The sequence below is a fragment of the Dermacentor andersoni genome, chromosome 4 (assembly GCF_023375885.2).
Source record: "Dermacentor andersoni chromosome 4, qqDerAnde1_hic_scaffold, whole genome shotgun sequence".
NCBI lineage: Eukaryota > Metazoa > Arthropoda > Arachnida > Ixodida > Ixodidae > Dermacentor > Dermacentor andersoni.
Genome location: NC_092817.1, coordinates 124,928,747 through 125,072,925, shown reverse-complemented (window position 1 = coordinate 125,072,925; position 144,179 = coordinate 124,928,747). Strand labels below are relative to the sequence as shown.

The following is a 144,179-nucleotide window of genomic DNA, read 5'->3' as shown; positions in this document are numbered from 1 at the left end:
GGAGAGGGAGACGGCAAAAAGACAGGAGCGCGAACTTAAAGAGCAAAAAGAGAAACAGGAGCGCGAACTTAAAGAGCAAAAAGAGAAACAGGAGCGCGAACTTAAAGAACAGAAAGAGAAAGATGAGCGTGAACGAAAAGAACAGAAAGAAAAAGAAGAGCGTGAACACGCTTTGGAAATGAAGCGCCTCGAGTTAGAGATGGAACGCGCTCGTAATGGAAGTCAGGCACACGGTGCAGGAGAACGAGTATTGTTCAAAATGACTGACCTGATGCGGCCGTTTAAGCTTGGAGAGGACATTGGTTTGTTCCTGGTTAACTTTGAGCGAACGTGCGAGAAGCAGGGGTTCTCTCGAGAAACGTGGCCACAGCGCTTGCTCACTTTGCTACCCGGCGAGGCGGCCGACGTAGTCGCTCGCTTGGAGAGAGAGGAGGCAGAGGATTTCGACAAAGTGAAATCGAGTCTGCTAAAAAAGTACCGGCTGTCAGCGGAGGCGTTCCGTCGGAAGTTTCGGGAAAATGAGAAAGGCAAAAGCGAGTCATATACAGAGTTTGCGTACAGGCTTATGTCAAACATGCAGGAGTGGCTCAAAGAAGAGAAAGCGTTTGGTGACCACGAGAAAGTTCTGCAGTGTTTCGGGCTAGAACAGTTTTATAGTCGGTTACCTGAGAACGTGCGGTACTGGGTCTTGGATAGGCCAGACGTTAGTACGGTGGCTCGAGCCGCTGAGTTAGCCGAGGAGTTTGTGACGCGTCGGGCTCGTGGAGCTAAGGACGGTCAAAAGGGTGAATTTGGCTCCAAGTTTGAGAGGCCAAAGTTCACGCCCATGAGAGCAAAGGGGGATACACGTAGTGCGGATGCGAGTGAAAGCAGTCCGACCGAACGTAAGGAGACGGCGGCAACCGAAGCCGAACGCAGAAGGCGGTTCGAGATGAGGCAAGCGCGCGTTTGTTATACGTGCCAGAAGCCGGGTCACTTTTCGGCGCAGTGTCCGACCGAACGTAAGGAGACGGCGGCAGCCGAAGCCGAACGCAGAAAGCGGTTCGAGGCGAGGCAAGCGCGCCTGTGTTATACGTGCCAGAAGCCGGGTCACTTTTCGGCGCAGTGCCCAGAAACAAAACCAAAAGTCGTGTTTTTTTCATTAGGCAGCACTGACGAGAACATCAAGCTTCTCGAGCCTTACATGCGAGACCTCCTCGTGAACGGGAAAGAGTGCCGAGTGCTTCGCGATTCCGCAGCTACAATGGATGTAGTTCACCCCTCTTACGTAGAACCCGATATGTTCACGGGCGAGTGCGCATGGATCAAGCAAGCAGTGGAAGCTCATAGCGTGTGTCTGCCGGTAGCAAAAGTGCTTATTGAAGGACCTTTCGGAGCACTTGAGACGGAGGCCGCAGTGTCATCTATGCTGCCCCCACAGTACCCGTACCTATTTTCAAACAGGTCCGATCACCTCCTGCGCGAGAAGGGGCTTTTGTTTGGTGAGGCTAGCGTTCAGGCCTTAACCAGATCGAAGGTTCGGGAGCTCGCTGCAAAGGCGGTAGTTGCGGGGCCGACGTTGTTGAACGATGAGAAAGGGTCAGAGGCACAGCAAGCTGGTATTCGGAGCACGCCCGAACGGGATAAAATTGAGCCTGTAGCGTTAAGGGCACCAGATACTGGAGAGGAAATTCCCGATGCGGGAAAGTTAGAAGAGCTTCCGGTCGAGCTTCCGGGACTAGGCTCAGTGACGAACAGGAAAGACACCGATCAAGTCATTAGTGACTTAATAAGTAAAGCATCGCTGTCGCCTGAGCAGAAAACCGAACTACACCAGCTCTTACAAGAGTTTCAAGGTCTGTTCTCTGAGAGGCCTGGTAGGACTTCTGTCCTTACTCATGACATAGAACTTACCTCCCCAGAGCCAGTACGATCCAAGGCGTACCGGGTGTCACCCCGCCAGAGCGATATTATGGAGGCTGAGGTAAAGAAAATGCTACAGCTCGGTGTTATTGAAGCGGGTGAGAGTGATTATACCTCCCCTTTGATTTTAGTTGAGGTACCGGGCAAGGAACCTCGTCCTTGCGTCGACTACCGCAGGCTTAATTCCATCACTAAGGATCAAATTTATCCGATCCCTAACATCGAGGAGCGCCTTGAGAGAGTGAGTAGCGCTCAGTTTATTTCCACCCTAGATCTTGTCAGGGGTTATTGGCAGGTTCCACTTACAGAAGAGGCTAGTAGGTATGCGGCGTTCATTTCACCAATGGGGACATTCCGTCCTAAAGTTTTGAGTTTTGGTTTGAAGAACGCGCCATACTGCTTTTCAAGCCTCATGGATAAAGTGTTGCGGGGACAGCAAGAATTCGCTTTACCGTATCTAGACGACGTAGCGATATTCTCCGCATCCTGGCCTGAACATATGGCGCACTTGCGGGCAGTGCTAACCCGCCTGCGCGATGCGGGCTTGACAGTCAAGGCTCCCAAGTGCCAGTTAGCACAGGCCGAGGTTGTCTACCTCGGACACGTGATTGGTCGGGGTCGTCGCCGCCCCTCTGAAATAAAGGTGGCCGCTGTGCGAGACTTCCCGCAACCGCGCACGAAGACCGATATTCGGTCGTTCTTAGGTGTCGCCGGCTACTATCAGAGGTACATCCCCAGGTACTCTGATATCGCGGCTCCCTTGACGGATGCTCTAAGAAAGACAGAGCCGCAAACAGTCGTCTGGGATGAGACGAAGGAAAGAGCTTTTAGCGCCCTAAAGAGCGCCCTAACAAGCCAGCCTGTGCTACGATCGCCCGACTACACAAAAGGGTTCGTTGTTCAGTGTGATGCTAGTGAGCGAGGCATGGGCGTTGTACTGTGCCAACGGGAAAATGGAGAAGTAGAACACCCCGTCCTGTATGCTAGTCGTAAGCTGACCAGTCGTGAGCAGGCGTATAGCGCCACCGAGAAAGAGTGTGCGTGTATCGTGTGGGCCGTTCAGAAATTGTCATGTTACCTAGCCGGCTCGAGGTTTATCATTGAGACGGATCACTGCCCTCTCCAATGGCTGCAGACCATCTCTCCCAAAAATGGCCGCCTCCTGCGCTGGAGCCTCGCTTTGCAACAATATTCCTTTGAGGTGCGTTACAAAAAGGGGAGTCTCAACGGTAACGCCGATGGCTTAAGTCGAAGCCCCTAACGTGAGAATCAGCCTCAAAATTGCTTGTTACTGATGTTTTTCTTCCCGAGGCAGGATTTTTAACTTATTGCTTTTGTGTAGTGTTTCAAAGTGATGATGTGCTTTCTAGTGCAATTTTCCGATTTGTGGACGCGTTCTGAGTGCTGCTAAACTACTGTAAGGAACTAGGCAGCAGTATAAAAGGGGAAAGAGCCTGGCAGGGCTTAGTGAGGGTTGTGCCGTGTTTGCTGACTGAGCGGTTGACTTTCGGCGTAGTTCTAACGCTTGCCGGAAAGGAGAACAGAAATGTCAACTCTCCCGAAGTCACTTTGCAGTGTCCTGTGTGAACGTGAACGTGAGAACGAGGCCTTCTCTGTGCGCTGCGCTCAAGAAACGCCAAAGGACGCCCGACTTCGGTTATGAGCATCATCGAGCGACATCCCTCCGGACAGCGGATGCAGTCCCCTGACCATCGGGATCTCCTTCCCCCGGCGGGGCGGTCTGTTACGTTTCGCCTACAACGCGCGGTAATGCCGGCGCGGATGCAACGGACGCCGGGGCTTTGTTCAAAGCGGCGGACATTTTGGCCCGTTCAACGCCGCCGAAACGCCTACCCGCCAAGCGTGTCCAGGCGTGTTTCAGTGCCACGTGTCTTCGTGTGTGCGTGTGTGTGTGTGTGCCCTCGCTTGTCAAAGCGCGGCAGCCGGGGAGCGGATTTCCCCGAATGAGGGGCCTGGAGGTCTCTCGGCCCAACCGTTCGCGCCGTCGTGGGCTCATGCTCCGCCGTCCCGTGACCTTCATCCCGTGACCTTCATCCCGTGACCTTCCCTTTTGGACCGCGACGCCGAGAGTATAAGAGCAGCTGCCCCCGGACGCCAGGAGACAGGCTCCGATTTGTTCTGTTGAGTTACGTGCTCTCCCGTCTCTCCACTTCGGTCGAACTGACCGGCCGCTCTTTTGCTATGTTAGAATAAACAAGTTGTTTTGTTACCAGTCTTCTCTTGCTTTGCCGGGACCTTCGGATGCTTCCAGTGCCCCAGGCCGCCAGGCCAACGCTACCCTTGGGGCTTGCGACCCATTGGCAATAACGGGCGTCAGCACCGAGACCCCAACAACTCGTGCCAGCGGTACGATTCCAACACAAGACTCGAAATGAAATAGACTTTATACTCTGCGCTAACCCTAGCATCATACAAGATGTGGACGTGCTCGGCAAGGTGCGCTGCAGTGACCATACGATGGTAAGATCTCAACTTAGCCTAGACATGAGAGAATGGAAAAAACTGGTACATAAGAAGCCGATCAATGAGTTAGCGGTAAGAGGGAAAATAGAGAAATTTCGGATCAAGCTACAGAAGAGGTATTCGGCTTTAACTCAGGAAGAGAACTTTAGTGTTGAAGCAATGAACGAAAATCTTATGGGCATCATTAAGGAGTGTGCAACAGAAGTCGGTTGTAACTTCGTTAGACAGGATACCGGTAAGCTATCGCCGGAGACGAAAGATCTAATTAAGAAACCAACCCTTATACATAGCTTTCATTGATTAGGAGAAAGCGTTTGATTCAGTGAAAACCTCAGCAGTCATGCAGGCATTATGGAATCGGAGTGTAGACGTGCCATATGTAAAAATACTGAAAGATACCTACAGTGGCTCCACAGCCACCGTAGTCCTCCATAAAGAAAGCAACAAAATCCCAATAAAGAAGGGCGTCAGGCAGGAAGATACGAACTCTCCAGCGCTATTCCCAGCGTGTTTACAGGTGGTATTCAGAGACCTGGATTGGGAAGAATTGGGGATAAGAGTTAATGGAGAATACCTTAGTAACCTGCGATTCGCTGATGATATTGCCTTGCTTAGTAACTCAGGGGACCGATTGCAATGGATGCTCACTGACCTGGAGAGGCAAAGCAGAATGGTGGGTCTGAAAATTAGTCTGCAGAAAACTAAAGTAATGTTTAACAGTCTCAGAAGAGAACAGTAGTTTACGATAGGTAGCGAGGCACTGGAAGTGGTAAGGGAATACATCTACTTTGGGCAGGTAGTGATCGCGGATCGTGACATGAGGCTGAAATAATCAGAAGAATAAGAATGCTGGGGTGCGTTTGGCAGGCATTCTCTGATCATGGACACCAGGTTGCCATTATCCCTCAAGAGAAAAGTGTATAACTGGTGTGTCTTACCATTACTCATCTACGGGGCAGAAACCTGGATGCTTACGAAAAGGGTTTTACTTAAACTGCGAACGACACAACAAGCTATGGAAAGAAGAATGATGGGTGTAACGTTAAGGGGATAAGATGAGAACAGTTTGGGTGAGGGAACAAACGCGAGTTAATATCTTAGTTGAAATCAAGATAAATGGGCATGGGCAGGGCATGTAATGAGGAGGGAAGATAACCGATGGTCATTAAGGGTTATAAACTGGATTCCAAGAGAGGGTGAGCGTAGCAGGGGGCGGCAGAAAGTTAGGTGGGCGGATGAGATTAAGAAGTTTGCAGAGACAACATGGCCACAATTAGCACATGACCGGGGTAGTTGCTGTTTATGCAAGCATTTTGCAAATGCGGCTCGCTTTTAAGCACCCCTTCTTATGTCTAAGAAAACAGAAATAAACATCCAGTATTTTTTTTAACTTTTACTAAGCTTATCATATAGCTCAGTGTTAACATACAGTATTTACAGGTGAGGTTACAGAAAACAGTAATAATTTACAGTAAACACTGCTTGGATGGTGAAAAACATGGGAATCATGTCATTTTATTTTTGACAACCTTTTTTTGGCATAGGAAGCTAAGCAAATGGTGATGTAGCAACACTGTAAAGACTGAATAAGATGGATGTGGAATGACTTGATGACTTCTCTTTCTGTTTTTGATTTTGCCTTTGAAAGTAATTTATTCTGTTCCAGATAAGGGAGGCAGCTTTTGCCTCTGCAACAAGACATCGGTGGATCTTGTGTGAAGCACTTTTTCCATGCTTTTTCACTACCTGAGCAAGGTAACTTTCTTGGTGCTTCATCACGCGATTCCTAGTCAACTTCCATTAATTCTACCCTCACGAGACTGACGGGTCGAATTAAGATGCAAAAACCTGCTGAAACAACGTTGATTCATTTGGCAATATGTGCTTGAGTAACACGCCTCTAAAACGAACATGCATCAACTTTCGGTTTGTCCAAAGTAGAAATGACTTAACTCCAAACCAAAGTAGAAACCTACGCGTACCTGATTTTTTAAAATGGCAGCCGATTTTCTAAACTCAGCTTCGCCGTATTACAGCCGTGATATGTGGTAAAGCATATGAATGCTACAACCACGGTTTTAGTTTCGCAATGGACTGCACAGCTAGGCAATTTTCGGCTCAATGTCCTTGGAAAACAACAAGTGTTCGTTAGAATCAGATACGTACCACAATCGGACATTGTCAGCTACCGTTACTGCTTGAAAATCTTTCTCGAGTGGGAAAAAAATAGGCATTTCAGAGAGGATATGGCATTTGTTTAACGCATTCAGTGTCCCCTGAGCTCTGCTGAGGCAGACGCTGCCACTAAGAGGGGTCGTTATTGGAGTCTGGTCAAGTTGGCCTTATCCGGCTAATGCCAGTTTTAGGATCGAAATAATGAATGTTTAGGCCCATAGAAATGCATGGGCGCCGACCAGGACCTTCGCCCATGATCGAATTAGCTGAAAATTTAAAATTACTGCAGTAAGATAATTAGAAGCTTACTGTACACATTTTTCTGTTCTACAAGGACTTGCCATTTTAATATGTAGTTTTCTTCTGTGTGTCAATGGTGCTAAATTTAGCATTTGTTCAAATCATCCATTGTTCCAAGGACAAGTTAAAAGTAGGGGCACACTTTCGAGACTTGAAGCATTTGCGCATGTAAAGGCAGGGCACGTTAACTGCTGTCCAATTAACGTAAGTTGGCTGTATTGTCTGCATAGCATGTGGTTGGTTTTTTGAAATGTGGTCATTCTGTAAAATAAAGTTGCATTTGTTTCAAATAAATTGCTTAACTATTGCTTGTGTGTTTTCCTGTGCTCCCTGTGCTGATTGCGCTCTTGAAAGTGCAGTGCGCGACTGCAGACTGAAATGCACAAGGCTTCACTTTATCATGCCAGGAAGCATTTTTTGGCTTTACAAAGGAGCCTTAACCTCTTCCATGCTACACACTTTTTTTGTATAAATACATCAAATGAAACAGAGTGACCTCATGTATTTTAAAGCCTGGCAGTGTTAGTGAGTGAAGTACAAATACAATTTGCTGTTAAGAGGAAGCTTTAGGTCGGGCCCAACTCCGACGCGGCCTATTCAAGTACATGTAAAACGCAAGAACGTTTTTCTGAGAACCCCTGGACCGATTTTAATGAAATATGTTGCATTTGAGACTGAAAGTTAAATTCTAGTGACATGTATTTGAATAGGCCGCGTCGGAGTTGAGCCCGAGCTAAAGCTTCCTCTTAACAGCAAATTGTATTTGTACTTCTCTCTGTCTAACACTGCCAGGCTTTAATATACATGAAGTGGAGTTTCGATTTAGGGCCTGAATTTTGTTAGAGATTTTCAAATATTCAAATTTCAATTCGATATGTCAGTTTACATCTTACGTGAATTTGTTACGTTGGTTACAACGGTTCTGCAAAAGTTATTTCCATATTACTAAAATTTCCATATTAATAAAATACATATCCATTTTGTCCGCTTTAGATGTACTATTAGATGCAATTCACAGAATTGTATTATCCTTCTTCGTTGTTGAGTTGCAGAGTTGTAAACTTGATAGTTCCGTTCTTTTAAAATTTTCTATTTTTGCCAATATTTAATAAAAAATTGACGACCTAAATCGAAAATTCTAAACCAACAGTCACAAATGCAACAAACCTCGTCAATTTCGGTGCAGTGGTTGCCGAGAAAAATCAATTCTCCTTTTACATGTATTTAGATAGAAGCACCCAAGCTAAAGCTTCCTTATAAGTATTGCTGCTAAAACGTCATGTTTGTGTATAGTATGCACATGCAGTGCTGGCAATGCTGTGGTAGAGCGCTGAAACAGCTTTCACTACGCTGCTTGCTATAGCATTGCTGTGTTCTGCAACCTGAGGACAAAACTAAATTTCTAGACGTTCAGCAGCGCAATTGACAGCTATTTCCGTATGTTTGATGCACCCCTGGCCAGGGACTTTTCGTCCTGTAGGCAAAATAGATGGCTGCCTCTGATGCTGTTTTGGGAAGAGTGCAGCGTAGCTCGAAAGCTTCCTCGCAATGCTTCACCAGCAGGTTTTGCCAGCGAGAGTGGAGGGGGGCACAATAATTTGGCTACATGGTGCGGCACAATACCTTAAAATGCTGCTGCTTCTGACTTCCATTTACTATGACATGCTGGTGCACCTCAACATGGAGCAACCCCATTTTACTAAAATTCTGAATTCTTCTACCAACATAGTGCGGTGTGGCTATCTATGATCACTGTATAAAACCAGAACGAACAGCATATCTAAAAAGTACAAAGGCTGGTATAACTGTAATGAATGACCTGCAGGCATCTGAAATGTGTAAAATCGCAAGAATTGGTCAAGCTCAAACACTGCAGAGTTTAAGTAGTCCTAACACAATTCTTTTTCTTATGCGTGTGTAGCTGTCATTCAGTTAATTACACTACGAAACTTCAAATTCATTCCATGCGCAACAAATATATCGTTAACGCAAACATTTAAACATGTGCCAAAGGCAGTGTGGCCCCGTAATCTGGTGACAACATTGCATGGTAGGTCACAAACAAATGATGCATGCTGCAGTTGTTCATCAGTAAGCCATGCCATTATTAGGTCATTGAAAACTGAGCATGTTAGGACCACTATGAAGCACAACATTGGTCTTTCCTTTCTGTCTTGGCGCACACTGTGGAGTGGATGCATGTTAAAGATTTCAGGCGATTAAAGTTAAGCCGGAGTCCGCGACTATGGCATGCCTCGTAATCGTATCGTAGTTGTGACTTATAGAACACTAGAATTAAAGTAATTTTAATTAAGATGTTTGAGAAGAGTCATAAGAAAGTTTATTTAGTGAAGCAAGTCTTGGCACACATTACGAATTGCTCAAAGCGCCCGCAGCTTTCAGTGGCATGGTGTGATCATAAAAGCTGCCATGTGGAACCAGATTAATATAAAAAAATTCAGTCCAAAAGTTTAATGTGAGTGCTCCTCTGCATGTAAGCATGAGGAACACATCTTTAAAGGCATCATCTAAATCCTGTGTAAGTATTTATTGGAGAATATTAAATGGCCCTACATCTAAGGAAGTTATAGGGTGTTATGATATCAGGAAGCCACAAGATTTTTGTTGTGCACTCTTCCTATAGAGACAATATAGGGCATCAACAAAATAGTTGGGCCTAGTGAAGAATTCATTCAAGACCCTTGCCAATTTGGCAGGTTCACTGTTACTAGAGATAACGAAGGCCAAGCACCTTGAAATGCATGCCCAAAACTCATCAGCATTGCATCACTTATTTCAAATAACTTTCATTTTGTCATTTTGCCAGATTAAATGTTCTCGCAAACCTGCTTGGCTGGTTTCAAGAACTTTTCGAGAACAGTTTGTTTCAATTCGAATGCAGCATTGTCAGTCTTTAGTGAACTAGACCCATCTTTACTGATATGCAATTAAGTAGATCAAAGATGCTGTCAAAGTGCATGTGACCGAGTGTTTGGAGTGGGCATTCCTGGGTGATGTTGCCAAGAAGGGAGTTGTGAGCTTAATGCACACAGCAGCTATAGCATATGAAAACCAGCACTTTACTAATTTTTTAGGTACCGCAGGGCTTGGACTAATGCTGGTCATAGTCTACTATAATTTCCATAATATATGGCCCTTGTCATCACAAGTTATTTTTATTGTCCTACAATATATTCCCTCTGTGTACAATCAACATCTCTGCCAAGGACAACAGAAACAGTACCATTGGAAACTGCAGAATTCTCCATCTGCGGAGGTGGCTGGCTGATTGCCGTGTAAGATGCTTTGTGAGCTGGCATTGATGTCTAAATCTCAACTCATCTGCAAGCGTGCAAAATAGGCTTTGGGATACTTTTACCACAAGCAGAGATACTAGAATGACTGTTGCCTGTGACATATGACACATACCCATGACAAGGGATCGGCTAGGATTCCCCATGAATACAACATCAAATAGCTTTATATTCCCTCTAACTTGATAGTACATAATACTGATATGTAACAAAAATAAACAACAAAGTAACTGTAAAACGAACAGGTCTACTACGATTTAGCCACAAGGGGAAAGATGGAAACATTTCTGTTAATTGTATGAAAAAAAATGTGCCTAAGATGTCATCTTCCCAGCAGCAACAATATGATCATGCACAAATTAGCATTACTTTTCAGGCACACCCCAGACTGCTCACACCATTTTCTACAATATGTGAAGCCCAACAGGCAAAAGGGGTAGCTGTCAAAATTATTTTTCGCCTGAATACCTTCAGCATAGAATAAGAAAGTTATTCTATTCCATATCCTCACATGAAACATAGCAATATTGTTACAAGCCATTTTCACACATTGAAGAAGGCATCAGCAATGTGATGAAGACAATTGAAGAAGCACATGTTCTTAGTTCCATTGCAATACAAACCTAAACTTGGTCATTTGAAGGTGCATGTGCCAAATTCAACCGTGCACTGTTATGAGGCACATGAACAGACATTCCAAGTAAGTGAAATATTTTTAATGCAGTTACTGTTGGTGTCTAAAGAATTTGGCCAGTCAGAAGGGCAATGCGCTAAATACAAAAAAAGACCCCTACAGGCCCACTATGCAATGCTTTTGCCAAACTATCCAAAACTTCAATGTGTGCAAGTCCACAATGACCAGGAAAAGAAGTAAACACATTTCTTGAAGATGGAATAAAAAAGAAATGTTGCGACAATTGAAAAATTAATTCTTTGTACTTTCTAGAGGCACACGGATACACAGTCGGTGGGCACAATTTGAACTTGAACTCATGGCAGTGCTGCAGGGGCAAATGCCACACTCATACTATTGAGAAGCGTCGGTTAGAATGCTGAGTTGGAAGGGAAACTTTGCAAATACTTCTTCAGAAGTTCAAGCACCTGACCAGTAAGCAGTTGAGCATGACTGGGGGAAATATAATCAATCTTACAAATAGCACCATTCCAAAAGAACTGGCACACTGCATTGATTTCTCAGGTGACAACTACTTTTCTAAAAGCCTCTGTACGCGTTAATACAACCTGAGGCAGCTTAAATCTAGATCACATGGAATCGAAAAATACAGCGGCGAGTGTAACACTTAAATTTGCTATCTCGCGCGAACATGAGCGAAAACTTAAATTTGAAAACGTTTGCTCGAAAGGAAAACTCACGGCCGTAACCCTGCTGCCCATGGCTAGTTGTGTGAATAAAAAATAAAAAACCTCTGCACGATGAATAGACACTTCGTCGATATTTGAAGCAGATCGTTAGTGGATATCAAGAAATGTGCACTGGATAAGAGCGAAACATGTAACCGACTGACTGACAGAAGTAAGGCTCATAGGATAAGTTTTCTCTATCTACACCGATAATGCAGCAAGTATTGTGCAATTAAATCGTCCGTAATGCGCAGCAATTGCCGCACTCGATTGAAGTAGCCATCGCAGCGACGCGCCATTTATTTCAGGACCACGAAAAACAAGGTATTCATCTAAGTACAGCGACGGTTTACCTGTCGGCAAGCCCCTAACTCGCCTATGACGAAAGCAAATGTCACGGAGTCCAAGCCCACGATTGCTCAAGTCAAACTGCGCTCGCACGAATGTCGCGCACGTAATACGGACTCTGGTTAAACGCTTTCGACACGCACAAAAGCGCGTGCAGAACGTCTTGCAACCGACATGACGGCAATGGCTAATCTACGTTCGAGAGTAGCTCTTTCAAAAAAGTAAAAACAAGCAACAATGTGACGTCACATCCTGCGAAAAAGAGTTGTTCTCCTTTCTCACCTTCTCTCACCTCACGCATGCGCAGCGACCACGGAGCCCGCGGGGGCGCAGGTCCGAAGTGCAATCGGGCCGCACCGACGGCACGTGCCGAATGTTCGTGCTGCGTGACGGCATACTTTATCGCCGCAATATCAACTATGACGGCCCTGAGTTGCTCCTTGTCCTTCCTCGTCATCTGCGATCCGTCGTTCTCGAACTTCACGATGCACCGACGGTGGGACACCTTGGAGTTTTTTGTACATTCTGGCCGGGTAGACTTTACCGCTCTGTGCGTCGTTATATCGCAACTTGCGAGTTGTGTAAAGCCGGAAGAAACCTCCCCTGGCACCTGTCAGGCGACTCCATCCAATTGAAGTTCCCTCTGAACCAATCTTTTGCGTAGGCCTTGAGCTGCTTGGCCCTTTACCGACGACGACTAGAGGGAATAAGTGGATCGCTATCGCTTCTGATTACGCGACAAGCTACGCGATAACAAAGGCGTTGCCAACTAGTTGCGCAACTGACGCCGCCGATTTTCTCCGTCACGATGTCATTCTCCAGAGTGGTCTGCACCTCGACAGTTACTTAAAGACCGCGGCTGCTCGTTCTTGTCTCGAGTTGTGGACGACCACCTCTGCTCTTGTGCCACTGAGCACAAGCTGTCCACCGCCTACCACCTACAAACGAACGGTCTTACGGAACGTCTCAACCACCCGCCGTGGTTGCTCAGTGGCTATGGTGTTGGGCTGCTGAGCACGAGGTCGCGGGATCGAATCCCGGCCACGGCGGCCGCATTTCGATGGGGGCGAAATGCGGAAACACCCGTGTACTTACATTTAGGTCACGTTAAAGAACCCCAGGTGATCTAAATTTTCGGAGTCCTCCACTACGGCGTGCCTCATAATCAGAAAGTGGTTTTGGCACGTAAAACCCGCCTGTTGACGTCATGCACGTTTCGTGGCTGAAGCCATACTTCGCTTGCAGTTCATCGCATACCATGCACCGAGACGGCGCTTCACCACCCGGGGGTCCTGTTACGGAAGATTGAAAGAAGACAGAGAGGAAGATCGCGGGACGCTGGCTGCTGCGTGTAGTTCTTGGTCAGCCATCTTTTCTAATCTGACTCATTTTGTATATGTACTATAAATACAATCTTCTATACTCCCAACATCCCCGTAACGCGCGCGCACACACACACACCTTTCTACAGTTGCCATTCCACTTGAGGGATAGGCAGAACAGATGCAGTCATTGCAAATTTCTTCAAGAAATTTGTGTTTCGGAGTGAGGTTAGCCTTCTGAATACAGTGCTATTTGCTTAAAATGGAATCAAATGCCGTCAGTATTTTGCAAGTGACCTCAAGCAGTACATTTTGCTGTTTAGGTTGCCCTGCAGAAACGGAAGAAAACTAAGAGCGACTGTTAAGTCTAGGTGGTACTCAAAGCAAGCTGCAGGATTGTGTGGGGCCGTTACACACGGACACCTTTTTGGCATGCTCAGCGGCATGCTGCACTCTCGGCACTAAGGCTGATAGGCTAGCCACTACCTCCATAAGGCCAAGCAGAGCTGGAGGGGCTGGCAGATTGGTTCAGAAGAGGATGATTGCATCAAGACAATTTTCAACTTATGCTAGCTGATCTTGACCATACCAGTCAGAAAGGCCTTGGGATTCAGAGGTCACTGCTCCGCAGTGTGAAGAAAGCCTACCTCCATGGGCTCACGTGCAGCTCTGGCAGAGTCGGGAGCCGGAGGCGAAGGTGGTTGTATTTCCAGAACAGTTTCTGTGAAATATTCCTTGTACCAAGCAGCAGGGCTCCAGGAGGTGGACAGGGTGGGGTCAGCAAGGCCATACTAACATCTCATCAACCAGAGATAACGCATACCAGCACCAGTGAACTGAATCGCCCTAGTTTACACCTGAAAACTATGCACGTCCCTATGCACTGCAAGACAATTTTTTTTAAAGTTCTACCTAGATTACCTTGTCCCTTTTTTTAATATTACACATGATCCAGAGTAGGCTGCATGCAGACTGCTGCAGTTATGGCACTTTCTGAATGCATTTGCACAATTGTACAACTTATATTTATGTTATCAGCACATTGCACATTGAGTTTCCCATCACAGGAATGTGAGCTATGCCCATATCACTGTCTTTTGATACATCTACTTGAGTTCAGAATGAATGGCCTGGCTGGACAGCTGTGGAAAGCAGCGGACTCTGTCATGCAAACACATTCAGTTAAGGTGAGGACTAGATCGTTGTGTTTATCTCCGAAACTTGCCTTTTTTATTGTTATGCACACAACTGTAGCAAACACTTGGTCAAGCAATGCATCTAGAATGACTCTCTTTCTCATTTAACAAATCTCTTTTGAGAAGGTTATAGAAAATGAAAACAAGAGTATGAGGTCCATACGAAGAATGCATGTGCCATTATCCATGTCATTTCTCCCCTTCCAAATAACCGAAGATGTCATTGTTTTGCTATATTATCTGGGGGGAAGAAGCGACACTGAAAGGATTAAGGATGGCATAAAAATTAAAGGGCCTTCAATCCATGAGAACAAGGTTTATTATGAAGCAATTTTCAAAGTTCTCAAAGGTCTGCATGGATCCTTATGAGCAAAAGAATTTCATACGAGTGCATTTAGCATCACTGAAACTATTTGAATCGAAGTAGGAATCAAGAAAGCACATAATTGCATAATTTCAATTCCTGGGAAAAGGTTGTTTTAACTGCATTACATAGCAAAAGCAAATAGTCACTCAAATTCTCTTGTACTGTTCAGCACAATAAATGCGAATGAATTGAAACATTACATGATATTAGTGCAAGTACTGAAATATCTATAATTAGCAAAACCCAATCCCAAATTTTATTTAGTGCACTGAAACAAACTCACACAACTCTTTAGTAAAGAGCAGTTAAACGCATGAATGCAGAAAGAAGTGCTTGTCTGCAATACAAAGAGCTTAAACATCATAATAATGAAAAGTGAAGACTTACAATGATTCATGCTAGTATAGAACTACAGGCATACACATACGCTGAGATTCCATGAAAAAACTAAGGAAAACATGAAAAGCAAGAAGGAACAATGAGGAGTGCACACAACTCAGCGCTGCTGCATTGCATGTGTCAGGTGCACTTGTGGTGGCAAGATGCCTATTGAGGCAGCTTTTGTGTCCGACGGTCTGACAATATAAGTGGCACTGAAACGACCTCTCGTTTATGCGGGTTGTGCATGTGTCAGTTGATTGCGAACTTTTGCAAGTAACTCTGAGGACATGAAGATCCCTGACATGGCGTCTCCCTGAGTGGATATACAGGTGGTCCTTCACCACGGACTTTGTGTGGACGAGCAGGTGTCGGTCCAGTGCAGACTTCCAAAAGTTTTCAGGACATTAAGGGCCCTGAATGAGCCCCTCACATTAGTGGAAGCGAAGTTCAGTGTGAACTTCCATAAGTACTTCCGAGTACATGAAGAGCACTGACATGGCGTCTCGCTGAGTGGATGCACACGTGATCCTTCACTAAAGATTTGAGGATTGCCGAGGGCATGCAGGGCACTGAAATGGCTGCCCACCTGTATGAATGTGAGGCTTTTGGTTTAATACAAACTTCCACAGGAAGTTCTCAGGACATGAATGGCCCTTAAACAGCCTCTCACATTAGTGGAAGTACAGGTGAACCTTCCATATCGCCTTTTCTGAGAAGCTTTGGGGGCATAAAGGGCACTGAAATGGCTTCTCCTGTGTGGGTGTGCAGGTGTCGGTTCAGAACATGCTTATACGAGAATCTCTGAGGGCATGAAGGGCACTGAAATGGCTTCTCGCCTGTGTGGGTTCGTAGGTGTTGTTTCAGACTACTCTTTCGTAAGAATCTCTGAGGGCACGAAGGGCATTGAAATGGCTTCTCGCCTGTGTGGGTGCGCAGGTGACGGTTCCGATGATTCGTCTGTGAAAATCTCTGAGCGCATAAAGGGCACTTAAATGGCTTCTCTCCTGTGTGGGTGCGTAGGTGTCGGATCAGAACATTCTTATCCGAGAATCTCTGAGGGCATGAAGGGCACTGAAACGGCTTCTCGCCTGTGTGGGTGCGTAGGTGTTGGTTTAGAGTACACTTATGTGAGAAGCTCTGAGGGCACGAAGGGCATTGAAATGGCTTCTCGCCTGTGTGCGTGCGCAGATGCGAGTTCAGAGTATCCTTTCGTGAGAAGCTTATAGGACACAAAGGGCACTGAAATGGCCTCTCGCCTGTGTGGGTGCGCAGGTGCTGGTTCAGATTAATCTTTTTTGAGAAGCTCTGAAGGCATGACGGGCATTGAAATGGCTTCTCGCCTGTGTGGGTGCGCAGGTGGTGGTTCAGAGTTCTCTTTTGTGAGAAGCTTTGAGGGCATGAAGGGCACTGAAATGGCCTCTCGCCTGTGTGGGTGCGCAGATGCGAGTTCAGAGTATCCTTTCGTGAGAAGCTTAGAGGACACAAAGCGCACTGAAACGGCCTCTCGCCTGTGTGGGTGTGCAGGTGCTGGTTCAGATCACTCTTCTGTGAGAAGCTCTGAAGGCACGAAGGGCATTGAAATGGATTCTCGCCTGTGTGGGTGCGCAAGTGGTGGTTCAGAGTACGCTTTTGTGAGAAGCTCTGAGGGCATGAAGGGCACTGCAATGGCTTCTCGCCTGTGTGGGTGCGCAGATGCGAGTTCAGAGTATCCTTTCGTGAGAAGCTTAGAGGACACAAAGCGCACTGAAACGGCCTCTCGCCTGTGTGGGTGCGCAAGTGCCGGTTCAGATGATTCTTTTGTGAGAAGCTTCGAGGACACGAAGGGCACTGAAATGGCCTCTCGCCTGCGTGGGTGCACAGGTGGTCCTTGAGAGCACTCGTTTGTGAGAAGCTCTGAGGGCAGAAATAGCAATGAAACGGCATTTCTCTTCGGTGGATGCACAGGTGCTGCTTTAGGTAAACTTTCTGTGAAAAGCTCTGAGGGCACTGAAATGGCCTTTTGGCTTTGCTAGTGTGCAGGTGTTGCTTCAGCTTGAATGTTCGTGAGAAGTTCTGAGGGCACAAATGGAATTCAAACACACGCCGGCCTGCATGGATCCTGGTGAGCACTTCAGGTCACAGTTTATCTATCTCATAGACACAGGAGTTACAGCGGGGCGGTATCGTTCATGTAACTGCACCATCTGCATTTGCTGGACAGCTGGAATGCTTCAATGCTGCACCAAGAAAACAAGACAGGTTACATATGTAAAGCTTTCCATTTAAAAATAAATATGTAATTATGTAATGCCGAAGAAATGAAATTACATAGATGGTAGTGGTAAAGACAAGCATTTTCTTCATTCAATGTTTTGCGGTGATATTAGCACAAATCAGAGCACAGCAGGTCAACCATATTGATTTAGAAAATATGTTTTTATGATTGCCAAGTTTATGAAATTGGCACAAATTTTTGCTTAAAACATTTTTTAACTAAGATATAGTGAGAAGGCTAGGAGCTTGGTATTAGTGCAAGCTGCCATTGTATAGTCAAGTGCAAGAGCCCAAACATTCAGTAATACCATCATGGGCCTGAAGATCAAATAAAGAACAGCAGCAGTTCATCTCAACCTAGGTTTCGTGGTATTGTCTGTTGCAGTAGATAGTTACCTTTCTGAAATTTTATTTATAAATGCTGCCTACTCACTTGAGTCCAAGGAGGAATGAATATACAGAAAATGTTATCAAGGGTCAAAAAACACAAACATTGGAAAACAATATTTACCCAAACAATACAAATCACAAATATGACAACATATCTAACTTCAACAACGCTTTTAGGCAATTCATTCCATTCTTTGTTTTAGAAAAAAATTACAATTTAGAAGTATGATTCACAGCACATAGGTCCTGCATCATTCTACTGTGGTACTGATGAATCCTGGCACGAGAACGACACAGGTAAAATTATTTCATAATGCTGGACTTTGTTGTACACTAAATGCAAGAGTTGTAGCCTGTCTAGCATGTCTTCCCTGTAGTTATTCAAGATGGAGCGTACTCAGCATCTGCCACATACTATCAAATTTTCTGCAGAAATTGCAGATGAACCCAACTGCTATTTGCTGTAATAACTTTAATTTAACAATAGTTTATTGGCATATGGATCCCGCAAAGCTTACGCATATTCATAGCTAGGTCTGACAGCATAGCGAACACCCCTATACATTTTCCTGTATAGGGGCTCCTTTCAAATTGCAACAAAGGTCCATAAACTTCTGAGAGCGCTCATGCAAATGTTTTCAATATGCTTGTCTCACATCATGTGGTGTTAGAATTACTTCGAGGTACTAATAGGTAGAAACGTTGTTAGGTGTTGTTGCCAATAAAATAGGGAAAGCGTAAAGGTGTCTCCTTGCTGCTTATCTTCATAAACACAGCACTAATTAATGTTTAAGCTCATTTTCTACCCTTCACACCAGTGGCAAATCTTATCAAGGTTATTGCTGAGCTTAGTTTCATCAGCTTGCGATTTAACTACTGTGTACAAGATATCCAACCATCTTTCACTTTAAATGCCTTGCTACAGATGACTATCAAGAAAGAAGAAAAAAGATACTGAGCTCTAAGAAAACCAAGAACAGAGACAGCGCCCACCATGAACTCTCTCACAGCACTATCGTTGATTTACTTGAAAGTTTGTTCTCGCAACGGCCATGGTCATATTTTGTACTCTCTCTCCTTCAAGAATGACAGAATATCTGATTGAATTAAAGAATTATTACACTTAAGAACAGCAAGTCTGCAGAACTAATTGCACAAAAGGTGTCATGGATGCTACTCAAGCTACAAAAAGCCTGCCTAAAAGTGTACCTGAAATCAGTGTAGAGAACATGCAGATGGAATGAGCCACTGCTTTCCACTAAAACAAGACTTTAGTTTCTTCGTCCAGCTTTTATAAAACATATTTTGGCTGCCCCATTATAGGCCTTACGCTAACATTGAATCAAAGGATATCAGCACCATACAGTCACAATGAGGACAAGCAGAGATCTACAATCATTGTCATTACATGCCGATGAAAAGAACTTCATTTAGTACAATTTCCACAACTGGGAAAGCTACATGCTTGTGTATGAAGGTATAGATGCCAGCTCTATCCAATAGACAGATGAGTGCGCATTGGACAGCCATGGCAGCTGCTGGCACCATCCTGCTCTCCAAGATAAGTGTTCTCCACTGATGTATGAGCAGAGTGGCTGAGAGGCAAAATCCTGGACTGCCAATTTGATTACTGTGAGTTAATATCCTTCAAGCAGAATGAGAACATTTCGTTCTTTGTAGTTTCCTTGCAAAGGATTTTGGTATAATAATTATGGGCAGGTGGAGGCATCACTAGAGATCAAAACAAGCAGGGGAGTTCTATATCTTCTTGCATGTTAACATTTTGTACAGGGCAGCCTGCTTACGATTAATTTTCACATACATCACTAGGGAAATAAACTCCACTGCAATATGCAGAACTGCTGGCACCGTAGTTGCAGCAATGAAGGCATGAAATCAGAAAATAATTTTAGCACTTCCTTCAAAACTTAAATAGCTCATTAATAAGTGTTGTAACACGTGCCATTGAATGACAATATAGTTAAACGTCGATAAAGAGATGTCGGTAAGATCGGCACTTTACTTCGTTAGATAAAAATTGTGCTAAATTGAAAGTCAACCTTTTCGCGAAGTACTGTCGCCAGCCGATTCTTTTTTACTAGGAAGGGGCGTAACAATTCAACTTGACTCCGTTTCCCCATTCCCCCTTTTCCCTAACATACACCAGCGTGTCATCAGCTTGCCTAATAAAGTAGCTTTTTTCCCATTACATTATATTTGCAGTAAAATTGCCTGATAAGTTTCGCATTATTTCTCTGGGAAATTGTCATTTCCTTCAGCGTGTCGAGGGCAGCTTCTCTGAATGGATGGATGTTATGAACGTCCCCTTTGGAACGGGGCGGTGGTTTGCGCCACCAAGCTCTTGCTATTATACTGCCCGATGTCTTACTTAGGTTAAATAATAAAAAAGAAAAGAAAAAAAGCACTGTGAACTACCACTCCCAAATTTTCTGATCCCCTATTGCGAACTGTGCTTTTGTAAGTCTCAGTTTTTTGTCGTTTCCCTACTTTTCTTCCACCAATCCTCCAATCGCCTCTTACTAATGTCTATTGCAGACATGTTTACTTTTCCACTGCTCCCGCTGAACCCAAGGGCTTCAAGGAGGCCACAGAGAGAGAGAGTAAAACTTTATTCAATCTAAATAAAATAAGGCACGATGGTTGGAGCCCCTATTCCAGGGCCCCACTGGCACGAGCGGCTCGCTGGGCTTGGTCCAGAAGAGCCAACTGGCTCTCCCGACCCTCGTCCGCAAGCCATGCCTCCCACTGCCTATTCCTCATTAGTGGATGTTGGTGTAATATGGGACTGTCTATGTGCGGCGGCCTCCTGGGGCACTCCCATGTGATGTGTTTTAGTGTGGGTGTGTCCGTGCACCACGGGCACTCGTCAGTGAACCTCGTGGGGTGTATTCTGTGTAGGTGGTGCAGGTTGGGGTATGTATTCGTCTGAATACGACGCCAGTCCCTCTCCTGTTCGCTGTTTAAATCGGAGTGAGGATGTCCAAAACGTCTCCGCTCCTGCCTTTGCTGTAGGAGGATGTCACGAGAGTTCGGTGGAAGGACGTCGCTAGGCCATGCCGTTGCTCGGACGTTCAAACCTCGAGCAATACGGTCTGCCCTAGCGTTTCCTGCCAGTCGCTCGTGTGCCGGACACCAGACGATAGTGTGGTGCCCCTCTAGTTGAGTGCCTAAAATTTTGATTATTGATTTGGGTGCCGTTCCTTGTAAAAACAGGCGGCAGGCCGCTTGTGAATCGGTTAATATGACAGCCGAATTGGTTTGGCGCTCGGCGTCCTGAATGGCCAAGGCGATGGCTGCAGCCTCTGCCACGCATGCCGAGGAGGTTTTGAAGGATGCCGTTGTTATGTTGTTGTTGCATGTAGAGACTATGCTGAAAGTGTCTGAGCTGGCTCGACTGGCATCCGTATAATACACCCCCGGTCCCATTCCGAAACGTTTGTGAAGGGTCTTTGCCCTTGCTCTGCGTCGTCCGGGATGGTACTTGGGGTGCATGTTTTTGGGAATTGGGGCCACCGCGATGTGCGATCGAACATTGCGGTCTATCTGTGCCGTTTCCTCTCCGCAATACTGGGGTCTCAGGGGAAAGCCTAACCTCGCCAATACTTCCCTGCCCTGAGTTGAAGAACAAAGTCTTTCTTTCTGGGCATATAACGTCGCGACTGCGTACTCGTCAAAAGTATTGTGCAGGCCCAGTCCCTCGAATCTCTCTGTGCTAGTGCATTCGGGAAGACCAAGGGCGGCTTTGAAGGCTTTTCTTATTATTGCGTTTGCCTGTTTAATCTCTTGGTTTGTCAAGGCCTGATACGGAAGGGCGTATGTGAGTCGGCTAATTACGAATGCGTGAACCAGGCTGATGGTCTCTCCCTCAGTTAGGCCGTCTCTGCTTCTTGCCACTCTCCTTATCATTCTGGCCACGTTTCCTGTGACCGCCTTTAGTTTTTGTAGGGTGTGAGATGTTCCAGCATTCTGCTGTATCCACATCCCCAATATTCTGAGTGTCTCCACTTCACGAATTGGCACCCCGTCGAGAGTCAAAGTGAGCGGCACCCAGTCCTTCTTTCTTGCGTACTTCGCACGCACCTGAATGAATTCCGATTTTTCGGGTGCGCATGCCATGTCCGCCGCCCTCGCGTATTCCACGACTGCGTCTATGGCCTTTTGAAGGGTTCTTTGCTTGTCCCCGTAGGACCCCTGGTGAGCCCAGATCGTGATATCATCGGCATATATCGCACAACCGAGATTCGGGTGCTTATCTAGCTCCAGGGCTAGCTTTCTCATCCCTACATTGAATAGCAGTGGAGAGAGTATAGCTCCCTGAGGGGTACCTCTGTCGGGACAGTTGAAGGTGTCGGACCTCGTGGAGCCTAATCCGATTGTGGCCGTGCGGTGGCTGAGGAACGAGCGCACGTAGTTATAAATTCGCGATCCGCAGTTCACCGCTTCCAGTCCCTCCAGAATAGCGTGGTGGGAGATGCTGTGGAAGGCCTTTTTGATGTCCAATGCCAGTACAAATTTATCTTCCGACCCTCTGTTGGGGTGCAGGACCTCGTGCTTTAGTAGTAGAAAAATGTCCTGCGCTGACACGTGGGGTCGGAAACCGAACATGTTGGAGGGGAACATGTTGTTTAGCTCTATGTGGTTCGAGAGCCGGACCTGCACAACCTTTTCAGAGTTTCCCCGCGCACGACGTTAGGGAGATGGGTCGAAGGTTGTTGATGTTACGAGGCTTACCTGGTTTTGGAATAAGAATAATTTTTGCTTCCTTCCATTCTTCTGGAAGGACGCCGTCCTCTGTCCAGACCGTGTCGTTAAAGAATTTGGTCAAGCTCTTTAGCGTGTCGTCACTTAGATTGCGAATCATTGCGTTCGTGACCTGATCTACCCCTGGGGTCGTGTCAAGGAGGCCAGTGGTTCCTAAATCGACCGCTGGGTAGACATCTTCACTTTGTAATAAAACATGCTCCATAGTTTACCCAGCTTTACCGCAGCAAGCACATGCTTCTTCTTCCTTCTATTTCGCATTATAGGTGCGTGTTCTAAGGCATCCCGATCTCGCTTCGAAAAGTAATGAGCTTCCCTTTGAGTTATCATAAATTGTTTTTCCTGATTTCGTTTTTTTCTTCAGCAGTTATTCATAGCAGGCTTCTTTTCCAGTGCCACAACCCATGAGATTATTTCAACCTCTCTGACTTTCCGCTTGACGTTCTTTGTTGCTGTGTTGCCCACCCTACAGGCCGCAACTTGCTGGTAAGCTTCCCAGTTCTTTTCCTCCACTGTGAATCAATGTTTTTCCTGTACAGATACCTGAACTCTCTCCCAGCCCATTCACTTTCTTCCATATTCCTCAGGCGTTCTTCATACTCAATTTTGCTGCGAGCTTTCCTCACTTCGAAACTAGTCCAGCCCATATCACCCTGCCCAGCTTCATTTGTAGCCTTCCTGTGAGCACCCAATGCGAGGCGACCCACTGACCTTTGGTTCCCATCGAGTCCTAATTGCACCTCTGATTTAAAGGACACAACCGCATTTCCAAAAGCTAGTCCTGGAACCATTACACCTTTCCACATACCTCGGAGGACCTCGTACTTATTGTATCCCCATGGCGGTCTGTGCTTCATTATGGCGGCCATTTCTCTTCCCCTTAACTGTTATTTTTTCCTGTGTTTCCACATATCTGTTGCCTTCGTTTATCCATATACCAAGGTATTTATACAGTATTCTGTTACCCGAGGTATTTCCTGGCCCTGTATCTCCACTGTCTGTTCACCGTTTTCACTGAATACCATTACTCCTGATTTTCTAACACTAAATTTCAAACCTAAATTGTTGCCTTCCTGTCCAGGTATTAGCCAGACGTTGCAAATCACTTTGCTTGTTAGCTAGCAACACAATGTCGTCTGCATAAAATAAACCTGGGAGCTGTTGCTCTACTACTGTACCCGCCTGTTCGTGTGAGAGATTAAACCCGATATTACTTCCTTCTAGCACTCTCTCCATCCTCACCATGAACGATGGATGCATGGATGGATGGCGGCTACACCGTTTGTAATGGGCGGCGGCTGGCACCACCTAGCCTTTTGCTCCCCCTCCTTTTTTTTCTTTATATCCCTTTCTCCTCACACTAGTTTTCACTCCCCTCCTCTCCCCAAAGTAAATATGTAAAATAGTACAGAAGACATTAGCTCCCCGATTTATGGTATTATCTCTCCCTTGATTTCCTCCACCAATCCTCTAGCCTCCCCTTCGTTACTGCCTCTTTTCTCGCCTATTTGCCCTCGTTCCCCGGGAAAACCTGATGCCGCTTTTATATGTGTCATTGTTCCCTCAGCCAGAGTCAGACGAAGGTCTGCGCATCTCAGCACTATATGCTCTGTGGTCTCAATTTCGGCTTTGCAAGCTGTGCATAAAAGGTCGACGGCTTCAAATTTAGCCCTGTATGTTTTCATTCTCAAAACCCCGATCCCAGCTTCGAATAATAGTGAGCTGCCCTGCGAGTCATCAAATAAGAGCTCTCTTTTTGTCTCCCGTTTTTGTGTCCTATACAATAGCTAGCACTGGCTTTCCGAGCATTCTTCCCACCTTTTTCTTTTGGTCTCCTTCACCTCCTTTCCGACACTAGAACCATGTTGAGCCCCCTCCCTCGGCTGTAGGTATCTAATCCTCAGCCTCCTAGTTCTGTGTGCCCACTTTGTGTCCAAACTTTTCATGTATAGATATTTGTACACTTTTCCCGCCCGCATTTTTTCCCCCAGTGCTGCGAGTCTCGGTTCATATTTTAGCTTACTTATTGCCTCTCTACCTTTGAATGACATCCATCCCGTGTCCCCCTGCACTCCCTCATTAGGGGTGTTCCTGTGCGCTCCCAAGACCAACCCGCCTACACTTCTGTCTTGTTTCCATGCATGCCTGAACTTCCGGTTCATGCACAGTACTGAATTTCCGAATGCGAGGCCAGGTACCATAACCCATTTCCATACCCCTCTAACCACCTCGTACCTATTATAGTTCCATAGTGCCTTGTGTTTCACCGCATTCCTTCATTTGGTTCCATAACCTTTCTCGGGTTACATTATCATAGGCTCTTCTAATGTCTAAAAAAGCTATCCATAGCGGTTTCTGCCTGGCTGCCGCTATCTCTATGCATTGTGTTATAACAAATAAATTATCATCTAGCCTTCTGTTCCTTCGAAATCCATTCTGCAGCTCTCCAAAGATATCTTCCCATTCTGCCCATTCCTCCATTCTGATTTTCACCATCTGCAATGCTACTCTGTATATGACTGATGCGACAGTTATTGGCCTGCAGGATTTAATGTTGTCCTTGCTTCCTTACCTTTGTAAACTAATATCACTCTGCTTGATTTCCAGTCCTGTGGAACATCTCCCTCTACAACTATTTGTTCAATAAGTTGTCATAATTTTAATTTACTTTTCTGGCCTAATATGCTTATCAATTTCATAGGTATGTCATCAGGTCCTGTCGCTGTTCCCACGGGGACCTTGTGTTCAATTCTGTCCCATTCCTTATTTGTCATCCCGCTGTTCTCCTTCTCTAATTCTGTGCCGCTGTTGTCATTGTTCTCCATTTCGCTACCCTCTGGCTCTGCAAATGCTGCCTCTATTGTTAACCTAATATATTCCTGAGCTTCCTCTCCCTCTACCTTTGTTCCTTCTGGTGTGGTCAATGAGTGCTGAACCACCTCTGTCTTCTTACTCTGTTGCCTTATGTGTTCCCAAAACTTCTTAGAGGCATTTCTGTCTTTCTTTCGTATCTCTAACAACCACTGTACCCAAACTTTTGCTATCTTGGCTTGAATTAATGCCATTGCTTCTCTTTTCATTGCAAGGTAATTCTCCCATTTTGTCTCCACCTCTTCTGGTGGGGCTCCCCTTTTCTTTGCTGCTCTGTGTTTTCTGCACGCATCCTTGCGTTGCTCTATGGCCTCCTTAACCTCTCGGTCCCACCAGCTTTTCGGTGTATGTTTTCCCTGCTTACTTCCTAGTTTCCTAATCTGTCCCTTCTCTAGCTCTCGTTTAAAAATACCTATTAACTCGTCGTATGTCCATGCCCTTCGCGGTTACTTGGATGCTATGTTTTCAATGTTTTTCGCCACTTCTTGTAGCTGCCCGTCATTCAGTTTGCTCATACCTTTCCTTTCTTTAGTTTCTATCAGTGGTACTGTCTTTCCAAAACTGATTTTGATTCGTTTGTGATCACTCCCCAGGTTTTTTTTACCTTCCTCATCAATTTCCATACCTCCCAACCGTTCATACAGTTTGTGGGACATTAGGCAGTAGCCGATAGTCGAGTGGGAGTTATTTCTTTCCCATGTTATCTTCCCGTCGCATTTAATTCAGTATTAAGCATTACAAAATCATGGGCCTCATAAAAATCTACTAACATCAGCCCTGTTGCATCTGTCGCCCCGTCAAAGTATTCCAAATGTGCATTCATTTCCCCTAGGACGATTATCTCCCGTTTCATAGTTAACTCCCCGATGTCCTTGGCCATACATTTGAAATATTTTGAAATAACTGAAATGTTCCGATTTGAAATAACTTCAATTATGGAGAGCGACCTCTGTGTGGTATACCGAAATGAGCGGCGAAGTCCTTTATACCACGCCGATCGAGATCGCTTGCACGATGCTAACTGGCCTGGCTCACAGGCAAATGGGTGTTGCATTTAGTCAAGGCGTTTAGTACTACCGCCTCTACGGGTACTCACGCTTGTCATGCTGCACACGAGGTAGGGAGCACTGGTCTTGGAAAATGCAGAAACCACCAGCAGCACACACCAAATCCGGTATCAAAAAACGTCGAGTTACTCACTATAACACCTAGAGGGAAATCTGGCGCCACCGTCTATGGGAGTTTCGTAAGAAGCGCCGTGCCGTTATGGAATTGACTGCGAGGCTTTTGTTGGCTGGTGTTGTAAGAGGCTTCGTCTAAAACGTGGATATGGCTACACAAAGCAAGTGTCTGTCGGCCGGCGTTGCGCGTACCCGCTGGTTCGAAGCGTGCGTCTATTTGTCGTACAAAAATCTCTCACGTGACCTGATCCTGGGTGCCTAGGGACAGCATCGTTTAGGGATTTTTGAGAAGGCGCGATGCTGGCGCCGAGCGACGCCGTGGTGTGTTCGTCCTCGGCGTGATCGTTCTCTGGACCGCGCGTTGTTCAACATTGCTCATGTGATCGTACGAGCGTTGCTTGTGTGTTGGTTGTAGGTTCTGTGTTACTTGGCGGAAAGCAGTGAGTAGTGGCGGTGCGGCAGTGCGGCTTTGGCCTCGGTGAGCTGTGGCAGTTCAGAATCTGCGTTGTGTGACCCGTGCTTTCTTGAGAACCCGGCGATGGTGACAATTGAAATAATGAAGTGGCCTAGCGCCTTGGCAGCGAAGGCAGCGAACCGCGATGTGGCGTCGCCGTGTCCGACTTTGCTTAGCGGACATCGAGGGATGTGCTGCTCGCTGCAAGTCGCTGCTCGCTGCAAGTCATGTAAATGCAACTGCGTCAACCGCTCACTGGTCAGAGCTGAATGTGTGTTTGGTGTGCTGTGCTTGAAACGAGTGGTGCAGCCGTGCAGAGGGGGTGGCGGAGGAGCAGAGTGGCTTAGGGGCTCCGTTTGCGCATTCACAGACATGTGCTCCCGTCTTGGTCTCATTAGCGGCTGTCGCGGGATTGTGGTGTGCTAGCTCCTTGCCTAGTATGAAGTGATATGAAAGCACAATTTTTATTAAGGGGACAAGATGTTGCCGAGATATGGTTGCAGCACAGCTTTCTTTTTCTACTAGGCACCTTTTCTACTTGAAGCTTCCATTGCAGTGTTTCGAGCCTCTTTGAACCAGCATGTATTGTATATAAAAATTGGACACTGACTGGGAACATCACCTAACTTCACGCCTATCTATATTAAAAGGATGTAGCACGACCAGACAAAATAAAAGGGGGTGGGCTGCAGCAATACTAAGCGTTAAATGGTGCTTTATCCTTTCCCTTGAGTTTTCTGTTTTTGTGCTTTTTATGGATCCTCCGCAGTAACCACGCGAGTGCCGAACTTGAGCTTATTGGTTTCAAGTCTCATGGTTGTTACTAACAGAACAGTGTGATAAACAAACAAGGGTTTGGAGGCATCCGGTCACCTTGCTTGCCTCATGGTGCTGCTTCATAAGCACCGTGAGCATCCAGGCCAACTAGGAAGGGAGGTTTGTTGCACGCTTCTGAACTGTATTGCCACCAAGCAACAGTGCTCTCAATGACAGCTTTTGGACAGTAGAATGCTTGCACCCAGCAAAATTGTAAGGAAGCATTCAGGATGTGCAAAGTGGGCTTTTGAAGCTGGCAGCATTACTGAAGGGGCTTTGCCCATCTGCCCTCTTTATGGATACACAAAGATGATTTCCTCTTTAAGAGGGATTGTTTCAGATGTCGTTACATGACAACAGTGTTGGGTGTTTAGTAGCTTGTCTTTGCCCACTGTTAATAATCTGTTCCTTCTCCAGTGCCCCTGTGAAGTGCCTACTTTTTGGACACAATGTGCTCTCCATGCATGCATGAATGTTCAGCTTGTAAGTACGTCTATTACCCCTTGCCTCAAGCTGGTCCTTCCTGATGTCACCCAAGAAGGCATCGGGGAGTATGGCAATGTACACTTGCAAAACACTGTTGATACCGGTGAAACCAAATTAATGGAGCTGCTGTTATTTTTTTGTCCACTCCATCCTTGTTAGTTACAATGAGCAATGTCCGAACAGAAGGCATATGTAGTTGGTCGTGCATAGCCTGCGCACTAAGACTTGTTGGCATGTCATGACCTTATCACAGTGTTTAGATGTAAAAACATTCTGATGTGTTGATGACTTCCTTCTCGTTATCATACTTTGCCTGATGGAGCCAGCAAGTGGGTCAACCAGATGTTCAACAGGCTTCCCACTAGTTTTCCCAGAGTGTCCTTTACCAGGGTGCTGCTCATAGATATCTGTTTTCTTGACCTTGCACTGCACTTCAACCATGGCCACACCTGCTAAACCTATAGCATGCGATCAAAAAAGTGCTATAAATCATGTTCCTCCAAACTCATGACATGTGCTACAAGGCCTTGAGGAACACCCTCATTTATTTACGCCCTCATCATACTGCACCAAGCTTCGCATGATAAGTGCGACAATTAACATCTGCTGGTTTTTCAGTGTTATTCCTGTCCAGCTTGCTGAAAGCTACCCTGAGTGTTTCAAAAGCAAACGACCGCTGCTGGACAAGAAGTGCTTAAAACAAGGGTCGCTATAACCACATATGTAACACGAAATGAAGAAGGCCACTGAGTATACAGGTGGTTTACTTCTTATCCAACAAGCTTGGTTTTCCCTTTGCTAGTGAGTAAAGTCAACTTGCCCCGAATACATGGCCTTTGACAAACTATGTGCCAGATGCTGTGTCCCCTGCAAAGGTGAAGATGTGTATCAGATCCTGACACCCTGCAGCGGCTTCTACACTGGGCAAAGAGGCTACTATAAAAACGACTGCCATTACTAATATGCTAATAACATGAAAACGGGCAGAAATTTGGCTATTCATTTGACCCAACTGCAGGTGCAAGCCACTCTTCCACCAGATGTGTGTTGTTCACAGAAACTGGAGCTATACAAATGCAGATAAAAACAATGACGTTTGAAAGTAGTACAGTTGAACTTTATTCTGCACAAGCAGTGCTACCTGCAGTGCTGGTACCTTATAGCTACAATTCATGGCTTCACCACCATGCAAAGGCACTATTCTTGAATTATAACTTCTATTATATTTATGGTGGCCATATATTGCAATTACACATCATCCACATTGTGTGCAATATGGTTAAATGTCAATTATGATAGCCATTCCTAATCTGAAATGCAACAAAAGAGCAAATATAGGCAACAAATTGCAATTCAAAGAGAGAACCAGTGCACAGGATAAGTGACAGACTTCCTTTGATTGAAAAAGAAATGTCACATGTGTCATGCCACCAGCAGTGGGTAGCAATCTTTCAAGCATGGGTGACAGAGGCAAAACTTAGCAAAATGCTACAATCACGCGGTAAAACGGCCTTGGACACAAAAAAAACCGACATCATACTGTACAGAATGAAAGGGCAAGACTCCATCTAAGAACAGTCTATGGCACCACATACTTGACATGGTGTTAAAAATGTTGACGTGCCCTACCCATAAAGAAAAAGCAACAAACACAGAAAACAGGCCTTAAATGCAATGTTCAGAGTCTGAAACCAAGAATAAACAACCCGAAAAAGGCTTCGCTAAGGCTTTCAGCGATTAAAATTGTCAAACTGTCTCATCACTTCTTAATGAATCTGCACAGCTGAAAATGAAGGAAGGAAAGCCCAATAGCAGGGCTGCAGAAAATGTCACCGAATAAATATACTTTGCTTACCAACGATACCTGTGGTTTAGTTGTGGTCTGTGTATAAACATTTCTTGTTTAGAATGGTTTAGCGGATAGGGTAAAAATGACCATAAGAGCACCAGGTGTATGCATAATCTACGCACGAAAAGCCACTGCTTTCTTACTTTTATTTTTTTTCTCTACTACTATGCATGAGTATTTAGGTGCCTTAGTAGCACTGCTAACATCCTACTGCAAAACACAAAATTGGGCAAGTTGTGGCATAAAGAAAATTGCAGTTTCACTCATAATGTGAAACAATAATGCAGTAGCTGGTGAAATATGCGCAAGAAGCTTACTTCATGCAGCGTTTGTTGAACACTTGCCAATGCAAGTCGGTAATCTTAAAAAGTGAAATAAGTAAGAGTCGTATTTATTTGTGGGAGTCATGCCTCCCAGTGTTGAAGTGGAAAGACTCGGCTTTTCTTCCTCCTCTTTCATATCTGGACTTGGCCACTGGTCTATACCGAAACAACCCTTTAGCTTCTTACTGCTGAATTCGTTTTGGTGTTCTCAAATCTATATTTGGGCTACCCATTGCTAGGTATCGCGCTTAATCAAAGAATGAATCAATGAAATGAATCATTTCTCAAAGAGCATGTGCAGTCCAGCCAAAAGCAGGGGCAAGAATCCGCATTGTGCTCCTGCAGTGAAGGTGAATAACACGTACCATAATGGCGAATGTGCTTTAGTAAGCTTCCCTGCAATATTAATTTGTAATGTACAAAGAATTGTCAATGAAGCTTACCACGGGCACAGATGCACTTGCAAATTATGTCACAATTGAAAATAATGAGAAGAGTGTAAACCTATGTGCCCTTTCCACTCTTAGTATGCTTTACTGCACGATGCTTATTTACACCCCTGTATTGCGGTGTGGCAAGCTACAAAAGAAACATTGCATAATTAGGCTTTTACGATTATCTATCTCGCAATACATTAATATTTCGCGGTGAAGCCTAAGCAATGTACTGCGGTGAAACATACTAAAAGTGAAAAGGGACCATTGTCACTGGACATAATAAGAGTTCTTTAATTATACACTCGCGCACCCGCCGCCTCTCAGGTTGCCTAAGTGGACATACTATGCTGGCTGATAGCGGCCCCGTCCCACTTTTAGTATGCTTCACCGCGTAACTAAAATGTACTGCGGCAAAGAAGCCGTACAATTGTATTGAGTGAATAAACAAATGGTTTTTACAACAGTACAGCAATAAACGCGCACCATGCAACAGTCTACCACACGGAAGAGCGCCGCAACATACGGTAGCTGATTCAGACAGGCCGTGTAGCCCACTTATCAGTCGTAAAGGGTATTATGGGTAAATCAAAATTTCAGACCCAGACATGTGTTTATGTTTACGTTCGCACTCCTTGCGTAATAAGACTCCCAGAACTTCCACAATAGAAAGTAATTTACAACACACAAACGCTAAGAACACAGACATACGTCTAGTTTTCAACTCGGCCGTCATGCAAATGACATATAGCGCGGAAAAACGTGAACATGCTGTGTGTTAGCGTCGTAAACTTCATACTAGGCAAGGAGCTAGCACACCACAATCCCGCGACAGCCGTTAATGAGACCAAGACGGGAGCACATGTCTGTGAACGCGCAAACCCTAAGCCACTCTGCTCCTCCGCCACCCCCGCTGCACGGCTGCATCAATCGTTTCAAGCACAGCACACCAAACACACATTCAGCGCTGAACAATGGGCGGTCGACGCAGTTGCATTTACATGACTTGCAGCGAGCAGCACATCCCTCGATGTCCGTTAAGCAAAGTCGGACACGGCGACGCCACATCGCGGTTCGCAGAACTTCGCTGCCGAGGCGCTAAGCCACTTCGATATGGTGGCTAGATAACTTCGATATTTCAATTGTCACGACCGCCGGGTTCTCAAGAAAGCACGGGTCACACAACGCAGATTCTGTAGTGCCAGAGCTCATCGAGGCTAAAGCCGCATTGCCGCACTGCCACTACTCACGGCTTTCCGCCAAGTAACACAGAACCTACAACCAACACACAAGCAACGCACGCACGATTACATGAGCAATGTTGAACAACGCGCGGTCCAGAGAACGATCACGCCGAGGACGAACACGCCACGGCGTCGCTCGACACGCCACGGCGTCGCTCGGCGCCAGCATCGCGCCTTCTCAAAAATCCCTAAATGATGCTGTCCCTAGGCACCTAGGATCAGGTCACGTGAGGGATTTTTGTACGACAAATAGACGCACGCGGTTCGAACGGTTCGAACAGGTGCGTTGCGTTCACCCAAATAGCCAAGTAATGCTGATTTGGCTTGGCTCCCGTTGGATTTTTAAAAGGCGGCGGTAGTGCGTTTTGGGCATTTCTTGTGAGCAACTGTGAAACAGGGTGTAACGTTTCTCTATGGTGAAACCTTTTCGAGGTGTTTCTGCGTTGTATTTTCGATTTAAGTGGTCTTCGCTGCCGTGGTTAGTTTGTTTGGCTGGTTAGTACATGTGCAAACGGTCTTTGCCTATGATTGTGATGTTCTGGAGTTGTGGAAGCTCGTTGCCCCTATTGCAAGTACTTGCGTTGTCGCGGCATCATTCGAACACTATACGATCAGAGCAGAAACAAGTGCTATAACCTCCCCCGGTGGTCGTGTAGGCGTCAGCTCTCGAAGTATTGGGCAATGCACGGTGGGAACCCGTTTTATCTGCGGATGCGTGCTTGCACTAACTCTGACGAAACTCTGATCATTCGGGACCTATGAAAGCAGTGCTGTATTGTGTTTGTTCCCTGCTTAGTTCGCCTGTTTACATACTCGCCTGAATGTGTGCTGTTGTGATTTGTAAGTTTTCCCCCGTCGGTCTGTACCAGATACCTCACATTCAGCTGCTTATCGCCTGTGGTCGTTTTATAACTTTGCTGCAGAATTTTGTCCTTAAGTCGAACAAACTTGGGAAGGAAATCGTGGAAGGAAATCGTGAAGCTTTACTCCCGAAAAGCACTTGTACGTCCATAGAATTTACAGTTCAAATGCAACACATATCCTCATTTAAGTTTTAGAAGAATTTATGATTTCATTAAATTGAAGTTGCAGATAAACAGAATTCAATAAATTGAAGATTTCTATATGCACACCAAATAAGTTCTGCAAAGTAAAACGGTTTGTTACATTAAAGTTCAATATATGGAGGTCTAATTGTACAAAATTGATTGATATAGGGGTTGATTGGATACAGGGTGTGCATATTCACACGCCTGCTTCCTTGGTCAGTCGTTACGTGCCGGTCTACTTGGGCAATAAACCAAGCAAGAATGTTAATGTTTTCGAACTGTTAACTCACCAAGAAGGTGATCTGAAACCTCCAGGCATATGGTAATCTTCTGTTCCAAAAGAAAAAAAAGTAATACTAATAATGTGTACAGTGGCATAGCAGAGTAAACAAAAAAGCTGTCTTTTTAAGACAATGCTACATTCTTTTTCCTAATTATAGCAGCTGTCCAAGGTGTTCTAGATCAGTTACAATGTTTGTTTCCCCTAGTGTTATAATGGCCTCATATTCTTGCAAAGCTAATCATATTACTCATGTATCCTTTCTACATTGAACTCCTGAAATGTTTTATCACGGCCACTGCACCTCATCCACCATGCTTTTTCTGCTTAAAAGTTCTCAAGGCAATTATATTGCCCTCCTCTCCCTATTATTCAGGCATAGAAACTGAGATCCACATGGCCATCACAAACTAATTTTCACTTGCACATGCCGACATTCAAAACATTGCAGTTAAGCTAGAAGCTAGAGGGAAGCTAGAATTAGCCCTAGTGAAATGTGAAGGTTGTTGGTAAAGGCGCCCACAGTGTGCGAGGCCACAGTTTATGCGAATAAAAGTTTTGAGAAAAATTATATAAATTTTGCCTTTGATATTGTTGTTTTATTAATGCTGCTCTTGCTTTAGTTATCCTTTCTTTTAGTCACCATATGTGTTAAATGTAACAGCATTTGATATTATAGCATAGCATTAGTATTTATTATTTATAGCATTTTTGACAATATATCAGCGGGGCGGGGGGTACTCATCTGGATATTTCATTTCTAATGCATACACTTTGCATGGCTTGTTCGCGTTGCCAACACCTACTGTATTACTTTGCAATTAAAACCTTCACAATTGTTTTTCACGAAAAAATAAAACAAGCAGTCTAAAAATGTTCCTTTGTATCATGCAATATAGTGCTCCTCTCACCTAAAGCTGTATGTTCTCGAGACACAAGTAAACAGCTACATGTTAGCTGCAAAACCTCTTAAATTTGCAGCAGTATCGAATATATTGAGACAAAAAAGCTATCTTGGTGAACATATTGCTGCAGATGCTGACCAGCACATGAGTAGTGCTTCTTTTATTACAAACATTTAATTGCCTTGCAGAGTGTACGTACCACTTGGATCACAATCATTTTATTGAGATATTTTTGTATCATTTGCATGTGGCAGAAGCAGGAAATAGTAAGCTGACTCTGCCTTAAAGCAAACATATGCATGAGAGAGCGCTTAAAGCATTACTTGTTCACTAGACTTCACGACGAAGAGAGTAAAATGTGAGGTCACTTACCCTGTATTCTGAAACCATCTACGACTGGAAGCTTCATTCCACTGAGCTGAGCGCAGTGCCACCCCTCGACTGAAGACGACGCTGTCTTTCACAGTAATTCAAATGAAGTTTAATTAAACCTAAGCAACCGCTTCTGTCAAGGAGCGGGGCTGCTGTGCACTTGAGCCCAGGTGGAGTGTTGAGTGGAGAATACGGGATTTAGTCATCTTTACCTATCCTCGAGCCTCTTTAAGGATTTCCTACAACATTTAAGCTCAGCCTTTCTGTTTTCTTACAGCATAGTTATTACAGGTGGTACAAGACATTCCATTGTACAGTTTCTGTAATTCTTTGGCAAAACATCCATCACCTCACTAAACAGGAATAGGCTCAATAGGTTCACTGGTATCATCTATAGTGTTTCCATCCAAGGCCTATTGCTATTACAAGGCATTACAGACATTCAGTGACGTAGCCAGAAATTTATTTCAGGGAAGGATTCTCCACTGGCCACTACCACTCCCCCTTCCCCATCACCTCTCTCTCTCGCACTATATAAATATGGGGAGGGTTTTACATCACGCCAAGAGAAACTCCTAGCACTCCCCAGACAGGAATGCTTTAACAACTAGGATGCACATTTTTACGTTGCCAAAACAACTTTGCTTCACTTCTGACAACAGTTTTTCATTATTAAGGCATGCAGCCACTACGCTTAAACAGGGTGTCTACCAACCGGGAAAACCGGGAATTCTCAGGGATTTTGAGTAGTCTGGAAAAAGTCAGGGAAAACTCAGGGAATTTGGGCCTCTATCAGGGAAAATTAGCGGCAATTTTATTGAAAAGGTCGAAAGTCGCGGTAATGCTGGCTCGAGTAACAGACAGGAATCGTAATGAATCGTATTTGACGCCCTGTCGTCGGCTGGAGGAGTTGCGAGTGTACAGTCAACGACCGACTTTCCGGATTCCCGATAATTTGGACGGCTTCGCGGCACCGCCACGTACCCCATAGAGTCAACGTATCAGAACGTGTGACATTTCCGACGCAAGAACTCTTCGCCGTCCGATTTTCCGGACGTTTTGCCGTGACCGCAGGTCCGAAACGGCAATAATCAAAGGCACCACTGCTGCCGTTTTGATTACTTCGGCACTTCGAACCGGCACTCTCGCACGCAGATCCTCTGGCAGCCGTTGCTGCCATTGCGGCAACGCTAGGCCTAGCTGCTTCGACGTTCGCTATGAAGCCTCTTACCGTTGGATGCCGAGTTTTTTATTGAAAGAATTAGCTGCTGTCAGCAATCGCACGGACTCCGCTTTGTGGTCCTCGCGATTGGCTTAGAAACTTGGAAAACACGGTGCGTTGCATAACGCCGGTTCCTGAAAGTCAGCTTCGCCTCTGTACAGAAATGTTACTTGGTGAAGCATACGCAAAAGTATTGCAGTGAAGCATAACAAGCGTGGGAAGGGGCTATTGCCACGGAAAACAGTATGTATTCTTTAATTATACACGCGTGCACCCTGTATTTCCTGTCACAGTACGAGCACCGATATGCCTAATATGTGTACCGACAGGCCTTCAGAGCGTTTTCGAACGTGCCTGTATGGTTTGAGCCCCTAAAGGCACTAAATTACACGCATTTTTTTTTTTCACCTGGCCGATTTTTCGTACGTTTTCGCGGCCCCTAGGGAGTTCTAAAAATCGCTTGTAGACTGTGCAACTGACCAAGATGCTTCAAATGGTCCTTGGGGCGAACGAGTGGCGGAAGGAGGACAAGAACAGAAATGACCTACGCATTGAGGAATAAACGGGAAAGGAAGCTTGCTACCGCCGTTTAGAAGGAGCTTGAGCTCAAAAAATAAAATTTTGGCTAATGGCGAGATGCATGTGTCCCTCATCCAAACCAAAATAAACTCTTCAAAGCAGTGAAACACAACACTCAGGTGTCGTGCGCGTGCTGAGAGTATGTCAGCACAGTTGAGGTTGACTTACGAGCTGTTGAGAGAGAATCTCGATTGTGACAGAGTTAGGGCCTCATACCACTGAGCTTGCTATCAGTTGATAGAAATAGCTCATATTCGAAAATATTTGCGTCTATATGCATCTCCTTTTTATTCGTATTTGAGAATGTCCGACTCCATTTGCAATTTTTTTCGAGGACACTTTATTTGCTGTGCATGTTACTAACCTCCCGGTCTTCTATTCTCTTTTTGAATAACACAAACACTACTCCTTAGTATTCAAATTGGATTAAGGCGCTTCTTTATTTTTTCATGTGATTACTAGAGAGTGACAGCATCAGGCGATATGGTTTCAGCCCGTCTTGACATAAAACATAGTTCTGCATCACTCAGGGAAATTTGCAATGGCACTCAGGGAAAACCTGGAAAACTCAGGGAATTTGGAAATGTCAACTTGGTAGACACCCTGTTAAAGTTATGCTATCATCCTTGTGCTGTTTTTAAAGATGATTATATTAAAAATAACATTTTGTTTACAAATTGATGTGCTTATATAATGTGTATTATGAACTAGTTGGTACATTACTTAGGAAAGTGAACTGTGCTAAAAACATGACAGCGCTCTGTCTTGTGTCTTCTTGTTTGCAGCCCAGACTTGTTGCAGCCCAAGTAACAGTGGAGGTCAGCGTTATTTTCTTACCAGATTTGCTAGTGAGTGGTTCAGCCATGGCTATGTATGGAAGAGAGCAGGCACTATTTTGCAAGTCGCCTATTACTTAATTGCAGGCATTATGGGCATGCTGCCTTTACGACTGGCTATTCTGAAGACTGGAGAGCAGTAAGCACAGCATGTGCTATGACAGGGTAGGTGAACCTCAGCTAAGGCAACTGGCCACGGCCATCTAATGTTGAGCGATCGAGCAGTGATGAGACAATCCGCCTATTTTTCACTTAACTTCATTCTTGACGCCCTTAATGCGCGCCACCAGCCCGGCCCCCTTATCGTATCCACCTCCCCACTCCCTGGAGCTCACTGAAACTCTTTTCAGCCAATCACTGTCACACTCTTCAACAATCATGGGGTTGTTGAACAACACAGCGTCCTCTAACATTCCTATATTTCCGTTTCTGTGTGGACATCGAAGCCATTCACCTAGCTCCCCTCCCACCTGTTTGTTGTGGCGGCTTCTTAGCTTCCCTGGCCCAGCACTCCCGTCCTTGATATAATTTGCCACGCGCAAATCAACATTCTGTAGGCCTTTCTTTCTTGTCCCGCTTTCTTTTCATGTTTTCATTCTTAGCAGTGTGTACAAACTAGCCTGAGAGCAAGCTCTTCTGAAGTTTATTAACATAATGAAAGTAAGAGTCAATGGAAAGTAAAAGAAGAAAAGAAAAGGCGGGGGGAGTGCTTTTTATGAGTTTTCTAAACAAGCAAGTTGCAATATTTTCGGAATGCTTTCCTTCTGCTCAGTGTGCTCGATGATTCGGGGGAGTACCAGAAATTAGAAGCTCTTCGACGACACGAAGGCCTGATCCAAGTTTTAAGCATGTGCTTGTCACATTTTTGTCTGTGTAGAATTTTAATGCCCATCCCTCTCAGTAGTTATGGTTAACACAATCTGGAATGAGGTAGAGAGGCACCATGGGTGGGGCCACAATGTTCTGCCTGCTACAGGCACTGGGCAACCTCTTTCTCCTACTTTTCTCTCCAAAAGTGGTGCACTCCTTGTGCCCATTTGGCACAATGAGTGTGGTCCTAGACATAGCAGTCCTAAACATTGGATTCAGGGGAGAGGGGTTCTACAGCTGAATTTTTTTTTTTCATCGCCTCTGTGTTTGCGCTTCAAATATTCTTGCAAGGTCAGGCTGCGCATCTCTTATCCACTGAGTATCTCATCAGTGGTGCACTTTGCATGCACAATCAGTGATTGGCACAAAGCAAGGGCTCAGAGAACAATAAAGTTATGATTGTTTCAAAAAAGAAAAATGTGAAGTTGCTTGAGACAGTGTTTTGCATGCTTGTCGATTTTAACTTCAATAAAGCATTTCTCTGCTCCCGTAATCACTATGTGTCTGTCATAGGCATGCATACCTGGTGGGAGCAGCGATGTGGATGAACTTGTGTGTTCACTTCAAAAATGCCTTTATACTGGCCGTGAACGAAACTAAGGCCCCCAGAAATTACTGGAATTTTACTATGTACAATACGCAATAGCCCGCAGGGTTACACCTCTTTAAATGGGCTCTCTTAATTGACCACTAGCCAATGCATCCCCTGCATGGCAGGCTAAATATCTGAGTAAATTGCCCTAAGATTCACTATTGTAAGTACTGTAATTATTGTAAATATTTTCTCTGTGCTTTTTGCTCCCCACTGCATGCTTTTTCCAATTCTGTTCCCTCATCATTGCACCATCCCCCTTTCTGGCCAATGTTCAGGTGTCCGCCATCGCCAATACGGCCAGCAAAATTGTCTTTCATTCTTCCAACAAGCACAAAGGCTTTTTCACTATCAGATGCGAGCTGATACGGATGCTTAGTAAGCTAAACATTTAGCCTGTTTGTTCTCAACGGGACAACATGGGAGAGGGGATCGCCCTCCATGACATCCTCCCCCCCCACATACACACACACTTCGGACTGACACTAGCCCTCAACTTGCTTTCACATTCAACATTTCCCTTTCATCGATGTCGCTCTTTCTGAGCCCGTCTCCTGAAACTTTCAATACCATGGGAGAGGGGATACAGGGGAGGAATTTAACCCCTCAAACCTTCCCACCCTCTGGCTAAGCCGATGCAGACATTATATTAATGAACTTAAAAGGTAAATTTCTCCGCTAACATTTTCTAAAATTGTATTTTTAGCAAAATGCTCATTGCATAAGTCAGGTATGTCATGAGAGAACACTTGATCTTTTCCGACAGACTTTCAGCTCCACTATGTGATGTATGTATGAAAGGCCCCAACAATCTTCGACTAATTGTAAGAAGTATGCCCTAAGTCAAGTTTCATTTTAGGCTAACTGTCCTCTTTTATGGGTCAAATAGTAACGGTTGCTAAGGATGCAGGTTGCTCTATCTGACTTAACCTTGGCCAACATGCATGTTGGCTCTTGCCGAGAACAGGTAAAGAGGACTTGCCCCATAAGTTAAAGGTATCGCTCCAAGTGGACTCGAGCTTATTATACTGTCTGCTTCCACTGCCCAGAAGTAATCTTTGTGCTGGTAGATTGCAAGTATTACACTTTCTCTCACTTCATATAGGCAGTTCCCCCACTTGGATGTTATTTTGCAAATTGTATGGGTATCGCATTTGGTCTGTGCATTTTACATTCATGCTTAGTCAGGGCCACCACAACCAGTCCATTTACAACTTCTTGTTCTGCATGTTTATAATCTTCATGCCTCCATCAACTTTCTGCATCGCTATTGCACACCTTCTTAGAAAATGAAGTACTTTGAGACTAGGACATGCAAACTTTGTCGAACTTGTAGTGTGGCTGAAGGGTGCAAGTACGACATTATAGCATTTATGCTAAGATTCTTAGCACTGACATGCATACATTTATGTGTAACTTTATCTGGCTAACCTGAGTAATGCATTATGAAAGCATTCGCTATGTTAATCTTATGCATCTTGGTAGAACCAAGTAATACTGGGCGACACAATTGGTTGTGTGTCCATCTACTGCTTCCTTGAGCACTGGTGTATGATATCCTAAACTATGTTTCTGTATCATCATGTTCAGGTACAGTACACATGCACTTCACTATTGCACTAGTAGAAAGGCTTCAAGGCTTTTCCTAGGCATTCAATAACCACTCTGTTTGTATCCCTACAAACGTAAATGAGGAAGCAAATAAAGCTTAATTCAACCTTACACTATAAAGACAACCGCACATTTTGGAAGGAAATGCTTATTTTCAGCATTTATGTTCTTGCTGGTGTAGAAATGATGCTGGCCCACTCTTTGCACGAAGCATGTGCTTGCTGTACACTGCTGAGCACTCCACGCAGTGTCAGAGGACGACCGCCTGGGTCAAAAGATCAAAGACGGCAATATTGTGGCATTAACCTGTAAAAAACATGCCCACAGAAAAGACAAGTTGCAAGTAAACTCATTAAATGAGGAAATACTTTTTGAGAGATACTTTGAGTTTTGGTGTTGATGGTGTTCTTCTGTTCTAAAAAGTATTACCCAATGCAAGAATCTCGCATCTTGCTAAAATTATTCTGTACATCTAATCAACTGAATATTGGTAGCTGGTGCTATCATATGGTTACAACTCCATTTATTTTCATCGTGGCAGAAAAAAAGGAAAGATGTGAACTCATTTACCCTCATCACCATATTTATAGTCACTTGCACAAAGCTTTATAACCGTGAATGCTTTCAAGCTTCATGAAAGCTGCCCTAGGACTGTGAGAAACGCCATAATTGTAGACTCGGTATTTTCACCACTGAGTTACCCTCCTCCTGTCTCCCCCAAACCATAGCTAAGAATGAAATATGCGACCATGTGCTCAGCAGCAGAGTGCTACAATCAAGGCACCATTGCAGGAGGTATCAGCAGTGGCTTCATTCAAAAATTGTTAAAAGCAAAGGCCACAGATACAGCAACACCAAACATGAACATTGTTGTGAACTACTATAAGTGCCTGTTGGTCCGTGGGCATAAATGCCTGTCCCATAAAATGAAGACACTTTGTGCAACTTCATATCTTGGAACGTTTCTCTATCCGCCACCCGAGGATGCGCTCTCTAGTGGTCAGGCTCCACCGAGAGACTTCCAGTACTGTGAAAATAATGCAGGCTGTGTTAAATAGTTGATTACAATTTATGCCAGTCTAGTATCATTGAATTAGTTCCAATCTATTTCCCAGTAAGAACGGATATTTGTCCTAATAAAAAATTAGCAAACCTAATTTTTGTTTTAATTTATCTCCATTGGCAACAGCAGTTGGCATGCTGACCTTCTGCCTGCATTAGCTTCAAAGTACTGCTTTGTACTAGCTAAGGGAGTGGAGTTAGCATGTGCGCAAAGAACAAAACTGCTTATGAAACTTTGAAGACATTGGTAGAAAACTGTAAGAGGCAGTAATCAAAGCTAGAAGATGAGCAAGCCAATATCGTCGAGATAAACAACAGTCTCAGCCGAGATAAACGTTGCATCCTGAAAGACTACTGTTCTTGAATTTTTTTATAAAAGTACTTTTGAATATGTAGATTCAGTGTTCAGCTTAATTGTTGTGCACAACTTGTCACAAGATGCTATACATTTAGCAACATCTTCTAGTTATACTTAATACATCACCAGGTTCATAATAATTGTTTTGAAGCATGTTAGCTTATTGGAATAATGAGCATGATTGAATTAAAATACATGTAAAACAGAAAATTCAACCATATGTCTTTTGAGTGCCTCCAGTGTAGAGGAGAGGCACAGTTTGTTCTAGCACATTCATAAAGTTCTGAATAATTTTTAAATGAGGCTTGAACATCAGAAAAATACATTTACATTGTCAATATAATGCATAGGCTCTTTTGCTGGATGTGAACCATCCTTTTCATAGTAATAGTATTCTGCTACCAGTGACTGATGCTATAGCATGTCACCTCTAACTGAACTGCAGCATCACTGACAAAATGTTGCCCAGCCAGAAATCGTGACGAGTTTATGTAGCAGTGAGTGGCTGATATATAAAAACTGAGAGGAAAGTTAGAAAAATTGTGAAGCATTGATTTATTTAGTGGCTTGCCACACTGTTGCGGCTCAGGGTAGCGTTTAAGCCAAGAATCCTCCACGTAAATTGACGAGTGCATCCGGGAGTAGGAGCAAAGGAAAGAAAGTTTATTTCACATATTTTGCACTGGCTCCATATATGGAAGCCCACTCCACGTAGGAGCACATTCTATGTCTGAGCTCACATCAGGAGACATCAGCCTCCCTGCACCAAAGGTGTCTGCTTTTTAAAACAGCCGTTTACTCTAGAAGACTAGATTGGGGAATCCAACCACTGTTTCTCGGCCAATCATGATCGTCAAATTGTTCACAATATCCCTGCTCTGATGTCGCACAGTTCTGCCGGACTCTGCCTACAATGTTGCACAATCGCCACCACACATGAGGCAACCGCGTGGAAATCTGGGAAACTCAAGTTGACACAGTTTCCACAGTAGTCCTCGATGTTGGCACCTTTCATCAATTAGTGAGCTCTCAGTGACGGTCAGCTTGCAGTGACCCTTCGCGGTTGTTACGTCTACAGAATCCGGTAGTCGTTGTCACCTTGAGGGAAGCTCCTTTGTTGACCCGTCAACAGCCAGTGTCAGGGTTCTGCGTCAGTGTCTGGATGGGTGCCTTGTGGGAAACACTTAAGGAATGCCATTTGCCGTGTTGAGATGTAACAACACACTTTCCGTTGGTTCCACCATAACAAGTGATGGCTGCAGCCAGTGCAATTTTAACCGTTCACTTTCGATCAGCCTGCTGTTAACTGCCTGTGCCATTGCTTGACCATACCTTCACTTGTGACGTCTGGTTTGACGACTTCATATAACTGTTGTAGGACATGTACAGCTGTCAGCTTCTTTGTATGCAATAACCTAATTATGCCACAACCTTCGCAGCCAGTGGGACTCTACCAGAGCAGCCATCTATTATTCTGCATCATTTAACAGAAACTGCTTCTGTCACACGGTGCTCAAACGAAATTCATGCCAATACAAGCTCTCCCCGATCGGGCAACTAGTGCCGTCATTTCGGTCTTCCAGAAATATAGCTGGTAAGAAGAGTTTAGGCCAAAAGACATTCTTAGTTAATGAAGGTTCCAGTCGAGCAACAGTTTGTTGCAGTTCAGACAGGATGTGACATTCTGGTTTTTGTGACTCTTGGCTGATAGCATGACACTGACCACCGACATACAAAACTTTATACTGCGCTATGGCGAATTCCTAAAAAAGCATACATTGTCACATTAGAAGAAGTAGCCTATGCATCACTGTAATATAGGGACACATTTCTTTTCACTGAAAAATTTATTAGAGCATACTTTCTGGGCAGTTCTCATATGCTATTGTTGTGCAGCACGAATGCATAAAAAAGAGTAATTATCCAAAAATAGTAGTCTTACATCTGATCTGGTAATTATTAACATTATTGTTAATGTTAATAATATTCACATGTTGTAATATTAATATTAAATGTTGTAATATTAACATTAACATTAAATTATTAACATAAGCATAAATTGAATGTTATTTCTGCTATTAGCTAGCTTACATAACCTGAAATTTTTTTAGAATTATTCAAGCAAACTGAAGGTCTATATAAACGTTCTGCTTTTACAATGAAACTTTTATTTTTGATCAAGTTTCCCCCAATTTGGTGCAATAGTTGTTTAATCAAGGCATTTGACAGCCAAAGTTCACCCTCACATCAAGCCAGACCCATATGTCTGTGCTTTCAGACATGTAAACTAGGAAGTACTCTCGTAGGATACTGCCGAGATGAATTCAGTGAAATTTGTTTAATATAAACAAAAATGTCTGCTTAGTAGGTCTCCAAATCTGTCTTAAATGATTAAAATTTCATTGGCAAGCTGAAAATTTCTGTGTAATAAAATGTATAACAGCTAGGAAATAAATGTGTTGAATTATAGCTTACAATGATCTGTCTTGTTGCATGAGCTTTTAGAATAAAAGTAGTATTTGCCAAATGTTAGAACAATTCATGTGAATAAGTCGTATTTCATCACTTTGATGGTTTTATCAAGTACAACTTGTAGGATTTCAATATAAATCTTTGTTACGAAATTAGCTTTGTCACGTTTTGTGTTAATTTTTCATTCCTATTATTTTCTACACTTCAAATTATGCCACAATCAAATTTGGCTCACATTGGCAACCAGTACTAAGTTTTTGCAATCGTTAAATGTAATGCATTTTCTTTAAATCTGTTTAATGCCTGTTTAAAGACCCTTCCTGCTTTTCACTTGTAATTAAACAGAGTCATTAGAATTGGATGTTTGCTAGATGTTCATATTTGAACACGATCGTTTTCAAACATGAACATCTAGCGCTCATCTAATCCTAATGTCCCTGTTTAATTACTAGTGAAAAGCAGAAAGGGTCTTTAAATAGATGTGTAACTGATTTAAAGAAATTGTTAGAATTAGATCTACGCTAAATATTCATGTTTGAACACGATGGGGTTCTAACATGAGGCACATGTGGCATCTGATCATGTTTGTTGGTGTTACTTCCCTAGGTCTATAGGAAACCACTGCTTGATCTTTATTTTAGTCAGTCAAAAGTCGTAAAGCAAGGGATAGCACATTCAGCTCTCAGATGAGCTGAAACAAAGTCATGTACATGTAATTCATGCAGCCAAGTTTCTTGCAGAAGATCGAGAGGCTAAAGCAAGCTAGTTTTCCCAGTCAAGCGCTGTCCAGAACTTGTGAGAAGTTTTGAAAAGGGATAAAAAGTCAGGTTAGTACAAGTGAACAGGAAAATAAACAAAAAGGAAAAAGGTTTGCTGTGGTGCCGTACATTCACAACTTGTCACATTGCTTGAGGAATGTTGCCACTAGATATGGCGTAAACACAGTGTTCTCAGCTTAGGAGAAGCTGTCAAGGATTTGCCCACTCACTAGAAGGAAACTCGAGTGGTGTAATAATAGACAATGTGGTTGCAACACAAAGCACATGTCAATGGTTGTACTTTGCGAGACTGGGATTGTTCATCAGATTTCACTCACATGTGGAAAATCGTATCTCGGACAGAGTAGGAGATGCCTCAATATTCAACCACAATAAATATTTAAAGAAGTCTAATGCATCACATATATTGCCACACTGTCACACATGCAGCTGTACACCTATGTTGGTAGGTACAGAGGTCCTTTCTAGACATAGATACTAAAGAACTCACAAAATAATCGGAGATTTTCATATTAAAAGAATGGGAGACGCATGCGTGAGCCAGGCTTCAGTTTTGTTGTCAGACAATGAATACGCATATCTGCTTAGTACGTGTGCTCATAATACATAATCTGTTACATAAATTTTTTTTTGCCTTTCTGGTTTTGTTTTTTTTTTCCGGAAGATTTTAATGTTTGAATTTGGCTTTCTTTTAACTTTGATGCTTTGTTAACCTTCATATTCTTGTTTCACCACGTGTTCCTTTGGATTCTACGTGTCTTAATTGCAATCACTCATATACAATCTTTTTCAATAAAACCTTCCAATTGAAAGTCAGTGCTCGATTGTCTTGTGTATGTTGTCTGTGTCTTCATCCATTTGTGCTGCAACAAAATTATGTTACCGTACCAACTCGCCCAACTATCAATCCTATTACTCTCGATGTTTCTCATACGAGGCAGATTTTTATTTTTTTTAACAATGAGACTCCACTTTGGCTTAACTCTTGAAATTAGCAATGTAGCTAAAGGGAACGGCGAAATTTGACCATCTGCTAGACTTGTTATAATGTGCCAACGCATTAGGCACTTGTCGAAACTAACTGAGCACGGGTCAGCACCAGATGCAATGGAGTAGTATGCATTTGCAATAGCAAAAAATGCCACAGTGATAGCCATTCCCTTGGAATTGTGCTGCTTTTGCATCCACATCTAGATAGCTTGAAGAGAGATTCATTATATTCATTACCTGGTGCACTACGCTAAGTAACAATCAAGTGAATCATGCAGGAAGATGGTCTTCTGGGGCTCCGTAATTTGTCACTGTGACCCAGTGCCCAAGATTTGGAATGTGTAGAATTTGGACCAAGGTACTTTGCTTCTTGAACTTCAGTTTCTGCCCAAGCAGAACATCCTGAAATTTGCATCCGTCAGGAGATTGCCGAGAAATAATGAAGTGTGCTGCATTCACGATTGCATCTGACAACCAACCTGTGCCTTGCAAAGCATTTAGTTCGGAGGGAGTGACCTTGTAAGGGTTGCAAGTAGAAGAACCACAGATAGCCTGGGTAATTGCATTGTTACGTGAGAACATTGTTTTACATTTGACATGTCGCAGTGAGGCTTGCTGTCCCACACTAGAGCTGTTTGTACCAGCTAGACATCTCTTTTTTTTCCGACTGCTTTGTATTAAGCACTGTCCTTTTCTTATGTGGTCGACCACCAGCCGATTCTGCAAGAGGAATGGTGAGCACTGTTGCCTGCTGTGCAGTATTAGTTGCTGTTGTGGTAGCCTGACATATTGCGTGATAATTTGAAGCTATTAGCAAATCTACATTTTTTTCGCTTTGTAATTCATCAGTACAGTAATCACTCGCTGTTATGTGTTCTTCTGCAGATGACACTGGAATGCTATCATGTCTTTCTGCCTCACCCTGCAAGATGGTTACCCCTTTGTCACTTTGCAAGCTTGTCACTTCTTGTTCACTGCTCTGTACTGTTTCAGTGAAACTAGAAAGTTCTTTCTTATTTGTGCCATAGGTTATAAGGTTGTGAAAAAAGTTCTTGCACTCAGCTAGTTTTTCCTCCAGCTTACTTTTGCTATACTGCGCCATTGCAGTTGCAGCCCCTTTTGATATTTCTACGAGATGTGCATATGCACATTTATATTTGGATTCTAATGTATCAAGCTTTGGCTCTGCTTTTTTCACTACACTCAAAGTTAAAATGTTCTCTTCATCTTGTGGCTCATCCATTTCAGTCTCCACAAAGTCAGATTTGAGCCAGCGTTGTGGAATACATTAGCGAAAAGATTTTCGTTTTGCTTTGACCTGGCTGCAAGAATATACCTGCAAGGCAGCCCATACTGCATGTTAAATGTACATGTGCACATTGCCATCCTCTTTGTGACTACATAACATTTATTGTTCACAGAAACAACATGCTGATCATCAGACACTGAACATGTTCCAGGATTTTGTAGGAATGTTTCATATTCTTTACAAACCAATTTCCTAGCATACTGTGTATATATTGTAGACATTTCCATGTAAAATTTGCTCACTTTACTTGTGTTGACGCAAAACTTGGTTTCTTTATATTGCGCATGACTGACTGCAAGGGCATTGCAAGTTGCCTAATCTATGAGAGCTTTCACAGCTTTAACTAAGTGCATTCCTCGTCTTAAATATTTCTTTAGCTTTTGGTAGTGGCTTTCCATTCTATTATTAGTATTATTTCCTAAACTGTACACATCTGAACGATAAGCATTTTATCTGAACAATAAGAACGATATTTTTGCAGCTGTGCCAGTTTTTATAAAAATAATCCAGTAGAGCGCTGTCATTCTTTAGGGCTTCTTTCAAATTTAGTAAGTGTTGTTCATATATGTCAACATTATGTGCAAATACTAGTTTGGCAATTGTATCTTTTACATTATTCTTGTCTAGGCTATTTAACTATGTTGTGAACTTCGTAGTGGAGATATTTTAGCACATGCCATGAACATAATAGAATCCTACAGCCAGGCAAGAGTTGCGTAACTATGTTCATTTCCTTTAAGTCCTTGTCCATCACAGCAACTTTACACTTAGCCTTTATAGCAGGGTTTAAGTTCAGAAATGTTTCAAGGAAGGATTTTAGAATTTCAGATGTTTCTCGCTGGACAACGGCATAACATATAGGTCTGCCATGACTACTTCCATCTTCACACAGAACACAATGCAACACACACACTTCTCTGTTAAGGTTATAGGTTCCATCAAAGAACAATACCTCTGGATACTTTTCGTCTAATTGAGCCATATGCTGCGACTGTAACATAATGTACAGAAGATCATTCTGTGAATTTTTTTTCAGCATGGAGTTTCCATCCTGCAGTTTCAGAAAATAATCTGTCTATTTCCTGCAGAAGGAGCGCTCCATGATGTGTGCTGTCTTCTATCTTTTGAACTAGTGCATGCTTTAGGTTTCTCACGTCCTGTGAAGTAATGTGCTTTTTCGTTTTCTTTAGAATAACTTCCTTTATATCTTTGGAATTTGCATTATAAGAAATCATTTCTCTTAGTTGGTCTTTCTCCGATGGAGTTAATACATACGATTCATTCTGTACCACATGAGAACTTCGGGACCTCTTTTAAGGTTATGAGCCTCTGTCATATTCACAATTTCATAGAATGGTTGTGGTGTAGAACGTAGTACAAGTTTCAGTTCAACTTTGCAACCCGTTCTATTGAAGTGTTGGTTTGGACAAATACTCTGCCCTCTTGAACTTGGGTACCCTGAATGGCAGCAGGCAAAAGTAACACGTATGTATGGAAATTCTGCTTCGTTAATATCTTTGTCAAAGCAAAATGGATTCTTATCTGACCTTGAGATACACATGGGATGGAACGCGTTATTTTTCCATTCCTCATAGCTAGCTGAAAATTGTTTCTAGTTGCTGAACTTGCTACCTATAGAAAGACTTCCTCCCCCTTTGAGATTACAGCCCTGTGTCGATCTCACAAGCTTACATTTTTTCCTACGGTGACCTTTAGCTCTCTTGCTGCAACCCAATGGAGGGCTATCTTGTATGGTCACTTTGGCAGTTGTCTCCGCAAAGCTTCCATAAGGCATGGAGTAGCTGGTAATACTTACTACTTCCCTGCTTTGAACTAAAGTTTCAGCTGCTGACTGTGTGCTTATTTGTTTTTCTGCAGTGCTTTTGGCCAGCGATACAGCATTGGAATGTTCAAGCATCCAACAGACAAAATCTTCTGTGGACTGTAAAACTGTACTTGTGGCATTCATGTAGACCTTGTTATGGTTTTTAACAGTGCCAACTTCAGAACATTGTGCCATGTGATCCGGTGGCAGTGCAGCATGGCCTTTAAGACCAAAGCTATTTTTCTGTCTCTCAGGTGCCTCTAAGTTACCTTGCTTTATTACAGCATCAGAGTTTTCTGTGTACTCTTCAGCTTCCGATTTCAGGAGGACTTTTTCACTTGCCAAGTGGCACTGCTCTGAAGGCAGAGATTCTGAGAGCTGTGCCACACTGCATTGTTGAAGCCTCCTGTAGCTATTAACTAGGGCAGATTTAGAAGCAGCAGCAACAACTGGAGTCTTGCACACTTTGTGTACCCAGACACCACCCACAAGTGCAGGAGCACATGGAGTGCTTTTTTTTACCTGATGCTTTTTGGTGGCATGTCGTGCTGAAGTGACACCCGTTTCTTCATTCTTCAGTGCAACTTGGCAAACCTGTGAACTTGCGCAGTTTTGTTCAGCCTGATCTGTTGTGCGAGGTTCGAAAAAGTTGGCTGGTGCTATTTCACTGCTCTCTCTCCAAGTTTTTTAGCTTCTCACTGGAGGATCACTTCACATGCCATGCAGCAATGCTCTGCAGCTGCCATCTCTGGTAACTGCACCATGCTGTGAGCCTTGAGTACCTTACAGCTAGAATCTGGGCCCTGTTTACCAGCAGGCGAGGGGTGGCACATTGGCGGGCACAACCTTTTGCACCTTGTAGCGCACACACACACAGAATGCCTGTTTGCTGGTCGCTGAGCCGCAGCAATCACCGAGGGTCTGATGTATGCACTTGCACGTGTCGAGAGGGCAGAGTATGCGACTGCGGCGTCCAATTCTGCCACCCTTGGTGCTACTTCAGTTTCCTTGCTCTGGTGGATGGGGGCAGAAACTAACCTCTGTACAACTGCTGCCCAGGTCTTACTGGCATTGCATTTTTGGGTGACCACATCACCTGCTGAGCTTCCAAGAACAGGAAAGTTCTAACTTTTCCAGTATTCAAATAGTGCACTGGCGTGGTCACCATAGAAGTGCCGCACCTTCTCGTGCTCCTTCTGCATGCACTTTGTACTGCTGCCACACCTCCTCCTCATGGCTTTTGTTGGTGCCCTTGACCATGGTCGGTTGGTGTCACACTGCAAGTACCCCAGATGCTGAATACACAACAACTACATGTTCACTTTACTGCCACATGCATCATTTGAAAGGGAGTCTGTAAATTTGTGTGCACTCTCGGCACTAAGGCTGATAGGCTAGCCACTACCTCCATAAGGCCAAGCAGAGCTGGAGGGGCTGGATTATTGGTTCAGAAGAGGATGATTGCATCAAGACAATTTTCAACTTATGCTAGCTGATCTTGACCATACCAGTCAGAAAGGCCTTGGGATTCAGAGGTCACTGCGCCGCAGTGTGAAGAAAGCCTACCCCCATGGGCTCACGTGCAGCTCTGGCAGAGTCGGGAGCCGGAGGCGAAGGTTGTTGTCTTTCCAGAACAGTTTCTGTGAAATATTCCTTGTACCAAGCAGCAGGGCTCCAGGAGGTGGACAGGGTGGGGTCAGCAAGGCCATACTAACATCTCATCAACCAGAGATAACGCATACCAGCACCAGTGATCTGAATCACCCTAGTTTACACCTGAAAACTATGCACGTCCCTATGCACTGCAAGACAATTTTTTTTTAAGTTCTACCTAGATTACCTTGTCCCCTTTTTTAATATTACACATGATCCAGAGTAGGCTGCATGCAGATTGCTGCAGTTATGGCACTTTCTGAATGCATTTGCACAATGCATTTGCACAATTGTACAACTTATATTGATGTTATCAGCACATTGCACATTGAGTTTCCCATCACAGGAATGTGAGCTATGCCCATATCACCGTCTTTTGATACATCTACTTGAGTTCAGAATGAATGGCCTGGCTGGACAGCTGTGGAAAGCAGTGGAATCTGTCATGCAAACACATTCAGTTAAGGTGAGGACTAGATCGTTGTGTTTATCTCCGTAACTTGCCGTTTTTATTGTTATGCACACAACTGTAGCAAACACTTGGTCAAGCAATGCATCTAGAATGACTCTCTTTCTCATTTAACAAATCTCTTTTGAGTAGGTTATAGAAAATGAAAACAAGAGTATGAGGTCCATACGAAGAATGCATGTGCCATTATCCATGTCATTTCTTCCCTTCCAAATAACCGAAGATAAGTCATTGTTTTGCTATATTATCTGGGGGGAAGAAGCGACACTGAAAGGATTAAGGATGGCATAAAAATTAAAGGGCCTTCAATCCATGAGAACAAGGTTTATTATGAAGCAATTTGCAAAGTTCTCAAAGGTCTGCATGGATCCTTATGAGCAAAAGAATTTCATACCAGTGCATTTAGCATCACTGAAACTATTTGAATCGAAGTAGGAATCAAGAAAGCACATAATTGCATAATTTCAATTCCTGGGAAAAGGTTGTTTTAACTGCATTACATAGCAAAAGCAAATAGTCACTCAAATTCTCTTGTACTGTTCAGCACAATAAATGCGAATGAATTGAAAGATTACATGATATTAGTGCAAGTACTGAAATATCTATAATTAGCAAAACCCAATCCCAAATTTTATTTAGTGCACTGAAACGAACTCACACAACTCTACTAAAGAGCAGTTAAATGCATGAATGCAGAGAGAAGTGCTTGTCTGCAATACAAAGAGCTTAAACATCATACTAATGAAAAGTGAAGACTCACAATGATTCATGCTAGTATAGAACTACAGGCATACACATACGCTGAGATTCCATGAAAAAACTAAGGAAAACATGAAAAGCAAGAAGTAACAATGAGGAGTGCACACAACTCAGCGCTGCTGCATTGCATGTGTCAGGTGCAATTGTAGTGGCAAGATGCCTATTGAGGCAGCTTTTGTGTCCGACGGTTTGACAGTATAAGTGGCACTGAAACGACCTCTCGTTTATGCGGGTTGTGCATGTGTCAGTTGATTGCGAACTTTTGCAAGTAACTCTGAGGACATGAAGATCCCTGACATGGCGTCTCCCTGAGTGGATATACAGGTGGTCCTTCACCACGGACTTTGTGTGGACGAGCAGGTGTCGGTCCAGTGCAGACTTCCAAAAGTTTTCAGGACATTAAGGGCCCTGAATGAGCCCTTCACATTAGTGGAAGCGAAGTTCAGTGTGAACTTCCATAAGTACTTCCGAGTACATGAAGAGCACTGACATGGTGTCTCGCTGAGTGGATGCACACGTGATCCTTCACTAAAGATTTGAGGATTGCCGAGGGCATGCAGGGCACTGAAATGGCTGCCCACCTGTATGAATGTGAGGCTTTTGGTTTAATACAAACTTCCACAGGAAGTTCTCAGGACATGAATGGCCCTTAAACAGCCTCTCACATTAGTGGAAGTCCAGGTGAACCTTCCATATCGCCTTTTCTGAGAAGCTTTGGGGGCATAAAGGGCACTGAAATGGCTTCTCCTGTGTGGGTGTGCAGGTGTCGGTTCAGAACATGCTTATACGAGAATCTCTGAGGGCATGAAGGGCACTGAAATGGCTTCTCGCCTGTGTGGGTTCGTAGGTGTTGTTTCAGACTACTCTTTCGTAAGAATCTCTGAGGGCACGAAGGGCATTGAAATGGCTTCTCGCCTGTGTGGGTGCGCAGGTGCCGGTTCCGATGATTCTTTTGTGAAAATCTCTGAGCGCATAAAGGGCACTTAAATGGCTTCTCTCCTGTGTGGGTGCGTATGTGTCGGATCAGAACATTCTTATCCGAGAATCTCTGAGGGCATGAAGGGCACTGAAACGGCTTCTCGCCTGTGTGGGTGCGTAGGTGTTGGTTTAGAGTACACTTATGTGAGAAGCTCTGAGGGCACGAAGGGCATTGAAATGGCTTCTCGCCTGTGTGCGTGCGCAGATGCGAGTTCAGAGCATCCTTTCGTGAGAAGCTTATAGGACACAAAGGGCACTGAAATGGCCTCTCGCCTGTGTGGGTGCGCAGGTGCTGGTTCAGATGAATCTTTTGTGAGAAGCTCCGAAGGCATGACGGGCATTGAAATGGCTTCTCGCCTGTGTGGGTGCGCAGGTGGTGGTTCAGAGTTCTCTTTTGTGAGAAGCTTTGAGGGCATGAAGGGCACCGAAATGGCTTCTCGCCTGTGTGGGTGCACAGATGCAATTTCAGACCATACTTTCGTGAGAAGCTTTTAGGACACAAAGGGCACTGAAATGGCCTCTCGCCTGTGTGGGTGCGCTGGTGCTCGTTCAGATGAATCTTTTGTGAGAAGCTTTGAAGGCACAAAGGGCATTGAAATGGCCTCTCACCCGTGTGGGTGTGCAGGTGCTGGTTCAGAGCACTCTTTCGTGAGAAGCTTCGAGGACACGAAGGGCACTGAAATGGCCTCTCGCCTGTGTGGGTGCACAGGTGGTCCTTGAGAGCACTCGTTCGTGAGAAGCTCTGAGGGCATAAATAGCAATGAAACGGCATTTCTCTTCGGTGGATGCACAGGTGCTGCTTTAGGTAAACTTTCTGTGAAAAGCTCTGAGGGCACTGAAATGGCCTTTTGGCTTTGCTAGTGTGCAGGTGTTGCTTCAGCTTGAATGTTCGTGAGAAGTTCTGAGGGCACAAATGGAATTCAAACACACGCCGGCCTGCATGGATCCTGGTGAGCACTTCAGGTCACAGTTTATCTATCTCATAGACACAGGAGTTACAGCGGGGCGGTATCGTTCATGTAACTGCACCATCTGCATTTGCTGGACAGCTGGAATGCTTCAATGCTGCACCAAGAAAACAAGACAGGTTACATATGTAATGCTTTCCATTTAAAAATAAATATGTAATTATGTAATGCCGAAGAAATGAAATTACATAGATGGTAGTGGTAAAGACAAGCATTTTCTTCATTCAATGTTTTGCGGTGATATTAGCACAAATCAGAGCACAGCAGGTCAACCATATTGATTTAGAAAATATGTTTTTATGATTGCCAAGTTTATGAAATTGGCACAAATTTTTGCTTAAAACATTTTTTAACTAAGATATAGTGAGAAGGCTAGGAGCTTGGTATTAGTGCAAGCTGCCATTGTATAGTCAAGTGCAAGAGCCCAAACATTCAGTAACACCATCATGGGCCTGAAGATCAAATAAAGAACAGCAGCAGTTCATCTCAACCTAGGTTTCGTGGTATTGTCTGTTGCAGTAGATAGTTACCTTTCTGAAATTTTATTTATAAATGCTGCCTACTCACTTGAGTCCAAGGAGGAATGAATATACAGAAAATGTTATCAAGGGTCAAAAAACACAAACATTGGAAAACAATATTTACCCAAACAATACAAATCACAAATATGACAACATATCTAAGTTCAACAACGCTTTTAGGCAATTCATTCCATTCTTTGTTTTAGAAAAAAATTACCATTTAGAAGTATGATTCACAGCACATAGGTCCTGCATCATGCTACTGTGGTACTGATGAATCCTGGCACGAGAACGACACAGGTAAAATTATTTCATAATGCTGGACTTTGTTGTACACTAAATGCAAGAGTTGTAGCCTGTCTAGCATGTCTTCCCTGTAGTTATTCAAGATGGAGCGTACTCAGCATCTGCCACATACTATCAAATTTTCTGCAGAAATTGCAGATGAACCCAACTGCTATTTGCTGTAATAACTTTAATTTAACAATAGTTTATTGGCATATGGATCCCGCAAAGCTTACGCATATTCATAGCTAGGTCTGACAGCATAGCGAACACCCCTATACATTTTCCTGTATAGGGGCTCCTTTCAAATTGCAACAAAGGTCCATAAACTTCTGAGAGCGCTCATGCAAATGTTTTCAATATGCTTGTCTCACATCATGTGGTGTTAGAATTACTTCGAGGTACTAATAGGTAGAAACGTTGTTAGGTGTTGTTGCCAATAAAATAGGGAAAGCGTAAAGGTGTCTCCTTGCTGCTTATCTTCATAAACACAGCACTAATTAATGTTTAAGCTCATTTTCTACCCTTCACACCAGTGGCAAATCTTATCAAGGTTATTGCTGAGCTTAGTTTCATCAGCTTGCGATTTAACTACTGTGTACAAGATATCCAACCATCTTTCACTTTAAATGCCTTGCTACAGATGACTATCAAGAAAGAAGAAAAAAGATACTGAGCTCTAAGAAAACCAAGAACAGAGACAGCGCCCACCATGAACTCTCTCACAGCACTATCGTTGATTTACTTGAAAGTTTGTTCTCGCAACGGCCATGGTCATATTTTGTACTCTCTCTCCTTCAAGAATGACAGAATATCTGATTGAATTAAAGAATTATTACACTTAAGAACAGCAAGTCTGCAGAACTAATTGCACAAAAGGTGTCATGGATGCTACTCAAGCTACAAAAAGCCTGCCTAAAAGTGTACCTGAAATCAGTGTAGAGAACATGCAGATGGAATGAGCCACTGCTTTCCACTAAAACAAGACTTTAGTTTCTTCGTCCAGCTTTTATAAAACATATTTTGGCTGCCCCATTATAGGCCTTACGCTAACATTGAATCAAAGGATATCAGCACCATACAGTCACAATGAGGACAAGCAGAGATCTACAATCATTGTCATTACATGCCGATGAAAAGAACTTCATTTAGTACAATTTCCACAACTGGGAAAGCTACATGCTTGTGTATGAAGGTATAGATGCCAGCTCTATCCAATAGACAGATGAGTGCGCATTGGACAGCCATGGCAGCTGCTGGCACCATCCTGCTCTCCAAGATAAGTGTTCTCCACTGATGTATGAGCAGAGTGGCTGAGAGGCAAAATCCTGGACTGCCAATTTGATTACTGTGAGTTAATATCCTTCAAGCAGAATGAGAACATTTCGTTCTTTGTAGTTTCCTTGCAAAGGATTTTGGTATAATAGTTATGGGCAGGTGGAGGCATCACTAGAGATCAAAACAAGCAGGGGAGTTCTATATCTTCTTGCATGTTAACATTTTGTACAGGGCAGCCTGCTTACGATTAATTTTCACATACATCACTAGGGAAATAAACTCCACTGCAATATGCAGAACTACTGGCACTGTAGTTGCAGCAATGAAGGCATGAATCAGAAAATAATTTTAGCACTTCCTTCAAAACTTAAACAGCTCATTAATAAGTGTTGTAACACGTGCCATTGGATGACAATATAGTTAAACGTCGATAAAGAGATGTCGGTAAGATCGGCACTTTACTTCGTTAGATAAAAATTGTGCTAAATTGAAAGTCAACCTTTTCGCGAAGTACTGTCGCCAACCGATTCTTTTTTACTAGGAAGGGGCGTAACAATTCAACTTGACTCCGTTTCCCCATTCCCCCTTTTCCCTAACATACACCAGCGTGTCATCAGCTTGCCTAATAAAGTAGCTTTTTTCCCATTACATTATATTTGCAGTAAAATTGCCTGATAAGTTTCGCATTATTTCTCTGGGAAATTGTCATTTCCTTCAGCGTGTCGAGGGCAGCTTCCCTGAATGGATGGATGTTATGAACGTCCCCTTTGGAACGGGGCGGTGGTTTGCGCCACCAAGCTCTTGCTATTATACTGCCCGATGTCTTACTTAGGTTAAATAATAAAAAAGAAAAGAAAAAAAGCACTGTGAACTACCACACCCAAATTTTCTGATCCCCTATTGCGAACTGTGCTTTTGTAAGTCTCAGTTTTTTTGTCGTTTCCCTACTTTTCTTCCACCAATCCTCCAATCGCCTCTTACTAATGTCTATTGCGGACATGTTTACTTTTCCACTGCTCCCGCTGAACCCAAGGGCTTCAAGGAGGCCAGTGGTTCCTAAATCGACCGCTGGGTAGACATCTTCACTTTGTAATAAAACATGCTCCATAGTTTACCCAGCTTTACCGCAGCAAGCACATGCTTCTTCTTCCTTCTTATATTTCGCATTATAGGTGCGTGTTTTAAGGCATCCCGATCTCGCTTCGAAAAGTAATGAGCATCCCTTTGAGTTATCACAAATTGTTTTTCCCGATTTCGTTTTTTTCTTCTTCAGCAGTTATTCATAGCAGGTTTCTTTTCCAGTGCCACAACCCATGAGATTATTTCAACCTCTCTGACTTTCCGCTTGACGTTCTTTGTTGCTGTGTTGCCCACCCTACAGGCCGCAACTTGCTGGTAAGCTTCCTAGTTCTTTTCCTCCACTGTGAATCAATGTTTTTCCTGTACAGATACCTAAACTCTCTCCCAGCCCATTTACTTTCTTCCATATTCCTCAGGCGTTCTTCATACTCAATTTTACTGCGAGCTTTCCTCACTTCGAAACTAGTCCAGCCCATATCACCCTGCCCAGCTTCATTTGTAGCCTTCCTGTGAGCACCCAATGCGAGGCAAACCACTGACCTTTGGTTCCCATCGAGTCCTGATTGCACCTCTGATTTAAAGGACACAACCGCATTTCCAAAAGTTAGTCCTGGAACCATTACACCTTTCCACATACCTCGGAGGACCTCGTACTTATTGTATCCCCATGGCGGTCTGTGCTTCATTATGGCGGCCATTTCTCTTCCCCTTAACTGTTATTTTTTCCTGTGTTTCCACATATCTGTTGCCTTCGTTTATCCATATACCAAGGTATTTATACAGTATTCTGTTACCCGAGGTATTTCCTGGCCCTGTATCTCCACTGTCTGTTCACCGTTTTCATTGAATACCATTACTCCTGATTTTCTAACACTAAATTTCAAACCTAAATTGTTGCCTTCCTGTCCAGGTATTAGCCAGACGTTGCAAATCACTTTGCTTGTTAGCTAGCAACACAATCTCGTCTGCATAAAATAAACCTGGGAGCTGTTGCTCTACTACTGTACCCGCCTGTTCGTGTGAGAGATTAAACCCGATATTACTTCCTTCTAGCACTCTCTCCATCCTCACCATGAACGATGGATGCATGGATGGATGGCGGCTATACCGTTTGTAATGGGCGGCGGCTGGCACCACCTAGCCTTTTGCTCCCCCTCCTATTTTTTTTTCTTTATATCCCTTTCTCCTTACACTAGTTTTCACTCCCCTTCTCTCCCCAAAGTAAATATGTAAAATAGTATAGAAGACATTAGCTCCCCGATTTATGGTATTATCTCTCCCTTGATTTCCTCCACCAATCCTCTAGCCTCCCCTTCGTTACTGCCTCTTTTCTCGCCTATTTGCCCTTGTTCCCCGGGAAAACCTGATGCCGCTTTCATATGTGTCATTGTTCCCTCAGCCAGAGTCGGACGAAGGTCTGCGCATCTCAGCACTATATGCTCTGTGGTCTCAATTTCGGCTTTGCAAGCTGTGCATAAAAGGTCGACGGCTTCAAATTTAGCCCTGTATGTTTTCATTCTCAAAACCCCGATCCCAGCTTCGAATAATAGTGAGCTGCCCTGCGAGTTATCAAATAAGAGCTCTCTTTTTGTCTCCCGTTTTTGTGTCCTATACAATAGCTAGCACTGGCTTTCCGAGCATTCTTCCCACCTTTTTCTTTTGGTCTCCTTCACCTCCTTTCCGACACTAGAACCATGTTGAGCCCCCTCCCTCGGCTGTAGGTATCTAATCCTCAGCCTCCTAGTTCTGTGTGCGCACTTTGTGTCCAAACTTTTCATGTATAGATATTTGTACACTTTTCCCGCCCGCATTTTTTCCCCCAGTGCTGCGAGTCTCGGTTCATATTTTAGCTTACTTATTGCCTCTCTACCTTTGAATGACATCCATCCCGTGTCCCCCTGCACTCCCTCATTAGGGGTGTTCCTGTGCGCTCCTAAGACCAACCCGCCTACACTTTTGTCTTGTTTCCATGCATGCCTGAACTTCCAATTCATGCACAGTACTGAATTTCCGAATGCGAGGCCAGGTACCATAACCCATTTCCATACCCCTCTAACCACCTCGTACCTATTATAGTTCCATAGTGCCTTGTGTTTCACTGCATTCCTTCATTTGGTTCCATAACCTTTCTCGGGTTACATTATCATAGGCTCTTCTAATGTCTAAAAAAGCTATCCATAGCGGTTTCTGCCTGGCTGCCGCTATCTCTATGCATTGTGTTATAACAAATAAATTATCATCTAGCCTTCTGTTCCTTCGAAATCCATTCTGCAGCTCTCCAAAGATATCTTCCCATTCTGCCCATTCCTCCATTCTGATTTTCACCATCTGCAATGCTACTCTGTATATGACTGATGCGACAGTTATTGGCCTGCAGGATTTAATGTTGTCCTTGCTTCCTTACCTTTGTAAACTAATATCACTCTGCTTGATTTCCAGTCCTGTGGAACATCTCCCTCTACAACTATTTGTTCAATAAGTTGTCATAATTTTAATTTACTTTTCTGGCCTAATATGCTTATCAATTTCATAGGTATGTCATCAGGTCCTGTCGCTGTTCCCAAGGGGACCTTGTGTTCAATTCTGTCCCATTCCTTATTTGTCATCCCGCTGTTCTCCTTCTCTAATTCTGTGCCGCTGTTGTCATTGTTCTCCATTTCGCTACCCTCTGGCTCTGCAAATGCTGCCTCTATTGTTAACCTAATATATTCCTGAGCTTCCTCTCCCTCTACCTTTGTTCCTTCTGGTGTGGTCAATGAGTGCTGAACCACCTCTGTCTTCTTACTCTGTTGCCTTATGTGTTCCCAAAACTTCTTAGAGGCATTTCTGTCTTTCTTTCGTATCTCTAACAACCACTGTACCCAAACTTTTGCTATCTTGGCTTGAATTAATGCCATTGCTTCTCTTTTCATTGCAAGGTAATTCTCCCATTTTGTCTCCACCTCTTCTGGTGGGGCTCCCCTTTTCTTTGCTGCTCTGTGTTTTCTGCACGCATCCTTGCGTTGCTCTATGGCCTCCTTAACCTCTCGGTCCCACCAGCTTTTCGGTGTATGTTTTCCCTGCTTACTTCCTAGTTTCCTAATCTGTCCCTTCTCTAGCTCTCGTTTAAAAATACCTATTAACTCGTCGTATGTCCATGCCCTTCGCGGTTACTTGGATGCTATGTTTTCAATGTTTTTCGCCACTTCTTGTAGCTGCCCGTCATTCAGTTTGCTCATACCTTTCCTTTCTTTAGTTTCTATCAGTGGTACTGTCTTTCCAAAACTGATTTTGATTCGTTTGTGATCACTCCCCAGGTTTTTTTTACCTTCCTCATCAATTTCCATACCTCCCAACCGTTCATACAGTTTGTGGGACATTAGGCAGTAGCCGATAGTCGAGTGGGAGTTATTTCTTTCCCATGTTATCTTCCCGTCGCATTTAATTCAGTATTAAGCATTACAAAATCATGGGCCTCATAAAAATCTACTAACATCAGCCCTGTTGCATCTGTCGCCCCGTCAAAGTATTCCAAATGTGCATTCATTTCCCCTAGGACGATTATCTCCCGTTTCATAGTTAACTCCCCGATGTCCTTGGCCATACATTTGAAATATTTTGAAATAACTGAAATGTTCCGATTTGAAATAACTTCAATTATGGAGAGCGACCTCTGTGTGGTATACCGAAACGAGCGGCGAAGTCCTTTATACCACGCCGATCGAGATCGCTTGCACGATGCTAACTGGCCTGGCTCACAGGCAAATGGGTGTTGCATTTAGTCAAGGCGTTTAGTACTACCGCCACTACGGGTACTCACGCTTGTCATGCTGCACACGAGGTAGGGAGCACTGGTCTTGGAAAATGCAGAAACCACCAGCAGCACACACCAAATCCGGTATCAAAAAACGTCGATTTACTCACTATAACACCTAGAGGGAAATCTGGCGCCACCGTCTATGGGAGTTTCGTAAGAAGCGCCGTGCCGTTATGGAATTGACTGCGAGGCTTTTGTTGGCTGGTGTTGTAAGAGGCTTCGTCTAAAACGTGGATATGGCTACACAAAGCAAGTGTCTGTCGGCCGGCGTTGCGCGTACCCGCTGGTTCGAACGGTTCGAACAGGTGCGTTGCGTTCACCCAAATAGCCAAGTAATACTGATTTGGCTTGGCTCCCGTTGGATTTTTAAAAGGCGGCGGTAGTGCGTTTTGGGCATTTCTTGTGAGCAACTGTGAAACAGGGTGTAACGTTTCTCTATGGTGAAACCTTTTCGAGGTGTTTCTGCGTTGTATTTTCGATTCAAGTGGTCTTCGCTGCCGTGGTTAGTTTGTTTGGCTGGTTAGTACATGTGCAAACGGTCTTTGCCTATGATTGTGATGTTCTGGAGTTGTGGAAGCTCGTTGCCCCTATTGCAAGTACTTGCGTTGTCGCGGCATCATTCGAACACTATAGACCTCAGACTCTGCCCAGGCGGCGCTGCGGAAAAACCCGCTACCAGCGCCCCCATCGCAGCCTTGGCGCTAACTGAGTAGTGCAAGGAGAGCTGTCCGCAGGCGAAGGTGCATAGGCCACAATGGACCCTTCTCTTTCGTTTGTGTTGAGGCCCGGTTTCCTAAAAATCAAGGACCTGGAAAGCTTCTTCTGCCCATCCACGCTTTGGAAAGGAAGCTCAGCAGGGCGAAGTGCGTGTACAATATAAAATAAAGTCTCAAGTGGTATTTCGGCGTGCTGCAACTCGCAAATACAGAGAGCATCAGGTTTGTCTGTATATCAGCATAAAAATCTAAGCATTTCAAATTGGTTCACACTGAATATTTGAAAAACACAGTCGAGCAGGCTCAGCACATTGCGAAGCGTGCTTGCTGTATCGGCGCAGGACTTACAAAATACCGAAAGTGGAAATGAGCTCGCGATACAACGATGCTCTAGAGCAGGATTTTGAATTCATAAACGAACCAAAATGCTTGGTTAAGCTGACCTGCCAATTCTCTCCGTTGCACTTGTTGAGTCAAGCGGAGGCGGACGTCTGTTAAAAGGTGGAGATATCGATGGCACATAAGCAGGATGGTTCACAACGTTGTTGTTTCTGTTACTAACGAAGTGGCGGCTGCAGATTCTTGAGTTTTCGCTTGGCTACCATTGTCCTCCGCCAGGGCTACGCAACACAATTACAGAAGAAAAAAACTGTCGCACTTTCTCATGCGAGCCGCTGTGTTGTGGGGAATACAAGTAATCCGATTACCCAACAGGTTGAACGGCCCGTATCCAGCGCTCTCGCCATTCCCCTTAATACGATCGCGATAGAAATCGGTAAAACTGAACGTTGTTATTCCGTCCTTCACGTTCATGGCAATTTACAACACAACAGTAACGTATATTGCGGCCTTTCTTCGTAGCGCGCGGAGCTATCGCGGTTGCCTTCGTTTCCGCCATCAGTCTGAAGAGTGAGCCAGCAAGCGCTTTATGGCAGTTCAGCGGCGCGTCCGACTAGCGTAGAAATTCATAGCTGTCTGTCTGGGTGTTAAATGCGCAAAACACTCGCAATATGGACCAAAATCTAGTTAAATCGTTGTTTCGCAGTCGCTAGCTGCATAGGCAACTTAGCAAGGGAGTCGGGCTTCGCACTACTCAATTACTGCCTCTTCGCAACGGCAGGTGGCGCTACGCGTCTTGCAAAACTCCAGAGTCTGACGTCCATACGATCAGAGCAGAAACAAGTGCTATAACCTCCCCCGGTGGTCGTGTAGGCGTCAGCTCTCGAAGTATTGGGCAATGCACGGTGGGAACCCGTTTTATCTGCGGATGCGTGCTTGCACTAACTCTGACGAAACTCTGATCATTCGGGACCTATGAAAGCAGTGCTGTATTGTGTTTGTTCCCTGCTTAGTTCGCCTGTTTACATACTCGCCTGAATGTGTGCTGTTGTGATTTGTAAGTTTTCCCCCGTCGGTCTGTACCAGATACCTCACATTCAGCTGCTTATCGCCTGTGGTCGTTTTATAACTTTGCTGCAGAATTTTGTCCTTAAGTCGAACAAACTTGGGAAGGAAATCGTGAAGCTTTACTCCCGAAAAGCACTTGTACGTCCATAGAATTTACAGTTCAAATGCAACACATATCCTCATTTAAGTTTTAGAAGAATTTATGATTTCATTAAATTGAAGTTGCAGATAAACAGAATTCAATAAATTGAAGATTTCTATATGCACACCAAATAAGTTCTGCAAAGTAAAACGGTTTGTTACATTAAAGTTCAATATATGGAGGTCTAATTGTACAAAATTGATTGATATAGGGGTTGATTGGATACAGGGTGTGCATATTCACACGCCTGCTTCCTTGGTCAGTCGTTACGTGCCGGTCTACTTGGGCAATAAACCAAGCAAGAATGTTAATGTTTTCGAACTGTTAACTCACCAAGAAGGTGATCTGAAACCTCCAGGCATATGGTAATCTTCTGTTCCAAAAGAAAAAAAAGTAATACTAATAATGTGTACAGTGGCATAGCAGAGTAAACAATAAAGCTGTCTTTTTAAGACAATGCTACATTCTTTTTCCTAATTATAGCAGCTGTGCAAGGTGTTCTAGATCAGTTACAATGTTTGTTTCCCCTAGTGTTATAATGGCCTCATATTCTTGCAAAGCTAATCATATTACTCATGTATCCTTTCTACATTGAACTCCTGAAATGTTTTATCACGGCCACTGCACCTCATCCACCATGCTTTTTCTGCTTAAAAGTTCTCAAGGCAATTATATTGCCCTCCTCTCCCTATTATTCAGGCATAGAAACTGAGATCCACATGGCCATCACAAACTAATTTTCACTTGCACATGCCGACATTCAAAACATTGCAGTTAAGCTAGAAGCTAGAGGGAAGCTAGAATTAGCCCTAGTGAAATGTGAAGGTTGTTGGTAAAGGCGCCCACAGTGTGCGAGGCCACAGTTTATGCGAATAAAAGTTTTGAGAAAAATTATATAAATTTTGCCTTTGATATTGTTGTTTTATTAATGCTGCTCTTGCTTTAGTTATCCTTTCTTTTAGTCACCATATGTGTTAAATGTAACAGCATTTGATATTATAGCATAGCATTAGTATTAATTATTTATAGCATTTTTGACAATATGGCCTCATATTCTTGCAAAGCTAATCGTATTACTCATGTATCCTTTCTACATTGAACTCCTGAAATGTTTTATCACGGCCACTGCACCTCATCCACCATGCTTCTTCTGCTTAAAAGTTCTCAAGGCAATTATATTGCCCTCCTCTCCCTATTATTCAGGCATAGAAACTGAGATCCACATGGCCATCACAAACTAATTTTCACTTGCACATGCCGACATTCAAAACATTGCAGTTAAGCTAGAAGCTAGAGGGAAGCTAGAATTAGCCCTAGTGAAATGTGAAGGTTGTTGGTAAAGGCGCCCACAGTGTGCGAGGCCACAGTTTATGTGAATAAAAGTTTTGAGAAAAATTATATAAATTTTTCCTTTGATATTGTTGTTTTATTAATGCTGCTCTTGCTTTAGTTATCCTTTCTTTTAGTCACCATATGTGTTAAATGTAACAGCATTTGATATTATAGCATAGCATTAGCATTTATTATTTATAGCATTTTTGACAATATGGCCTCATATTCTTGCAAAGCTAATCATATTACTCATGTATCCTTTCTACATTGAACTCCTGAAATGTTTTATCACGGCCACTGCACCTCATCCACCATGCTTTTTCTGCTTAAAAGTTCTCAAGGCAATTATATTGCCCTCCTCTCCCTATTATTCAGGCATAGAAACTGAGATCCACATGGCCATCACAAACTAATTTTCACTTGCACATGCCGACATTCAAAACATTGCAGTTAAGCTAGAAGCTAGAGGGAAGCTAGAATTAGCCCTAGTGAAATGTGAAGGTTGTTGGTAAAGGCGCCCACAGTGTGCGAGGCCACAGTTTGTGAATAAAAGTTTTGAGAAAAATTATATAAATTTTGCCTTTGATATTGTTGTTTTATTAATGCTGCTCTTGCTTTAGTTATCCTTTCTTTTAGTCACCATATGTGTGAAATGTAACAGCATTTGATATTATAGCATAGCATTAGCATTTATTATTTATAGCATTTTTGACAATATATCAGGGGGGCGGGGGGGTACTCATCTGGATATTTCATTTCTAATGCATACACTTTGCATGGCTTGTTCGCGTTGCCAACACCTACTGTATTACTTTGCAATTAAAACCTTCACAATTGTTTTTCACGAAAAAATAAAACAAGCAGTCTAAAAATGTTCCTTTGTATCATGCAATATAGTGCTCCTCTCACCTAAAGCTGTATGTTCTCGAGACACAAGTAAACAGCTACATGTTAGCTGCAAAACCTCTTAAATTTGCAGCAATATCGAATATATTGAGACAAAAAAGCTATCTTGGTGAACATATTGCTGCAGATGCTGACCAGCACATGAGTAATGCTTCTTTTATTACAAACATTTAATTGCCTTGCAGAGTGTACGTACCACTTGGATCACAATCATTTTATTGAGATATTTTTGTATCATTTGCATGTGGCAGAAGCAGGAAATAGTAAGCTGACTCTGCCTTAAAGCAAACATATGCATGAGAGAGCGCTTAAAGCATTACTTGTTCACTAGACTTCACGACGAAGAGAGTAAAATGTGAGGTCACTTACCCTGTATTCTGAAACCATCTACGACTGGAAGCTTCATTCCACTGAGCTGAGCGCAGTGCCACCCCTCGACTGAAGACGACGCTGTCTTTCACAGTAATTCAAATGAAGTTTAATTAAACCTAAGCAACCGCTTCTGTCAAGGAGCGGGGCTGCTGTGCACTTGAGCCCAGGTGGAGTGTTGAGTGGAGAATACGGGATTTAGTCATCTTTACCTATCCTCGAGCCTCTTTAAGGATTTCCTACAACATTTAAGCTCAGCCTTTGTTTTCTTACAGCATAGTTATTACAGGTGGTACAAGACATTCCATTGTACAGTTTCTGTAATTCTTTGGCAAAACATCCATCACCTCACTAAACAGGAATAGGCTCAATAGGTTCACTGGTATCATCTATAGTGTTTCCATCCAAGGCCTATTGCTATTACAAGGCATTACAGACATTCAGTGACGTAGCGAGAAATTTATTTCAGGGAAGGATTCTCCACTGGCCACTACCACTCCCTCTTCCCCATCACCTCTCTCTCTCGCACTATATAAATATGGGGAGGGTTTTACATCACGCCAAGAGAAACTCCTAGCACTCCCCAGACAGGAATGCTTTAACAACGAGGATGCACATTTTTACGTTGCCAAAACAACCTTGCTTCACTTCTGACAACAGTTTTTCATTATTAAGGCATGCAGCCACTACGCTTAGTTATGCTATCATCCTTGTGCTGTTTTTAAAGATGATTATATTAAAAATAACATTTTGTTTACAAATTGATGTGCTTATATAATGTGTATTATGAACTAGTTGGTACATTACTTAGGAAAGTGAACTGTGCTAAAAACATGACAGCGCTCTGTCTTGTGTCTTCTTGTTTGCAGCCAAGACTTGTTGCAGCCCAAGTAACAGTGGAGGTCAGCGTTATTTTCTTACCAGATTTGCTAGTGAGTGGTTCAGCCATGGCTATGTATGGAAGAGAGCAGGCACTATTTTGCAAGTCGCCTATTACTTAATTGCAGGCATTATGGGCATGCTGCCTTTACGACTGGCTATTCTGAAGACTGGAGAGCAGTAAGCACAGCATGTGCTATGACAGGGTAGGTGAACCTCAGCTAAGGCAACTGGCCACGGCCATATAATGTTGAGCGATCGAGCAGTGATGAGACAATCCCCCTATTTTTCACTTAACTTCATTCTTGACGCCCTTAATGCGCGTCACCAGCCCAGCCCCCTTATCGTATCCACCTCCCCACTCCCTGGAGCTCACTGAAACTCTTTTCAGCCAATCACTGTCACACTCTTCAACATTCATGGGGTTGTTGAACAACATAGCGTACTCTAACGTTCCTATATTTCTGTTTCTGTGTGGACATCGAAGCCATTCACCTAGCTCCCCTCCCACCTGTTTGTTGTGGCGGCTTCTTAGCTTCCCTGGCCCAGCACTCCCGTCCTTGATATAATTTGCCACGCGCAAATCAACATTCTGTAGGCCTTTCTTTCTTTTCCCGCTTTCTTTCCATGTTTTCATTCTTAGCAGTGTGTACAAACTAGCCTGAGAGCAAGCTCTTCTGAAGTTTATCAATATAATGAAAGTAAGAGTCAATGGAAAGTAAAAGAAGAAAAGAAAAGGCGGGGGGAGTGCTTTTTATGAGTTTTCTAAACAAGCAAGTTGCAATATTTTCGGAATGCTTTCCTTCTGCTCAGTGTGCTCGACGATTCGGGGGAGTACCAGAAATTAGAAGCTCTTCGACGACACGAAGGCCTGATCCAAGTTTTAAGCATGTGCTTGTCACATTTTTGTCTGTGTAGAATTTTAATGCCCATCCCTCTCAGTAGTTATGGTTAACACAATCTGGAATGAGGTAGAGAGGCACCATGGGTGGGGCCACAATGTTCTGCCTGCCACAGGCACTGGGCAACCTCTTTCTCCTACTTTTCTCTCCAAAAGTGGTGCACTCCTTGTGCCCATTTGGCACAATGAGTGTGGTCCTAGACATAGCAGTCCTAAACATTGGATTCAGGGGAGAGGGGTTCTACAGCTGAATTTTTTTTTTTCATCGCCTCTGTGTTTGCGCTTCAAATATTCTTGCAAGGTCAGGCTGCGCATCTCTTATCCACTGAGTATCTCATCAGTGGTGCACTTTGCATGCACAATCAGTGATTGGCACAAAGCAAGGGCTCAGAGAACAATAAAGTTATGATTGTTTCAAAAAAGAAAAATGTGAAGTTGCTTGAGACAGTGTTTTGCATGCTTGTCGATTTTAACTTCAATAAAGCATTTCTCTGCTCCCGTAATCACTATGTGCCTGTCATAGGCATGCATACCTGGTGGGAGCAGCGATGTGGATGAACTTGTGTGTTCACTTCAAAAATGCCTTTATACTGGCCGTGAACGAAACTAAGGCCCCCAGAAATTACTCGAATTTTACTAAGTACAATACGTAATAGCCCGCAGGGTTACACCTCTTTAAATGTGCTCTCTTAATTGCCCACTAGCCAATGCATCCCCTGCATGGCAGGCTAAATATCTGAGTAAATTGCCCTAAGATTCACTATTGTAAGTACTGTAATTATTGTAAATATTTTCTCTGTGCTTTTTGCTCCCCACTGCATGCTTTTTCCAATTCTGTTCCCTCATCATTGCACCATCCCCCTTTCTGGCCAATGTTCAGGTGTCCGCCATCGCCAATACGGCCAGCAAAATTGTCTTTCATTCTTCCAACAAGCACAAAAGCTTTTTCACTATCAGATGCGAGCTGATACGGATGCTTAGTAAGCTAAACATTTAGCCTGTTTGTTCTCAACGGGACAACATGGGAGAGGGGATCGCCCTCCATGACATCCTCCCCCCCCACATACACACACACTTCGGACTGACACTAGCCCTCAACTTGCTTTCACATTCAACGTTTCCCTTTCATCGATGTCGCTCTTTCTGAGCCCGTCTCCTGAAACTTTCAATACCATGAAAGAGGGGATACAGGGGAGGAATTCAACCCCTCAAACCTTCCCACCCTCTGGCTAAGCCGATGCAGACATTATATTAATGAACTTAAAAGGTAAATTTCTCCGCTAACATTTTCTAAAATTGTATTTTTAGCAAAATGCTCATTGCATAAGTCAGGTATGTCATGAGAGAACACTTGATCTTTTCCGACAGACTTTCAGCTCCACTATGTGATGTATGTATGAAAGGCCCCAACAATCTTCGACTAATTGTAAGAAGTATGCCCTAAGTCAAGTTTCATTTTAGGCTAACTGTCCTCTTTTATGGGTCAAATAGTAACGGTTGCTAAGGATGCAGGTTGCTCTATCTGACTTAACCTTGGCCAACATGCATGTTGGCTCTTGCTGAGAACAGGTAAAGAGGACTTGCCCCATAAGTTAAAGGTATCGCTCCAAGTGGACTCGAGCTTATTATACTGTCTGCTTCCACTGCCCAGAAGTAATCTTTGTGCTGGTAGATTGCAAGTATTACACTTTCTCTCACTTCATATAGGCAGTTCCCCCACTTGGATGTTATTTTGCAAATTGTATGGGTATCGCATTTGGTCTGTGCATTTTACATTCATGCTTAGTCAGGGCCACCACAACCAGTCCATTTACAACTTCTTGTTCTGCATGTTTATAATCTTCATGCCTCCATCAACTTTCTGCATCGCTATTGCACACCTTCTTAGAAAATGAAGTACTTTGAGACTAGGACATGCAAACTTTGTCGAACTTGTAGTGTGGCTGAAGGGTGCAAGTACGACATTATAGCATTTATGCTAAGATTCTTAGCACTGACATGCATACATTTATGTGTAACTTTATCTGGCTAACCTGAGTAATGCATTATGAAAGCATTCGCTATGTTAATCTTATGCATCTTGGTAGAACCAAGTAATACTGGGCGACACAATTGGTTGTGTGTCCATCTACTGCTTCCTTGAGCACTGGTGTATGATATCCTAAACTATGTTTCTGTATCATCATGTTCAGGTACAGTACACATGCACTTCACTATTGCACTAGTAGAAAGGCTTCAAGGCTTTTCCTAGGCATTCAATAACCACTCTGTTTGTATCCCTACAAACGTAAATGAGGAAGCAAATAAAGCTTAATTCAACCTTACACTATAAAGACAACCGCACATTTTGGAAGGAAATGCTTATTTTCAGCATTTATGTTCTTGCTGGTGTAGAAATGATGCTGGCCCACTCTTTGCACGAAGCATGTGCTTGCTGTACACTGCTGAGCACTCCACGCAGTGTCAGAGGACGACCGCCTGGGTCAAAAGATCAAAGACGGCAATATTGTGGCATTAACCTGTAAAAAACATGCCCACAGAAAAGACAAGTTGCAAGTAAACTCATTAAATGAGGAAATACTTTTTGAGAGATACTTTGAGTTTTGGTGTTGATGGTGTTCTTCTGTTCTATAAAAGTATTACCCAATGCAAGAATCTCGCATCTTGCTAAAATTATTCCGTACATCTAATCAACTGAATATTGGTAGCTGGTGCTATCATATGGTTACAACTTCATTTATTTTCATCGTGGCAGAAAAAAAGGAAAGATGTGAACTCATTTACCCTCATCACCATATTTATAGTCACTTGCACAAAGCTTTATAACCGTGAATGCTTTCAAGCTTCATGAAAGCTGCCCTAAGACTGTGAGAAACGCCATAATTGTAGACTCGGTATTTTCACCACTGAGTTACCCTCCTCCTGTCTCCCCCAAACCATAGCTAAGAATGAAATATGCGACCATGTGCTCAGCAGCAGAGTGCTACAATCAAGGCACCATTGCAGGAGGTATCAGCAGTGGCTTCATTCAAAAATTGTTAAAAGCAAAGGCCACAGATACAGCAACACCAAACATGAACATTGTTGTGAACTACTATAAGTGCCTGTTGGTCCGTGGGCATAAATGCCTGTCCCATAAAATGAAGAAGCTTTGTGCAACTTCATATCTTGGAATGTTTCTCTATCCGCCACCCGAGGATGCGCTCTCTAGTGGTCAGGCTCCACCGAGAGACTTCCAGTACTGTGAAAATAATGCAGGCTGTGTTAAATAGTTGATTACAATTTATGCCAGTCTAGTATCATTGAATTAGTTCCAATCTATTTCCCAGTAAGAACGGATATTTGTCCTAATAAAAAATTAGCAAACCTAATTTTTGTTTTAATTTATCTCCATTGGCAACAGCAGTTGGCATGCTGACCTTCTGCCTGCATTAGCTTCAAAGTACTGCTTTGTACTAGCTAAGGGAGTGGAGTTAGCATGTGCACAAAGAACAAAACTGCTTATGAAGCTTTGAAGGCATTGGTAGAAAACTGTAAGAGGCAGTAATCAAAGCTAGAAGATGAGCAAGCCAATATCGTCGAGATAAACAACACTCTCAGCCGAGATAAACGTTGCATCCTGAAAGACTACTGTTCTTGAATTTTTTTATAAAAGTACTTTTGAATATGTAGATTCAGTGTTCAGCTTAATTGTTGTGCACAACTTATCACAAGATGCTATACATTTAGCAACATCTTCTAGTTATACTTAATACATCACCAGGTTCATAATAATTGTTTCGAAGCATGTTAGCTTATTGGAATAATGGGCATGATTGAATTAAAATACATGTAAAACAGAAAATTCAACCATATGTCTTTTGAGTGCCTCTAGTGTAGAGGAGAGGCACAGTTTGTTCTAGCACATTCATAAAGTTCTGAATAATTTTTAAATGAGGCTTGAACATCAGAAAAATACATTTACATTGTCAATATAATGCATAGGCTCTTTTGCTGGATGTGAACCATCCTTTTCATAGTAATAGTATTCTGCTACCAGTGACTGATGCTATAGCATGTCACCTCTAACTGATCTGCAGCATCACTGACAAAATGTTGCCCAGCCAGAAATCGTGAAGAGCTTATGTAGCAGTGAGTGGCTGATATATAAAAACTGAGAGGAAAGTTAGAAAAATTGTGAAGCATTGATTTATTTAGTGGCTTGCCACACTGTTGCGGCTCAGGGTAGCGTTTAAGCCAAGAATCCTCCACGTAAATTGACGAGTACATCCGGGAGTAGGAGCAAAGGAAAGAAAGTTTATTTCACATATTTTGCACTGGCTCCATATATGGAAGCCCACTCCACGTAGGAGCACATTCTATGTCTGAGCTCACATCAGGAGACATCAGCCTCCCTGCACCACAGGTGTCTGCTTTTTAAAACAGCCGTTTACTCTAGAAGACTAGACTGGGGAATCCAATGACTGTTTCTCGGCCAATCATGATCGTCAAATTGTTCACAATATCCCTGCCCTGATGTCGCACCGTTCTGCCGGACTCTGCCTACAATGTTGCACAATCGCCACCACACATGAGGCAACCACGTGGAAATCTGGGAAACTCAAGTTGACACAGTTTCCACAGTAGTCCTCGATGTTGGCCCCTTTCATCAATTGGTGAGCTCTCAGTGACGGTCAGCTTGCAGTGACCCTTCGCGGTTGTTACGTCTACAGAATCCGGTAGTCTTTGTCACCTTGAGGGAAGCTTCTTTGTTGACCCGTCAACAGCCAGTGTCAGGGTTCTGAGTCAGTGTCTGGATGGGTGCCTTGTGGGAAACACTTAAGGAATGCCATTTGCCGTGTTGAGATGTAACAACAAACTTTCCGTTGGTTCCACCATAACAAGTGATGGCTGCAGCCAGTGCAATTTTAACCGTTCACTTTCGATCAGCCTGCTGTTAACTGCCTGTGCCATTGCTTGACCATACCTTCACTTGTGACGTCTGGTTTGACGACTTCATATAACTGTTGTAGGACATGTACAGCTGTCAGCTTCTTTGTATGCAATAACCTAATTATGCCACAACCTTCGCAGCCAGTGGGACTCTACCAGAGCAGCCAACTATTATTCTGCATCATTTAACAGAAACTGCTTCTGTCACACGGTGCTCAAACGAAATTCATGCCAATACAAGCTCTCCCCGATCGGGCAACTAGTGCCGTCATTTCGGTCTTCCAGAAATATAGCTGGTAAGAAGAGTTTAGGCCAAAAGACATTCTTAGTTAATGAAGGTTCCAGTCGAGCAACAGTTTGTTGCAGTTCAGACAGGATGTGACATTCTGGTTTTTGCGACTCTTGGCTGATAGCATGACACTGACCACAGACATACAAAACTTTATACTGTGCTATGGCGAATTCCTAATAAAGCATACATTGTCACATTTGAAGAAGTAGCCTATGCATCACTGTAATATAGGGACACATTTCTTTTCACTGAAAAATTTATTAGAGCATACTTTCTGGGCAGTTCTCATATGCTATTGTTGTGCAGCACGAATGCATAAAAAAAGAGTAATTATCCAAAAATAGTAGTCTTACATCTGATCTGGTAATTATTAACATTATTGTTAATGTTAATAATATTCACATGTTGTAATATTAACATTAACATTAAATTATTAACATAAGCATAAATTGAATGTTATTTCTGCTATTAGCTAGCTTACATAACCTGAAATTTTTTTAGAATTATTCAAGCAAACTGAAGGTCTATATAAACGTTCTGCTTTTACAATGAAACTTTTATTTTTGATCAAGTTTCCCCCAATTTGGTGCAATAGTTGTTTAATCAAGGCATTTGACAGCCAAAGTTCACCCTCACATCAAGCCAGACCCATATTGTCTGTGTTTACAGACATGTAAACTAGGAAGTACTCTCGTAGGATACTGCCGAGATGAATTCAGGGAAATTTGTTTAATATAAACAAAAATGTCTGCTTAGTAGGTCTCCAAATCTGTCTTAAATGATTAAAATTTCATTGGCAAGCTGAAAATTTCTGTGTAATAAAATGTATAACAGCTAGGAAATAAATGTGTTGAATTATAGCTTACAATGATCTGTTTTGTTGCATGAGCTTTTAGAATAAAAGTAGTATTTGCCAAATGTTAGAACAATTCATGTGAATAAGTCGTATTTCATCACTTTGATGGTTTTATCAAGTACAACTTGTAGGATTTCAATATAAATCTTTGTTACGAAATTAGCTTTGTCACGTTTTGTGTTAATTTTTCATTCCTATTATTTTCTACACTTCAAATTATGCCACAATCAAATTTGGCTCACATTGGCAACCAGTACTAAGTTTTTGCAATCGTTAAATGTAATGCATTTTCTTTAAATCTGTTTAATGCCTGTTTAAAGACCCTTCCTGCTTTTCACTTGTAATTAAACAGAGTCATTAGAATTGGATGTTTGCTAGATGTTCATATTTGAACACGATCGTTTTCAAACATGAACATCTAGCGCTCATCTAATCCTAATGTCCCTGTTTAATTACTAGTGAAAAGCAGAAAGGGTCTTTAAATAGATGTGTAACTGATTTAAAGAAAATGTTAGAATTAGATCTACGCTAAATATTCATGTTTGAACACGATGGGGTTCTAACATGAGGCACATGTGGCATCTGATCATGTTTGTTGGTGTTACTTCCCTAGGTCTATAGGAAACCACTGCTTGATCTTTATTTTAGTCAGTCAAAAGTCGTAAAGCAAGGGATAGCACATTCAGCTCTCAGATGAGCTGAAACAAAGTCATGTACATGTAATTCATGCAGCCAAGTTTCTTGCAGAAGATCGAGAGGCTAAAGCAAGCTGGTTTTCCCAGTCAAGCGCTGTCCAGAACTTGTGAGAAGTTTTGAAAAGGGATAAAAAGTCAGGTTAGTACAAGTGAACAGGAAAATAAACAAAAAGGAAAAAGGTTTGCTGTGGTGCCGTACATTCACAACTTGTCACATTGCTTGAGGAATGTTGCCACTAGATATGGCGTAAACACAGTGTTCTCAGCTTAGGAGAAGCTGTCAAGGATTTGCCCACTCACTAGAAGGAAACTCGAGTGGTGTAATAATAGACAATGTGGTTGCAACACAAAGCACATGTCAATGGTTATACTTTGCGAGACTGGGATTGTTCATCAGATTTCACTCACATGTGGAAAATCGTATCTCGGACAGAGTAGCAGATGCCTCAATATTCAACCACAATAAATATTTAAAGAAGTCTAATGCATCACATATATTGCCACACTGTCACACATGCAGCTGTACACCTATGTTGGTAGGTACAGAGGTCCTTTCTAGACATAGATACTAAAGAACTCACAAAATAATCGGAGCTTTTCATATTAAAAGAATGGGAGACGCATGCGTGAGCCAGGCTTCAGTTTTGTTGTCAGACAATGAATATGCATATCTGCTTAGTATGTGTGCTCACAATACATAATCTGTTACATAAATTTTTTTTTGCCTTTCTGGTTTTGTTTTGTTTTTCTGGAAGATTTTAATGTTTGAATTTGGCTTTCCTTTAACTTTGATGCTTTGTTAACCTTCATATTCTTGTTTCACCACGTGTTCCTTTGGATTCTACGTGTCTTAATTGCAATCACTCATATACAATCTTTTTCAATAAAACCTTCCAATTGAAAGTCAGTGCTCGATAGTCTTGTGTATGTTGTCTGTGTCTTCATCCATTTGTGCTGCAACAAAATTATGTTACCGTACCAACTCGCCCAACTATCAATCCTATTACTCTCGATGTTTCTCATACGAAGCAGATTTTTATTTTTTTTAACAACGCGACTCTGCTTTGGCTTCACTCTTGAAATTAGCAATGTAGCTAAAGGGAACGGCGAAATTCGACCATCTGCTAGACTTGTTATAATGTGCCCACGCATTAGGCACTTGTCGAAACTAACTGAGCACGGGTCAGCACCAGATGCAATGGTGTAGTATGCATTTGCAATAGCAAAAGATGCCACAGTGATAGCCATTCCCTTGGAATTGTGCTGCTTTTGCATCCACATCTAGATAGTTTGAAGAGAGATTCATTATATTCATTACCTGGTGCACTACGCTAAGTAACAATCAAGTGAATCATGCAGGAAGATGGTCTTTTGGGGCTCCGTAATTTGTCACTGTGACCCAGTGCCCAGGATTTGGAATGTGTAGAATTTGGACAAAGGTACTTTGCTTCTTGAACTTCACTTTCTGCCCAAGCAGAACATCCTGAAATTTGCATCTGTCAGGAGATTGCCGAGAAATAATGAAGTGTGCTGCATTCACGATTGCATCTGACAACCAACCTGTGCCTTGCAAAGCATTTAGTTCGGAGGGAGTGACCTTGTAAGGGTTGCAAGTAGAAGAACCACAGATAGCCTGGGTAATTGCATTGTTGCGTGAGAACACTGTTTTACATTTGATATGTCGCAGTGAGGCTTGCTGTCCCACACTAGAGCTGTTTGTAACAGCTAGACATCTCTTTTTTTTCCCGACTGCTTTGTATTAAGCACTGTCCTTTTCTTATGTGGTCGACCACCAGCCGATTCTACAAGAGGAATGGTGAGCACTGTTGCCTGCTGTGCAGTATTAGTTGCTGTTGTGGTAGCCTGACATATTGCGTGATAATTTGAAGCTATTAGCAAATCTACATTTTGTTCGCTTTGTAATTCATCAGTACAGTAATCACTCGCTGTTATGTGTTCTTGTGCAGATGACACTGGAACGCTATCATGTCTTTCTGCCTCACCCTGCAAGATGGTTACCCCTTTGTCACTTTGCAAGCTTGTCACTTCTTGTTCACTGCTCTGTACTGTTTCAGTGAAACTAGAAAGTTCTTTCTTATTTGTGCCATAGGTTATAAGGTTGTGAAAAAAGTTCTCGCACTCAGCTAGTTTTTCCTCCAGCTTACTTTTGCTATACTGCGCCATTGCAGTTGCAGCCCCTTTTGATATTTCTACGAGACGTGCATATGCACATTTATATGTGGATTCTAATGTATCAAGCTTTGGCTCTGCTTTTTTCACTACACTCAAAGTTAAAATGTTCTCTTCATCTTGTGGCTCATCCATTTCAGTCTCCACAAAGTCAGATTTGAGCCAGCGTTGTGGAATACATTAGCGAAAAGATTTTCGTTTTGCTTTGACCTGGCTGCAAGAATATACCTGCAAGGCAGCCCATACTGCATGTTAAATGTACATGTGCACATTGCCATCCTCTTTGTGACTACATAACATTTATTGTTCACAGAAACAACATGCTGATCATCAGACACTGAACATGTTCCAGGATTTTGTAAGAATGTTTCATATTCTTTACAAACCAATTCCCTAGCATACTGTGTATATATTGTAGACACTTCGATGTAAAATTTGCTCACTTTACTTGTGTTGACGCAAAACTTGGTTTCGTTATATTGCGCATGACTGACTGCAAGGGCATTGCGAGTTGCCTAATCTATGAGAGCTTTCACAGCTTCAACTAAGTGCATTCCTCGTCTTAAATATTTCTTTAGCTTTTGGTAGTGGCTTTCCATCCTATTATTAGTATTATTTCCTAAACTGTACACATCTGAACGATAAGCATAAGCCCACATATTTTTGCAGCTGTGCCAGTTTTTATAAAAATAACCCAGTAGAGCGCTGTCATTCTTTAGGGCTTCTTTCAAATTTAGTAAGTGTTGTTCATATATGTCAACATTATGTGCAAATACTAGTTTGGCAATTGTATCTTTTACATTATTCTTGTCTAGGCTATTTGACTTTGTTGTGAACTTCGTAGTGGAGATATTTTAGCACAAACCATGAACATAATAGAATCCTACAGTCAGGCAAGAGTTGCGTAACTATGTTCATTTCCTTTAAGTCCTTGTCCATCACAGCAACTTTACACTTAGCCTTTATAGCAGGGTTTAAGTTCAGAAATGTTTCAAGGAAGGATTTTAGAATTTCAGATGTTTCTCGCTGGACAAAGGCATAACATATAGGTCTGCCATGACTACTTCCATCTTCACACAGAACACTATGCAACACACACACTTCTCTGTTAAGGTTATAGGTTCCATCAAAGAACAATACCTCTGGATACTTTTCGGCTAATTGAGCCATATGCTGCGACTGTAACATAATGTACAGAAGATCATTCTGTGAATCTTTTTTCAGCATGGAGTTTCCATCCTGCAGTTTCAGAAAATAATCTGTCTATTTCCTGCAGAAGGAGCGCTCCATGATGTGTGCTGTCTTCTATCTTTTGAACTAGTGCATGCTTTAGGTTTCTCACGTCCTGTGAAGTAATGTGCTTTTTCGTTTTCTTTAGAATAACTTCCTTTATATCTTTGGAATTTGCATTATAAGAAATCATTTCTCTTAGTTGGTCTTTCTCCGATGGAGTTAATACATACGATTCATTCTGTACCACATGAGAACTTCGGGACCTCTTTGAAGGTTATGAGCCTCTGTCATATTCACAATTTCATAGAATGGTTGTGGTGTAGAACGTAGTACAAGTTTCAGTTCAACTTTGCAACCCGTTCTATTGAAGTGTTGGTTTGGACAAATACTCTGCCCTCTTGAACTTAGGTACCCTGAATGGCAACAGGCAAAAGTAACACAATTGTATGGAAATTCTGCTTCGTTAATATCTTTGTCAAAGCAAAATGGATTCTTATCTGACCTTGAGATACACATGGGATGGAACGCGTTATTTTTCCATTCCTCATAGCTAGCTGAAAATTGTTTCTAGTTGCTGAACTTGCTACCTATAGAAAGACTTCCTCCCCCTTTGAGATTACAGCCCTGTGTCGATCTCACAAGCTTACATTTTTTCCTACGGTGACCTTTAGCTCTCTTGCTGCAACCCAATGGAGGGCCATCTTGTATGGTCACTTTGGCAGTTGTCTCCGCAAAGCTTCCATAAGGCATGGAGTAGCTGGTAATACTTACTACTTCCCTGCTTTGAACTAAAGTTTCAGCTGCTGACTGTATGCTTATTTGTTTTTCTGCAGTGCTTTTGGCCAGCGATACAGCATTGGAACGTTCAAGCATCCAACAGACAAAATCTTCTGTGGACTGTAAAACTGTACTTGTGGCATTCATGTAGACCTTGTTATGGTTTTTAACAGTGCCAACTTCAGAACATTGTGCCATGTGATCCGGTGGCAGTGCAGCATGGCCTTTAAGACCAAAGCTATTTTTCTGTCTCTCAGTTACCTTGCTTTATTACAGCACCAGAGTTTTCTGTGTACTCTTCAGCTTCCGATTTCAGGAGGACTTTTTCACTTGCCAAGTGGCAGTGCTCTGAGGGCAGAGATTCTGAGAGCTGTGCCACACTGCATTGTTGAAGCCTCCTGTAGCTATTAACTAGGGCAGATTTAGAAGCAGCAGCAACAACTGGAGTCTTGCACACTTTGTGTACCCAGACACCACCCACAAGTGCAGGAGCACATGGAGTGCTTTTTTTCACCTGATGCTTTTTGGTGGCATGTCGTGCTGAAGTGACACCCGTTTCTTCATTCTTCAGTGCAACTTGGCAAACCTGTGAACTTGCGCAGTTTTGTTCAGCCTGATCTGTTGTGCGAGGTTCGAAAAAGTTGGCTGGTGCTATTTCACTGCTCTCTCTCCAAGTTTTTTAGCTTCTCACTGGAGGATCACTTCACATGCCATGCAGCAATGCTCTGCAGCTGCCATCTCTGGTAACTGCACCATGCTGTGAGCCTTGAGTACCTTACAGCTAGAATCTGCTGTTTACCAGCAGGCGAGGGGTGTGGCACATTGGCGGGCACAACCTTTTGCACCTTGTAGCGCACACACACACAGAATGCCTGTTTGCTGGTCGCTGAGCCGCAGCAATCACCGAGGGTGTGATGTATGCACTTGCACATGTCGAGAGGGCAGAGTATGCGACTGCGGCGTCCAATTCTGCCACCCTTGGTGCCACTTCAGTTTCCTTGCTCTGGTGGATGGGGGCAGAAACTAACCTCTGTACAACTGCTGCCCAGGTCTCACTGGCGTTGCATTTTTGGGTGACCACATCACCTGCTGAGCTTCCAAGAACAGGAAAGTTCTAACTTTTCCAGTATTCAAATAGTGCACTGGCGTGGTCACCATAGAAGTGCCGCACCTTCTCGTGCTCCTTCTGCATGCACTTTGTACTGCCGCCACACCTCCTCCTCATGGCTTTTGTTGGTGCCCTTGACCACGGTCGGTTGGTGTCACACTGCAAGTACCCCAGATGCTGAATACACAACAACTACATGTTCACTTTACTGCCACATGCATCATTTGAAAGGGAGTGTGTAAATTTGTGTGTGCAAGTAAAACAAAGCTATACAATACAAAAACTATATTCAGTCACTCACCTTTAAGGAAAAAAGAAGTTTGCTATTGTTAAGCTTCAGTATTTCTTTTACCGATTATTTGTCTTATGTGTCACTGTTTTATGTTATTTTAAAACAACAAAATGGCAGAGCAGTGAATGAAGAACACAATGTAGAAATAGTGAGTACTAAAAGGCAGTATGCCTTGCGCACAACTTGATCATCGGTGTCACTTGTGCAAAAATTGACTAAAAAGATTTTTTTACCGAAAGCTTACCTAAAGAGCCATATAACTGAAATATGCCCTGCTTATATTGGAGATTAAACATGCCCACCTTCCTGTCATGCTGTTATAGCTACGGCCTGGTAAGGTGGCTTTTGCTGACGTGAAGCAGCACTTATTAATGTATTACTTTTGGGTAGAGGGAGGTATTTACAGTGCCTGCATGGGGCATTACAGTAAGGGGGTGAAAGTATGATCTACAATGAATAAAGAAGTAGATGTAATTCGTAAAGAAAGCACACTGGCATGCAAGCATGCAATAAACCGAAAAAGTTTAACATGTAACATGTAATTCCACTCAGACAGTATTATACAATAGAAAACAAAAACAAGCAAGCACTGATAAAGTGAGTCATATGGATATCAACAAGTGTACCATTTGAGGTACTACAAATTATATTTTATGATGATCTGTTTGATCGAGTCACAGATTGTTCAAGAAATAAAAGACATCCGAAATACATCAGTTGCCCTAGTTGATGTCAAAGCATGCAGAAATATAGTCTGGTTTTGACATGTATTTATCACAGTTTGACAATCCATCATTAGAAAACATTATCGTGAAATTTCAGAAGTTCAAATGAAGTTTTTTCCTTTATTCCTGAAAGGGCACTAAACCAAGGTGACACTTTGCTGCAGTCATGATGAAATCTCTATCATAAGTAGAGGGTATAAATTGCAAGTACACTACACCATGAAATCATGTTGTAGTACGGAGCTTCTAGTATATAAATAACATGTATGCTTGTTTCAAACAACGCTATTTAAAGCGATGCTTTCCTTACTTATCCTCCTATGTTTGCTGTATGTGGCCGCTGCTGTCTCCGGCCGAGTCGCCGGTACCTCGGCAGATCTATTTGTGGATATAAGTATGAAGAATATGTGCCCCAAATGCACTGGCAAACAGGCTGATATGACTCTGAAATGCTGGCCGACGCGAAAAGCGGAGGAGGAGGATATGGTGAAAGCGTGAGAAGGAGAGCTTAGTGCCAAGCAAGACAGGCTCTGCTGATACCACGGCTACAAGTTGGCGCCAGAGTAGCGCGCGTCGTCTGTTCGCCGACGACGACAAAAATGGCACATATGGAAACAAAGCACTGTATGAGTGGAGGTCTGTCTGCGGCGGCTGCTATGAATCGCGTCCACGCATCAGCTACGCGATGGCTCTTACAATCTCCAGATTAGCGAGGCAGTCGCGCCATACTTCGCTCTGTTTGCAACGTGCCGCATAAGATAGATTGTTTGCGCCAGCCAGTATATCGTGAAATGAAAGCGCGTATAGAACTGGGCTCCAATTTTGCATTAGGGAGTGTTGAACCGTCGGTGAATTTTTTGGGGTTGCCACTGGTACAGTTCCGTCGAATTTGAAGCATAATGCGCGAGAAGCCTTGCTCAGGCAGCGTCAATCGTAAATTACGGAACTTGCGAGCATACATGTTTTTATTTGCTTCTTTTAACATTTCGCGGTCTTTCTTTCTGTTGAAAATGTTCCAGTGTTATGTTTCTTATAATTGCCTACATTCACTTTCTTTTTTTTTTAATATAGACTTGGACAATTAGGACAGTAATTCATGATTGCATGATGTGCAATTGGGGACACCTTCACGCATGCACGCACACACACGTGTGTGTTTTGATCTTTTACCATTTGTGATTTTTTTATCGTGTCTGTGTTTTGATAATTTACAATTGGAACAAAATGTTCAATCAACTGGGGAGCATCGCAATGAAAGAAGTAAATGACAATGACATATCAGTGGGACAGAGGAATCTAGAGAACTAAAAAATTATAGGCCCATTATAGGCCCATTAGCTTACTCCCAGTATTATATAGAATATTTACCAAAACAATCTCCAACAGAATAAGGACAACACTGGAATTTAGTCAACCAAGGGAGCAGAGGCTGGCTTCAGGAAAGGTTACTCTACAATGGTCCACATCCATGTCATTAACCAGGTTATCGAGAAATCCGCAGAGTACAATAAACCTCTCTATATGGCTTTCATAGATTACAAAAAATCATTTCATTCCGTAGAGATACCAGCAGTCATAAAGGCATTGCGTAATCAAGGAGTACAGACCGCTTACGTAGATACCCTAGGAAATATCTACAGAGATTCCACAGCCACCTTAATTCTACACAAGTAGGAAGATACCTATAAAGAAATGAGTCAGACAAGGAGACACAATCTCTCCAATGCTATTCGCTGTGTGCTTAGAAGAAGTATTCAAGCTAATAAACTGGGAAGGCTTAGGAGTAAAGATCGACGGCGAATACCACAACAACCTTCGGTTTGCCGATGAAATTGTTCTATTCAGCAACAATGCAGACAAGTTACAACAAATGATTGAGGACCTTAACAGGGAAAGTGTAAGAGTGGGACTGAAGATTAATATGCAGAAGACAAAGAAAACGATAAATAACCTGGCAAGGGAACAAGATTTCAAGATCGCAGGTCAGCCTCTAGAGTCTGTGGAGGAGTACGTTTACCTAAGTCAACTAATCACAGGGAACCCGGACCATGAGAAGGAAATTCACAGAACAAAAATGGGTTGGATCGCATACGGCAGACATCATGAGCTCCTGAATGGGAGCTTACCGTTATCATTGAAAAGGAAAGTAGACAATCGGTGCATTTTATCGGTGCTGACATAGGGCGCAGAGACTTGGAGGCTGACAAAGAAGCTTGAGAACAAGTTAAGGACCACGCAAAGAGCGATGGAACGAAGAATGCTAGGCATAACTTTAAGAGACAGAAAGAGAGCAGTTTGGATCAGAGAGCAAATGGGCATAGATGATATTCTAATAGACATTATGAGAAAAAAATGGCGCTGGGCAGGTCATGTAATGCGCAGACTAGATAACCATTGGACCATTAGGGTAACAGAATGGGTACCAAGAGAAGGGAAGCGCAGTAGAGGACGGAAGAAGACTAGATGGAGTGACGAAATTAGGAAATTTGCTGGTGCTATGTGGAGTCGGTTGGCGCAGGAAAGGGGTAATTGGAGATCGCACGGAGAGGCCTTTGTCCTGCAGTGGTCATGAATAGGCTGATGATGATGATGAGAGGAATCTAGTCTTAACATACTAATAATGTAACAGTAACAGTGTCACTCACCTGCTTTGACTATTCTATAAAGAAAAAGGCACTGTACTCCGATTCCCACTTGGGAGCACGTCGGCGCCCTTGAGAAAAATGCCTTGGCGGTGAGGCCAAAGCCAGAGGGAGGGGGTACGTACATGTTGGGTCGTCGAAGCAGATGACCGCTGTAGCACCACACCAGGCAGGTCTCCTCCAGGCACAGGAAGGCCCAGAATGGCGTCTCCCAGGGAACAGCAGAACGAGTCCTCTCGAAAGCTGGCTTGCGGACGGCAGCGGTGAAGCGGGAGCGTAGGGCAGGAGCATAGGAGTTGAAGACAAAGGTCCGGATGTTGCGACCGCTGGCAAAGTGACATTTCCAATAGGTTCATTTACAAAGGGGCACAATCCTCCTCCAATCACCAACAAAAGACGGAGAGTCCTTACCAATCATTATAGACTATGCAAGCCTAGCATGAGCGATTCATTTGAGCAAATCAAAGCACGCATTTTCTTTCCAACATCCCTATTGGTCTTTTCCAACATCCCTATTGGTCTCTTCCATTAGACTTTCCCTTGCTTTCCCTTTCCTTTTCCTGGCTCTTTTCCTCGTGCACCCATTTCAAGAAACAACAATAAAGTGCACAACACTATAATACAAGCGAGCGAATTGCCACTTTCCCCTTCCTTCCCGACACACACATGGCCTGTACATCCTAAACTCATTTAGAGTTTAAGAATAGGGGCCCCAAAGAGCTTTGCGGATGTTAGCGTTGGCACACGCAGGAGTGAAGAGTAGAGATGGGTCGCTCAGGAGCGAGCCATATCTTTTGAGTCACTCTTCTAAAAGAGCGAGTAAGCCATGGCTCAGTAAAAGTGAGCGGCGGTTCTTTTGGAGAGCCGGTTCAGTGAGCCGTAATGAGCCGTGCCGAACCATTCTGTCAGAGCCAGGTGTTCTGCTGGGTGCGATTTGCGCGCCATCTATTAGTAGTGCGAGAAAGCTGGTTGAGAGCCGGTTCTCTCGTTCAGTGAGCCGTGCCGAACCGTTGCGTCAGAGCTGGGTGCGATTTGCGCGCCACCTATTAGCAGTGCGAGAAAGCTGGTTGAGTGAACGGGTCGGCATGGCTCACTGAACGAGAGAAAAGCAGCTCTCCAAAAGAGCCGGACGGCTCAATGAACGAGCGAGAAGCAGCTCTCCAAAAGAGCTGGCTCTTTTGGAGAGTGGCTTCTCTCTCATTCAGTGAGCCGTTCCGACCCGTTCACTCAGAGCCGGGTCTTCTGGCAAAGTGCGTATTTCTGGGTGAGTTGGTTGAGAGCCGGTTCGTTTGGAGAGCCGGTTCTCTCTCATTCAGTGAGCCGTGCCGACCCGTTCAGTCAGAGCCGGGTCTTATGGCAAAGTGCGCATTGCTGGGCGAGTTGGTTGAGATACATTCCGAGCAAAAGAGCGCTCGCAGAGCGCTGTACATGTTGTCATCGCTTTTTATTGTCCTGCGGTGTTGCATCTTCCTTGTTGTCCGTTGTCTGGGAGCGCTGTTTCGCTCACAACTTGTCTTCTGGCAAATCATTGGCAAAGGATGGCACCGTTCGTTGACAGCTGTTGTTCGAGCGATGTCTCACGACTCCCACCGATCGTGCATTGTGAGGTAGTGCAACATTTCGAAGGTAGTAGTAAAAATACCTATAACAAGGTTATTCTACTAATGCACATATGTTTTATAAAGCCAAATAACGAGACCCTATAGCAGAGGTTACAGTGTAACCTGTATTATGAAGTCTAGTTATTTGGCTTTTATGAAAAAAAGAAAATGATATATGCATTAGTAAAATAGCCGTGCAGTAAATTTAGGCATGGTCTTTTCCATTTCTTAAGAGGGAAACAGGGCCTGTCCAGGCAGTGTTTGAAGTTGGGACGATTGATGAATGCAGATGATGAAGAGAGGAAATATATTTACATAAATGTACAAAGGCAAACCGAGTTACAGAAGCAGAGTCACACAGACGGCCGAACTAACTGTAACTAAAAAAAAAAAGGTAATTCTCACACAGAGAACACACACTACAAGACCTTACTTATCGACCCACATGTTAAAGCCTAGGTACTTGCAGAATTACAAGCCGCTGCACGGAGCTTCTAGCTAAACAATACTGACTTGACTTCTAATGCATTTGCTTGCGTTTTTGTAAGGTTTAGAAACAAAGAAGTTAGGGCGGCCGTATTTCGAGGCCCATTCTAAGCTTTGATAACCAATGAAGGTAGCCACAGCCCCTGAAGTTTGCCACAACCTCGAGCCCAGGGCTCGGCTAAAAGAAAAACAAACACATAACGAAAAAATTCCGAAAAACCTCTCCTTACGGGAGCCCTTGCCCTTATCGCGCGATGCTCTTTGTCTTCCCCGCCGCACCTGCGCGTCGCCTTTGAATGATGACAAGTTTTTTTTCTCAGCTAACTGGCCGGACCATTAACCCACTGGCTCTTCGCAGAAATGTCAGATGGTGGAGGCCCACGACCCCTCGGCACCATCAAGAATGCCAGCAAAGGAAAGGGCCCTTCACGGAACACGTGGCAGTTTGCATATTTCCGCAGAATAAGCAGCATGGAGATCCCCTGCCGTGGGAGTGGAGCATTAAAACGAGCGGCGCATGTGCTCATTGTGTGTGCCACGCTTGCTTTCTTGGTGCACTGGTGGATGTGCGCGCTTAACAAAGCTAGGAGCCTTGGGCTGTCACAGGGATGCTGTCAAGCGAACAGTGACTCCTACGCCTTTGTTAATGTTTGCGGGGAGAGAACCGGGTGGGGAGCTTGGTGCTTTACAGGGTACTCTCGGCGTAGACCGGAAGCCCACAATGGCCTCACGCTAAAAAAAAAAAAAAAAAAAAAAAAAAAAAAACATGTTGATGAAGTGCGGCCTTACACATGTTATAGGTACTTTTGCTATGTATTGAGAATATTTATCAATTACTTACTTACTTATTTTAAAAGCGTGAATTTTTGAATTGTAATTAACCTTTATTTTCTGATATTGGGGATAGAATGCTAATGATACTCTACAAGTGACAGAATGTGATGTATTTCTCCAGAAAAAACCTAATCGTCATTACAGGAGCTTTCTGTTCTTGTGGTACTTTAAAATCCACTTTGTCAAAATAAGAATAAAAACTAAATTTTATTTCAACTTTATATTTTGCTGACCTTATCAGAAGTGAGATGACCCCTCTTTTCTGTACAAATTTGGCCAGCTTTAGAAAATATTCTTTCACAGGGTACACTTGTCGTGGGTATACAAAGCCATTTTAAAGCCAGTGCATACAAGTTCGGGTAGGTGAATTTTCTACTTTCCCACCACTTCAGCGGATCATTCTTACGGTTCAAGTACAGCTCGTTGAGGTATTATCTACCTCAACGACGGCCTGAGCTGTAGGGTCTCGGTTTCCTTGCAAGGAACTCAAACTCGCGTCAAACTCATCCCATACTGAGGAGGTCTGAACAGGCGTTGCGGGCTCATTGCTTGGTCCGGGTTGTGTACTTTGGATAGTCGCTTTTACCCTCAAAACAAGCGCTTTCTTATTCGCCTTAAACTTTGCATCATCCCCAAAGCCTTGCGACATAAACCGTGGGTCCAAAATTAGGGATTGAGAAATTAACTCGTTTGATTCTCTGTTTCCAAATTGCCGTGTCAGACCATCTACGAGTTCGTTTGCAAGCTTTGCAATAGCCTCAGGAGTGTGTCTATTAGTCTCAAGATAATGTTTTACTTTTCTCGTCATTATTCTGGACAAAACAGTCGTTTCAGACAATGACACATTTGCTTCAGCAGAAATTTCTGTTATATCATTAAATACTGACAACACCTGAATAGCATGGGCCCGTTCTGTCCATTCTTGTTCTTCTAACTGCTCTTTGTAACCAAGTAATGCCAGAGTTGAAACGAGTGGCTCTTTGTTTCCGAATAACCTCTCTAACATGTCAAAGGTGGAATTCCACCGAATGGGAACATCTTGCTTTAATTCAAGTTTAGCTTTGTTCAATGAAGCTTGCATCTCGCGAAGTTTCGAGAGTGCCGAGCTGCTTTGCTTGAAGTACTGGACTATGGACTTGGATTTTTCAAGTTTTGCCCCAATGGATGCTGAAATGGCAGCGGTGACCATTAAATTTAAAACATGCGCAAAACAACCCAGGTTTCGGAGATTTAATTCTGCGACAGCTGCTTTCATGTTAGCAGCATTGTCAGTGACAACTGCACAAATTTTATTTCTGATAGCAAACCTTTCTAGAGCTTCATTTATCCAGGCTGCTATATTGTGACTCGTGTGTCTGTAGGAAAATTCCGAGCATTCAATCAGACACAATCGTAAGCAAGTAGCCTGATCAATGTAATGAGCAGTGATGGCATAAAAGCTAGTATTATTAATATTAGTCCATTCATCACACGTCAGGCAAACAGCTGGGGCATCGAGCAGAGCCGATTTAATTTTGTCTAGGAGTTCGCTATGAACCACGGGCAATAAACTATTTGTCAGTGTCTTGCGGCTCGGTAAGCTGCAATTTGGATTTAAAATATTAATGAATTGTCTTAATTCCTTATCTTCAACCAGTGAAAACGGATGGTACTCCTTGCAAATCATTTTCAGTAAGTGAACATCAATCAACCTTTTTTCTTTCTGCGCTAACACTGGTCTAACTGCATCGACATATCGAGTCGATGACTGCGAGAACTGGCCTGATCTAGGCCCAGGCGTTCAGTACGGGGTTGATGAAGCCGTCAAAGTCAAAGCTGGCGACAGCAGACCCCTTTCTGGTGCATCCGAATTGTCCGATAATTCGCTGTGGCTCCTTGAACGTGAAGAGCTTGGCCACGGCGCCGAGGAATGAGCAGCAGGGTCGTCAATGCTCTCGCCACTTGAGGAAGGTGATCGGGAGCGGCGGGGTTCAACTCAGCCAAAGGACACTGCGGTGTGCTTCTTCGTCAAATGCTGTCGAAGATTTCCAGTCGAGCCAGATGACAGAGAGAGCACAATTTGACAGTATCTGCATTTCGCCTTGCCGTCCGGCAATTTTGCGAAGTGGTACCAAATTTCGCTGGTTATGAGATTTGATGACATTAATCTAGGAATGAAATAGAAAGGGAGAATGCCGCATTAAAATTTATGCACGAGTTGAAAAGGCATAATAAAAAAAAAAATTGGGGGTCGCTTAAGCTTCGCCTTTAACAGTGGAACGCGACAGCGTGTTGCAGCGTTGCCGAGGAGTACATGGAGCGCCATCGCCCGTTCGGTGCGACGTGTGGCTCGTTGGACAATTTAAGGAATGCACACCTGTCTCACATATCTCGGTGGACACCCGAACCGGGCCGTAAGGGAAGGGAAATGGAATGAACAATTGCTTTTAAGGAAAGGAAATGACGCCTGTCACATTTCTCGCTGGACACCCGGATCGTGCCTGCGTGATCCGGGTGCTACTTGCGCTCACACCTGCGCTATTTTCACCCACGGCCAAAGATGCCGACGACACCAGCTTTACTGCGACACGAGCTCCTTAATGCTGTCGCGTTAAAAAGTCGCTGTTTCCCCCAAGGGCGAGGCATCGACTGCAATTTCAAATTAGTGGAAAGCTATATGGGTCATTCCACGCCAAACATCCCAGACGTTGCGCTCGACCATTTCCAATTTGTAAAAAAAAAAAAAAATTCCTGGAACCTTATCCTAATGTGCGCAATCAAAGCCGCAAATATTTCTGCCGAAAAAAATTTATTCGCGAGGCGAGGGCAGTTTGAAGATTTAAAAAAGGAGAGAAACCAGGCGCTGCTCAATCATTATTTTAAAAAAAGAAGCTAATTTTTAGAAAACACTTCACCAGTTTTTTCATTGAAATTTGCACAGATAACGCCTTTTGATACAATTCGGAGCATGCAGCTTTACAAGGCGCAAATATTTTTGAAATAAATCGAAAAAGAAGTATGAAAATGTACCATTTTTGCCGGGTTTTATTTTGTTTTAAACATCAAAGTGCTCTCAGAAATTCGGAAATAGCAGTTCTGTTTTTCTAGAGACTGCGTACATCCAAGTGAAAAAAAAAATACTAAACTTGCAAAAAGTGCGTTTTTAGCCAGAAACACTGGTTAATTTCACCCTGAGGTGGTCCAAGTAAAAATACCAGCAATACCATGGCACATAGAACAGTTTATTGTCTTTCATTCCCGAAATTTTTGTTTAAAGCGAGAAAAAAAAAAAACGTTTGACGTTGAACTCTCGCGCCGCAAGTTGCGGCGTCTTTTAACGCCTATTCGCCGCAGAGCACGACACTGCGGCCAGACGAAATGTAGATATCTTCTTTAGCTCCAGCCCTAAAATGCACGACACCGAGCGATGGCAAACTGCAGTCGTTCTCTGGCCGTAAGTGTTGCGCCATGCCAGGTGTCGTGTTCTGCGGTGAAGAGGCGTTAACAGACAACGCAACTTGCGAAACGAGAACTGAACTTCAAACAAAAATTCTTTTCTCGCTTTAAGCGCAAATTACCTCCATAAAAATTTCATAAATGAAAGGAAATAAACTGTTCTCCGTAACCCGCTATTGGCCATAAGTATTGTTCCATTCCAGGTGCCATGTTCTGCGGCGAAGTGGCGTTAAGAGACGTAGAACTTGCGACGCGAGAGCTCAACTTCAAAAACTCTTTTCTCGCTTTCAACAAAAATTACTTCGACAAAAATTTCAGAAAATGAAAGACAATAAATTGTTATATGTACTCCGTTATATCTTGTATTTTTACTTGGACAACAAAACAAAGTTTATACAGCAAAAGAAACGATACAGAGGATTTCACAATCACTCGTACGTGCACATACAAAGAGAATTACAAATCCAATGCAACTCGTGCAAAAACACTTGAGAAAGATTACAATACAAAAAAATCTTTGCACCTAAAGTGCACTAGCACAGAGAGAGACAAACAAAACACAATTTGTTCACCTGGCACTGCGACAGTCCGACGACCTGAGGGACACGACGGGGCCTATCCGCAGGTTGGCGCACGTTGTCTCGCTGGTCCGTGGCTGGTCGAGTGGTGTTCTCCCGAAAGTCGAGCGGGCGCGCTTCTCAGAAGCTTAAACGGCGGCTCGGGCTGGCTGACAGCGGTTAAAGCCCCTTATTTATAGGCGCTGTCCGCGTCTTTCGTTCCTTCCATACCGCCAAAAGAAAGGGCGGATGTGACATCCCGGACGTGAAAAAAACAAAGAACGAATGTGACGTCCCGGACGTGACGTTTGGGTGAACCCGGTGAACCTAACGACTGCGTTCCGTCGACCAGGTGAACGCAGACACTGCCACGCAGCAAGGGCGTTACAGCCATTGTATTAACCCCATGGTTACAGCCATGGTTACAGCCAGTTACACAACCCACACACCCGCTCGAACAACCAGGTGCGCGCAACGCCTGCCTTCTGTCTGTCACAATGATTAATTTTCTACTAAAACAGCACGTAAAAAGCTGTTTTAGCTTTATTATTACACAAAAAGATATTTCGTTTAACTATGAAAACTTGTTATTGCATGTACAATTACATAATACCAGTATAATACGTAAGAAGTATCAACGGGCCGCTAAAGTTGGAGAACAGACGACGTTTCGCGCTCGCTTTAAAACAGTTTGTCGTCTGTTCTTGCTTTTCTTCGCTTGGTCATGCATTGTAGGAGAGTAAAGATGTAATATGCATGAATGGAAACATTGTATGAATATTTTACTTTAAGAACGCGTTACTTGTGTAGCCATATCCACGCTTTAGACGAAGCCTCTTACAAAACCAGCCAACACAAGCCTCGCAATTGCGCATGGATGCATATACGTCATTCCCATGACGGCACGGTGGCGCCAGATTTCCCTCTAGGTGTTATAGTGAGAAACTGTCTTTTATACCGGATTTGGTGTGTGCTGCTGGTTGTTTCTGCCATTTCCAAGACCAGTGCTCCCTACCTCGTGCGCACAATGACAAGCGTGAGTACCGGTAGAGGCGGTAGTACTAAACGCCTTGATTAAATGCAACACCCTTTCGCCTGTGAGCAAGGCCAGTTAGCACCGTGCAAGGGATCTCGATCGACGTGGTATAAAGCGCTTCGCCGCTCGTTTCGGGATTCGGTATGGGAATCGGACGAGACGTTCATTTTAGCGATCGCCAGCCGTTTGTGCGCAGGCGCGAGTGAGAGCGGGCGCGAGAGAGAAAATCTTGGGGCATTTGCTCCTTGAATAGACGACCGCACGCCAAGTTTGGGTGGATGGATGTTATGAGCGACCCCTTTGGAACGGGGCGGTGGCTTGCGCCACCAAGCTCTTGCTACTATGCTGCCTAATATCCTACCTAGGTTAACCAATGAAAAAAAAAAAAAAAGAAAACCCGCTATGAACTACCACGTCCAAATTTTCTGATACCCTATTGCGAACTGTGCTTTTGTACGTCTCCGTCTTTTGTCGTTTCCCCACTTTTCTTCCACCAATCCTCCAATCCCCTCTTACTGATGTCTATTGCGGACCTGTTTGCTTTACCACTGCTCCCGCTGAACCCAAGGGCTCCAAGGAGGCCAGTGGTGCCTAAATCGACCGCTGGATAGACGTCTTCACATTCTAATAAAATATGCTCCGTCGTTTCCCTAGCTTTACCGCAGCAAGCACATGCTTCTTCTTCCTTATATCTCGCTTTATAGGTGCGTGTTCTAAGGCATCCCGATCTCGCTTCGAAAAGTAATGAGCTTCCCTTTGAGTTATCATAAATGGTTTCTTTCCTAATTTCGTTTTTTCCCCTTAAGTAGTTACTCATGACAGGTTTCTTTTCCATTGCCGCCACCCATGAGATTAATTCAGCCTCTCTGACTTTCCGCTTGACCTTCTTTGTTGCTGTGTTTCCCACCCCACAGGCCGAATACTTGCTGGTAAGTTTCCTAGTTCTTTTCCTCCACTGTGAATCAATGTTTTGCCTGTACAGATACCTGAACACTCTCCCAGCCCATTTACTTTCCTCCATATTCCTCAGCCGTTCTCCATACTCAATTTTACTGCGAGCTTCCCTCACTTCAAAACTAGTCCAGCCCATATCCCCTTGGACAGCTTCATTTGTGGTCTTCCCGTGAGCGCCCAATGCGAGGCGACCCACTGACCTTTGGTTCCCGTCGAGTCCTGATTGTACCCCTGATTTAAAGCAAACAACCGCATTTCCAAAAGTAAGTCCTGGAACCATTACCCCTTTCCACATACCTCGGAGGACCTCGTACCTATTGTATCCCCATAGCGCTCTGTGCTTCATTATGGCTGCATTTCTCTTCCCCTTGACTGTTATGGTTTTTTCCTGTGTTTCCATATATCCGTTGCCTTCGTTTATCCATATACCAAGGTATTTATATTCTGTTACCCGAGGTATTTCTTGGCCCTGTATCTCCACTGTCTGTTCACTGTTTTCATTGAATACAATAACACCTGATTTTCTAACACTAAATTTCAAACCTAAATTGTTGCCTTCCTGTCCACAGATATTAGCCAGACATTGCAAATCACTTTGCTTGTTTGCGAGCAACACAATGTCGTCCGCATAAAATAAACCTGAGAGTTGCTGCTCTATTACTGTACCTGCCTGTTTGTATGAGAGATTAAACCCGATATTACTTCCTTCTAGCGCCCTCTCCATCCTCACCATGTACATCATAAACAGCAGCGGGGATAAAGGGCACCCCTGCCTCAGTCCCTTGTTGATATGAACTTTCTCCGCGCTCCTCATCCCTTCCCATTCAACGCAAACAGTATTTTCTAGGTAAATCTCTCTCTCAAAAGCTGTATACAATCGTTACCTAAGCCTTCTCCTTCCAGAATATCCCACAAAATGCTGCGGTCTACGTTGTCGTATGCTCCTGTAATGTCCAAAAAGGCCACATACAACGGTCTGCTTTCTGCTTTTGATATTTCAATACACTGAGTAAGAACAAACAAGTTATCATCCAAACGCCTACCTATTCTAAAGCCATTCTGAAGCTCTCCCAAAATGCCATTATTTTCTGCCCATGCTTGAAGCTTTAATTTGATTGCCTGCATTGCTAGCCTGCATATTACCGATGTAATGGTCAACAATCTATACGAGTGAATTCTGTCTTTCTCCCCCTTACCTTTATAAATTAAATTCATTCTACTTTGTCGCCAACTGTCTGGTATTCGTCTATCTTTTAAAGTTTTTTTAACTGCTTTCACGAGAGCTTCCTTACTTTTTGGTCCCAGTTCATTTATCAGCCTAACGGGAACCTCGTCTAGCCCTGTGGCTGTGCGCTTAGGAATTTTCTCTTCCGCTTTCTTCCAGTTTAAATTTGTAAGCACTAGCTCCTTTCCCCCTTGGGTCTCTTTCATGCTCTTTTTTTCTTCAAATACAACCTTGTCCTTGCCTTGGAAAGATTCGGCTGTTACTTTTTGGATGTAATTTATTGCTGCTTCTCCTTCCAGTCTGTTTTCATCTTCGTCTAGGATATGTTGTTGTATTGCTGTTGCCTTCCTGCCTAATAATTTTATGTGATTCCAAAATATTCTAGGTGCGGCCTTCTTTCTCTCACGTATTTCTGACAACCAACGTTCACTTTCACCTTTTAATTTTGCTTGCACCAGTATTTGAACCATAGACTTTTTCTCCCGGTATATTTCCCATTTACTGGTTACTTCATCCTGTGGCAACTGCGCCTTCTTTGCCTGCCTGTGCTCTCGAGATGCTTTCTGTCGTTCGGCGATGGCTTCTCGTATCTCCTTGTTCCACCAGCTTTTCGGTTTCTTTTTTCCTTTCCAATGAACATGTTGTTTCTCTTTCCGTATTTCTGTCGTTACTACACTTAGAAGCTCACCATATTCCCACCCCTTACTTGGCGACTTGCCAATTTCTTCCTCCACTCTAGTGACTATATTTGCTATTTCTTCAGCGTTCAAATTTGGACTGGCCATTTTGCTTTCGTTGCTCTCTTTCCCAGCTACATATCCCATTTTCAAAATGATGCGTTTATGGTCACTCCCTATGCTGCTAGACCCTTCCTCATCGATGACCATTTCTCTCAACTTATCATGAATTCCTTCTGTCATCAGACAGTAATCAATGGTCGATTGCCGGTTTCCCACTTCCCACGTGATCTGTCCTTCACACTTAGGCCCTGTATTCACGATCACGAGGTTATGTTGCTCGCAAAGGTCTAGCATTGACTTCCCGTTATTGTCGGTATAGCCATCTAAATCCTGTATGTGGGCATTCATGTCACCTAATAGGACTATCTCACCACCATTCCCGAAACCCCTAATATCAGCGCTTATGCATTCCACTAACTCTTTATTCTTCTCTGTGCAATTTATTCCGGTCCACAAATACGTAACTCCAAGCCAAGTTTCTTTCCCACTCATTGTACCTGATAACCAAAGATGCTCTTGACATTGTGAATTTACTCTTTTCCATTTGGCTCCCTGATGGATGAGCATTCCGACTCCCCCTCCCTTTCTTTCCGACTTAGTTCTGTTGCACCCTTCCCATACATAATTCTCAATAACTGGCGGCTCTTCTGAGTCTCTAAGGTGCGTTTCTGTAACCGCATACACCCCTATTTGTTCTCTATGTAACTGCTCCTCAATCTCTGCCCACTTTTCCTTTCTTCTGCCGCCCTGCATGTTTATGTAGCGACATCTGCCGCGCGCGCCACCTAAGACGGCGCCCACGCTAAACCGCGGCGTCGCGGCATTCGTGAGGTGAAAAAATATCTGCATACGCGCGGAAATAAAACCTACTGGTGCCTGACTTTCACGAAAAACGAAAGAAGGACCCGAACTACTAAATTTAGTCCTTTAATTTCGAATGAGCGCTCCAAGAAAATAGCTCAAGAGAGCGTAATGAGGGCTTGATCGCCTCGATTCCGCATGTTTACATTTCGTTCGTTTGCGCTCAATCACCGCGCGAGCCTTGGTGATTGCTTGCGCTTAATCCCGTATGCTCTGTGAAATCTTTTGCATGTAAGTGTGTTGCGTACACATAGCGGTTGCATTGAACGAAGAAGCCGTGTAAAAATGAAGGCTGACAGTCGCTTGGACCGAAAAACTTTCGACATAACGTCGCTCAAACGTGCAACTCTCAAAGCGCGCGACCCTCACGGCAACTAAACAACATCATGTGTGTGTATGGAAACGAGTGCGCCAACAATCTTCTTGCCGCTGAGTGTGTCTGTCGTGTAGCGATTACGCGACGACTGCTGTGTCTTGTGGTTCAATGCTACAAGCCAGTGCAACAGTCGTGACATGATGAAGCGGTATGGATGGTGTTAGCGTGTCTGCTCGATCGTGTTCGGGCTGCCAGCGCGATCTGATCTCGCGGTACTGCTGTGTCTTGTGGTTCAATGCTACAAGCCAGTGCAACAGTCGTGACATGATGAAGCGGTATGGATGGTGTTAGCGTGTCTGCTCGATCGTGTTCGGGCTGCCAGCGCGATCTGATCTCGCGGTACACCAATATCAAGCGTAGTCTGTGCGCGTGTGTGCGTGTGTGAATGCGGTTGACTGTTCTCGTGAAACGTGCGACGTCGCCGCGTAAACTCGGATCATGACGCGCATTGTTGTGTTTATCCCTTTTCGTCTCCGTGCACCGCTAAAGCCCCGTAAGAATTAGAGGGCCCTTATACGAAACGCACGCGGATTGGCCCAGCTATTACTGCATTGTGTTTTGCTGGCAATCCGTGTATCGCTTGTGGCGTTTTTCTTATGTTCATTTGCAGTTGTGTATTTTTCATCAGTAAAATGGCATTGCCGATTACTGAAACATCTTTGAGTGTAAGAGAAACTTGGAAGGAACGAGCTCGCAGCTGTATGTAATGTACTTTGATATACTGTATTACGCTTTATTATTTGACGGCCAGTAGCTGTGGCTATATATATGCAGTATTCGTTTTTAAAAGCAGAGTAATGCAGGCACTTAGCAATATATTTATTCACATATGCAATGCACAAGATACGATTAGGATATTGGAAATTACTTTTTGGACATGTTGTAAAGCGCAGTTAACGCGCGCACAAACACAGGAAAGTGTAAAAGTAGAATTCGCTGCTGAATTTTATTTTTTATCGCACGTAACGCAATGCGGATACTTGTCAGCGAGTTAATGCGTTTCTGCCCCACTATTTACTTGCATGCTAGGTCATACTGCAGTTGCTAAGTCAAGGGGCTCGTAATGCACTAAAATCAGTAATCTCCACAAACTTCGGCCGTCAACATTCATGCGCGCGAATGAAATAATACGGCAGCTCTGCACACACAGGTGTATACTTTCTCTCGCACCTTCGTATCGCTCTACGTTACTTTCCTCGCATAGTCGTGCAGTTACCGACGGTTCAGTCTTTCCGTCCATTTCTATGCAACCACAATTACCTTCTGGTTAGGTTTTGTTTGCTGCGCGGGATGCAAAATAACTTCTTGTCGTCCTCCATCTGATCTCGGCACCCATCCGCACAGCAACAAAGCATTTCGGTCCTTCGCATCCTGGGTCATACCGATCTATTCAGCGGGCTCACAGCGAACTAAAATAAATAATCCCCACAAACTTCGGCCCTCAGCATTGATGCACGCGAGTGAAATACTGTCAGCGCTCGACACACGCACGTGAATACTTTCTATCGCACCTTTGTATCGTTGTATGTTACTTGCCTCGCATAATCGTGCTGTTACCGACGGTTCAAAGTCCGTCCGTCCAATTCTGTGTAACCATACTTTTCGTCTGGTTAGGTTCTCGTTGCCGCGCGCGATGCAAAATAACTTCTTGCCATCCTTCGTCCGGTTTCGACACCCAACCGCACAGCAACAAGGCATTTCGGCCCTCCCGGAACGAAATTATCGCAGCGATGTGCAAGGCACAACAGGCGAAACGCGCGCACTTCGCCCGGCGCGCAGGAACTTTCATGGCGGCAAAGGGGCGGAGCAAGGTCACATGTCACCGATCAGCCTATCGCAGGCGTTGTCGGCTGGATCAAAGCCTGTCGGTACTGGACGAAGCAGCTAAAGTCTTGTTTTAGTAGAAAGCAGAGGCTCATTCCATCTGCATGTTCTCCACACTGATTTCAGGTACACGTTTAGGCAGGCTTTTATTAGCTTGAGTAGCATCCATGACACTTTTTGTGCAATTACTTCTGCAGACTTGTTGTTCTTAAGTATGGTAATTCTTTAATTCGATCAGATATTCTGTCATTCTTGAAGGGGAGAGAGTACAAGATATGAGCATGGCCATTGCGAGAACAAATTTTCGAGTAAGTCAACCATAGTACAGTGGGAGACTTCATGGCGGACACTGTCCCTATTCTTAGTTTTCTTAGAGCTCAGTATCTTTTTTCATCTTTCTTGATATTCATCTGTAGCAAGGCTTTTAATGTGATAGCTTTCTTTGCCTCTTCCCCCCACCTTGCGGTTTGTCAGTTTCTGGCCATTTATGGTCAGTTTGGCTTACTGGCTCAAATAAAGAAAAACGTTCGTTCGTTAGTTTAAAACGGGCCCCCAGCAACAGAAGCTCTATGCTCTATCTATTAAACCATGGACGCGAAAAGGGGGAAATAAACTCATGCAATCAGCATTTTCGTTTCGCACAGCAACTTTATAAAACATCAGTGTGCATATCTTCCTGATGGCGATGGAGGAAGAAATTACGGGATGTAATCGTGCTTGAAATTACGCTCTGATGTGGTACTTTTTTTTAACAGTCCTAATATGAACACTTGTAAAGCTGCGTACTTGCTGACCAATACCCCGTAGTGGTCATGAGCCATTTTTGGGGCAACTAGAAATACACTGCACGTCTCTCAGTATACTGTTATGCTTTGGCATGTTTCTGCAAAGTCAAGGTTAAGCACTTTGTGTCGTATAATTGAGGAAGTCTTTATGCTGTATAAGTGTACCGCTTTCTGCGTAATGTCTATTATAGTGGTTAAGGAGCACGTTCGTCACTGAAATTTGCAGTGGTCTCTTGTAATGCACAAGCTATTACTTTCAATGATATCAATCTATGGTTCGGTCTGCCAAGATATTTTTTTTAAATATCAGCAGTCAAAGTAGTTTGATTAATCCAAAAACGTATGAGAGGAGTAACAAAGTCAGTTGGAAGATTAGGTCATTTTTCTAAGCATTTGTTCGGTGAGACAAGTGAAGTCCGTATGCTGACTCTTCGAAGATCATCCATATTCTTGTAGTTGTTGACTCACTACGTACGACAGCGTGATGTGGAATGTAATGAATACAAGACACGGCGCACCACTTCTTTCAGGCCTACATTCAGCAAGGCATGTTCTCATATAAATTTTAATTGTGGGGCCATATTCCACAGCAAAATCCCTCTTAAACTTTATTTTCTTCCCCACAGAGATGCACTCGCTTTAATGGCACGTTCACACTGAGCAATCCGGCGTCTACAGCGAATGGAATTCTCTTGCCGCCGAAAATCGCGTCGTTCACACTGCTTGCGCACCTCGCCGTCGGAACGAGATACAGCGTCGTCTGCCCCATAAAGTGCTAACCTCCAAGCAAGCGCGGGATATCCCGGCTGTTCGCGTGGCTCGAAATGGCGCAGTTGTCTCCGCTCGCATCGAGTTCGTGTGTTAATTTTGCGCGTCTCCACCATTGCTTGGAAAGGCAATGATGAACCCTGAGCAAGAAGAGGCAGTACTGCTAGGCCTGTTGGCAAGCACCTTTCTGGCGATGCGTCACGCGCAGAAGCATTCGCCGAAGAGACGACGCCACCAGCGTTAGTGGGTTTGTCCTGCTTTGCAAGAGCGCGCGTAGCTTGGTCACGCCACCTTGTCAGGTCGCTTAGACCTTGTGCTTCGCCTGGTACTTGTCGAAAAGGACGTGGCGGTTGCGCACCGATTCGATGAGCGATCGGCGCGGAAGGGGCTATTCCGGCGGATCTCGCCGCCGCCGAACTGGGTTCCACCGAACTGGGCGCCGCTCCAGACGCCGAATGCGTCAATGTGAACGCGCCATAAAGCTTCTCTTTGATTGCTGTCTAGCTACTCACAATCTCCTTTCCGTGAGAAGGCTACCTTATAGCGACCACCGTCAAATCCAACTTTGCTTTGAAACAGTTCAAGGACTGGTAAAAAGCATTAAGCTTTTCTAAACTGTCCTGTCAAAATTCGCATGCACCCAAATTCCCAGAACTTTTGCCATGCTTGGCGTCAGCAACCAGCGCACCTGGGCCACCAGCACACGCGACACCGCAACCGTCAGTCGTCTTGATCCATCCGCGCGACCCCGGCACCTTCTCTGGTAACGACAGCGACAAAGTCAGCATCTAAGAATGGCTTGGCATATACTAATGCGTTGCTGCACAGAACCGATGGGACCCGACAGTGATGTTCACAAGGCCTGGTCGTCTGTCAGCACGGTAGGACGGCCGAGGACAAGCCCACTGCGGAGTTCCGTCTTTTGCAATACCCAGCACCTCCACCAAAAATGAAATGAGCGGAGATATAAGGTTAAATAGGACTGTGATTCTGCAGAAGATATGGCCGGTAAAACCAGTATGGCCGAACGTTAGGTTAGCCCCATTACATCGTCTCTTTCGTCTTGTTGGTGCTCGGCGTCTTTGTCCCTCCCGTGGCACTGTGACATAATGTTGCATCATTTTACAGCATATACACGTCAACAATATCGGTTGGTAGTTTTCAGACATGTTTTTGTTGAAGTCTATGAAGATTGGTATGACTGGCGGTTTCCAATCTTGTTGAATCTGATCAGTCATTAAAGATTGATGAAAAATATGGAATAAAAAACCCGCTCAGAAACAGTATTCTTTAGTAATTTACAGTTGATATTGTCAGTACCTGCTGACGATGAAACTTTCAAATTATTAATAAGTGCTGAGCAATACCATCAATAAACAGCCTTATAGCGTGATGTATGCAAAGGGTTGACCATTATTTTAAAAGCTGGGTTCTTTTTATCCCGAATGCCTTATTCATGCGCGTAACTGGCGTCAGCAATCTTAATTGCCTATTTCATTTAAAATTACACTATATGGTTTTGTGCCGAATTTGCCTTGAATATTCTAAATGAAAGAAAGAAAGATTGACGTAGGTTCGACACTGTGCCAGAAGTGCTAGTTGCTGTGCAAAATCAGCTTCTTGCTGGTGCTAAGATCTGCGCCAGAAGCTCAAATGGCTATTCCATCACTGCACAGGGTACTTTACGTTTTGTAGTCAACGCAGCATTGTTAAGAATGGCCGTACGGGGTGGCAACGTGACAGCTTTCAGCCCGCTGCACGTGTTCCAAGCCCACCAGTCGGGGCGCCCTTCCGAGAACTGCGGACGGCCGGCAGCCACGTGGCGCGCGATCAACTCCGGAAATTGGTACTTGGCCGAGCCACCCGGGACAAAGCAGTTCTACGAAGCCCTCTGACGTCGGCACTGAAAGCTGGGCGGTACCGAGAACTGCGGATGACCGGCAGCCACGTGGCGCGCCGTCAGCTCAGGAATGTGGTACTCCGCCGCACCACCCGAGACGGAGCACAGTTCTACGAAGCCCTCGGTCGTCGACTCCGGAGCCTTTGTGTGTATGGGCTCGAACGTGTGTGCCTTTGTGTGTGTGAGCCCTCATCCTCCAAGTCGGCACACCTCATCCTCCAATTCGGCACACCTCATCCTCCAAGTCGGCACACCTCATCCTCCAAAAAGGCGGGTCATCTTGAATGATGTCGAGCAAGGGCTTATAAGCAGCATTTGCCGGCTGCTAGGGTGTGCTCGTGTCGTGCTCGTGTCGTGATCGTTGTCGGGAGCTGAGTGCTCTGTCATGCTAGAAATGAACTAGTGAGCTGTGTGCTCGTAAACTGTTTGCTGTATGTTAGTCTTGCGGGCTCCATATGAGAGTCGCGCTAGTCTGCCAATGTATGTCATGCTTTAAATGTAAATCCTGCAATTAAATCCTGCTCGCCTAGCCCTGTCGTCCCAAGTTCATCTCTACAGCTACGACTGACAAATCTTACAGCATAAACTGTGCTCCACTGCCTCGAGTATACTCTAGCATTCCAACTGGTGCCCTAAAGGACTGCTTCATGGTTTCAATTCCAATTTGTAGTGAACGGAAGGGTTTTGCATGCAATAAGTGACTCATCGTAAGAACAGTCGGTGCATTGGGAGAAATGTGTGCCATATCATCAAATGATTGCTGCTTCAGGCCACAGTGGAACATTTATTGGCTTGGCTCTTGGTCTTGACCAAGAACGATTCCTCCGCGAAACTGCCGGTCAAGTATTCGCAAAGTATATAATATTGTTGGGGCTGTACAGCATATTGTGTGTCCACCCATTCATTACCAAAATACACATGCTTCCAACACTGCGGGTGCATCCCCTAAACGTGCAAAATCATTGTCCTGTCTCACTGACCCAACTTTGCAGCAATAGGTTAGAGCATGTGATCTGTTGGCACCCTAAACAATACTTAGATGAAGACAACATGAGTCCAGCTGGGTTTTATGGAAGGCTTTTACTGTCACTCAGCTTATTGCTTCTTATCACGACTTAGTAGTTAATAACAGAGTACAAATAGAGGCAGTATATTTTTAGATTTTGCCAACACCTTTGATTACTTTGCCTGAACATAAAGCTCCATGTAAGCTTTCCACAGTCGAATAGACACCAAATCTGTGCATTTTATCAGAGCCTATACTGAAAACCGTGTTCAGTACGTCAAAGTCTGCAATCGTATTTGAGGCATTTTTTCACATCAGCTGTAGCATAGGATAAGGTTCATTCTTGGGACCTTTCCTGTTCCTAATAGTCACTGATAGCAAATATGGTTGGATGTATTGTACACAGTAGTTAAATCAGAAGCTGATGAAACTAAGCTCAGCAACAACCTTGATTAGATTTGCCACTGGTGTGAATGGTAGAAAATGAGATTGAACATTAATTAGTGTTGTGTTATGAAAATAATCAGCAAGGAGACACCTTTTCACTTTCCCTATTTTATTGGCAACAACACCTAGCAATGTTTCTACCTATTAGTACTTCGAGGTAATTGTAACAACACATGAGGTGGGACGAGCATATTGAAAACATTTGCATTAGCGCTCTGACAAGTTAATGGACCTTTGTCGCAATTTCAAAGGAGGCCCTATTCAGGTATATAGGGGCAATCGGGTATAGGGGCCATCGCTATGCTGTCAGACCTAGCTGTGAATATGGATGAGCTTTGCGGGATCCATATGCCAATAAACTATTGTTAAATTGTAATTAGTACAGCGAATAGCAGTTAGGTTCATCTGCAATTTCTGCAGAAGAACTGATAGTGTGATCCAGATGCTGAGTAACTCTCAATTTTGAATAGCTACAGGGATGACACGCTAGACAAACTACAACTCTTGCATTTAGTGAGAACAGAGTCCAGCATTATAAAATAATTTTACCTGTGTCCTTCTTTTCGTGCCAGCATTTGTCAGTACCAAATTAGAATGATACAGGACCTATGTGCTGTGAATAATGCTTATAGATAGTAATTTTTTTCTGAGACCAAGAATGGAATGAATAGCCTAAGAGCGTTGTTTAAAGTAGAAATGTCATATTTGTGATTTGTATTGTTTGGCTATAATATTGTTTTCCAATGTTTGAGTTTCTTGCCCCTTGATCACATTTTCTGTATTTTCATTCTTTGGACTCAAGTGAAGTGGCAGCATTAATAAATTTGAGAAATGTAACTATCTACCACAACAGACAATAACGTGAAACCTAGGTCGAGTTGAACTGCTGCTGTTCTTAATTTGGTCACCAGGCCCATGATGGTATTACTGAATGGTTGGGCTGTTGCACTTGACTGCAATGGCAGCTTGTACTAATGCCATGCTCCTAGTCTTCTCACTTTATCTTACAGTTAAAATTAATTTAAGCAAAAATTTGCAAATTTTATAAACTTGGCCATTGGGCAATCAAAAAATATATTTTCCAAATCAAAATGGTTGACCTGCTGTGCTTTGATTTGATCTGAAATTACTGCCAACACATTGAATGAAGAAAAGGCTCATCTTCACTACTATCTTCACCACTACCATCTATGTAATTTAATTTCTTCGGCATTATATAATTACATCTTTATTTTTAAGTGAAAAGCATTACTTGGGTAACCTGTCTTGTTTTCTTTGTGCAGCATTGAAGCATTCCAGCTGTCCAGCAAATGCAGATGGTGCAGTTACAGGAAGGATACCGCCCCATTGTAGCTACTGTGTCTATGAGATGGATAAACTGTGACCTGAAGTGCTCACCAGGATCCCTGCAGGCCAGAGTGTGTTTGAATTCCATTTGTGCCCTCGGAACTTCTCACGAACGTTCAAGCTGAAGCAACACCTGCACACTCACACAGCCAAAAGGCCATTTCAGTGCCCTCAGAGCTTTTCACAAAAAGTTAACCTAAAGCAACACCTGTGCATCCACCGAAGAGAAATGCCGTTTCATTGCTATTTATGCCCTCAGAGCTTCTCACGAACGAGTGCTCTCAAGGACCACTTGCGCACCCACACAGGTGAGAGGCCATATCAGTGCCCTTCGTGTCCTCAAAGCTTCTCACGAAAGAGTGCACTGAACGAGCACCTGCACACCCACACAGGCGAGAGGCCCTTTCAGTGCCCTTCGTGTCTTCGAAGCTTCTCACGAAAGAGTGCTCTTAACCAGCACCTACTCACCCACACAGGTGAGAGGCCATTTCGGTGCCCTTCGTGCCCCCAAAGCTTTTCACAAAAGATTCATCTGAACCAACACCTGCGCACCCACACAGGTGAGAGGCCATTTCAGTGCCCTTCATGTCCTATAAGCTTCTCAAGAAAGGATACTCTGAACCAGCACCTGCACACCCACACAGGCGAGAGGCCATTTCAATGCCCTGCGTGCCCTCAAAGCTTCTCACAAAAGAGTAATCTGCGCTCGCATCTGCGCACCCACACAGGCGAGAGACCATTTCACTGCCCTGTGTGCCCTCAGAGCTTTTCACATGAGAATTCTCTGAACCAACACCTGCGCACCCACACAGGAGAGAAGCCATTTCATTGTGCTTCATGCCCTCAGAGCTTCTCACAAAAGAGTAGTCTGAACCAACACCTGCGCACCCACACAGGCGAGAAGCCATTTCACTGCCCTTCATGCCCTCGAAGCTTCTCACAGAAGAGTGATCTGAACCGACACCTGCGCACCCACACAGGCGAGAAGCCATTTCAGTGCCCATTATGCCCTCAGAAATTATCACAGAAGAGTGATCTGAACCAGCACCTTTGCACCCACACAGGCGAGAAGCCATTTCAATGCCCTTCGTGCCATCAGAGCTTCTCGCAAAAGAGTACTCTGAACCAACACCTACGCACCCACACAGGCGAGAAGCCATTTCAATGCCCTTCATGCTCTCAGAGATTCTCGTATAAGAATGTTCTGAAGGTACACCTGCGTACCCACACAGGAGAGAAGCCATTTCAATGCCCTTTATGCCCTCAGAGATTATCACAGAAGTGTCATCTGAACCGGCACCTGCGCACCCACACAGGCGAGAAGCCATTTCACTGCCCTTCGTGCCGTCAGAGCTTCTCACAAAAGAGTACTCTGAAACAACACATGTGCACTCACACAGGTGAGAGGCCGTATCAATGCCTTGCATGCCCTCTGAGCTTCTCAAAGAAGAATGTTCTGAACCAGCACCTGCACACCCACACAGGAGAGCCCATATCAGTGCCTTGCACACCCTCTGAGCTTCCCACAGAATATTCTGAACCAACAGCTGCATACCAACACAAGACAGAAGCCATTTCAGTGCCCTTTATACCCTCAAAGCTTCTCACAAAAGACGACATGGAAGGTTCACCTGCACTGTCACTAATGTGAGAGGCTGTTTCAGAGCCGTTCATGTCCTGAGAACTTCTTGTGGAAGTCTGTAATAAACCAACAGCCTCGCATCCATATAGGCGGGCAGCCATTTCAGTACCCTGCATGCCCTCAGCAATCCTCAAAAGTCCTTACTGAAAAATGACGTGTGCATGCACTCAGCAAGAGGACATGTCAGTGCTCTTCATGTACTCGGAGGTACTCATGGAAGTTCGCACTGAACATCACTTCCACTTATGTGAGAGGCTGATTCAGGGCCCTTCATGTGCTGAGAATTTATCGTGGGAGTCTGCACTGCACCGACACCCGCTCGTTCGCACAAAGTCCGTGGTGAAGGATCACCTGTGTATCCACTCTGGGAGATGCCATGTCAGGGCTCTTCATGTCCTCAGAGTTACTTGCAGAAGTTCGCACTAAACTGACACATGAACAACCCACATAAACGAGAGGTCGTTTCAGTGCCACTAATTCTGTCAAACCGTCGGACACCAAATCCACCTCAATAGGCACCTTGCCACCACAAGTGCACCTGACACTGTGGTGCAGCAGTGCTGAGTTGTGTGCATTCCTCATTGTTCCTTCTTGCTTTTCATGTTTTCCTTAGTTTTTTCATGGAATCTCAGCGTATGTGACACCTGTAGTTCTATACTAGCATGAATCTTTGTAAGTCTTCACTTTTCATTATTAGGATGTTTGAGCTCTTTGTCTTGCAGACAAGCACTTCTTTCTGTATTGAAGCGTTTAACTGCTCTCTACTGAATTGTGTGAGTTTCAGTGCACTAAATAAAATTTGGGATTGGGTTCTGCGAATTATCGATATTTCAATACTTGTACTAATAGCATGTAATGTTTCAATTCATTCGCATTTATTGTGCTGAACAGTTCAAAAGAATTTGAGTGGCTATTTACTATTGCTATGTAATGCAGTTAAAACAACCTTTTCTCAGGAATTGAAATTATGCAATTAATATGTGCTTTTTTAATTCCTACTATGATTCAAATGGTTTCAGTAGTGCTAAATGCACTGGTATTAAATTTGTTTGCTCGTAAAGGCCCGTGCAGACCTTTGAGAACCTTGAAAGTTGCTTCATAATAAAACATTGTTCTCATGGATTGAGGGCCCTTTAATTTTTATGTATCCTTTACCCTTTCAGTGTCTTTTCTTCATCCAGATAATATAAAAAAACAATGATTTATTTTCGGTTATTTGGAAGGGAATAAATGACACGGATAATGGCACGTGCATTCTTAGTGTGGTCCTCACACTCTTGGTTTCGTTCTCTATACCCTACTCAAAAGAGATTTGTTAAATGGAAAAAAAGTCATTTTAGATGCACTGCTTCACCAAGTGTTCGCTGCGGTTGCGTGCATAACAATAAAAAAGGCAAGTTACGGAGATAAACACAACGATCTAGTCCTCACTTTAACTGAATATTGTCACGAGAGGAAAAAGCCAGTCAGTCAGTTCTAAGCGAACGGCCGTTTACAGTTCGTTTTTGCAGCAGCTACCACGCACGCTTCTTCTTCCTCGACTTCTAGCGTAACTAGTGCGTGCCATTACCCCTCTCTCCAAAAAATATAAATAAATAAAGTTGGGGAGATGTTAAATGCCACAAGGAGAAAATAAAAGAAGTGAGAAAGACAACGGACGTGACGACAGGGGCCGCATCGCAAAGTTTGTGGATGAGAGTCAGCGCGAATGGTAGGGCTTCATCATGGTAACGTGAACAATGTCAGAGGAACGTGGTCTACGTGAGTGGTGCGAAGTGTCGGCTGGAATAACTGCGTAGTTGACAGGACTTAGACAACGCAAAACTATTTAGGGGCCAAAGTATCGGCGCAATAATTTTTCTGACCGGTCTCGTTGACGTATAGGGGTCCAAACCCATACAAGATCTCCCGGGTTGTATGTGACGTCTCGATGGCATATGTTGTATCGACGAGCATCTTGACTTTGTCGGTATAGAATTCGTTGCCGCGCAAGGTGCCGCGCTGCTTCGGCACGCTGAACAAAGGCGTCTGTATCTGGTGCGGTAGGTTGAGACGAAGTTGGTAGGAGCATCACGTCGAGCATAGTGGTGACGTCGCGTCCGTAGACCAGACGAAAAGGAGGAAACCCGGTGGTTTCTTGTAGGGCAGTGTTGTACGCGAATGTCACATACGGGAGCAGTTCGTCCCAATTTTTATGATCCGTGGCAACATACATGGAAAGCATATCCGCAATCGTTTTGTTGAGACGCTCAGTTAAACCGTTAGTCTGCGGGTGATACGCAGTTGCCGTACGGTGCGTTGTTCCGCTCAGCTGCAGAATATCTCGGACCAACTGGGCAGTGAAGGCCGTACCACGGTCTGTGATGACGACAGCGGGAGCACCATGTCGAAGGACGATATTTTTGATAAAGAAGTTACCAACATCTGAAGCAGTAGCTCGCTGAACGGCTTGTGTTTCGCAGTAGCGAGTGAGGTAATCGGTGGCGACAACGATCCAGCGGTTATCAGCCGAAGACTTGGGAAATGGGCCGAGTAAATCCATCCCGACTTGTTCAAAAGGTGAACAAGGAGGTCGGACAGGCTGAAGCAGACCGGCTGGTTTCAGTGGTGGAACTTTGCGACGCTGGCAATCTCGACAACTTCTGACGTACTGCTAAACGGTTTTTGTGAGTTTTCGCCAATAGTACTTCTGCTTGATCCTCGCGAGAGTACGCGTGAAACCAAGATGCCCGGACGTTGGTTCGTTTTGGTATGCACGTAGAACGTCGTTGCGGAGAGTAGCGGGAACAACGAGCAGGAAAACGGTTGCCGTAGGGTGAAAGTTCCGCTTGTATAGGATGTCGCCACGTAGGCAGAAAGAAGACAAGTGACGCGCGAACTGCCGTGGGGGTTGTGGGCGGCTTCCTTCAAGGTATTCAATCAAGGGCTGGAGCTCGGAATCTTGGCGTTGCTGTTGAGCAAGGTTTAAAGACGGAAGAGTACAAAGGAAACCAGAATCGTCATCAGTATCTAGTGGTGCGGGTTCGACGGGGGCGCGGGAGAGACAGTCGGCGTCAGTGTGTTTCTGGCCAGACTGATAGACGATGGTCACATCAAATTCCTGCAACCGAAGGCTCCATCTTGCGAGACGGCCTGAAGGATCGTTGATATTTGCCAGCCAACAGAGAGAGTGGTGGTCGCTGACGACACGGAAGGGGCGTCCGTACAGGTATGGGCGGAACTTCTGGATAGCCCATATGACTGCCAGACATTCTTTTTCGGTTGCTGAGTAGTTTTTTTTTCAGCAGCAGACAAGGTTCGGCTGGCATACGCAATAACGCGCTCAACACCAGCTTGAAACTGTCCGAGTGTCGCTCCGAGACCAACGTTACTAGCATCAGTATGCACTTCTGTGTCAGCCTCGGTGTCAAAGTGACCAAGGATCGGTGGTGTCTGTAACGTCGCTGAAGGTCGTGGAAGGCGTCGGATTGTGCCGGGCCCCAAACAAATGTGACGTCGTTCTTGATGAGTCGTTGCAAAGGTTCGGCAATTTCACAAAAATTGGGTACAAAACGGCGGTAATACGCACAAAGCCCTAAAAATCGGCGGACATCGTGTTTTGTCTTCGGTGTCGGGAACAGAGAAACTGCCATGGCTTTGTCGGGGTCAGGGCGCACACCGGTGCTTCTGACAATATGACCTAGAAATTTGAGCTCCTCGTAGCCAAAGTGACATTTTTCGGGCTTCAGGGAGAGCCCGGCGGTGCGGATAGCTTGAAGAACCGCCTCAAGCCGCTAGATGTGTTGTTCAAACGTGGTGGAAAAAACAACTACATCGTCTAAGTAGACTAAACACGAGTTCCACTTGAGGTCAGATAAAACTGTGTCCATCATGCGTTGAAATGTGGCCGGAGCGGAACACAATCCAAAAGGGAGGACCTTAAGTTGATAGAGACCGTTGGGTGTTATAAACGCCGTTTTTTCCTGGTGCCGTTCGTCAACTTCAATTTGCCAGTACCCACTACGCAGATCCATTGAAGAAAAGTAACGGGCATGTCGCAGGCGATCCAAGAAGTCAATTCGAGAAAGTGGGTAAACGTCTTTTTTCGTGATCTTGTTCAGTTTGCGATAATCGAAACAGAATCGTAGTGAACCGTCTTTCTTTTTAACTAATACAACAGGTGAAGCCCAAGGACTTGTCGATGGTTGAATGACATCATCGTCGAGCATTTGTTTAACTTGATGACGAATAGCATTCTGTTCTCTCTGCGACACGCGATAAGCGTGTTGCCGAACAGGTTGGACGGTCGGTTCAGTGATGATTCTGTGTTTGATTAAAGGAGTCTGTTTGACCTTCGACGTGGTGGCGAAACAGTCGCTAAATGACGATAGCAGAGTGAGGAGCCTCTCCTTCTCGTTTTGGTCTAGCTGTGGGTTGACGTTGATGTGACTGGTCAAGTCCACATCGCTGGGTTCCGGAATCGAGATTGTCGTTACCGAAGCACAGGCGTTGGACTCGGTCACCGTTTCAAAGTAGGCCATGGTGGTATGCCTCGCAAAGTGCTTGTATTAGCCACTGAAGTTGGTAACTAGAATCGTGCTTTGCCTATGTTGGAGCTCTACGAGACCTCGTGCGACGCCGACTTCGCGATCCAGCAATATGGTGAGGTTACCTTCGGCGATGCCTATTCCTAGTTGGTCTTTGGGGCATTCAACGAGGACGAAGATGCTACTTCGAGGCGGTAACGTCACGCAGTCATCGACCACGCGTAAAGCCGCGCGGTGATGTTCATCCTCCACACTCGAATCCGCAGAAACATAGTTAGAGAAAGTCACGAACAAGTCACGAAGGTTAATGATCGCCCCATATTCCTGGAGAAAATCAATGCCCAGTATAACTAGCCGAGAACACTTGGGCAGCACAAGGAAAGACGCTGCTACGAAAGTCGAAGTAGAAATTGCAAGTCTGGCGGTGCATCGTCCAATGGGTGACACGAGGTGTCCTCCGGCCGTAATCAGATGTGGGGCGTCCCACGCTGTCAGCACCTTGCGTAGCCGAGTGGCCAGTGAGGCACTCATAACCGAGTAGTCAGCTCCCGTATCGACAAGTGCAGTTACCGGATAACCGTCGATGGAAGCAGTAATAGCAGCAGAATTTCTTTTTGCAGTTTCGAATGAAGGCGTCAGCGGTACGTCGCGGGGGGTGGCGTCGGTGGAGGATATTTGACGGTTCGCATGACAGCGGCCTCACCCCCGGAGGTCGCCGTTTTCAGTTTCCCCGGCGCGGGCCTCCACTGTTGACTCCAGCGGAATCAAAGGCGGGTCGAGCACGGTTTGGTGACGCGTACCGATGAGGTGAAGGCGACCGAGACTGTCTTCGCTGTGGGGCAGGAGGAAGCCGGTTACTTTCTAAGTATTGCTCGATTTCGTGCGGGCGTTCGCCATAGCGCGGGCAACGGGCGTCCGGATGGTATCCCCGCAGACCAATCCGTCGGTACTGGCAGTCGCGATACACGTGACCAGCCTACCCGCAGTGATAGCACAACGGACTGTTGTCGGGGGCGCGCCATACTGTAGATTTGCGCGGACCAGGATGAAAGGGTGCTTGCGGATTCGTGCGGTGGATCGGACTTGGGGAGCGTCGAGAAATCCCAGCAGGCGGCTGCGAAAAACGGCCCGTCGACGGCGCGCAAGCCCGAAGAGCATCCGCGTACGGGAACGTGGGAGGTTCGGGTCGTGTTGGTGGCGAGGGATGAACCACTTTGCCGATTTCTTCCCGAATGACATCCGTAAGAACCGCGGCACTGGGAGGTGCCGGAGCCGATGCATAGGACTTCTGCAGTTCTTCTCGAACAATTTGTCGTATTAGCTCGGTAAGAGACTCCCTGTCATCATTTGCAGGTACGAGAGAGCATGCAGCAGTCATGGTGGTCTGGCGTTCATACTGCGAGAGCCGCTGCCGAAGCATACGTTCCATGACTGTTGCCTCACGAACGAACTGAGAGACTGTTGTAGGAGGATTGCGCACGAGGCCCGCGAATAGCTGTTCCTTTACGCCTCGCATTAACAGACGCACCTTCTTGTCTTCTGGCATTAGTGGATCGGCCCGACGGAACAATCGCGTCATGTCTTCGACGAACATGGCGACGGTTTCGGTTGGCATTTGGAACCTCGAAAACCGTGCCTGTTCGGCTCTTTCTTTCCTTTCGGGAATGCTGAAGGCTTCGCAAAGCAGTCGGTAAAACTCCTGCCAGCTGGTAAATGAGGCTTCGTGGTTCTCGTACGATACTCTCGCCGCGTCTAAAAGGGAAAAGTAGACGTTCTTCAACTTACGGCGATCGTCCCAGTCGTTAAAGGCGGCGACCCGGTCGAAATGGTCCAACCAGTCTTCAACGTCCTCAAAGGCGTCGCCATGGAACGGGTTAGGCGTGCGAGGCGCGTTGAGAATGAATGGTACGGCAGCATTTGGAATCCCCTCGGTTTGGCTTGCGGTAGTTGTTGACATCTTCCTCACGGAGCTTGCCAGGGGACTGTATTGCGGTGGAAGACCTTGGAGGCGACGGCTGCTTCGATAGATTTCTGCCGTCCCCGAGGTACTGGCGTCGGTAGCTTCTGGTTCAGGACCCGTAGGCATACGATGGATGCGTACCCAGCACCACCACCAGTTTGTCACGAGAGGAAAAGCCAGTCTGTCAGTTCTAAGCGAACGGCCGTTTACAGTTCGTTTTTGCAGCAGCTACCACGCACACTTCTTCTTCCTCGACTTCTAGCGTAACTAGTGCGTGCCAATATGTTTGCATGACAGTCAACTGCTTTCCTCAGCTGTCCAGTCAGGTCATTCATTCTGAATTCGAGTAGATATTTCAAAAGCCAGCGATATGGGCATAGCTCACATTCCTGTCATGGGAAACTCAATGTGCAAAGTGCTGATAACACCAATATAAATTGTACAATTGTGCAAATGCATTTACAAAGTGCAATAACTGCAGCAGTCTGCATGCAGCCTATTCTGGATCATGTGTAATGTTAAAAAAGGGACATGGTAATCTAGGTAGAACTTTGTCTCGCAGTGGATAGTTTTCAGGTGTAAACTAGGGCGATGCAATTCACTGGTGCTGGTATGTGCTATCTCTGGTTGATGGGAGAGGTTAGTATGGCCTTGCTGACCCGACCCTGTCCTCCACCTCCTAGAGCGCTGCTGCAAATGTATGGCTTGGTAAAAGGAATAGTTCACAAAAACTGTTCTGGAAAGACAACCACCTTCTCCTCCGGCTCCTGACTCTTCCAGTGCTCCGCCTGAGCCCATGGAGGTAGGTTTTCTTGACACTGGGGAGCAGCGCCTGCTGAATCCCAATGCATTTCTGACCGGCATGGTCAAGATAAGCTAGCATAAGTTGAAAATTGTCTTGATGGAATCATCCTCTTCTGAACCAATCTGCCAGCCCCTCCAGCTCTGCTTGGCCTTATGGAGGTAGCGGCTAGCCTATCATCCTTAGTGCCAATAGCGCAGCATGCTGCTTAGCATGCCAAAAAAGTCGGTCTCTGTGTGACTGCCCCACACAATCCTGCAGCTTACTTTGAGTACCACCCAGACTTAACAGTTGCTCTTAGTTTTCTTCCATTTCTACAGACAGGGCAACCTAAACAGCAAAATGTAATGCTTGAGGTCACTTGCAAAATACTGACGACATTTGATTCTATCTTAAGCAAATAGCACCCTGTATTCAAAAGGCTAACGTCACTCCGAAACACAAATTTCTTATAGAAATATGTAATTTTTTGCAATGATTACATCAGTTCTGCCTATTTCTCAAGTGGAATGGCAACTGTATAAAGGTTCATTGTAAGTTAACATGTGAACCTTCATACACCACTTCAAGTGGGCACTATTTGTCAACAAGAGAATAGTACTTTATGCATACAAACAAATCAGTAACCCGAAGGGTTTTAATTCAAAAATATAGTCTATCAGCTCTTGTCCAGGTAAATTTTATCGGTGACCTAACCTCTCAATATGCGCGGGGTGGTTCAAAGTGCAGTACTTGCAACCACCTTGCTGAGAATCTTCTGTTTTATGGAGCGTGTCTGCCCAATAGAAAGGAGTGTACTTAATAAAGCTACACACACTACAGCTATTCCTAAATACACATGCCTTGTCACAGGCTCTACATCCTTACTTCTGCACCTGTAATGTCGTGTGACTAAGGATTGAAATGGAAGCAATCATTTCTTGCATAGAGCTGAATGGTGTATGTGCCCCATGTTTGATGTGAGGGTGACTAAATGTTGGAAAGGGGAATAAATTGAAGGGCCATTCCACCGTGACACCTGCATCAATACATCTCTACATAGAAGAATTCACATATATATATATACCTAACTGTTACATATTTTATACTGGGATAGAAAACTTTATTTAGGAAGAGGTACAGAAATCGTGATCGACCAGGTACCGCCATCCATGGTTGGAATGCGTCTTGCGTGGCATGCGGACACCCGAGCAGCGCAGGCATTTGAGCTGAGCAGGAGCACAATGATTCTGGTGGTGTGGCGCCATTTTATAGGGACGCCATCCTATAGGGGCGCTGATAAACTTACACTGCACTCCTGCTTTCTTAATGAATGCAGCTTCTGTACATTTCAGAGGTTTTCGGATAGTTAGAGTGGGACGTTTTGCAATTTGCGCTGTTCCTCCAGTCTCCTCTGTGGGCATGCCACTGTGCGCATTGTCACAGCTTGCTCTGACTGTAGGGCGTTGTTCAACTTGGTTTGGAGGCCGTGTCAATTGGTGTATAGTGGCAGCGTATATGTCCTTGTTACTATGGTCGTCTTACTGGTGTCGTCATTGTCATCAAGGTATTTTTCTCAAGAGGCGAACAATGCCGTTACTGCCCTTCTTGCAGTGTAGTCTGCGTTCCTTGGAATAGGGTCACTGCTCGGAGTGTGTAATAGCCTCCTTTTCATCCTTCTTGGGAATAACAAGGTTGAGCCTTGCCTTGATAGCATCTGGTCTTCTGAGGTTGGTCTATTCGGGTGTGGCGCCCTGTGGTACATGAGCAGCCATTGAGCGAGCTGGAGTTTGAGGTTTTCCCCTTTCATCTTTTTGAGGCCGCCCTTCAGTGTACGGACTGCTCATTCTACTAAGCCATCCGATGCTGAATGGAAAGCAGCAGTTTGGATTTCATTTCCTTCTACGAATCTTCAGAAGGGCTGATCAATTAATCGTGTTCCATTGTCACTCAGAATACGCTTTTGTAATTGAACCCTCACAAAAATTTCACAGGCATAGGCTTATTTACCGGGTGGGCAAGGGTGGCACCTGCCCCCTTCCACTTTTGACAGCGGGGGGAGGGGAGAGGTGGGCAAAGTGAGGGCCGGATTAAGAAAAATGGGGGCCCTGTGCTAATGCGCATGCAGGCCCCCTTTCCCTATACTGACACCGCCCCCCTCCCTGTCGCCTGCTACGCTAGCGGAAATATGCCATCTTTCATTTTAATTCCACGAAATTAAAAAGAACGAAGTGCAACCAACGGGATTATTATTGTTGTTGTTATTATAAGGAAAATAAAGCTTGCTTGAAACGCGTGCTGTTGTAAACACCCACACATATGTTCACTTTGTGATTAATCTGCATTGTGTTTTCAGCAAAAACTACGCTTTAAGGAAAAAGTTTAGTGCACTCAAGATGAACAAGAATGTAGAAAAGACAACACAGCTCAGATGTCGATCCTCCTGAAGCTAGGCTTTGTTTGCATCACTACGTTTAATCCCGTGAGGAGACGCATGGTTGTATCCAAAACATTCTTTATTAAAATTCAAGCATCAGACTGCAGTAATCGTTACACATGTTACTTTTTAAATATGCAATAGATATATAATATATTTAAGGCAATACAAACACCATAAAAATGTACTAGAATACAGATGAAAATTAGCAACTGTAATTACAAAACATTATTTTAAAATATTTTCGTTGAAGGTAAGACAAGCAAGGAAGACACCAAATAAACGTGGCACTATCAAAAACAACAAAAATACAGTTCTCTATAAGCACGCTAAATATCACAAAAAGAACAAACAAGAGACGAACAACGAAGATTTGCATATCTTGAATTACACTGCTCAGCGTTTCATTCGCAACGTGGAGGCTGGGAGGCGACACAACGAACTTATTGGAACTATTCATGTATAGCGCAAACAACTAGTCCTCCTTTAAAATGGTATCTTTCGCGCCTTCGCTTTGGCGAAATCAGATATAGTCTGTTAGAAGGATAGATCGCGGAGGAGGTCACTTTCAATGGACATGATAGCAAGCGAGTTCACCTTGTCGTCAAGGAGGCTCGAACGAAGGCGATTTTTTATCAGCGACAACTTGGAAAACGATCGTTCGGTCTCACAGTTTGCCACGGTTATGCTTAAGTACATTCGCAAAGCAATAGAAAGGTTCGGAAACACATCACTAAGCTTTCTTTCGTACAGCAACTTCATTATTCCCAGGGGACTCGTGTACTGGCACAGAGTTGTGCAGAAAGTTCGCAAACTGAACGATTTCATCGGAAAATGATGGCTCCAAATCATTTTTGTAGGTTTTCACCAACTTCTCAGCCTGCTGTGCCAGAGAGGCGTCGCTCCCAACTTCTGTCAGCAATTTTAAGAATTCGAACCTTTCGTAGAGTTCAGTGTAGGCAACCTTTCGTACTCGCAAAGCAGAGCCTAGACTGTCATGTACAACATTGTAGGTCCTTACGATAAACTTTTTTCTACCTTGTAGCGTACTATCGCTTTTTCCGTCCGGGTGCTTACTCAAAACGATGCGTTTGCCCTCATCCTGATAACATTGATTGGTACTTAGCGTGCGTGCTCTCTCTTCGAAAGTATCAAAGAGAGGTCGGTCGCAAAGAATTAACAAAGCCTTCTAGAAAGCTCAGCAGGTCTACAGCAGTTGAGCTGTCCAGGCCTGGTTTCTGAAGTACAACGCTCGTTTTATTAAAGCGTTCCAAGATTTCACTCCAGAAAATCGCCATAAATGCAGTCTCTAGTTTTGTCATTTCCTTGGAGAGAGTGCGCTTCGCTCCTAGTGTCACCATTTTCTTCCTCGTTCTTTGATATAGCTTCAAGGCAACAGAAGACTGCATTGAAATTTTTCAGAATGACCGTGCATGATTCATCGTGTCTTGACCACCTGGTCTCAGAGAGACTTTTCAAAACAAGCTGCTGGCCAGTTCCGCCCATGCTGCCCAAAAGATACCTCCATCGCTTAGGCGAGGCAGCAAAGAACACATACAGTCTCTGAAAACAGTGAAAAATTTGACTGCCTCAAGGCGACTGTCAACGCTAAACGCGCCAGCTGAGTTCACTGAATGACCAGCACACGGGACGTAGACTGCCAATTCGTTCTGGTGTTTGATTTAAGCTTGCAGTCCTTTGTATTTTCCTGACATATTACTCGCATTATCATAAGCTTGGCCCCAACAATCATCAATTGAGATGCCATTGGTCATCAAGAGGGACATCACAGTATCGAAAAGATACAAGCCGGTATGCGATTCAATTGGAACAAATACAAGAAAACGTTCGTACATTTTCCCATTTAAATAGTATCGTAAAACAACTGACAGCTAATCAACGTGAGTAAGGAGCCAAATCAACAATTAAAGAGAAGTATATTGCGCGTTTCACTTCGTCAACGAGACGTTCCTTGACAGCCTTTGCCATATGCTCGATAAATTCATCACAAATGGTTTTTGACAGAAACGATGGGTGACCTTTTCTTTTGTTTCCGTAGCGTTTGATGTGCTCCTCCAGAAAGGGATCAAACTTGGCAATGGCCTCGAGCACTCCCATATAATCGCCATTTCTCGGAGAACTAAAAATCTCCTCACTGCCCCTAAACGCTAGGTTGCGCTCAGCTAGAAGCTAAACTATAGCGACTACGTGCTGCTTCAACACGTCTGTCCAGTAAGCGGTCTCAGTGACAAGATGCTCAACCAGCTCCTTGTCAATTGTGCTGCTTGAGTTGGAGTGGGCGAGCCATGCTGGCACGTAATTCCGGTGCTCGACGCTATTTTCATGTGCGCAAAGCTTTTCTTCTGCTCTTTTCCAATCAGAAAAGTCATGCGTGGTGAAAGCACTGGGGTTGCTTGAAATTGAAAATAGTTTGCACATGAAACAGTAAACGGAACCTTTGGACTCCGAGTACATTAATTAGTGTCGCTCGTATGCCTCCCCATTTACAGCCTTTCGCACGAAAAGATGAGGTGACATATAGCGTTTCTGAGTTTTGTATTGACTTTCGGAAAACGGAAAATTTTCTGCCCGATTTTGAAAATACAATGGCCCTTTCTCAAGGCATACACTCCGAAAACTGTCACTAATAACGTCCGGCCACTTAGCAGGGTCACTTCGGAGAACCTCGCAACGTACCTCTTGCTGCGGGGGTGTCTGTACTTCTCTGTTGCCGCAACGAGAAGCCGTCTCATTCGTCCTCTCGAGGCACACTTTGTGGGTGGGAACATGATTATTTGAAGCCAAACTAACAGGAAACAAGTGAGTCGGTTCTTGGAGTGTTGTTTCCTGGTGCTCGTCAGTAGAAGGAGGCTCATTGGGGAGGTTTGGCACCTGTTGATCAGCAGTAGTAGAAATCTGGCGTGGCGGACCGGACACCTGGAGCTCTGTGGCAGGGGCCCGGCTGAGTAGCGTAGCCGTTGCTGACTCAAGAATAGGACAGGGCTCGGTTAGCGTCGGTTGCTCAGAAATATAGACGACCGAGGTTGGCACCGTTTTCAAAGGATCCAGACAACCACGATGAGTCAAACCTTGCTTCTTGCCAGGAAACCGTGGTGATGGAGTTGGCTAGTCCTCCACAGAAGCACAGTTGGTACTATTGGGAGTTTGACACGGACTCTGGGTAGAGCGACCATACTGCTCCGCGGAAGATGCATTTAGTAGGTACTTTGTCATCTTTGGTAGCTTCTTTTCACGCTCTTCTCTTTCTAACTTCGCCTTTCGTTTTGACGCACCACTTTGATGCTTCCGACCGAGCATTTTCGCATGAATGGATGCTAATTGTTCACCGAGCACTTCGTCAGTCTGACGCGACCGCAGGTGTCCAACGGTGGCCGTCCCGATGAGTGGCGCACGCTGCCTAGATGGTCCGTGGCTGGCCGAGAGTGGTGCGTTCTCCGGGAGCCCCTCAGCGGGCGGGCTTATGCAAGCTTAACCGGCGGCTCGGGGCTGAATCGCAGCGCACGATCAACTTCCTTTTATAGAAGCGCACCGCGTCTGTCTGTTACTAGCGCCAAAGTAGGCGTTCACATACGAATAGAGTTCCTTGTACAAATTTCCTCCTTCTCCGTACAAACTCACTCCGTCTCCCCTTCCGCTCTCGTCTTCCTCTTGGCTAGGAGCAATTGTCTGTTCTGGGAGGTTCTCGATTTTTCTTTCGCCCCGTCGACGCTGAGCGCGAGAACGAAGGGGAGAGGACGACTCCTATCGCGGGTGAAGTTACGCACCCTCCGTCGCCTCTGAGTCATCTTTTTCTACTTCTATCTGGAAAGTTCGGCGGCCAGTCTGACCTACTTTTTCCGTCGAGCGCGCGCGAGGGTGCGCAGCCACTAGGCAGGAATGGGCCCTGGAGACAGGCCTTTGTGTCCAGCTCTCCAACTTCACTCTTCCACAGCCCTAGCCCGAACAGTGAACATTCCATGCACCACGGCACGTGGACAAAAGCACGTGTGACGTCTTTCCTTTCCTGCCTAGACTCTGCCATCAGACTCATCATCATCTGCTATCGTACTCATCCTCCCCCGCCCAAATTTCCTTTACGGTAAAGTCTAATGGGAGGCACTGTTTGGTACTGCAGCACATCCTTTCTATGAGGAGGACGGCGGCGGAACTATTTGAGAGGTGGAGGGTGGTTTGGTGGTGACGAGGGGGAAGGGAGATTTCGGTCCTCATCCCACATTACATGTTTCCCACTTGCTTCCCTTCCCTCATCCCACTTGCCCCTCCTCTCCAGACAGCACTGGACAGGCGGGCTGACAGGAAACCACGAAAACTCTTCCAAGCAAACGCACCTCGCTTCGTAAGAAAGAGGGCCCCGCCGTGGTGGCGGGGGATTCCTGTTTTTGCAGATCGACAAGTTCTCCCCAAATGGTCAAGCTGAACGCATGCTGTTACATTAGACGGGGGCCCCGCCTGTTCGTTCTGATTCGTTCGAAGTTCCGTTGCCCATGGTTCCATATACTAAGCAGGTTAGAATAAATGGGCCCCCTTCTCCTATTGTCCGAGGTGAGGCCCTGGGCTGCAGCCCCCTTAGCACCCCCCCCCCCTTAATTCAGCGCTGGGCCAAATATGTCATTTGTATCCCCGCCCCCTTTTGAAAGGGCAAAGACTGGTGGAACGCGCGGCTCCCTAGACGATCCCACACAGAATCGACTCCTGCAACGCACGGAAGTGACGTCAATAAATGACAACGTCACAAGCATGTGTATTTCCGGTTTTATGAGGGCGCGTGGTTTGATTGCTTGTTCGCACGTGACATTCAGTACGCATCCCGTCAGCCGCGCTTGCGGGCCGTGCATTTCTGCTGCCGCTGTTGCTGGCCCCAAGGCCTGGTTCTGCTGCATCCTCGCAAGCCTTTAACATTGTCCTTTTATATGTGCGAAAGCTGCTTTGCAGGGTTATTTTATATTTGTTAGCGTTATTTATATCTATTCTAATAAGTATTTTGATGGTATTTTGATTGCGTTTGTCGCGTATTTGCCGATCTTGCTCTCCTTGTTCGCTACCGCTTGTTTTGTTCAACCCTAGCGCGGATTTCTCGGATTCAACATATATAGTGCTGACTAGAAGGTAGCCTCCTTTCGTTTGTGAAAAAGCTCAGATTTATTTTCTCGCAGTATTTTTTTTCTAGGTGTCATTTTAGATTGCACTGATTCCAAGATGACACGTGTTTTGGTTGCCGGCGACTCGATGGTGAAATACACGGACCAGTATTTCCCATCGCGTCGTAGTTTGTCAGTCAGTGTTGCCGCGCATAGAGGAGTAAGGACTGAGCATTTGCGGTCAATGATTGCTGACAAGCTAGCTGGTTTTGATGTCATCGTGCACGTTGGCGCTAACAACAATGTTGACAGCGTCAGCGTGTGCATGGGCAAGTATCGCCAGCTCGCTCAGGAGATCATTGAAATAAATCGCATAGTGCATGTAGCTTTTTCTGCCATTCTTCCTCGGGGGCAGAATCATGCAGTACAGCTCATGGGAAGCTCAGTCCTCATGGTTGCATGACCTGAATGATAGCTACATAAAGATTAACACTGCTCTGATGCAGTACTGCCACGAGTGCGGCTACACATTCCTGGGTGGTCTCGTGGACAACTGGCCCAGTAGCCTGTGCAGAGATGGTGCCCATCCGAGCCACGTTGGTAACAAGGTGCTGGCAGACGTCCTGTACCAGGGGGACTGCGCCCTGTCTATCCATCTGGAGAGAAGCCGCATCCAGCAGTCCTACAGGGAGACCCAGGCACCTTCACAGACCGGTTGGACTCTGCAGGACAGCAGGATTCTGCAGGACAGCATCCCTGCCATCTCCGAGGCTGACTTTCCCCCGCTTGGTTTGCATGTTTTCATTTCTTCTATTTCTTCTTCTTAAGCAGCAAGTGGACCTTCCACACCACCAGCTCCTGTCTGTAAAGCCAGCACTGCTCCCTTGCAGAGGCACTAACCAGCCTACCAGAACCCTTCAGCGGCTATTTGATTTGACGTGGGCATAATTCAGCATCTAGAGCATCAACCCCAGCATCTCATCATTCTTGACGACACCAGCTGGCGTCGACAATCCGTCAGGAACGTGTTTCTTGTGGTTGAAGCTTTAATGTGGGCAGGTTCACTTTGTATTATTCAATTTGAAAACCTGATCAATCTGCTTCTAAGTAGTAGCAAGTATTTCGGATATTCAACTGTGTTACAAAATTTGCTTGCCATCGGTCTGGTACTGCTTTAGCAACCAAAATCTCTACTGACATTGCCCCATTACCTTCCCGTTGCCGCAAGTCTCTTGGCGGAGCCTGACCGCTACAGAGCACGTTCTCGGGTGGCGGATAGAAAAAATTCTTGTCATGAAGCTGCGCTAAGCAGCTTCATGCAAGACAGGCACTTGTGCCCGCGGACCAACGGGCTAAGAAAATGCTAAACAGCAGCACTCAGGTTGTCACAGTGACATGTTCATCTCAGAGTGCAAGTTGCGGATTCTTTTTAATCCTTTGTACTTCACCTGCGTTTTCTTCCCTCTCTTGTGTAGGTCCACTAAATGTACCAGCTGCATGCATTCACACTACCATCAAGTCATCAGGAGCGTCTGTACCTCTATCTAAATATTACACTATTGTCTAAGATGAAAAACCAGACTTGTACATTTTGCTGTAATGGTTCTGCCAATAAAAGACTGATTATACATATTTATTTTCTTGCAAAGCTGGCATTGTATATGTAACAGGCCAGTGCAGTATATAATCTATAACTTTTTACTTTTTTTTGCAGATGCATAACACTCACCTGCTATGAAACCAACTTGCAGTGCATAGTTCATACAAAACACAGAAGATGATTGTGCACCATCTTGAGGGCCTTGGCATTTTTATTTAGGAGTATTTTGTATCAGCTATGCAGCACAACTTGACTTCCATGTTCAAGAACAAACTAGCCTACACACAAATTTCTTTTTGCACTAACTACGTTAAGCATGTGCCAATTAAGTCCTAGTCAAGTCTTTTTAAATACTCCTCCTTCATCAGGTGCTCGTCACTGTCAAAACTGAGACAAGATATAGCTTTGTCTGCAATTTTTATCTGACATGAACACAAATGAACAGAGACGACAGCATTAAAAAATTCATACTAAAGGGCAGCACTCTATAACAACCCAACACTCAAGTCCAGATTGCACTGTTTTGCAATGAACTTGCTTGAAAAGCACAACACACGATTACTGTTTGATTTCCTTTCATTGTTGCATGGGTGATCAAGTATTGGGCCCCTGTACCTAATCTGAGCATACTTTAAAGAATTGTAACACAATTCAGTCATCCAGATCACATTTCTGCATGCACTATACATCCGTTTTTTTTCTAGAACATTTTCCGGGTATCCCATAGACATTTCGCTGCAAGACTTGTGCATATTACACGGATGTTCAGCGAACGTCTAGAAAAAAGCATTTTGAATGTTACCTAAAAAACGGCCTCAATATTAATTCAAAGTTATTCCTATTTTGTTTGACTGAAAGAATACAGCACATTTTTATGGTGTATGACAGTGTAGCCCATCTAAATGTTACTTTAATGTAGCAGAGAAATCTGTATGCTCATTAAAAGAGCTATATAAAGTTAGCCTGCTTCACTACATGAAATGGGTATGAAAAGGTGACATATCTGAGGGATAAAATAATTCCAAGTTCACAATAATTGGTAAAACTTGGTGTATAGCACTCACCTAAAGCACCTAAATAAGTCTTTCCATGCCTTGTTCACATACTGATTTCCACTACACTATAACACTGTTGAGCAGGCAACAATTTTCAATAAATAAGTAGCAATGTGAAAGCTTATTTGTATTACTAAAGATCTAGAGGAAAAGCTACAAATTAAATGTGATGTGGAGAAAACACGTAAACATGCACAATTTAAGCATTTCATGATTAAGCTACTAGGAATTTATGGCTTTTTATTATTTCGTTGCAGGCTAAGCTAAGCAATAAGAACTAAGACTTACACAGCATGCTTTGCCACATTGAAATTCATATCACTTTGTTGTTTGCATGCTTCAGGTCACGAGTAGCTGTTCTAGGTACTTTAATGCTTCCACCATAAAGTAAACCCGTATGGCTTGAAGTGCCTTTTCTCTGCACCAAGAAAGAAATGTAAACATTCATGTGAAAGTTACTACACACTTCTTTCTTTGGCATTTCACAATTGGTAGACCACACAAAACATACGCGTAGCGCAAAAATTTATTCGTTGACTGCACCACTAAACATCCTACCATGCTGCGGTGAAGCTATGCACTTGACCCACCCCTTTCCCCGTGCCTAACCGCATAGGTCATGTGCAGAATGTCACAGAATTCTGTTTCGAGGATTCTTTGCATGTGCTAATGTTTCTCCAGCCATTGAGCATAAGTAAATTAAGAAAACTAGACAAAAACATAGCACTGCTCACTGTCTAAGTATGAAATAGGTTGTGATGATTGTGACACCTATATGCATGCGTAATCTTGCACATATCATTTATCAAAGTGACGTTCCTATAACTTGTACCTCTCACAAACTTGTGATTTCATGCACACTGTGACACAAGTACACGCTCAACCCACCTCCAAAGTGGGTGAAGTACACCCATAAGGATATAAAGCAGTGTGTGACTGTTGGTGGGATTGAATCCGTCTTCCAGCAAAGCGGCCAAATGTTCTAACCATTAACCCATAATTGCACATATACTTCTCTTGTGCCAAAGTCACTCTTTGAAACATCTGGTTCGTGCAAAACGTGCCTGTGTCTCACATTCTTCCCTCTTGACAGCTAGTACTTTGAGATGCTGTGTTAGACTGCACTGCCTCTGGGATCAGGCTACATTTTCTGCTAGATCCTTCAAAGTGGTTGAAGTTCACCTGTAATACTATCACATTCAAAGTAATAAACTAACATTGTCCCAGTAAAATCCCATTAGTGAGTCCTCGCAGCTGTTTATATTATGCGTTAATGTGTCATGCTCATAATATGTCATGCTACTGTTCCACCTGTAAGTATGTCATGCTATCTCTTAATGTGTCAAGCACCTAGAAGTGACACCACTATGTTCTTTAAGTCCGACCTTTCACCTGTCTGCCAATCATGTATGTTGGCATTATGAGCAGAGAAGAAATCAAGCTCACTCTACTGGCACACCAAGCTTAGCCTGCTCAAGCTTGGCGGAGCAGGGTCTTGTTAATTCATCAATGTATTAAAAACTCCTACATCAAAATGTGTTCACATTAAATCAGGTGTCATACTTTCAGAATGGATGGCAGGGTGCGAAGTGGAAGAATGGTAGTAGAACAGTCACGATACCACTTTGCTTGAGCAAAGTTTCAGTAGAGCTAAAACCGAGTTCAAGCATGCCTGGTGCATCAATTAATGCAGCTTTCACTGGGAAAGACATGACAGGGGGCTGAGTGCAAGCAGAACAGAGAAATGAGTTGCTGCATCATGTATGAAATGGTGCCACTGTGGGCAGGAGGAAGTGGCTTGATACAGAAGAAAACGGTTCAACGAAGGATTGCTCGGTTGCATGGTGATGGAGCAAAAACAGCGGCCGAGTGCACTCGCATCTAGGGCGAGCTGCCTCGGTGTTCTCCGGTTACGGATACTAAGAGCTGAACACGTTGCACCATCTGGGGCGGTATGCCCCATACTATGGAAGAACTCGGCCGTCAGCAAGAGCATGGAGTTTCCTACTAAACTGAGTACAGTGAGTTCCCTTACACCACACATCGGCACAAATTTCTGTGCGAACACCCAACGCGCGCAAATTCGATGTTAGTTTGCGGTGGCGGCGCTGTGCACTCATCGTTTGGGAGCAGCAATAACTATTCGTTACTACATAATAAGTGCAAATTTTCTCGGACGCAGTACCAAATCCCGCACTAGAAATGCTGTTTGCAAAACGCGCTACTTGTCCATCCAGACGCGGAACAGCCATAGCAAGCCGAAAGCAGACGCACTTGTTTAGATACAAACATTGTAAAACTCGTCGTAACCGGATCATAAAACTCACCGTCAGAGTCATCATTGTTGAAAAGCATTAAGAAGCGATTCTCACGCTTGAAATTCAAACAACGCGCATAAGAGACGTGAACTCACAAACACTACGATTCGCTAGCACATAAGAGGATTGGATTGACTTGCAATGCTTGCCCGCATCTCTTTCGTACCTGAACAACGTCGGTGGTACCGCTGGTTTCAGCATTTCATTTGTTTATTACTACGCGCCGTTTCTGCTAGAAGTGGTGTCAAGCGAAAGTTCTGCGGAATCGCTACCCGCTTTACATATCCAATGCTCGGTCAGCTACGTACGATGCACCAGGCCAATGCACATCATACATTAAGTTCCCTCTAGGTCAGTCATTGCTCATGGCTCTTCAACGCACATGCCTGCTAAACGATTTTCCTGTGAGAGAATCACACTCAAGTCTTATGTGAAGAGTAAACGCGAACGTACAGGCTCAATTTACAGAAGCATAGTAAAACATTCGAAAAAGCGCCGGCTATGGCTGATGACTGCCGCTGCACGCTTCACAGCATGACTACCATTGATGCTGTAAAGAGCACTCATTCATTCATCAAAAGAAACCTGCACAGCATTATCATTGATCTGAAAAACAGCGTATGTCTGTGAAGCTGCGAGCTCAGTATGGAGTTTCATTGCCTCTCCACACATAATTAAACGCTTTAGTGCATGAAATTATATCAGACCATGCGATGTTATTAGACTTTATGAAGCTTCATAGCCCTACACAAGTGTTGAGGTAAAGCCCTCGACAGACGCAAACACATCGTGGAATCGAACGAATGACTCCCCAATGTGCTTGTGCTTAAGGTGAATGTAACCATTTGCTGCCGCTCCGCTCAAGATTCAGTCTCAAAGCGTGAAATTCAGTCATATCGTGCGACATAATTACAAACTTGTCGAACTTCAGCGCACTGCCTAAGCGTTGAGGTAAAGCCCTCGACAGACGCAAACACATCGTGGAATCGAACGAATGACTCCACAGTGCGCTTGTGCTTAAGGTGATTGTAACCATTTGCTGCCGCTCAGCTCAAGATTCAGTCTCAACGCGTGAAATTCGGTCATATCGTGCGACCTAATTACTAACTTGTCGAACTTAACCGCACTGTCAAAGCGTTGAGGTAAAGCCCTCGACAGACGCAAACACATCGTGGAATCGAACGAATGACTCCACAGTGCGCTTGTGCTTAAGGTGAATGTAACCATTTGCTGCCGCTCAGCTCAAGATTCAGTCTCAAAGCGTGAAATTCGGTCATATCGTGCGACATAATTACAAACTTGTCGAACTTCACTCTACTGCCAAAGCGTTGAGGTAAAGCCCTCGACAGACGCAAACACATCGTGGAATCGAACGAATGACTCCACAGTGGGCTTGTGCTTAAGGTGAATGTAACCATTTGCTGCCGCTCAGCTCAAGATTCAGTCTCAAAGGAGTGAAATTCGGTCATATTGTGCGACATAATTACAAACTTGTCGAACTTCACCGCACTGCCAAAGCGTTGAGGTAAAGCCGTCGACAGACGCAAGAACATCGTGGAATCGAACAAGTGACTCCACAGTGCGCTTGTGCTTAAGGTGAATGTAACCATTTGCTGCCGCTCAGCTCAAGATTCAGTCTCAAAGGAGTGAAATTCGGTCATATTGTGCGACATAATTACAAACTTGTCGAACTTCACCGCACTGCCAAAGCGTTGAGGTAAAGCCGTCGACAGACGCAAGAACATCGTGGAATCGAACAAGTGACTCCACAGTGCGCTTGTGCTTAAGGTGAATGTAACCATTTGCTGCCGCTCAGCTCAAGATTCAGTCTCAAAGCGTGAAATTCGGTCATATCGTGCCACACAATTACGAACTTGTCGAACTTCACTGCTGTACCAAGCGTTGCGGTAGAACCCGCGGCAGAAGTAAGGCTGCGTGAAACGGCATGAACGCACAGGGGGCGCTTTTGCGCGTGATGTGAAGGACAACGATTTTGTGCCACCCTGCACAAGTATGCATCTCAATGTGTCTTTTTCAGGCAGACCAGGTGATGTCGTTACAACTCCGTCAAGCTTAACAAGACTACGCAAGCGTTGCCATAAATCTTGCAGCAGAAGTAGCTAAGGTATTAGTAAATTTAATTAATACATGGGAAACGCTGAGCGCCGACGGTGAATGCAAACATTCATTCTCTCATTGCACACACGTCTGTGCATAGCTGCTTGAAACGAAGGAAATGCTGTGCAGTGCAATATTAGTTATATGAACATTTACACACGTTGCTGCAAAACTTACGGATTCTATGGCTTGTGTGCTTAGTCAAAATACAAAAATAGTGAATCAATAAAGAGTGTTTTTAATCATGAGATGAGCGAAAACATTCCATGCCTTTTTGCACACAAATCACACCATGTATAAAAAAAACTGAAAATTTCAAGAAACTCCTGGTAGATATGCGCAACTTTCAGATAATAGCATCTATGCCAAGATAGCATCAGCTGTCAAAATTAAGAAGTATCTTTCAACTCCTTACAGTCTGTCACTCCCTTTGTGCAAATCACTGTGAGCTCGCTCTGCTGCAGCCTTCTTAGCACAGCGCTCCTATGTCACTTCGTCAGAGCCACTGTGGAGAAAAAAATAAGACATAACCAATTTTATACCTGAGCTTGCTGCCAGCCATCACTACCATCTGAGGGCCCCCAATGCTTGACATGATGTCAAGCAAGCTTGCCTTTTCAGCTGTCCCCTGCCTCCAAGCAATCTTTTTGCTCCTTTCTTGCTTATAAGTGGAGAAGTTATGCACACAGTACGTAAACCACATTCACCAATGATAAGTGACATTGTTCTCATGCACTGAAACCTAAGCTTTTTATCGTTGCAGTTTTAATATTGAATAGGCATGCTTGGATAGTAAAATTTTCTCATTGAATTGATAGCAATATTCAAGAAAAACTGCCTGTGAATATCAAATCAAATATTGAATATACCCAATTTCTAAAATAATGAGATGAAAAATGCCGTGGAGTCTGTTAAGGAAAAAATGACTTGCTGGCCTTTTTGGATGCGTGTAGTGCCATTAACAACTAGATATCAAGTCAACTAGGAAGCTTGTAAATGAGGAGAAAAGGAAAGCAGAATCATATCTGGTGCACAATGACCACGACACAAATAAAAAAAATGAACAGCATGTCCCAGACACATGTAGTAGAGTATAGTAGAGTATACAGCTCAGTGAAGGACTAAGGGCAATACTGCAGCCCTGCATATAATTTTGAAGGAATCCAAGCATATGGAGAGATTGACCAAACAATAAATTGCTTTGTCTAGTTAGACAGAGCAAATGCAAAGTCTTCCTAAGGCAGGACATGCTTACTCAACTATAGCATGTAAATGACCTCCTCCATATCTTTGTTTAGAAACTGGATCATCTGCGCAACAATCACAGTTAACCTGCACTATAACCATTCAACGATTCTCTATTTATATCAGTCTTCCTCCTTGTAGACTGCAAGAAGTGTTGTTGTTCCTTACAGTGTTCGAACAAAGCAAATGCACGATTCGACAAGTTCAAATAGTGAATTCTCGAATCGAATACGAATTGAATAGCAAAGACTATTTTTATTTTTTATTTATTTTTATTTACAGCATACTACAGACCCTAGATGGGTCCTAGCAGGAGGGGCAAAACAAAAAGAGAATGACAATAACCACTGCAAAAAAAAAAAAAGACACACAGCAAGAAATCATTGCAGTAAAGAAAATATAAACAATGACACATAGCAAGAACACAAAACAATAACTGTGCAACTGTCAATAAGTAATTTTGTCAATGGCATCAATAATGGTTAGTAGATCAGTCGGGAGTGAATTCCATTGAGTTATTGTGCGCGGAAAGTACTTAAAAACATTGACTTTAGCGTTGTACGGTGTTAGGGATCCCGCGTGATGATTTCTTGTTAGGCGTGCTGTGGTGGACTTAATAAATGGACCAGGACTCATAGAGAGTTTGGTATTTTTGATTAAGAAAAGTAACTTCAATCTGTGAATTTTTCTTCGTATTTCCAGTGTCTGTATGTTATGTTGTGCCATGAGAGTGGTGGGGGAATCAGTAGAGCGGTATTTGTGATAGATAAATCGAACAGATTTTCTCTGGATCATTTCCAACGCCTCAATGTTGTGCTTTGTGTAAGGGTCCCAGACGGTGCATGCGTACTCGAGTTTATGTCTGATGATTGAGGTGTAGGCTAAGAACTTTGCGCTAGCAGGGGCAGCTTTTAATTTGTGCCTGAGGAGGCAAAGTTTCTTAAAAGCTGACGTGTATATGTTTGATATATGTTTATTCCAACTAAAATTACTGGTTATAGTAACACCTAGGTAAGTGTATTCATTAACTTCCTCGAGCGGGTGAGATGGAAGGTTATATGAAAATGATAGGCTACTCTTTTTATTGGTAACTTTCATGAACACTATTTTGTCATTGTTAAGCTTCATGTTCCATCGATTGCACCAAGAATGAATGTTCCGAAGGTTAGAATTAAGGATGACTTGATCTTCAGAAGACCTAATATCATTAAACAATACACAGTCGTGGGCAAAAAGCCTAATCTGAACTGGTTCATTATTCATATCAACAATGTCATTTCCGTATATGAGGAAGAGTAATGGTCTCAGCACACTTCCCTGCGGTACGCCAGAAGTGACTGGGAGGTGGCTGGAAAAATGAGAATCAATACTGACGAACTGTGTGCGGTTAGAAAGGTAAGCAGACACCCAGTTAATTATGAAAGAAGGAACCCCAGTAGCTTCAAGCTTATATATTAGTTTGTCATGTGGAACAAGGTCAAACGCTTTCTTAAAATCTAGAAAAATAATGTCAATCTGCCCGGACCTGTTTAGTGTATCAGCAAAGCTATGAACTACAGATGTTAGTTGGGTGACTGTTGAAAGTCCCTTTCCATATCCGTGTTGAAATGGAGATAGAATGTCTCTGTCACTTAGAAAGGTAGTTATATAAGTGGCTACAATATGCTCAAGAAGTTTACAAGAAGATGTAAGCGATATTGGACGTAAATTTGTAACAGATGATGCGGTACCTTTCTTTAGTATTGGTACAATCCGCGCAACTCTCCAATCCGAAGGAACACTGCTAGTTGATAGGCTTGCACGGAAAATTATGACAAGAAATTGGGATATCATTTCACTATAACGCTGCAAGAACATATCTGTAATCCCGTCAGGACTAGGAGACACTTTTGTTTTCAAATTTAACAACATGGATAACACGCCTGCAGAAGATACAATGCTTAGTTCGGGAGGACATGATGGAGCTGTTTGTCGTATTTGAGAGTTGGATTTCGAAAAAAGAACACTGTAAAAATATGTATTAAAATGTTCAGCAATGCTTGCTTTATCGGTGACAAGAACGTCATTGTGCATAATTTGGTCGATAGGCTTGTTTTTCTTGGACAAGTGTCTCCAAAACTTCTGCGGAGCGTTTTGAATGAAGCTCGGCAGCGTGTGTTTAAAGTAATGACGTTTTGATTGGCTCACAGCTTGACGCAGTGCAAGTCGGGCAGTTGCTATAGCGTTTCGGCAGACACCTGTATGCTTTAAGCGCTTTAATTTTCGTTTTAAATGCAAGACCTTACGCGTGATCCAGGGATTTCTTTTGTGCGTTTTCTTTATTCTATTGGGAATAAAATGTTTTATGCAGTACGTGCAGATTTCTGTAAACTTGTCCCATAGTATATGCACATCATTTCCTTTAAAATCGCTCAGGCATAGATCAAGGTAGTCAAGCACGCTTTCGTCCTTGGCACGCGAGAAATCTCTTACACAGACAGGCTTTGTAGGTGGAGAGTTGTTGGGACTTTGGATGCTGCATGAAAAATACACCATATTGTGATCGGAGAGGCCGTTTTCCACCGAGACACGAAAATGTTCAATCGATCGGCTGATAAACACCAGATCAAGTATGGAAGCACAAGTACCCTGGACACGCGTGGGTTGTGTAACTACCTGTTGAAGGCTATGTTGTAACATAATATCGAAAATGTAATGCGTACCAGGGGCAGAACCAGAAACAGGACAATTCCAATCCAATCCAGGCAGGTTGAAATCACCAGCAAGAATTATTTTATCGTTAATGTACTTAGACATGTGATCAGCCAAGTCGGGAAAAAACGTTTGTGGTGAATCAGGTGGTCGGTAAACCGCAAATAAAAGCAAAGACCGGCCCCAGCAGCGCAGTTTTAAAGAAACGCTCTCGTGATGAATAAGCTGCGGTAAAACAAAAGCTTGGATACCCTGCTTCACCAGCACAGCTACACCACCACTCCTTGATTGTCTGTCGCAACGAAACGTGTTATACAACGGAGGAAAAACGTCTTCGTCAGTTATTTAATCTTTAAGCCAAGTTTCGGTGATTACTACAATATGCCGTTTATAATCTAAGATTAGAGCTTCAAGTTGGTGGCTTTTATTAGCTAAACTACGGGCATTAAGGTTCAGTAGGCGTAGCTCCTTATCGCTGGAAGCCTGACGTCACTCACTGCCTGAACTGGACTGACGTCGGGGTAGTTTGACCCTCGCACACGTGGCGTCGTCCCAAGAGTAAATTTCACTGTCCACTCTCAGCTTATCGTTTATCAGCATTATTTTCCTTCCGTCTTTTTTCTCCCGTTTGGCGCTAGCCCAAAGAAGCTTTCTTTTGCGAAGTGTCTCGCGTGAGTAATCGTGTTGAACCGATAAGTCCGTTCCTTTAAGTTTGTAAGCGTTTTTCATAATTCCCTGTTTTTCATTGCAGTTTTGGAAGAATATTATAACTGGCCTTTGCTTTCCAGTTTTTCCAACTCGGTGAATTCTTCCAATTGATTCGCAGGTGGTGTTAAGCTTCTCAGTGAATGTATCGATAACTTTTTGTTTTAGCTCCCATGCAGTTTCACCCGCGTCTTCAGACAAACCGAAAACCATCAAGTTCGAGCGCCTGCTTCTGTCCTCTAAACTGACGACTTTCGCCAGAAGTGTATTGAACATTTCTGCAATGCCCTCTATTATTGCTACACGGCTTTCTAAGTCGGCAAACTTCGAGGTGAAATCAGACATAAGAATTTCCATGTTTGCCTGTTGTACTCGAAGAGCTGCAACCTCGTCTGTAAGTTTATTCTGGCGAGCCAACAACTGCCTCAGCAGATCTTTTGTACTGGGGTCTCCCGTATTCGGACCGGGATTTAACTCTACGTCTCCACAGAGCATGAGCTTGCACACGCTGAGCACTTCACAAACAATAAAAATACACTGTTGTGGGCACGGCAGAACCAAGAGACAGCGGGAATCGCTCACAATTGTGGAGTAATAATCACTGACCTGCGTGAAGCAGAGGAAACGCTTGTTAGGCCACATGCCTATGCTCGGTCCGCCGTGCCCACTGAACTCGAAGGCTTGTGGACAGCCTTTTATAGGAGCGGTTGATGACGTAACGCCACTGGTAGACGGCGCTAGGCTGGTAGTGGCACGAATCACAGGAGGGCAGCAACAGGGCGTCGCTGATACGGATGAAGCCGCCAGGCATGCGTCGTTCATTGAGTCATTTTGCTGAGATGGCGTTCCGGCAAGGCTAACCAAAAAAAAATTCATATTCATACTCGAAAATTTTGAATATTTGCACACTCCTATTATGAAATTGTAAGATTGGCTTGTAATCGTAATATATGCGGCAAATTTTCTATTAAAAAATGTGGGTTAGCCCCCGCATGCATCTCATTTCACAGCCAGTCAGCCATCACTTAATTTCCTTGCGTTGCTGCTATTCACTCTTTTATACATTGCAACATTTGCACTGATAATACTTGCGACTGGACGTATCAATTTTATGTCCAGCATGACGTATAATATCCTATATATTAACAAAGAATAGGTGATACTAGAAATTATCAGTTATCATATATAATATGCAAGACAGTTAACTGATAATCTATAAGAGTACCAAAATCGGTGCTAGAGGAAAAGAGGGCAGTAATGAGCAGCAGAGGATTGGGAGGTGTAATTCAAGATAGCATAATTCACTGGCATAGAATGGAGTCAGCTAATGCAAGGCAAGGGTATGACTTAAGCTTTCAGTCCTGCAGCAGACATAAATTGGTTAATGAAGTTAATGATGGCCATGTATGCACTTTGAAAAACATGGGAGCTTGAATATAACAATTAAATGTACCTAGCAGCACAGATTGGATTCAGATTGTACTTAGGCACAGAGGATGGCCTGTCTCTCCTGCCAGATGGTGTCCTGCTAATCTCCCCTTACAGCCACTAGTTGTGGACGGTGGTGGGAACTGATACAACCAATGCATACAATAATGCAGAACATAATCTAGGTAATTTTTAAAACATGGAACACTTTTGTCTACCAAAGCAGGTAACAAAAGTGTTACTCATATTTTTGAGTCTGAGAAGAATTAGTGTGCATGTAAATTGTTTTCGTATTGGATCCTAGCTGTACTTCAAACCAGAGTGTGCCACATGGCTCTGTTCTGGCCCCCTTGCTGTTTATCATTCGTCCTGCATGGAGGCTACAAGACATCACAAGCATTGAGTTCTTGATCTATGCTGATGACATGACGATTTGATCAACGTATGGGAATCTTGATATGCAATGTAAACAGCTGCAAAATGCTCTTGACGTACTCACTGAATATGCAGAGACTGTTGGTCCCCAACTATCTATAGGAAAGTCCTGCTGCATTCATGATACTAGCAATTAAGATAAGGGAAAGTAAGGTCAGTCTTCGAAACTGACTTTGAGCTAGGAATCAACCCGTCAGTGATGCTAAGAATGAATGAGCTACCTCTCCTTAGCCTTCGAATTCATCTTTCTGGTTCAGGCTCAAACTAGCCTAAGCCAGTCTTGAAGTCATCGACCTTGACTTTGGACTTAGTATACAGAATTCAACCAAGTGCTGGTAGAGCTCACACTGAAGTGACACACCAACTTGCAAGTTTGTTAATTTGACCATGTATCACTCATCAAGCACAGTTTAGTTGACCGAGTGCTCAGCAGTGGGCTATACTAGATTTCACCATCTGAGAAGTGAGGGCAATAATGGTACTGAATCATGTCTTATCTCAATAAAAATGCTTAAATTGCGTGCCCAGCTTAGCACAATTATGGAACTTGTCATTCTGTGCAAGCATGTAAGACAGCTACGATAACTGATCTCTCTATTAGTTGCAGCTCTCTCTTCTCATTTATACAGAGATCCTCCCATGATAATGACATTTTCTGACCTCCTGCTGTATCGCATTGTACTTATATTAGCACTAATACAAGATTAATGTTTAGGAGAAGTAATTATACAGCTATTTCTTACGTGAGATATCAGGATGCCTAGAGGACACTGTGCAATTTACCCAGACTATGATTTTCAGGGCAACATAGGATGGATCGCCGTCATCATCCCATTTACAGCATTAAAAATTATTTTTCCTTTATATGCACACACCTGTCCATTTGACACAAAGAAAACGCTTATTGCAAGACTGTGAGACACTAATTATGCATGCTATCAGATCCTGCCACACTAAATCATCTAGGAAAGTTGGCGAAGATTCTAGACAGCATCGAAGAGAAGAAAAATTGAGACCTGGAGACTACGGGCACGCTAATGTGTACTTTTGTGCTCTCATTTATTACTATGAGGATACTCTAGGTTCATATGTGATGGCTTTGTGGTGAGAAAAGAAAGAAGTTAGGCAAGGATGGCAGCTGCTATGAGATGTGCTTTATTAGAAAGTATAGGCTGCATTAGTACCTGTGTGGGTAAACCAGCATGTTCCCTGAACAAGTGAAGCTATTTTAGCCTACAAAAGCTGCCTTGAGGCTACTTCTTTTACTTCAATTGTTGGCAAAAGGTATCTTGCTCTCTTAAAACAATTTTCACAGGAAAGTGCTGCATAGTTATAAGATGCGCATCATATCTAAGGTAACATGTAAAGTTTTTTTTCGATAGCTAGTAAAGCCTTGGCCATCACTAGTGTCTGTGCCGTGTACCGATATGGCAGCACCACGCTCACACACTTAGAAATCTTTTGCAGTCGAGCATGCAGGAATGCAGACAACTTTGAAGATCTTGGTCACAAACCTGTCTCCCGTACTGATGTTTAAATTGTGTCAGTTTCCATCGTCTCCGTGCTGGGTGATCACACGAGGGATCAACACGGGTAAAAAAAATTATATTTTAGATTCGATAGAATATTTTATATTTTATGCACATATCACTCAGTAGCATGAAAGTAAATATGACTTCTTTGCCAAATGCATATTTAGGAGGAAAAAAATATGGAAATTCCTCCGTGTGGAGGCGCCCATTTCATGCACAAGGCGTTCTCGGAAATTCGCAACAATGTGAAATACAATATATTACAGCTACAAAGAACATATTCTTGTCTGTAAAACATAGACGTAAAGAAGGGCCAGCTAGCCGTGCAAAATGGAAGTGTTTTAGCATGGCTGCTTAATTTGCTACAATTTTCGAAGGTTGCTATATCTACGATTTTTTATCAACTATACCAATCCGTGGAGCCTGTTGAAATTTGGCGGACTGTGAGACCTTAACCTATTCAACAACTGTGCATAATATTGTTGTATCACAAATTATCAGTTTTACGATTCACATCAAATGTGAAGTGTTGACAAAAACGATTGCGATATAAAAATCAAAATAATGAAAGAACATTGCAAATTAAAAACAAGTTGCATTATTTTGTTTGTAAGGACAATACTATAGGTGGTAGAAATGAGAGCTCCGCCAGAACGCAGCAATGTGCTAAGAAAAAGGGACATCGGGGTAAAAAGAACATGCACAAGGCTCTGACTTGCCTAAACTTGACCATGATTACGACAGAAAGGCAGTTTTGGCCTTATGGTTAATACGTATACATGAAAGTGCGTTTACTACAATAATCATCCGCTTTAACGGGAATAAACAAGCGTCAATATAACCTTTACATGGTTCTTTTATTTAACACCATATGTGCGCAGCTTATGGCGTAGATAATTTTTAATGAAGGTTTGTATTTCTTTGCCTGCTACAGAATTAACGGTTAACTCTCTGTGAATGTGCACAGGTAACAGAATGTACGGCAGGTGAATGCCTCTAAAAATGTCGTACTGGTCATTATATAAACGTCGTTATATAATCTAAGAAGCGGTGGTGGGAGTGGCAATGGTGCTGGTTAGGGCAGTGTTAGCTGGCAGATAGTTCCGGCTGCCAGGTGCCTAAAACTGCCGAAACTACCTTTCTTTAGGAATCATGGTCAAGCTTAGGCAAGTCAGAGCCTTATGTATATTCTTTTTATGCTGATGTCCCTTTTCTGTCTGATTATGTCTGATGTTTAATAGTACAAGGACCTGGAATGACTAAAGAATGCCATGAATGTAGCATGATACATTTAACACTTAAAGATGAACTGCTCTAAATAATAAATATTCGCTGTATACAGGCTTAAAATTACTAGCTCTATAGGAGTGTAAGATATATCTACTGTCAAAATGATAAGCCTATAAGTGATGTTTGTGTTGGCCAAATTGCATGAAGAGATGAGAAGATAAAGCATTTGAACTGGTGTGGTCTTTTACCAAGCACTCTGGGCCTTTCCATAGCCCTTACGCACAATGGTTTGGAAGCTGGCACTCCATGTGCACTGCAGAATTGCAGCTTAAGCCTTCAACTGGAGGCAATGCTATGACATAAGGCTTAGAGGACACTGTATATATCCAGTATACCTACATCACTGAAAAAAGTACCTGACAGTTTTGTTATTGAAAAGTAGATTGTTGCCAAGGAAAAGGGCTGTACTGGAAGGTAAACAGGTACACATTATATCGCACTTCCTGTCACAGCCTATGCAATGCTGACAGTATTTGTCAAATAAATAAATAAAAATAAAAATATAATGTAATACTAAATTGTTGTTATGCTGTTTAATGGATAGACCTATTTTACAGACATGTTTTATGGCTAGGCTACCTGTTCTCCATAAAGACATCAGGAACAGGTGGACCCTCCAAACTTGTTGCATGTTGATGGCTCACTGCTCGTCAGAAGGTGAGAATGTGTACGTGCCATCCATTCTTATTCTCCACATTCCAAATTCCAGCCACCTTGCTTGCCTTTCCATTGGGATCAGGCTGCACTAAGCGTAAAAAAAGTAAAAACAAAAAGCAAAATCTCATTGCCAAACAAAACATGCGTCCAAGTGTGCATGCTGCTAACTAGACTTGTAAATGATCCCGTTATCTTGTCACGAGGTGTAACACGAGAGTGTAGAAGCACCACCTTCCATTCACTTCATCTCGACTGTCTTACCATTTGGCCAGTTACTGTCACTCATGTAGATGTAACCCCATGCTCAATCACACACTTATGCTTTCCCATCATTGTAATAAATTAATGAGTGAAATAATTGAAACATTTGGTATCAACAAATTACAAGACAAATGTATTAGCCAGGCTTAAATTGTGACCGCCATTGGAATATGAACCTGGCAACGTTTAACGCTAGAACCTTATCTAGTGAGGCGAGTCTAGCAGTGCTATTGGAGGAATTAGAGGGCAGTAAATGGGATATAATAGGGCTCAGTGAAGTTAGGAGGCCAAAAGAAGCATATACAGTGCTAAAAAGAGGGCACGTCCTGTGCTACCGGGGCTTAGCAGAGAGACGAGAACTAGGAGTCGGATTCCTGATTAATAAGAACATAGCTAGTAACATACAGGAATTCTATAGCATTAACGAGAGGGTGGCATGTCTTGTTGTGAAACTTAATAAGAGGTACAAAATGAAGGTTGTACAGGTCTACGCCCCTACATCTAGTCATGATGACCAGGAAGTCGAAAGCTTCTATGAAGACGTGGAATCGGCGATGGGTAAAGTGAAAACAAAATACAGTATACTGATGGGCGATTTCAATGCCAGGGTAGGCAAGAAGCAGGCCGGAGACAAGTCAGTGGGGGAATATGGCATAGGCTCTAGGAATAGCAGAGGAGAGTTATTAGTAGAGTTTGCAGAACAGAATAATATGCGGATAATGAATACCTTTTTCCGCAAGCGGGTTAGCCGAAAGTGGACGTGGAGGAGCCCGAATAGTGAGACTAGAAATGAAATCGACTTTATACTCTGCGCGAACCCTGACATCATACAAGATGTAGACGTGCTCGGCAAGGTGCGCTGCAGTGACCATAGGATGGTAAGAACTCCAATTAGCCTTGACTTGAGGAGGGAACGAAAGAAACTGGTACATAAGAAACCAATCAATGAGTTAGCGGTAAAAGGGAAACTAGAGGAATTCCGGATCAAGCTACAGAACAGGTATTCGGCTTTAACCCAGGAAGAGGACCATAGTGTTGAAGCAATGAACGACAATCTTATGGGCATCATTAAGGAGTGCGCAATAGAAGTTGGTGGTAACGCCGTTAAACAGGAAACCAGTAAGCTATCGCAGGAGACGAAAGATCTGATCAAGAAACGCCAATGTATGAAAGCCTCTAACCCTACAGCTAGAATAGAACTGGCAGAACTTTCTAAGTTAATCAACAAGCGTAAGACAGCGGACATAAGGAACTATAATATGGATAGAATTGAACAGGCTCTCAGGAATGGAGGAAGCCTAAAAGCAGTAAAGAAGAAACTAGGAATAGGCAAGAATCAGATGTGTGCGTTAAGAGCCAAAGCCGGCAATATTGTTACTAATATGGATGAGCTAGTTCAAGTGGCTGAAGAGTTTTATAGAGATTTATACAGTACCAGTAACACCCACGACGATAAGGCGAGAGAGAATAGTCTAGAGGAACTTGAAATCCCACAAGTAACACCGGAAGAGGTAAAGAACGCCTTGGGAGCTATGCAAAGGGGGAAGGCAGCTGGCGAGGATCAAGTAACAGCAGATTTGTTGAAGGATGGTGGGAACACTGTCCTAGAAAGGTTGGCCGCCCTATATACACAATGCCTCATGACCTCGAACGTACCGGAATCTTGGAAGAACGCTAACATAATCCTAATCCATAAGAAAGGGGACGCCAAAGACTTGAAAAATTATAGACCGATCAGCTTACTGTCCGTTGCCTACAAAGTATTTACTAAGGTAATCGCAAATAGAATTAGGAATACCTTAGACTTCTGTCAACCAAAGGACCAGGCAGGATTCCGTAAAGGCTACTCAACAATAGACCATATTCACACTATCAATCAGGTGATAGAGAAATGTGCGGAATATAACCAACCCTTATATATAGCCTTCATTGATTACGAAAAAGCATTTGATTCAGTCGAAACCTCAGCAGTCATGGAGGCACTACAGAATCAGGGTGTAGATGAGCCATATGTAAAGGTACTGGAAGCTATCTATAGCGGTTCCACAGCCACCGTAATTCTCCACAAAGAAAGCAACAAAATCCTAATAAAGAAAGGCGTCAGACAGGGAGATACGATATCTCCAGTGCTATTCACAGCGTGTTTACAGGAGGTATTCAGAGACATGGAGTGGGAAGAATTGGGGATAAAAGTTGATGGAGAATGCCTTAGCAACTTGCGATTCGCTGATGATATTGCCTTGCTTAGTAACTCAGGAGACCAATTGCAATGCATGCTCACTGACCTGGAGAGGCAAAGCAGAAGGGTGGGTCTGAAAATTAATCTACAGAGAACTAAAGTAATGTTTAACAGTCTCGGAAGAGAACAGCAGTTTACGATAGGTAGCGAGGCACTGGAAGTGGTAAGGGAATATATCTACTTAGGGCAGGTAGTGACCACGGATCCGGATCATGAGGCTGAAATAACCAGAAGAATAAGAATGGGCTGGGGTGCGTTTGGCAGGCATTCTCAAATCATGAACAGCAGGTTGCCACTATCCCTCAAGAGGAAAGTGTATAACAGCTGTGTCTTACCAGTACTCACCTACGGGGCAGAAACCTGGAGGCTTACGAAAAGGGTTCTGCTGAAATTGAGGACGACGCAACGAGCCATGGAAAGAAGAATGATAGGTGTAACGTTAAGGGATAAGAAAAGAGCAGATTGTGTGGAACAAACGCGGGTAAATGACATCTTAGTTGAAATCAAGAAAAAGAAATGGGCATGGGCCGGACATGTAATGAGGAGGGAAGATAACCGATGGTCATTAAGGGTTACGGACTGGATTCCAAGGGAAGGGAAGCGTAGTAGGGGGCGGCAGAAAGTTAGGTGGGCGGATGACATTAAGACGTTTGCAGGGACAACATGGCCCCAATTAGTACATGACCGGGGTAGTTGGAGAAGTATGGGAGAGGCCTTTGCCCTGCAGTGGGCGTAACTAGGCTGATGATGATGATGATGAAATTGTGACCCTCGTGACGAAGAAATGCAGTTATCTAGATGTGTGTGCTAGAGTGAAATGAATTATGTTACGTTTTTATTTATTCTTGCCCCTCTTCTGATATTTACACATGTCTACGCTACCATTCTCTGTCATTATTTTGTTATCACGTGGCTTTGTGAATCTACTTTTGTGATTTATTTTTCTTGTTGTGTATACTGTTGCTTCAGGACACACACACACACACACGCACGCACACACACACACACACACACACACACACACACACACACACACACACACATATATATATATATATATATATATATATATATATATATATATATTAGCGTTTTCCTTAAACAAGTATTTTTTCTTGTGTATACAGTGCCAAGTCTACTTTCTTCACCTCTCTTCTTTCGTCTGCGTTGCATCATGCTGGCAAGCAAGGCATCGCTCTAAATCTACACCCCCTTGCCCACCTTTCAGTTATTCTGCACTGTATGTAATTAATTACTGACCTTTATATATTCCATGTATCTTGCAAATACTAGCTTCAGAACATTTTACGCAAGAAAAGCTTTAGGTTCATGAATGAAATATGAGCTCCACTTTCAGGGCCTCTATAAGTGATGAATGCTTCTTCTTAATCTGTGAGCCACAGATGGATCCTGGGCAGCCTCTACAGGGGGAGCCCACGTCAAAATATGCAAAAGAGAAGGGGGACCTCATTGCACACTATGAGTGCTAAAATGCCAGCATTTTCAGGAGAAGCCTGGGCCCTCAGCTCTCAACATCTGCCGGTGCTGCAAGCTCATTTCATTCTAAGCCACGGTGAGCAGGCACCATATGCAATTATGTCATGCACAGATACTTGTGTAACTAGCTTAGTACCACGACTTTGCGGTTTTTATATGTTTTCATTATTTTCACTGTGCTAAGGCAGTCAGTGTGTAGTAATACAGCTTTATGAATGCTTGTGCCTACAATATATTTTATGGTGAAAATAACTGTTAGTGCTTTGCTTGTAAGGATGACTGTTTGCAGATTAACAGCCTCACGTGCATTAAAAGAAGGATCCAGTTACTCTTGCTTGTGATTTTGAGGCGTCAGTGATGAACTCTGAGCATGTATACTTCTATTTGAGTTCTAAGTATTGCAGTTGCATATATGCACACCTAGCACATGCTTGGAAGTTTAAGGAATGAGGTGTCGCACTCTTTGCATTGTTACTGTTGAGGTGGCAAATGCTTAGCACGGGTCATTAAATCATTTCCAAGGATCGATCTGTCCAAGATCTGGTAACAATGCTCTTAACATGCATTGTGAATGGCAGTCTGCATGTTGGACGTGTGAATAGATCAGAGTATTTGACATGCCATCTACTACAGTGTGACAGCAGTGTTCAGAATCTTAGCGAATGTTAGCATGAGGCTACTAAGTGGCCCACTTGACTGGGGATGCAGAGGTTGAGGGAGTAGAGGGGAGGTGGGGGAGTCGGGGCTGTGCCAGCCACATAGACATCTTGGGGAAGGGGGGATGTGTCCTTCGTGCCCCGCCCGGTATATGTCACTGACGTTGCTACGGGAGTTGAGCACTTGGGGCACATTTCTTAGTCAACTTTAAGTGATCTCTAAGCACAAGTGATGGATTCTCTACGGGTCACTCCAGGACAAAGTATATGGAGAGATATTTCCTGTACCCGGGTAAGGTCACAGGCAAGGAGCAGACTTATCGGGGAAGTAGGGCACATATATAAATGTCCCACCAGCGCTAGAGGCAGGATTCCAGTGTGTGGTGAAGAGCATGGGGATTAGATGAAGGAATACAGTTAGGTGTCACAAATGAGGCAGTTGATTGAGCCAATTGGTCTGCCCAAATGGTTGAACCAATTCCACCTGTGCCCTTGTACTCAGTGCACCTCAATACTGAGATGTGAGGAAGTGTAGAGTCTGTGAATTTATTGACAGATTTGTAGCATCCTTAACTGTAACTTGTTTGAGCTGCTTCACTACAGTTAGTGATTGAATCTTTTATCGTAAGTGATAGAGAAGGACTTGCACTATTGTGATGATGGGTGCTGTACAGATGGACTAGATGACATCGTGAGAGGCTTGCAATTCATGTAGTAGCGAGTGCGTTTCTGCCTTAAACGTGATGAAAAACCAATAGCGGGGTGAGATGGGCTCACATAGTTTTGTTGTGCTCAGCATGTCACAGACGCTTATTTCTGGTAAGCCTCACAAGATTCCATAGTGCCATGTTGTGTAACACGCCTTTTCTATATCTGGAAATATGTAGATAGAAAGAATTGATGGGCTCAGTGTATACCAATTGTCATCGATAGTCAACTTGCCCTCCCTAAAGCCGCATTGATACGGCTTATTTAGCTTTCTAGAAAGTGTAGGAGATGATGATTTGTCACTTTCTCGAAGACTTTGCATAGACAGCTACAGTATCACAGACCTGTTTCTAGCTGCCAAAGATGGATCCTAATCTTGCTTCCTTGAGAAGAGGAATTACAATGGCTTTCTTTATTATGCAGAACGATTGACAGATTTTTTTTATAATTTAAAGAATTATTAGTGTTTCAGGATGCAAGTGTTTTAATATCTCGTGTATGTATAATTCGATCAAGTGCCAGGGGCAGACTTATTACAGAAATTTAAGGAGGCTTTAAGCTCAGTATGATAATAGCTATAATGTGGAGCGTACTTCAAGTTTACTTGTTTTCGTTCAGCAATTTCACATAAAAGAATCTTAATAATGTGCATCACTATAGAAAATAGGTTCGAAATGTCAAGCTCCCACCCTCCCCAGGTGTATTCTTCGCCGGACCTCGTAATGTGTTCCCTTAACTGATAATTAGCCAATGGCAATTGAAGCATGGGTTTGCTTCTGTTTAAGCCTTCCGAGCCCAACAAGCAAGGCCTACGCCTGGGTCACTTTTCATTATACATTATCTTGAATATATTATCAACATCTTCAGGACCGGCCCAGTTTACTATTACTCTTTCAAGGATCCGCTCATTTTACTCGACGATACGCACAAGGACGCGGCTAATCCCCGGAACCACACGCTGTGTTTACAGCAGTCTCCGAACGCCGAAATATAGATTTATATACAGTGTGACGGATACGTGAAACTGCGGTTTTCGCACTGTCACCCGAATGTTTCCTCAAAGGGTCGGGCCCATACGAGTTCATTGCTAGCTGTCTACCATACAAAAGTCTGTCACCGCGATTCGTTTTCGAGATCGAAACAACCAGTGAACCACTTTTGACACCCAGTTTGCTGCAGCGCCGTGCGTCTTAATGTCATCATATCTTTGCAAATATTACTGACTCGGATCGCAGAGAAACCGATCCGGACGCGACCATTATGCTCAATTATAAACAGAAGCTTTCTTTTCCTGCGTTCCCGGGATTAGCCGCGTCCTCGTGAATATCGTCGATTAAAATGAGCGGATCCTTGATAGTGTAATAGTAAACTGGGCCGGTCCCGAAGATCTTGAAAATGTAGTCAAGACTATCTGTAAGTATAATAAAAGGTGACCCAGTCGTGGGCATTGCTTATTGGGATTGGAAGGCTAAAACAGAAGCAAAGCCATGCTTTGCCACTGACCGCTGATCATCAATTAAGGGAACACATTATGAGGTCAGGTAAGGAATGGACCTGGGAGGGTGGGAGCTTCACATTTTGAACCTGTTTC

At 44.0% G+C, this 144,179-nt stretch overlaps 3 protein-coding genes and 4 long non-coding RNA genes across 12 annotated transcripts; 3 read left to right on the top strand and 4 right to left on the bottom strand.

The window, feature by feature from the left end:
- Nucleotides 1–14,704: 14,704 nt before the first annotated feature.
- On the bottom strand, nt 14,705–17,074 carry LOC129386427 (uncharacterized). Its single transcript, XM_055074379.2, has one exon. It carries the CDS (start codon nt 17,072–17,074, stop codon nt 15,818–15,820), a length of 1,257 nt encoding a protein of 418 aa, XP_054930354.1. The 3' UTR covers nt 14,705–15,817.
- Nucleotides 17,075–32,605: 15,531 nt separating this feature from the next.
- On the top strand, nt 32,606–61,114 carry LOC129386425 (uncharacterized). Of its 2 annotated transcripts, none has more exons than XR_008613809.1 (3): nt 32,606–32,729; nt 37,427–37,642; nt 55,622–61,114. It is a non-coding gene; the product is annotated as an uncharacterized lncRNA (long non-coding RNA). The 2 variants fall into 2 exon arrangements; XR_008613810.1 differs by lacking the exon at nt 55,622–61,114 and adding an exon at nt 49,399–49,861.
- LOC129386426 (uncharacterized) lies at nt 40,626–50,520 on the bottom strand. Its single transcript, XR_008613811.1, has 2 exons — nt 49,868–50,520; nt 40,626–40,815 (listed from the first exon to the last, which is right to left on the bottom strand). It is a non-coding gene; the product is annotated as an uncharacterized lncRNA (long non-coding RNA).
- On the bottom strand, nt 51,777–61,446 carry LOC126537578 (uncharacterized). The gene is made up of 2 exons (XM_050184701.3): nt 61,136–61,446; nt 51,777–54,269 (listed from the first exon to the last, which is right to left on the bottom strand). The coding sequence occupies exon 2, from the start codon at nt 53,974–53,976 to the stop codon at nt 52,888–52,890; it is 1,089 nt and encodes a 362-aa protein (XP_050040658.1). The 5' UTR covers nt 53,977–54,269; nt 61,136–61,446; the 3' UTR covers nt 51,777–52,887.
- An 87-nt stretch (nt 61,447–61,533) lies between these two features.
- Nucleotides 61,534–81,197, top strand: LOC129386424 (uncharacterized). 3 transcript variants are annotated; one of them, XR_008613808.2, is made up of 4 exons: nt 61,534–61,634; nt 66,874–66,906; nt 67,012–67,089; nt 74,612–81,197. It is a non-coding gene; the product is annotated as an uncharacterized lncRNA (long non-coding RNA). The 3 variants fall into 3 exon arrangements; XR_008613806.2 differs by having other exon boundaries at nt 61,534–61,651; XR_008613807.2 differs by having other exon boundaries at nt 61,534–61,651; nt 66,874–66,936.
- LOC129386422 (uncharacterized) lies at nt 70,073–90,699 on the bottom strand. Of its 2 annotated transcripts, XR_008613805.2 has the most exons (4): nt 90,455–90,699; nt 83,652–83,852; nt 79,274–80,026; nt 70,073–70,262 (listed from the first exon to the last, which is right to left on the bottom strand). It is a non-coding gene; the product is annotated as an uncharacterized lncRNA (long non-coding RNA). The 2 variants fall into 2 exon arrangements; XR_008613804.1 differs by lacking the exon at nt 70,073–70,262 and having other exon boundaries at nt 72,061–80,026; nt 90,455–90,694.
- A 375-nt stretch (nt 90,700–91,074) lies between these two features.
- LOC126537577 (uncharacterized) lies at nt 91,075–121,789 on the top strand. 2 transcript variants are annotated; one of them, XR_011893909.1, is made up of 3 exons: nt 91,075–91,475; nt 120,660–120,942; nt 121,629–121,789. XR_011893909.1 is itself a non-coding variant. In XM_050184694.2 (2 exons), exon 2 carries the CDS (start codon nt 103,938–103,940, stop codon nt 105,357–105,359), a length of 1,422 nt encoding a protein of 473 aa, XP_050040651.1. In that variant the 5' UTR covers nt 91,075–91,475; nt 103,645–103,937; the 3' UTR covers nt 105,360–106,602. The 2 variants fall into 2 exon arrangements, 1 of the variants encoding a protein (XP_050040651.1); XM_050184694.2 differs by lacking the exons at nt 120,660–120,942; nt 121,629–121,789 and adding an exon at nt 103,645–106,602.
- The last annotated feature ends 22,390 nt before the right edge of the window (nt 121,790–144,179 follow it).

What these genes read in the sequence shown, in the direction of transcription:
- LOC129386427 (XM_055074379.2), bottom strand. Translation starts at nt 17,074, where the DNA reads ATGCCGTTTCATTGCTATTTCTGCCCTCAGAGCTTCTCACAAACGAGT.
- LOC126537577 (XM_050184694.2), top strand. Translation starts at nt 103,938, where the DNA reads ATGCCGTTTCATTGCTATTTATGCCCTCAGAGCTTCTCACGAACGAGT.
- LOC126537578 (XM_050184701.3), bottom strand. Translation starts at nt 53,976, where the DNA reads ATGCCGTTTCATTGCTATTTATGCCCTCAGAGCTTCTCACGAACGAGT.